The following is a 107,182-nucleotide window of genomic DNA, read 5'->3' on the forward strand; positions in this document are numbered from 1 at the left end:
AATGGAGCCTTATTTCTTGTTCACAGTTTTCAATATTTCTTTGGCAGTCAGATTATGCAAATTGAAAAAAGAGTAGCAGTTATTAAAGTGCTCCATTGTTTATAGGAACTTTTTAAATATGTTCAATAAGAAAGAATTGATGAAAAGTGTTTCCCTTTAAGTACCTGTTCTTAAAAGGGATAACATTACTTATGAACAGGAAAAAAAATTCCAACTTGAAGTGGACGGTAATTATGGCACTTGCCATAGCTATCTTTTCCAATGGATTTCATCCCTTGAAGAATTTGATTCTTTTACATGGATAGTCCTAAATACTTATCCAGCATGGAAACAAGTGAAATCTTCATGTACAGTGTTAAAGAAGAGGGGAATCAGAATTGGTGACAATATTCTTTTTTGTCAGTGGATAACAATTTAAAGAGTCATTGATCAAGAGATGAAATGTAATTCTGAAGAAAAGGAAAAGCAGTTCATACCATGAAAGATGATATTATGTGCTTCAACAAATCAAATTTGAAGAGCAGTTCTTGGAGTTGATTTTATTCCAGTACATGTTCAGGATACCCGCTCATATGATAATCTTGAGCATGTTTTTGCATTAATATATGTTCAGTCCAGAAAAGAATGAAATAATTTGGATGTGGCCACTGTAGAAGCTATGTAACAATGTAATTGGAACATAGACTGTAACTGCAAGAAACCTGATAAGCAATTTCTACAAAATAGGAACTATTAAGAAAAGCCAAGGCATTAGGGAAATAAAGAAAGGGGTATGGAATTCAGATATTTACTTCAGATAAACTCAAATAATTTTTACTACACATATGTCCCTTCCCTTGCAATATCTTTTTTAATCTCAGTGTGCATTTGCATAGGTAATTAGAAATAATTCAAATTTAACTTCTTGTCCTGTGGGTTTTTTTAAATTCCTTCTCTTTTTTTTTGGCCGAGCCACACAGGGATCTTGGTTCCCTGACCAGGGATGGAATCCAGGCCCTTAGCAGTGAAAGCACTGAGTCCTAACCACTGGACCGCCAGGGAATTCCCTAATTCCTTTTTTTTAAATTGTGGAAAAAACATTTAACATGAGATTTACCCTCTTAATAAAACTTTAAATATAGAATATATTATTGTTGACTGGTGTTCTGTGTTTTTATTATTGAAACTGGTGACCCTAGTGATTTCAGGATCTGAACTCAGGTCTTCTGACTCCAAATCTAGTGCTCTTTCCACTATCACCTTCCCTCTAATTGATTTTGTAAAATAACCAGCCACATGAGTATGTTTGGAATTGTTTCACAGTGACTTTCCATACTTTACTAGACATCTGGAGAATGTCCCTGGCAGGGAAATATAGAATCTCATTTTCATGCCTCTCTTTGCACCCACTAGATCATTCTTTTGGACAGTTTGTTGAGTTAGGCCATGCTGAAGATTCTCTTCATTGTTGAAAGATGAAGTCAATAGCATTCTAGGTTAAGCCTTTAGAGCAGCTCTGTGATGTTTGAAATGCCATGCAATCAGCTTAAAAGGGGGACACAGAAAGCTACAAATTGGAATTATATGACCTTAACAGGATTCATGAAAATAATAATAATTATTATTATTAATATTATTATTTTACAGTCCAGGTCTTTTATTTTCTTTACACCCATCATGCCATGAATTCATAGGGAATGGGCTCCAACAGTTCAGGCTCCTTTCCATTGGTTCTCACGAAGTGTGCTTCTCTGGGTGGTGCGGGCTGGCGCTTAAGTTGAACCCAAGTACCTTTCTCTTTGGCTTCCTTCTTTTTCTGATCATTTTCCTTCACCCGTTTCAGGAAGCTATCTCGGCTCCTAGAGTGCTTAATATGCTAGATACGCACATTAATTCTCTTGGCAAGAATCTTGCCCTTAACTTGTTTGTTTACAATGATGCCAACAGCATGCTGAGTAACATTGTAGACTCTCCCAATTTTGCCATGGTAACATTTGTGGGGCATTCCTTTTTGAACAGTGCCCATTCCCTTGATATCTACAATATCACCTTTCTTGTAGATTTGCATGTATGTGGCCAAAGGAACAACTCCATGTTTGTTTCTTTTTTACACCCTTCCATGGTATTTCTTTTTATTTATTTTATTTGTTTATTTATTTAAAACCCCACATTTGTTTATTTATTTATTTTTTTGGCTGTGTTGGGTCTTCGTTTCTGTGCGAGGGCTTTCTCTAGTTGTGGCAAGCGGGGGCCACTCTTCATTGCGGTGCGCGGGCCTCTCACTATCGCGGCCTCTCTTGTTGCGGAGCACAGGCTCCAGACACGCAGGCTCAGTAGTTGTGGCTCACGGGCCTAGTTGCTCCATGGCATGTGGGATCTTCCCAGACCAGGGCTCGAACCTGTGTCCCCTGCATTAGCAGGCAGATTCTCAACCACTGCACCACAAGGGAAGCCCTACTCCATGTTTTTTAAAAGACCTAGAGAACATGTAGAGGGTGCCCCTCCTCTTTCCCTTTGTGTTGGTCATTTTGGCGAATAACTGGAAGATGGCGGTTCTGGCCGAAAAGCCATGAAAATAATTATTATTGTTAGTTGTGATTTTAATCAATACCAGGTATGCAGTTGACAAAGTGCATTCATACATATTATTCTATGTGATCCTCACAATAACTCTGTGGAGTAGTTCGTATCTATTTTTCTGTAGAAATTAAGGTTCTGTGCTAAAATGACTTGGGTTGTGCAACTAATAAGCGCCAAACCTTTACCCTCATCTTCCATATTCAGGTCCTGAGCGTTTCACTGCATAGTGCTGCTAGGTGGATGTGAGAAGAACATAGCTTCTAGGGCTGCCTGTCAGTTTAACTTGCGTTGGAGTCCACTCTCCAGTCACACTCGGCATATTTTATTACCAACAATAGAAAGATATGCTTAGTTTTAGTTTAAATTTTACAATTCTTTGTGCAATTAGCACATTCAAAATGGAATTTATGAACACCGTAACTGCCTACTGCCTCAGAATTCTTTGCACTTCAGGGGGCTGGGCTGAAGGAGGAAGAGAGCAGATTGAGCCCAGGAGCTCAACACCTTCCATGTTTACTACTGGGGACTCCTGGAATGAGGTGGACGCATGTGAGAGAATGGGCAAGGGACACTTTCCTTTCAGATTTAGATTCAACATGCATTTTTTTTTTTAAGTGCTTCTATAGCACCTTGTTTTTTTTTTAAATTTACTTTTATTTATTTATTTATGGCTGTGTTGGGTCTTCATTTCTGTACGAGGGCTTTCTCTAGTTGCGGCAAGTGGGGGCCACTCTTCATCGCAGTGCGCGGGCTTCTCACTATCGCGGCCTCTCTTGTTGCGGAGCACAGGCTCCAGATGCGCAGGCTCAGCAATTGTGTCTCACGGGCCCAGTTGCTCTGCGGTATGTGGGATCTTCCCAGACCAGGGCTCGAACCCGTGTCCCCTGCATTGGCAGGCAGATTCTCAACCACTGCGCCACCAGGGAAGCCCCAACATGCATTTTTTGAATGCCATTTACAGTCAAAACATTTTCACATATGATAGCTCATCTCTGAAAGCTCATAACTAAAAGGAGGGAAGGCAGGGCTTCCCTGATGGTGCAGTGGTTAAGAATCCGCCTGCCAATGCAGGGGACACAGGTTCGGGCCCTGGTCCGGGAAGATCCCACATGCCGCGGAGCAACTAAGCCCGTACGCCACAGCTGAGCCTGTGCTCTAGAGCCTGCGAGCCGCAACTGCTGAGCCCGCTTGCCACAACTACTGAAGCCCACGCGCCTAGAGCCCGTGCTCCACAACAAGAGAAGCCACAACAATGAGAAGCCCGCGCACCACAACAAAGAGTAGCCCCCGCTCACTGCAACTAGAGAAAGCCCGTGCGCAGCAGCGAAGACCCGACACAGCCCTAAATAAACAAATAAATAAATAAATAAAAATAATTAAAAGGAGGGAAGGCAGTATTCTACTTTGAGATGTAGAATTTGAGATCTGAAAAGTTAAGATGCTCTAACTTAAAAAAAATCACAGGAAAAAAAGTTCAGGGAGAAGATTGTGAGCAGGGAAATTGCTACTGTTTCTAGACTGGCTGATTTTAGGTGCTCAACAAATCTTTACTATGTTGGATTGAAATGGTAATTTGGATTGACATGCTGGCATTCCTAACTCAGACTCTGAACACCCAGATCATTTGACTTAAAGCTTCACTAATGGGAAACCAATACCCCCTGTCCTGCTTTATTTTCCCCACACTATTTTAAAACATAAAGAAAGAATCAAGGTACACAGACTATTGGCTCCAGTTGACTATTGGGAAGGGATGTGAAAGACATTGTATTTTTTTTCTGATGTCATAAATTGCATATAATATTCTACCAAGGGTAAGGGGAAAATGGAGCAGAACTAAGAATCTATTCCAAGGGAAGATTCACATTTACTGAGGAAAACATATTGTCTATACTCCAAATGAGAACACTTGGTCTGAAAAGTATATTTACGAGACAATAAAAGAAGAATATTTAGAATTAGTGGTGACATCAGTGGTCTGGTCAGCTCACTGAAAAGGGTCATTAAAAATGTGAGACTTTACTTCTTCATTAAATTGCTATGGCTGTCCAACTTCCTTATGGTTCCGAAAATAAAAATGAAAACTCTCAAAGCCTACTTCCCCCCCCACCTCCATTTCTTTAAGAAACAGAGGGTACAATTAAATCTCAGGGGGCTTTTGAATGAGGAACACTCAAGGACTTGTTCCAGTGCTTACCTATGTCATGAGAACATTACAGAGGCATCTGCACAACTAGAAATCTTTTCAATCAATAAAGATCCCAAGGCTTCCCCAAGTGACACCCTGGTTTACACTGTGACATTCCTTGCTGTATTTAGGACTCTCTCATCCCAGGCATCCAGAATCTTTTTACCCTCAGTCCCCACCTGCAGAGATGCCTTTTTCTAACTGTGAAAACAGTGCATGTCATTTTAACACTCCTCCATTCCACATAAACATGGAGAAGGAATACAGGCAGGGATGGACACTCACTGATAGAATGGACAAAAAGCAACAAGTAGTATTTTACTTGTGAAGGTAGCTGCATATTTCATCTTTGAGGGGCTGCTCAGGTATAATGTATCCCAGGGTTTATAACAGCTCATACATATAAAGAGATCAATGGCTTATTAAACGCTGCCTATCAGAGAACCACACTTGCAATATCCATCAATAAAGGTTATGGAGAAAGAAAAATAAAGAAGTGAATATTATAAAAAACAAGTGGAAAATTCAGCAGTTATTATATGCTGTCCTTTAAAACATTTTTACTCATTGTCTCTAACAACAGAAACATCTGGGGGCTGGTGAGTAGGAGGGAGGAAAATTGTGTCTGACAGATTAAGAATTCAGTAGCTCAATAGCCCACAGGAGAGCTTAAAGCAAAAGAGTAGGTCAACTGTTAAGACAGTCACCAATTAATCTGTTGACAAAACATGGAATTAGGAGAACTATAGCTGGATTTCCCAGCGCTGGAAGTTTCTTCTTGATGTTAAGTCCCCAAAGCCATACTAATTCCTATTGAGCAAACAGAAGGAAAAAGTTATCAGTCTCAAATTAAACCTCCCATAATGCAAGGGGAAATAACACATGGCCCTTTATCCTTACCAAATGTGCGGAGGAATACAGTAGGTTGTCTGACCCTAGCTTCAGAGAACTTGAGAGTGCTAAGAAAGGCTGAGCTTTTCAAAGGAAAAAGCTGTGCTCAGCTCTTTTCTGTCACTCTGACATCAGTCTCTTGTGCCCACATAGCCCTTAGCCCTCTTATTCCTAAATGGTTTCCTTCTATCTAATGTCTACAGTCCCAGAGGCTGATGGTTCAGATAAACTATGTGCCAAATCTTGGCAGCTGTGTCTCTTCTTTGTGGGAAGGTCAAAGTAGTACTTTACAAAATCCAAAGGACACAAAATATTACTAATGCACACATGTGTTTAGAGAGGACTACAAGATAAAACTCCTAGGCATACACACAGAAGCCTTCCATAATTTGTACCATACTTACTTTTTTTAGGGTCATTACCCATCTCCCCTCTCCTCCCACTAGCGTGTATTCAGTCTTCATTGCCTCCATGCCTTTGCACATGCTGTTCCTTCTTGTCCTTTCTCACCTTCTCTGATGGAAAACTCATTCATCCTTGAGAATACTTAAGCTTCTCAGGAAAACAGCTTGCAACAACTACAGGGAAATTAGTCACTTCTTCCTCTGTGCTTTTTATAAGCCTCTGTTAATATGACTATTATAACGTCTATTATATTATATTCCAATTTATATGTCAAATTTCAGGGCAAGGATCATGTCTCAATCATTTAGTGATTAACACAGCCTCTGGCAGATATCTAGTATATACTCAATGCACTTTTTGAATGAATAAGCTTTGTCTGTTTTCTTTATTTTTCTGTAAAACTAGTTTAATAATGTGGTTATCTTCAATATGGCAGTTTATTCTTAAATAATTGTAATAAGAGGAAGACAGTGAAAACAGTGTGCATTACTCCTGGAAGGCTGTCAATTATATCAAACTTACCCAAAGAAGTGGGAAAAAATCTCCAAATTAAAATGTTAAACATGGCCTTTTAATAACAATCAAAAAATGTGTGTATAAAACCATTTGTTTTTCCAGTTCTTCTACTTCTTAACAGAGCGTAACAAAAAATGGTACACAAACATCAGGTTTAGACTTTGCATCAGAAGAGGTCTTTTAAAGGATCAAAACAATAGATTTTTTTTTTAGTTGAAAGGGACCTCCTGGTTATCTAGTTCAACTCTCTGCTCTGTATGAATCTCTATGATATCTCTGATAGATGCTCACCCAGCTTCTACTTGAACACTTCCAGTGATCGGGAACTCACTACTTAGGAAGGTAATTGATTCTTTATTTTGACAATTATGATATCCAAGTTGAGCCCAAATCTGCCTCCCTGTAATCTTTAGCCGTTGGACTCAGTCCGTCCTTCTTAAACCACAGAAGATATTCCTTCTTCCTTATAGAAGCTCTATAAAGAATTTAAAACAGCTACATCATCATCCCAAGTCTTTTCTTTTCCAGACTTTTCCAGTTTGATTCAACTCCTTCTGATATGTCATGTTTATCAACATTTTCACCAACCTGGTTCATATCCTCCAGACATGTTGCAGTTTGTCTCTAAGACTTCTGAAACTGAGCCTGGGACACTACTCCAAATGAGATTTGCTCAGTGTAGAGGATTTCTCAGAGCAGCACTAACACATATCTTTCATTCTAGCCTCTGTACAGGTATTTGAAATTTGGACTGGCTCTTACTTGATGTAGAGTCAAAGCTTGGCAAGAGTTAGCAGGAAAGAGGATAACATGAAGCCTGGGTAGGAGCAGAGCTAAGAGAACTGATCCAATTCTGGGGCTTTAGTTGGGAGGCAAGCTGCCTAAACGAACCCTAGATATACCAAGGGGATTCAAGGGGTTTTGATCGATAGATGGGGACAAGGCTGTAGCAATATTTGAAATCAGATATGTGGTGGCATCTTGCCTCTATTAGGTTTTGGAGCAGGCCCTCCATCACCAGGTGGGGAACATGAGAAACAAGACCCAACTCCTGGCAAAGAGTCTGCAAAGGGTTAGGCAAATTAGAGTCAGGAAGACTGGGGTTCAAAGAAGGGCTACATTTCGAAGGGGAAATTGAGGTAGTAAGAATTAAAATAGCTCTGGAATCATAAAGACCTTTGTTGAACTCCATCTTCTTCATTTTCCAAACCTCAGTTTCCTCATGTGAAGATAATAGTATTTACTTTAAAGGATTGCTGTGAAGACTTAGTGGGATGATATATGTAAAGTCTGGCATACAGTTACTGCTTTTCAAATGTTTTTATTGCAAATTAAAATAAAAAGAGATAAAATGTAAGTTAAATGAATTTTTAAATAATTTCACTTTTGAAGCCTTTCAAATTAATTATGTACTAAGAGCATATTCTCAAAACATTTTTAACACTTCCTTTAAGAAAAGCACTATACCTATTTTTTTGAAAGATGATCAGGAATGATATGGATTGGTTGAATATGGCTTGTAAAATAAGCATAATGTAATATGATTCATTATAATCCTCATAATAATTGTACCAATTTTATGGTTATAAGAAATATACTTATTTTCAGATTTTACTTTCAAATAAGTGATGACTTTACCATAAATCTCTGAAGTCAGTCTTTTTTGTAATATAAATTCACTAATCCAGTCAGAATTACAATTCACTATTTGTTAGAAATTTTTGCATAAATCCTTTTCCCAGCCCCACACTGTTTTCCTTTTAATATCCAATTATCTAAAATTTAAGAGGAATGAGCACCGCCCCATGGGAGTGTGTGTGCTGCTCTGATCCTATAGTTAAAATTCAGAGAATTAGGAGTGACGTCATCCGTAACAATAAAAAAGCTTCTCTTGGTGTGTGGAAGACCTATATATAAAAGTCACATTTAAGGGTCTACAACTCAATTCATCAGCTTTCTCAGGTTTACTCAACTTTGAGAAAGCATCAGCTGCTAATACACCTGAAAGAAGATCGTGTCCTAAGACATTGTGTGGTGAGTAATCTTTATTTTCTCTTTTAAATTTCATATGAGTTCTTTTTTATGATCAAGCAATTATTTAATGTGTACCATTTTCTACTAATGTCATGCTACTCGTTCAAGGTAAAATGTTAAGGGAGGGTTTGAATGATATTTAATATAAAAATGCTGCAATAAAAAATAAATTTATGCTGCTAAAATGTTGTTAAATCATTTATTTTTGTGATTAAAGTCTTTTGAGAGGCCTTGCTTTTTATAAACTCATCTGAAATTACATGAAAAATAATTAAAATTTGGCATGATGTGCTTTAATGGTATCTTATTAAAATTTTGAAATAAAACAGCCTAATGTGAAATGAATAATTCTGATTTAAATAATCAATGTAAATTTATTTCTCTGAGTTAAAATTCCATTTTTCCTCCAGAATATCCTCATAGAGAGCTCAATCTGTGTACTATAGTTGGAGAAACTCAGTTTTACTGCTGAATATTTATTCCCTTTACATAAAGCCTTTTCTAATTTTCTATTCTGAAAACTGTACATGAATTTGAAGGATGTTTTACAACCATTTTTCAGCTTTTTAAATGACATTCTTGTAAGAACCTCATCTCTCTATTAAGAACAAGGAAGCAAGGCAGAGGCATTAGGTGAATGTGACAAAGCTAGAATAGGACCCCCAAGCTTCTGTCCTCTGGCTACAATGATTGTTTCTAACACAAACCAAAAATGAAGAATATTCATTTGTTGCTCCTTCAATAGCTTTATATTGCACAGTGAAAATAAATATAGTCGATTATAATGCTCCTTATGCTACTTCTAAATGATGCAGTTTCCCTTTAAAATATGAGTACATAGCCACCCTATGTGTATGTTAAAACAGAGAATGTTAAGTATTAAGAAAAGGCACGTCTATGATAAAAGGCTTTGCAATTGTTGAAATGCAGATTACGGTAAGACTTTTCTATTTTGAGATGAAAAGCTTAAAAGCAAAGGAGGAAAGTACTAAAAATTATACTCAAACAAAATTGTTAATAAAATAATCTGAAAAGATAAGATACAGACAAGCATTTTATATGGAGTCAAAGCTCTAAATTCATATAACAAGTAATCAATTAGATGATGTTTAAATGCTTTGACACATTCTTTTTAATGGTAGGAGAAGTGTGTGTTAATTTAGTAAAAATCTCTAAATCAGAGCCTATTCATTTGGCATTTATGTTTATCATTGTGTTGAAAGGAAGTTTACTTATGAAAAAGAGATTTGCTAAGTCAACAAACACTGTTGACAATTTACCTAATTAAAAGAAGTAGGGGCTTCCCTGGTGGTCCAGTGGGTGAGACTCCACGCTCCCAATGCAGGGGGCCCAGGTTGGATCCCTGGTCGGGGAACTAGATCCTGCACGCATGCCGCAACTAAAGATCCCACATGCTGCAACGAGGATCCTGCGTGCTGCAACTAAGACCCGGCACAGCCAAAATAATAAATAAATAAATAAATAAATAAATAAATAAATAAATAAATAAATAAGAAGTAGCCATTTTCAAGCTTCTTGTGTATTTAGTCATAACACAAAATGTGGGAGGAAATTCTAAACAATAAGGTTTTTCATTCTTCATGTAGCTTAAATTCATATATTAAAACTTGCACAAGAACTCTCAAAAAGATACCTAAGAAAGTAAAGCTAATCTGTCTAATTTCTAAGTCAAATTGTGTGTATACATGATATATACTAATTATCCGTATACATAATATATACTTATATATACTGTAAAATAAAGAGGCTGATTCCAAAAGTCTCTCATGAAAAACAATCCAATTAGTTACTGTCACACTCTGTACAAAGTTGTATGATTATAAATATAAACTACTATAAATTTAATTGTATAGTTTGGAATATTAGAAGTATTTTAAATGCCTCCATTTTGCTTTTTCTTTTAGTGAAGATGATGTCTGCAAAAGACATGGTTAAAGTAATGGTTGTCATGTTCGCGGTTTGTTTTCTTGCAAGATCGGAAGGGAAGTCTGTTAAGTAAGTACCATAGCCTGTTCTGCACGGTGAGGGCATGGGAATTGGATTTTTAAGGTTGGCTTTATGATTTGGAAGAGGGGAGCTAATGGAGTGATCCTCTCTGATTCTGTTCCCTCTAGGAAGAGATCTGTGAGTGAAATACAGTTTATGCATAACCTGGGCAAGCATCTGAGCTCCATGGAAAGAGTGGAATGGCTGCGTAAGAAGTTGCAGGATGTGCACAACTTTGTTGCTCTCGGAACTTCTATAGCTTACAGAGATGGTAGTTCCCAGAGACCCCGAAAAAAGGAAGACAATGTCCTGGTTGAGAGCCATCAAAAAAGTCTTGGAGAAGCAGACAAAGCTGATGTGGATGTATTAATTAAAGCTAAACCCCAGTGAAAACAGATATGATCAGAGCACTGCTCTAGACAGCATAGGGCAACAACATTACATGCTGCTAAGGTTTTCAAGCTCTATTAAGATTAAGTGCCAATATTTCTAATATTACCAAACTTTATGTGTAATCTATTGCTAGCTGTGATAGCAGCAATTTTAATTGATTATTTTGATTTTACTTTTATTCATCTAAGAGCTCTTTTAATAATTCTATTTCTATTGATTCTAAATAAATGAAGTTAAGTATTTCTTCCTTGTTATAAAAATATCTTTTGGTTCTGAGTAACACCAATATGTTTAAATTGATTGTGACTAAGAAGAACAGCACAAAATTTTTTTTAACCCTATGTCTAACATTCTGATATTTTGAAATTATCCTTTAAATATTATCAAAGTACCAGGTCCCCGAATCATCACTAGCTAGTTACTATCGTCCTCTTCATTTCAGGAAAGGAAATGAAATGCCACTGGTCATATTCCTAGTCTGGACCCCAAATTGCAAGGAATAGAATTTTTGTGTTTAATAGAATATAACTTTGTTCATTTGTCCTTCCTCACACGCGTTTCTAACAAAATGGACTGACTTAACCAAAGACAATTTAGAATATCAATGGGCATTATGGAGAACTTCTGAAATCCCCAGACTCAATTTTCTTGAAACCAAATTGGACTACCATAGCTCTAAGATTTCCAAAACTGAATGAAATGCCTATTTTGATTGGTATTTTGAGGCCTCCAAATATCACCAGGACCCTAAAATTGCCTCTCTGCAAAATAGGATTTTAAGATTAACTGAGGCAAACAAGCAATTAAAGAAAGATGAATGGCTTCGGAAGCCTCGTGCTCCTCTTCCTTGGCTCCCTATGCTCAGGCTTCACCTCCGGCACCATCTCCCTCCTTCCCTTCTACACTGCCCACACCTTCTCTACACCCTCAGCTCCCCCTTACTAATTCTCTCGCTGAACTTTCATATTTCTTTGAAACCCTCCCCACTCCTTTTTCCTCTGAACTTATCAGAACCTGTCCCCTCAAAATTAAGCCTTCTGAGGATCCAGAGGCTAAACCCTGAATTTCTTATATTCCCTGGACTAAAGCTAAACTGCGAGCCACAGTCAAATATTTTCCCAAAGTAACCGAAGATCTTCACAGATTTGCTGAGGAATTTAATACAGTCTTTCAAACTTGTCAACCTTGTTTCTCTGATTTAAATCAGTTAGTTCATATGCTTGTTGGTAAAGGCCTGGCCCAGCACTGCATGAAAACTGCTAATTGGGAAAATCCTGAAAGTCTCTAGAATCACAACTGGGAGACCAAGCTTGCTAACTTATTATACGATCAAGCTTGGACAGTTGCTAGGCAACTTCATGGAGCAACTCCTAGGCCTTCTCCAAAGCCTGTTGATTGCAGCAAAATTTAGGTTTGCACAAAAAAATCAGATGAATCTGTTCATGACTATTACAATTGACTTCAGATTACTTTTAAAGAAAATTCTGGTCTTCCTTCAGATGTTTATTCCACCTGGGTAGCTTTTAACTCTATGTTTATTAATGGGCTGAACCAGGACCTTTCCCTTCTAGTAAAAAGGATCAGGATGGAATGGGAAAATATGTCCACTCCAGACTTAGTTAATCTGACAAACTTGCTCTCTTGCACTCTAGATGATTCACCTAAAAGAAAGACCACTAGGGAATTCCCTGGCTGTCCAGTGGTTAGGACTCCACGCTTCCACTGCCATGGCCCAGGTTCGATCCCTGGTCAGGGAACTAAGATCCCACAAGCTGCATGGAGTGGCCAAAAAAACCCCCAAAAAACAAAACCAAATAAACCACGCTAAAATTCTTCAACTCCAGCAAATAAAAACCCCTAAACAAAAACAAAACCCTCCTAGTTTCTGCTATTATTGCAAAAAGCTAGGACACTGGAAAAGAGATTGTTATACCTTTAAGTGCTTTAGGCACCTTCAGCCCTCTAACAAGCCTTTCCAACGTCCTCCCAATTCTCAATGATGGGGCTCTGAGAAACTACAGGGCCTCTTCCCAATCATCCCTCTTAATCTGCTTGGAGAAACGTCTCTCCAGATTGGGTATGAATCTCTTCCAGTCCTAACTGACACCAGAGCCACACTCTCAGTGCTTGACTCCACTACTATGAAATAGCCCCTGCCTTGAAGTACTAAAACAGTTCAAATAGTGGGGATCTCTAATCAACCTCAAGAGATGCCTGTCCCTGAACCTATTTCCTTTTGTTTGGCCCTTTGAGAGATACATAACTTTTTCTCCTTAGTTCCTCAACCCCATCCATCTATCAGGCTGAGACTTCTTAGAGAAGTATCATGCTGGGATTTCTTTCTTCCAAAGGGAGAAAAAAAAATCATAAAGGGAATTCCCGGGCAGTCCAGTGGTTAGGACTCCATGCTTTCACTGCCAAGGGCCTTGGTCAGGGAACAAAGATCCCACAAGCCACACAGTGCGGCATAAAAAAAAAAATTGCAAAGGTAGAAATAATTCTAGAACTTGAGAGTAGTCATTGAAGTAAAAACCAGGTGAATTAAATGACCCCTTGACATCTTTTATTTGCTCCATCTCTAATGATTCTAGAGCTGATTCTGGAAACACTGATAATTTGTCCCTATCGATTCAGCTACCATCTTTGTTATGGGCAAAATCTCCAACTGATATTGGCAAAATTCACAGCACACCTCCCATCAAGATTCAAATAGATCTCTCAAAACCTCTGCTCAGAATTAATCAATATTCTATAGGAAAGAATCTCTTCAAAGCATAAAGCCCATAATAGAAGATTACAAGGGCCAAGGCATCATTATCCCTTGCACTAGCCCCTGCAATACTCCCATTTTGCTAGTGAGAAAAACCTAAGGGCCAAGGGTGGATGCTTGTCCAGGACCTTTGAGCAATAAACAACATTGTTATCCCTCAACATTCTGTTGTTCCTAATATCCATTACTAATATCCACTCCCACTGGAAGCAATTTCTTTACTGTAATTGATTTATGCAGTACATTCTTTAGTATTCCAGTTGATGAAACTAGCCAATACCTTTTTTTAAAAAATTTTTGGCTGCGTTGGGTCTTTGTTGCTGTGCGCGGGCTTTCTCTAGTTGCGGCAAGAGGGGGCTACTCTCCATTGCAATGCGCGGGCTTTCTCTAGTTGCGGCAAGAGGGGGCTACTCTCCATTGCAATGCGCGGGCTTCTCATCGCGGTGGCATCTCTTGTTGTGGAGCACAGGCTCTAGGCATGTGGGCTTCAGGAGTTGCAGCATACAGGCTCAGTAGTTGCGGCATGCAGGCACTAGAGCACGCGGGCTTCAGTAGTTGCGACGTGTGGGCTCAGTAGTTGTGGCTTGTAGGCTCTAGAGTGCAGGCTCAGTAGTTGTGGTGCACGGGCTTAGTTGATCCACGGCATATGGGTTCTTCCCAGACCAAGGATCGAACCCGTGTCCCCTGCGTTGGCAGGCAGATTCTTAACCACTGCGCCACCAGGGAAGTCCCCTAGCCAATACCTTTTTTACTTCACTTGGGAAGAAAAACAATTCACATGGGCAGTAATGCCTCAGCCGTTACTTATTTCTCACAAATCCTGAAGGCTTATCCAGGTGACAAAAAGTTCCCTAGAAGTTCTATTTTGTTGTAACATGTGAAAGAAATCTCTGTGCTCTCCTTATCAAGCCTCTTCACCGGAAGACAGCATCCATATGTCAAAGCTTTTAGCCTTAAAGAGACATAACATTGTCAAGGAAAAAATTCAGTTTGCCCAAACCCAGGTTTCATATTTAGGGCATCTGATATCAGAACAAGGGCCACATCCAGATCCAGAGAGACTTTGTGGTGTCCTATGTTTCCAGAAACCCAAAACTAAGTGCCAACTGCTAGTTGTTTGTTGCCAAAATTGGATTCCAAATTTCTCTTTTATGCCCAAAACTCTGTATGTTCTACTAAGCAATAACAACTCCAATCCAATTTGATGGGAAGAACCAGACAACATAGATTTTAAGGCCTTAAAGGAGAGTTTGATGAACCTGCCTGTGTTTGGACATCCCAGTTATCAAATTCTCTTTTTCCTTTTGTATATGAAAAGGAAGGGAATGCCCTGGGGGTACTCACCCAAAAACACTGGGACCACCATTGACCCATAGGGTATTATAGCCAATAACTGGACCCTGTCGCATGGAGATACCCCTCTTGCCTTAGAACAATTACTGTCTCTGCCCTGTTGGTTAAGGCCACCAAGAAAGTTATTGTGGGATCCCCATTACCCATTTTTATACCTCATGCAGTAGAAGGCCTCCCCAATTCTTATCACACTCAACCTTTCTCAGTGAGCCCCCTCAACTCCTATGAAGCCCTTTTGTTAACCACTCCTCACGTAACTCTTTTACAGTGTAATAACTTTAATCCTGGTACTCTTCTTCCCACCATCACCAATGACATCTCTCATGACTGCCTAACACTGATGGATCACCTCCTGACTCCTGGTGATAATCTACAGGCAATTCCTCTGGGTAACACTGGCTTTTCAGGGTTCACTGATGGTTCTTATTTAAAAGGTGACAATGGCAAATACTGTGCTGTTTAGTCTATTGCAACTCCTTTTGATACTGATGAGGCAGCATCTATACCTATGACTACTTTGGCCCAACAGCCTGAATTATACACTGTTACACAGGCTTGTACTTTAGTCAAGGGCAAAACTTCTAATATTTATACTGATAGCAGATATGCTTTCAGAGTAGTTCATGATTTTGGAATGTTTTACAAGCAATGTGGCTTCCTTTCTTCCAGCAGATATAAAATTTTAAATGGCCCCTTTGTTCAGGAATTGTTGGATGTAATGCTTTTACCCACCACTTTAGCTGTTATTAAGATTCCAGAGCATTCTATTTTTTTTTAAATTTATTTTGGCTGCGCCAGGTCTTAGATGTGGCACGTGGGATCTTTTAGTTGCAGCATGCGGGCTTCTTAGTTGCGGCATGCGGACTCTCAGTTGTGGCATGCATGCGGGATCTAGTTCCCCGACCAGGGATCAAACCCAGGCCCCCTGCATTGGGAGCTCGGAGTCTTACCCACTGGACTACAAGGGAAGTCCCAAGATTCCAGGGCATTCTAAACTTGACTCCTGGAAGCTAAATCACCTTGCTGGAATTTCCACAAGGAATGCTGCCCTTAAAGGAACCAAGAGCAATCAGACCTCTGTCATGGTCCAAAGAGATATTTTCCCAAATGATAAGTTAGAAAAACTGGCTAGACAAGCCCAACAGTTGGCCCCAGAAAAGAAAAAACAAGGTTGAAAATTCACAATTGTTGGTTTGAAAAAAAGAGAAAGCTCTGATTCAAACCAAATAACATTCTAGTCCTACCAGAAACTCTAAAAATCCCATTGCTAACCACTGTACATGCATTAAACCATTGGTCTATTCATAAAATGATAGCATTCATGAGTCAATATTGGTGGAGAAACATTAACAAAGTCACAAAATAGTGCCTACCTCACTTGTCCCACTTGTTCTAAATACAACCCAGGAAGCCTGTTTGTACTGCTCTCAGACATTTTAAACTGCCTCATGGACCGTTTGAGTTCTGGCCAATGGGTTTCATACAACTTCCTCCATCTCATGGATATACATATGTTTTAGTCATGGTCTGTATGTTTTCACACTGGACTGACGGACTACTGCCTGTTCTGTGGCTAAAGTCCTTTTGGATATGATTATCCTTACCTGGGGAACTCCTCTTAAACTTCATAATGATCAAGGAACCCATTTTTACTGTTCATGTACTTCAACCAGTCTGCTCTGTTTGGCTGGTTTTACAACAATTTCACTGTGTTTATCACCTTCAATCCTCTGGTTTAGTTGAAGGTACACAGCATTATTGAGTCAACTGACAAAATTTGTAGAGGCCTTCCAAATACCTTGGCCAAAAGCATTGCTGGTAGTCCTTCTAAATCTCAGATCTACCCCTTTTGGAACTCATAAACTCTCACCCTTTGGGATAGTCAGAGGATGCCCAGTGTACTTGGCTCCTGCCTCTTTTGACCCACAAGAGATGAAAGGAAAGATACTCCAATATTGCAAAGGTCTAATTGCTTCTACTACAAATAACTGTGTTTGATAGAGCAATCTCTTCACAGTGCATTCTCGGGAGAGGAAGACCTTAAGCATCCTACCCTGCAAACTGGAGATTTTGTTTATTGGAAAATGCATCTCCGGAAAGACTCTCTTCGACCTTGCTGGAAAGGCTCCTATCAGGTACTGCAAACTAATTCTGTGCTGCCAAACTCCAGGGAATAGACTCTGAGAACATGTGACACACCTAAAGAAAACACCAAACACTGACTGGACCTGCACATTATCTAGTGACCTGAAAGTAAAGATTTCCTGGAATTGAAGCAGACAGTATCTGATGAGATAGCTTTCCAAAGATATCTGGACCAGGACTGTTGGAAGTTTGTCTGCCAAACCGTTGATGATGACATAATGCTTCAGGTGATCTCCAATGCCTAATATCTTGATAATATATAAACTTTAAATTAAAAGTGCCTGGGAGTTCTCTCTCTTACCCTCCTTGTTACTCAAATGTGACTTCAATAGGTTTCCACTCTGTGTTCTTTCCCTCTGATGTGAGACATTATACCCAGGAAAAATCCTTCCTGGCATTGAGGGACAGGGAGCTGCTGAAACGAGAAAACCTGACTTGATCAGTGATACTTTCAAAGAAAGATCTTGATTAAAAGAGGGAAATGTAAAAAATTAATAAATAGAAACCTCAAGTAGTCAGGAAACCAGAAGAGGGAGCTCTCATGCCCTGCTACCAAAGTAGGACCCAACTGGAAGAAGAAAGACTTCCTCTTCTTTCCTGGCAACAACTCAGCCAATGAAAAGCCCTGGATTGTTAGTTTATTATAGCCCTCCCAACATCCTTTTGCCTTCTGTGAAAGAGTTCTCCTTCCCTTGCTATTTGAGGACTTACATGTTGCTCTCCATGGTTGCAGACCCTGAATTGTAATTCTTTGTTTATCCCAAATAGACTTTTTTTTTTTTTTTTTTTGCTGGGGAAATAACTAAGTTTATTTTAGGTCAACACCTTAAACTGTGAGCCTCCTGGGTCTAGTTCAACATCATCCTGAGCAAAGCCCAGTATGTAGAATTAAGTTAGGTTTTAAAATCAATTATTTGTTTTTGTAATTCTTAGATAGTTTTCTCAATCATATAAACTCCTGGTAATATCAGGAAAGCTTGGGGATGTATGATGCATCAGTTTCACCCTATATGCTCTTCTTTTGGGACAAGACATCACATACCTTTTGAAAGGACTGTGGCCAAATTGCAACATCTGTAGCATTCTTGGCACAGATCTTCATGGGTTGTACATTTTCACCTTCTATGGAGATCCCAGGGAAAAAGGGTGGGCACAGGAGACTCCAAGGTAAGACACATTTTTCATTCTCACCAAGAACTTTTTGAACAGTGTATTCACTAACTGAACGAACTTTTTGGCCAACTCAATATTTGTGAAGATGTATAAATGAAAACCATCAGAGGCATTGAAAAATAAAATGGCTTTCAGGTCCCAGTCCAGAAAAATCCTCACCTCTGTTAGTTTGAGTTCACGTGGAGAATAGTCCTGGTTTCCGTACTGGCAGTGACTTAATGTCTCCTCCTGAGGCTCACAACCCAGAACCCCAGACCTGAAGATACCAGGAAAGGGCAATCATGATATGCAGAATCCCTGCAAACAACCACAGCCAATTCCAGTGTTTCTCCAACTTCCACCTCCCAATAATGTCAGCCGGAGGTGAAGCAGGATGACCCCAGCACACAAGAAGCAGAGATAAATGTTTTGGCATTCTCTGGTTGTCTTGTCTGAACCTACCCACATTCAATGCTCTGCAGGTCATTAAGAGAATAAGAGGAAGTCACTGGCTATAAGCAGAGCTAGAGTCATTTTCCAGAAGAATCTCAGCCCAGACATCATCACTTAGATCTCAGTCACCAGTTTCCCCAGGGCAATGCTGGTCTGGATCCTCTGGATCTAGGAGATGTCAAGACACTGGGGACAAGAGAAAAAACTGTCCTGATGCCTAAGGCAGGAGAAACAGAAATTATGTTTGCAGAATGTCAAACAGGGATCTTGGAAATAGTTCAGGTAGGTGAAATGTGTTGATTCTTTTCTGAGTTTTTCTGCCATGGTCATCATTTCAATATGGCTGTTATTAGTTTTGTGCTTCTCTGGGGTGCTGCAACTTCTTAACTGGATCCCAGACTTCTCATAAAGGTATTTTGCTCTGTATATTATTGCTAAATCAGTGTTTCTGTGAGGAACCAAGGCCTAGGACTTCCTATTCCACCATCTTGCTGATCTTACTAACATAGGTTTATTTTTGAGCTCTATGTGTTTATTCTGTTATATTGATGTATTTGTTCTTGCAGTATAAAGTACACACACACACACATATCCTTCTTTATAGACCTTTATTCTACCATTCAATATTTACACTGAGTTTGTTGGGTTCTCTTCTAAAAAAATCCAGCTGCAATTTTGATTGGGATTGTATTAAAATTATATGTTAATTGTAGGAAGAATTGTCATCTTTATTATATCGTCCTATTCATCAACATAGTAAGCCTTTTCACTTATTCTGACCTACTTTAATACCTTTTAAATAGAGTTTAAACATTTTCTCTAGAAAAATCTTATGTATCCTTTGTTAATTGCTAAATTCTGTATGGTTTATTGTGAAAGGTATCTAAATGTTTATTATATTTTTTAATTGGTTATTTTTGGTATGGAGAAACATTGTTCATTTTCCTAATTTTTTCTTATAACCAACAAACTTGCTGAACTGTCTTATTAATTCTAATAGCTTATATCTTGTTTACATTTGCTTTTCTATGTAGATGATCATATAATCTCAAATAATGACACTTTTATCTCTTTTCTCCCTGTGATTATACTTTTTTTTTCATTTCTTATAGTAGTATCTGGCACCTCAGTACCATGCTAATGAATGATGCTACTGGGTTTCCTTATCATATTCTGGACCTTAATGGGAATGTGTATGTAATTTCTCAACAAGAGAATGGTTTTTAACATATTGATGACATTCCCTTCTATAACTAGTTTTCTAAGGGTTCTTTTGAAATTATAAAAGAACTTTATAAAATGCTGTTTCTCCAAAAATATGTAACTTTTCACTTTTAGTCCATTAATGTAATAAATTAAATATTTTTGCATGCCTGGAATAAAATCTACTTGATATTGACGTGTTTTTACTTTTTAAAATAGTAAAATTTATTGTACATGACTTCCCAGGTGGCGCAGTGGTTGGGAATCTGCCTGCCAATGCAGGGGGCACGGGTTTGAGCCCTGTCCGGGAGGATCCCACATGCCGCGGAGCAACCAAGCCTGTGTGCCACAACTACTGAGCCTGCACTCTAGAACCTGTGAGCCACAACTACTGAGCCTGCGCGCCACAACTACTGAAGCCCGAGCCGTGCCTAGAGCCTGTGCTCCACAACAAGAGAAGCCACCACAATGAGAAGCCCATGCACCGCAACAAAGAGTAGCCCCCGCTTGCCACAACTAGAGAAAGCCCACGCACAGCAACAAAGACCCAACACAGCCAAAAATAAATAAGTAAATAAATAAATTTATTTTAAAAAATTTGTTGTACATATATGTAGATTTTTTTAAGGAAAAAACACCCATGACTCATTATTCAGATTGCGAAATAGAATATTGCTAGTACCTCAGAAATTCCTGTAAGCTCTTCCCTGTTCATATCCCCTTCATCCTCACTTCCTTATTTTTATGTTTATCATTATTCTTTTGCTTTTCTTTATAGAAAGTCAATATCCCTTGGTTAGATTGGATAGTCTAATATATATATTTCAAATATATGCTGTTGCATAGCATAGGCTCTGTCTTTCCAGCCTGTGGCATCTATTTTCTCACCATCCACTATGGCTAAGCCCCTGCTCCATATTTTTAGATTTTTACCAGTCAGCACCCTATTTAAAGGTACTCATTTCTGAATTAGTTCGGGTGAGCAAATTGCTGTAAAAAATAGATCCCAAATATATAACCACCTAAATTAAATAGAAGTTTCTTTCTTATTCACATAATATTACTGGAATGTTATATTACTGGGCAGGTGAACAATTCAATAGGGTAGCCAGAGACTCAGCTTCTACCATGGTAGCCCTAAGGTTGTCTCCTCTCTAGATAACTGTATGTGGAAAAGGTAGGAATGCCATGTGGGAAGTTTTTACTGGCCAGGCCTGGAAAGGTGACATCATCTCTTCCTATTTCATTAATTATATTATAGTCATGCAACCATACCTAATATTTTAAAGTGGGGTGGGGTGGGGCAGCTGAAAAATGTAGTCTCTGGCTGGGTAGATACTTCCCAGTGACAACTCTATACTAGGAAAGCACAGGTTTTGGTGACATCTCTATCACAGTTTATATATATATATATATATATATATATATATATATATATAATATTCTGTGTGTGTGTGTGTGTGTATATATCTTAAAAAATTTTTGTCTGGTTTTGGACAAAATGTCCAAATTTACCATATTATTTACCATATTTAGTATTTTGCATTTTGTTCTTTTCACTTGTGAGATTCATCTCTATTGATGCATGTAGCTGTAGTTATTTTAATTGTGTAGTATTTCATTGTAAAGTATACTTCAGTTTATTTATGCATTTATTCTTAATGGATATCTGGGTTGTTTTCAGTTTTGAGCTATTACTGACAATGAGCATTCTTTTAGATGTCTTTTACACCTGTAAGAGTTTCCTTAGGATATGTACCTAGAAATGGAGTTGCATGTTCAACTTTTCTAGGAGATGCTAACCTATTTTCCACAGTGGTTGTAACAGTTTATATCTCATGCCTCCAGCAACATATGAAAGTTCCTCTTGCTCTACATTCTTGCCAATGCCAAGTATTGCAAGACTTTCAAAATTTTGCCAATATAATGGGCATCTCATTGTTCTTTTAATTTGATTTCCCAGGTTACTTGTGTGGTTTAGTGTCTTTTCATATATTTATTTGCCATTTGGGTTTCTTTGTCTGTGAAGTGCCTATTCAATTCTCCTTTCCATTTTCTTTTTCGGGTGTTTGTCTTTTGATATTGATTTATGAACATTATTTATTTTTTATTTTTAAAAATTTTTGTTTATCTATTTTTAGCTGTGTTGGGTCTTTGTTGCTGCACGCGGGCTTTCTCTAGTTGCGGTGAGTGGGGGCTACTCTTCGTTGCAGTGCGCGGGCTTCTCATTGCAGTGGCTTCTCTTGTTGCGGAGCACGGGCTCTAGGCACACAGGCTTCAGTAGTTGTGGCACGTGGGTTTCAGTAGTTGTGGCTTGCGGGCTCTAGAGCTCAGGCTCAGTAGTTGTGGCATGCGGGTTTAGGTGCTCCGCGGCATGTGGGATCTTCCCAGACCAGGGAACGAACCTGTGTCCCTTGCATTGGCAGGCAGATTCTTATCCACTGTGCCACCAAGGAAGGCCGAACATTATTTATTTTTGAATATCATGCTTTTGTCAGTTTTCTGTATTGCAAATATATTGTACATGTTGTGGTTTGCCTTTTCAGTTTCTTAATAGTGTCTTTTGATGAATAAGAATTCTTAATTTCAGTGTAGTCAAAGTACTCAATCTTTTATAGTTTACTGCTTTGTGCCTTTCTTAAGAACTCATTAGTTAGCCACAGCAATCAGACAAGAAAAGGAAATAAAAGGAATACAAACTGGAAAGGAAGAAGTAAAACTGTCACTGTTTGCAGGTGACACGATACCGTACATGGAAAATCCTAAAGACATTGCCAAAAAAAACACTAGAATGCATCAATGAGTTCAGTAAAGTTGCAGTTTACAAAATTAGTATACAGAAATCTGTTGTATTTCTATACAATAACAATGAACTATCAAAAAGAGAAATTAGGAAAACAATCCCATTCACAACCACATCAAAAACAATAAAATAAACAATAAAATATCTGAGAATAAGTCTAAACAAGGAGGTAAAGAGACCTGTACTCAGAAAACTGTAAGACAATGTTGAAAGAAATTGATGACACAATCAAATGGAAAGATATACTGTGCTCATAGATTTGAAGAATAATTATTGTTGAAATGAACTTACTACCCAAGGCAATCTATAGATTCAATACAATCCCTATCAAAATAGCAATGGCATTTTTCATAGAATTAGAACTAACAATTTTAAAATTGGTATGGAAACACAAAAGATCCCAAATAGCCAAAACATTCTTGAGAAAGAACAAAGCTGGAGGTATCACTCTCTACAAAGCTACAGTAATCAAAACAGTATGATACTGGCACAAAAAAACAGACACGTAGATCAATGAAACAGAATAGAGAACCCAGGAATGTTCCCAAATTTGTATGTCTATTCAAGTCCTTTGCCCATTTTAAAATTCAGTTATTATTATTATTATTTTTGCTTTTGCTGTATAGTATGGTAGCTTTATATTTAACTTAAAAAAAAAAATCTAACAATCTGTTTTCCAAAGTGGCTGTAATATTTTATGTGCATGCCAGCACTGTATGAGGGCTCTAACTTCTCCCTATCTTCATCTACACTTGTTATTGTCTGATGTTTTATTATATCCATTCTAGTGGGTGTGAAGTGGTATTTCATTGTGGTTTTAATTTACATTTACTTAATGACTAATGACATTGAGCACCTTTTCCTGTGCTAATTAGCTATTTGTATGTCTTCCTATAAATGTCTTTGCAAGTCTTTTGCCATTTTTTAATTGGGTTGTTTGTCTTATTTATTATTGAGTTGTAAGAGTTCTTTATGTATTATGGGTACAAGTCCTCCGTATGATTTGCAAACATTTTTCTCCATCTATGGTTTGTCTTTTCATTCTCTTAATACTGTCTTTTGAAGCATAAACTCAAAAAGTTTCCATTTTAATGAAGCCCAATTTATCAATTTTTTCTTTTATGCTTTGTGCTTTTGGTGTCATATCTAGGAACTCTTTGCCTAACCCAAAGTCATGAAGATTTTGTCCTCTAATTTTTTTTAGCAAATTTATAGTTTTAGTTCTTATATTTAGGTCTATGTTCCATTTAAAGTTAATTTCTTTGTGAGGAGAGAATCTAAGTTTTTGTTTGTTTATTTGTTTTAGCTTTTTTTTTTTTTTTCTTTCCATACAGACATCCAATTGTCCTGGCACCACACACCATGTTTTTAAAAAGACTATCTTTTCCTCACTGAAGTGAATTGTCTTGGCACATTTGCTGAAAATCAACCATAAATGTAAGGGTTCATTTCTGGACTCTCAATTCTATTCCATTGATCTATATGCTTAGCTCATTGCCAATACCACACCATCTTTTTTTTAAATTCTTATTGGAGTATAGTTGATTTACAATGTTGAATACCACACCATATTGATTCCTATAGCATTGTAGTAAGTTTTGAAACCTTGAAGTGTTAAGTTCTTCAACTTTGTACTTCTTTTTCATAATTCTTTTTGGCTATTTATAGAACTTTTACATTTATACATACATCTTTGGATCACCTTGTCAATTTCCACAAAAAAAGCCTAAAAGCATTTGTCAAAAACTGTGAAAAGTCTGAGATTTCACTCTATTGCAAGCTAACAAGTTATGGAAAAAGTGTACAGACTCCTACTTTAATCAAATATTCCAAGGTCTTTTTGTCCCAATTTCAATCTTCCTATTCATTTTTAAAAATATTTATTTATTCATTTGGCTGTGCTGGGTCTTAGTTGCGGCATGCAGAATCTTCGTTGAGGCATGTGGGATCTTTAGTTGCAGCATGTGGGATCTTTTAGTTGTGGCATGTGGGATCTAGTTCCCTGACCAGGGATGGAACCCCGGCCCCCTGCATTGAGAGCGTGGAGTCTTAACCACTGGACCACGAGGGAAGTCCCATAGTCATTCTTTTTAATTGCTTATTGTTGCCCTTACAAAATACTGAGTTTAGCTATTTAAATACATACCTTTGTTGATCTTTCCATAGGAATGCCCTTTCCTACTATAGCTTCAAGCCAGACTCCTATCTATTCTTTAAGACCTCTAGATCAAACATCTTTCCTTTCCTCTCCTGTTTCTGCACCTTCTTCATATCTTCAGTTGGTAGTAATCTTTCCTATCTCTGACCTCCCATAGCACATTATCTCTATCTTTGTATGACCCGACTTGTTTTCCTTTTGTTGTTTAATTACACATCTTTTTTTTTCAGTAGAACCTGTATATTAATAATGTCTGTATCTCCCCTAGTATTCTTACACAGGGTCTTGATCAATACATGTATTTGCTGAATAGGGATACAGTTTTTTTTGTGTGTATGATTTTCCTGTTCCTGACATTAGGTGAATGTGCTCAAACCATAGTACAAAGAAATCCCAGGCTTTAAAGTTAAAAAGGATTCTGGGTATGTGGCTTATCATTTAATTCTTTGAACAAGTATTCAACCAGAGGTCTATCTTATCCTCTGCTTTGAAACAATCTTGTGTTAGCATGCTATGAAGTACAATAATATAGACAACCAAAAGAACTTGTTCATTCATTTTTTTCTCTTTGAAACTTCTCTTTATTTCTGTTTTGACCTCTTTGATACATGGATTGATATTGTGGAAGGAAGACTTGCATTAAGGATCTGTACCTTAGCTCATTCAGTGAGCTAGCATTTACAAATCATTGTGCAAAGCAGTCTGTGATCAATGGCATTACCTACTAGATGTATAGCTGCTACCATGCTCCCAAATTAATATTTGAAAGGTTAATTTTTTTAAGTGAATGACAGTGATAGTTTTATTAGATATTCTTTTTCTTTCTTTCTTTTTCTTTCTTTCTTTCCTTTCTTTCTTCCCTTCTTCCTTTCTTTCTTTCAAGAATAACAGAATAGGGCTTCCCTGGTGGCGCAGTGGTTAAGAATCTGCTGCCAACGCAGGGGTCACAGGTTTGAGCCCTGGTCCGGGAAGATCCCACATGCCACGGAGCAACTAAGCCCGTGCGCCACAACTACTGAGCCTGCGCTCTAGAGCCCGTGCGCCACAACTACTGAGCCCATGTGCCACAACTACTGAAGCCCACGTGCCTAGAGCCCATGCTCTGCAACAAGAGAAACCACCGCAATGAGAAGCCTGCGCACCGCAACCAAGAGCAGCCCCCGCTAGCAGCAACTAGAGAAATCTTGTGCAGCAATGAAGACCCAATGCAGCCAAAAAAAATTAAAAAAAAAAAAAGAATAACAGAATAAAATGAACTATAGGCTCCTCAAAGCAAGTTTAAATGATTTGACCAGATTCCAGCATGGAATAAAGTTTCCATACTTCATCTGAAATCTTGCACTAATTCTTCCAATGTTTCCTGGAAAATTCCTAGAACTTGGAATAGAATGTGTGAATTATGCTAAGCAGAGCACCTGACTGGCTCACAACAGAGTTTGAACTACTTTTTCTAAAATTTTTAATTTTTAAAAAAATTGAGGTATAATTGACATACATTATATTATTTTCAGGTGTACAACATAATGATTCAGTATTTGTTTATGACCTATTTTTTTTTCTATTGGTACGGTGAGCCAAATGTCGCTATAGTATACATATACATAATAATATGAAAATAATACGTCTAAAGGTAGATTGGCAGAAATCCTATAGTAGAATATCAGGGTTTCTCTTTAGGAAATGATAGCTTCTATTTTGATATAGGGAAATAATTCCTCTTTGACAGACCTCACTAAAACTTGGACTATAGAACTACTTCTCTTGATCTTATCTTACAGAAGAAAGCTATGATAATACATAAGGCCAATGGAGTTTTTGTTATTTTGTTGCCTGAGGTTTTTCTTGAAGTTTCTCCATGAGATACACCTGTATTACAAAACTATTAGATTCTTCTTCTGTCTTAGAAATCTTCAAAGATTTCCACTTTAGCAGAATGTGGCAATGATAATAACTTGGGATACTACGACAATAATCTGTTTCCCTTAGGTCTCTCACATGTAGTGTCCTTAGATGAGGACGAGGATGTTCACTATCCTCTATCGTGCAGCTCAACTGCTCATCTCCTTAGCATAAACACTGGTTTGAAAAACATTTTGGTTAGCACATGTAGAAGCCAGGGAGTTTTCTCTTCCCAACTCCACAGTGATTAAAAGCTTTTCAGCAAAGTTCTTTCTGGCAAAATCTGTTTTCATAGCAAATTACTCAAACCAGGTCCTCTTCCTTTCCGCTTCCTCTGCTTGCAGCGCTCCTCCCACTCTTCTCAAAACTGGGGAACTCTTACTCATCCTTCAAGATTCAGCTCACATGTCACTCCCTGGTGGAGGCTTCCTCACCATGGCAGGCCGAGCCGGTTCCTCCCTCTCAGCTCACAGCTCGGCCTTTACCACCGTGTAACAGGATTATCTGTTTTCGGGTGGGTCTCGCCTCCAGGGTGTGAGCTTCGAGGTTGGGGACTGTGTCTTTCATTTCTCTGTGTAGTCCAGCATGTGACACACAGTAGGCTCAGTAAAGTTGAGTGACTGAAACTCTATGACTGGCGACCTTCTGCCACAAGGAGCAATAATATCCCATCCAGGTTACTGTCGACATTCCACAGGGGCCCAACTGCAAGAGCTCCAGATGGCACACCGGTTCCCGCCAACCCAGCGTTTAAAAACAAACAGCTGCGGACGCTAGGAAATAGAAGGTGGCCCTCACGAGGACCGCCTTTCCTGAACCCAGGCGGGTTAATAACCGCCAGCTGAGCCGGCAAAGGCGAATTTGGAGTTCGCTCAGTTGAGGGAAACGCTTTCCTTGAGTAAACTCAGCGTCCTCGAGGTATTCTCTAACTCTGGGCTGGAGACGCTGTCCGCTTTTTTCTAACGGTGACAGGAAACCAAGGAAAAACGTGGGATTCAAAGATTTGGGGGATAAATCTGCTCGCAGCCACTCAGGTGCGAAGCTCGCGTTTGATGCCGAGCTGACGTCTGTGAGAAACCGCGCTTTACACTCTGCGGCGCCTGCCCCCAGGCTCAACGCCCACCCCAGGCAGCCACTCCCTCAACCGCCCGCACTCTCCGCGCCCCGCCCAACTCCTGCGCGATGAGCCACTATTCTCGCGAGAACTCAGCTACTCTCGCCTTTTCGAACCGCGGGATCTCGCGAGAAGTACCCCAGGAGCCGGCCTGTAACCTGCTGGGGCGGCTCTTGTAGCCGCAGCTGCTGCAGCGCTCGCCGCCGCAGACGCCTCCGGAGGGATCCAGTGGGGGGGGAAAGCGGAGGTGTCGCTGGCCCCGGCCTGTGCCTGGACACTCAAGGGGGACTACAGGTTCGAGGGTGACTGGACTCAGTTTGGAGAACTCGGTGGGGGCGGCGCTGGAGGCTGGGCTTTGGTGGGGGCGGAGGGCGAGTTTGGGCTTGAGAGCTGGACTGCTCTGGTGGTGGTCTGGACGTCCCGGACCCTGCTAGGGGACCGTGGGTGAGGTTCTGGGCTGTGGCCGCTGGCACCCAGTTCGGAGAGGCAGGGAAGGGAGTTGGGTTTCGGGGGTGCTGTTTTTGGGTTGGGAGTACTGAGGCCTTTCCCCAGAGATGAAGGCGATACCCTTAACCCTCCTTCCCAGGGCAGAGGAACAGTGTGCGCCGCCCCTTTTCTGTCATCCTGGGTTAACGCCGCGAGGTCCTGAGGAGGGTGCATCACAATAGGGGCTAAGGTGGCCCGAGTCTCGCTTTGGGTGAAGAGGAGTGAGACCCCAATAAGGCGTTGAGTGATTTTATGCTGTAACGGTATCACGTGCGGTAACGCTTTGTTTTCCCCAAACTTGCACAGAAAAGCTGCTTATTTTTTTCTTTTTCAGATTCAAGTCTCCTCACACCCTTTATCCTCGGGAATGGGGTGCAGGGAGGTGAGACATCACTTAGTAATTTGTTAGTGTGGGCGCAATGTGACCATCACTGGACTTCACAGATTTCCTACTAATCTTTCTCCTCAGTATTTTGAGTTCATGATGAGAAGTCACTAGTCCAGACATGCTAAAGATAGAGAGCATCACTCGCTTGTCGCTTTATGCACTTAGCATATAAAATTTACTTAAATGTTTTTTAATCTTTAAGAGTCTTCATGCTTTTTATTTAACAATATCAGAGAAAAATCACAGTATATTGATTTTCTTTGGACAACTGGGTACACCCCCCCCCCTACAATTTGATCAAGACTTTAGAGAGGGAGTTACAGATAAATTTTGAATGAAATAGATTGTAGAAATTGGTATAAGAGATATAATAAGGGGTGCAGCTATACCGGCCAAAAAAGTTTGTGTACTGGAGAGCCCGTCCAGGGCTGAAGCCCAAGCCTTGAAAATGAGGACTGTAGTTGTCATTAGAATACAAAGCGGAAAGCAGTAGAAAATACTTGGGAGAGGATTTGATGGTGGATATGGATAAAGACTGTTAAAAAAGTGTGTGAGGAGAATTATTTTTGAAGGTGTAAATGTGTTTCATAAATTTCCTAACATTTCTCAGAGTTTATGACCTAACTGGTATTGTTTACACATAAAGACAAAGTGGGAAGGGAGGTTCTGAAGCATGGAGTATGGCAAGGAACCATGGAGTCAGGAAAGCTTTCAGTGTCTTGACAGTGTTTTTGAGATTTCACCTTTTTTTTTCCTCCCAAAAAAACTTTCAGATGGGCTTTTTACATTCTGTATGTCACCCTTCCACCAGTCTGAATTTTTTTCTTTCTCAACCTTTCTTCTAAGCGTTGTGAAAATTTTTTATTATTAGCCATGAGGTTACAAACCAATATGTCCTGCTTTGTGGCTTTTTACATTAGGTGACTTAGCGAAGTGTTGAAGTGACCTGGAAAATATTATGCACCTTTCAAAGGAATAGGTTATGAATAGCAAACTCACATGCCTTCAGATACTAGGCATATGAAAATAAAAATGAGTGAAATACACTGAAGAGTTTATGCCTCATCTAAGAGGGTTATCCAGTTCTCACGTTCACCTGATCAGCGCCATAATGAATATGGGCCCAGTCTTCAGCCTTCTCAAGAGAACACAGGAAATCTAAATTTTTGCTTGCAGTTCTCCTGACTTTTAAAAATATTGACAACTACTTGAAACAGTTAAAAATAACTTCATGTGGCCCAAGCAAACCCAAACCTGTCAGTAGTTGTATCCTGCTCTCCAGGTTTGGACCTGTGTTATGAGTAAGAATTAATAAATTTTACAACTGGAAAAAAAAAGAGTTAAAGTAAGTATGCCAATTAGTTTGGAATTTCAAACCTAGGAGTACTTGTGGGAAAATGTCAACTCTAATTGAAAACAGGTGAGTTTAATAGCCAAGTTTAATAGCCTTTAAATATGGTAGGGCAGATTGAACTGATACTTAGTAATATTTTAACTGTGGAAATAACTGAAAAAACCTCTCAGTATTTATGGTTTAATAACTGAGGGTTCTGAGCAAAGCAAAGGTATCTTGTAAGGGAATTGATTTATTGAGAAGCCCTTTATTGTATTTGCGATTAATATGTAAAATAAATCTAGGAGACCCTCTACTGATTCATCTACGCTTTTGAATGTTTATTGTTTGCTGTACCATCCCACTTTGTCTTCCCAGTCATTGACTTTTATTGGAAGCAATATTGATTCCTTGGATTTTATTCCGTGGCAGATGGGGTAGGGGGGAGGGGCATCGAGATGGGAAGAAATGGGAAGGGGAAAGTGTGAGGTGAAGCAAGCACTCATGTGCTTCTCTTTTACATTATCCATTACAAGATTGATTTGAGTTAGCTAGTTTTTCTTGTAAGAAGAATAGGTATTTTGATTGATTAAACACAGTGCCTTATACATAGGAGAGCTTAATGATATTTGTGGAATTGAACCCCGTGGATTAAACCACATTTACCCATTAGTGAGAAGTACTTTAATCACATAATCTGATTCATACTTAGTTGGGCTGTGGGGAATGGGAGTTTAGAGGTCAGTCCTAAGAAAGAAGTGAATCTTAGGCTTATAAGAGGGCAAGGTGAAGGTCTTCGATGGGAGTAAGGGTGAGAAAGGAGGCTAGGTGAGGGAGAGAGTTTGAAAAAGGAAGATAGAAATGGTCAAGTACCACTTAGACTACCGTGCAGTTTTACAAAGAGCTCTGCCTTTTACAACTAAATTTATCATAACTTATGCAAAGACTACATAGAATATTGGGTTTTTTAAATAGATCTTTATTGGAGTATAATTGCTTCACAGTACTGTGTTAGTTTCTGTTGTACAACAGAGCGAATCAGCCACATGCATACACATGTCCCCATATCCCCTCCCTCTTGAGCCTTCCTCCCTTCCTCCCTTTCCCACCCCTCTAGGTCATGGCAAAGCACCGAGCCGATCTCCCTATGCTATGCTGCTGCTTCCCACCAGCCAACTGTTTTACATTCGGTAGTGTATATATGTCGTTGCTACTCTCACTTCGCCTCAGCTTCCCCCTCCCACCCCATGTCCTCAAGTACATCCTCTATGATCCTCTATGTCTACCTCTTTATTCCTGCCCTGCAACTAGGTTCATCAGTACCTTTTTTTTTTAGATTCCATATATATGTGTTAGCATACGGTATTTGTTTTTCTCTTTCTGACTTCACTCTGTATGGCAGACTCTGGGTCCATCCACCTCACTACAAATAACTCAATTTCGTTCCTTTTTATGGCTGAGTAATATTCCATTGTATATACGCGCCACATCGTCTTTATCCATTCATCTCTCGATGCACCTCCTAGAGTAACGGAAATAGAATATTGGGTTTTAATCAGGACTACTTTGGGAGTTTGCAGACTTAGTTTTCTTTCTTTTAGCCCGGTCTTCTTGTTTCTCTCTTTTAGCCCAGTCTTCTTAGGTCAAGTTAGTCTAATACCTCTTCATCCAATCCCTGCCTTTCTCTGGTGTGGGAAGTGAAACAGGAGAAGATGTGTATTCTGTGAGGTGTTCCTCTTTGAGAGTTTAAAAAACATCCTGAAGAATCTGTTATGTATTTTTGGAGATTGTTTGTTGAAGGAAGAACCATCATTTTCCTCTCCCCATGTTTCTACATGACTTGTAAAGTAAGGAAGTTCTCTTGGAAGTAGCTTTCCCCCTTCTTTCAACTCCTTGGGTGAGATGCCCTCTCAAGGAAGGATTAGGTGAGGACTGGAGAAGGAATTGAGTATGCTTTTGCTCAGTGACTTCTGGTTCTGTTTTTAGAGCTCTCAATTCTTAGGACATAACATTCTCTACTCCCCTGTAGGGTGGATTTATCTGAGCAGGCTGGACCCTATGAGGGAGAAGGAAATGAAAAATAAACAGTTTTAAGTTTAGTTTACAATTGAAGTTAATAAGTAGCTTTTTTGGCCACTGATTTCAGCTGTATTTTTATCTTTGTCTGACTCCTTTGTTTGTTTGTTTCTTTGTTGGTTATAAACCCACAGTAAGGGAGAAAGATGCTCATTAATGGAAGAAGAACTATTTTGAAATCTTGTCTCCTCTTGGATAGAATGTTTATTAGGGTTTAAGCTAATGTTGCATTTCCCTACTATGGCTTGCTCTGGTTTACTTTGGCATCTTGAAACTGAGACCTGCCTTGTTAAGCAGGTAGCAATCTAGAGCTCAGAGATGGAAGGTAAGCAATCAGGATTCAAAGAGATGCTCTTTGGGAGAGGATTAAGAGGTTGGTAAATGTTCGATGTAGGCAATGAGAATACAGTGAGCTAAAATACTTGAAATAGTAGAAACTTGACATTAAAGAGGAAAGATTTTATGTGGAATATGTGACCTTATGTCACAAGATTTCTGAAGATTTGTAAGATGCTAAAAGGTATCTATGCCAATAAAAGCATCTTTTTAAATCCTAATTAATAGTTTAATTATATTTTTCTGTTTAAAAATGTAAGATATCTGATTACATGGTACTTATTTTTATCTTTGTAGTTGAAATGAATGGTCTGTTAGTACTTTTGGTCATGAACTGAAATTAACATTTGTTATTTGGTTGAGGGTGAGAGTCTGTCACAGTGAAGTACTAATTGAAGTACTTGATTAGAAACTATGAATAACACTTTTCTAAGGTCATTTAACATTGTAATCATACTTTTCTACTTGGAATACCTTATTTGGGATCACTTAGATCTGTGTTTAAAGCCGACTGTTAGCTCTATGACATAAGTTACTTAACTACTCTGAGCTGTTGTTGGCTCACATGAAAAATGGAGATAGAACACAATTGTCAGGAGTTTAAGAATGAAATGAAATAAAATATACACAAGTGCTATGTAAATAGTAAAGTGAATATAACTTGTCAGCCCTTTGTACTGTTTATGCTCAGAAAATAGCATACTGTCTGGTGATCTTAAGACACATCAGGGGAATTTACATTTACATCTAGCTGTCTCATTTATAGGGAACAAATTCAAATGGCTATTTACAGCCTTGACAATATGACTCTTCCACTGGAAATTACAGAAGTTTTTTTCTTTTTCTTTATTCTAGTCCACAATGAACAGTAGGAATCTCTTTCTTGCTTTTCATGTTGGCATTGACTATCCATTGACTGATATCTGGTATTCTAAGTAATCTTTTAAAAATTGAAATATAGTTGATGTACAATATTATGTTAATTTCAGGTGTACTACATAGTGATTTGACATTTGCATACATTGTGAAATGACAGTGATAAGTCCATTAACTATCTGTCCCAATAAAACTTACTGTATAATAGTACTGACCATATCCTTATGCTGTATATTACGTCCCTGTGGCTTGTTTCATAACTGGAGGATTGTACCTCTTAATCCCCTTCACATATTTCAACCCCCCACCTGTCTCCCCTCTGGATACCACCTGTTTGTTCTCTGTATCTGTGAGTCTGTTTTCATTTTGTTTTGTTTTCTTTGTTTTTTAGATTCCACATATAAGTGAGATAGTATGGTATTTGTCTTTGACTTATTTCATTTAGTATAATACCCTCTAGATCCATCCATGTTGTTGCAAATGGTGAGGTTTCTTTTTTTTTTTTTTAATGGCTGAAAAATATTCCGCTGTATTTATGTACCACATCTTCTTTATCCATTCGTCTATTCATGGGCACTTAGGTTGCTTCCATACCTTGGCTATTGTAAATAATGCTTCAGTGAACATAGGGTGCACATATTTTTTCAAATTGGTGTTTTTATCTTCTTCAGGTAAATACCCAGAAGTTAAATTGCTGGATCATATGGCAGTTCTATTTTTAATTTTTTGAGAAACCTCTATACTGTTTTCCCTTGTGGCTGTACCAGTTTACATTTCCACCAACAATGCACGAGGGTTCCCTTTTCTCCATCCTTGCCAATACTTGTTATTTATTGTTTTGTTGATGATAGCCATTCTGACAAGTGTGAGGTGGTATCTCATTGTGGTTTTAATATGATTAGTGATCTTTTCATGTGTCTGTTGGCCAGCTGTATGTCTTCTTTGGGAAGATGTCTAGGTCCTCTGCCTGTTTTTTTTTTTTTTTTTTTTTCTCTGCCTGTTTTTTAATTGGGTGGTTTGTTTTTTTGATGTTGAGTTGTATGAATTCTTTGTATATTTTGAATATTAACCCATTGTTGGATATGTTGTTTGCAAATATCTTCTCCCATTCAGTAGGCAGCCTTTTCAGTTTGTTGATAGTTTCCTTTGCTGTACAAAAACTTTTTAGTTTGATGTAGTCATATTTGTTTATTTTTCTTTAGTTTCTCTTGCCTGAGGAGACAGATCCAAGAAAATACTGCTAAGACTTATGTCAGAGAGCTTACTGCCTATGTTTTCTTCTAGGAGTTTTATAGTTTCAGGTCTTACATTTAAGTCTTTATTCCATTTTGAGTTTGTTTTTGTATATGCTATGAGAAATTAGTACACTTTGATTGTCTGTATGTAGCTGTCCAGTTCTCCCAACACCATTTATTGAAGAGGCTGTGTTTTACTCATTGTATATTCCTGTCTCCTTTGTTGTAGATTAATTGACCATATAAGTGTGAGTCCATTTCTGGGTTCTGTATTCTGTTTATTGATCTGTGTGTCTGTTTTGATTTGTAGTGTAGTTTGAAATCAGGGTGCATGATATTCCAGCTTTGTTCTTCTTTCTCAAGATTGTTGGCTATTTGGGATCTTTTGTTTCCATGCAAATTTTAGAATTATTAGTTGTAGTTCTGTGAAAAATGCCATTGGTATTTTGATTTAGACTGCCTTGGGTAATTGGTCATTTTAACAATATTAATTCTTCTATGAGCATGGTAAATCTTTCCGTTTGTTTGCATTGTCTTCAGTTTTCTTCATCGATGTCTTATAGTTTTCTGGGTCCAGGTCTCTTACCTCCTTAGATGTATTCTTAGTTATTTTATTCTGTTTGATGCAGTTGTTAATGAGATTGTTTTCTTAATATCTTTTTCTGATAGTTTATTGTTAGTGTATAGAAATGCACCAGATTTCTGTATACTGATTTTGTATCTTGCAACTTTACTGAATTTATTAGTTTAGTGGTTTTTAGTAGTGTATTTAGGATATTCTATACTTAGTAACATGTCACCTGTAAACTGGGACAGTTTTATTTCTTCCTTTCTAATTTGGATTCCTTTTAATTATTTTTCTTGTCTGGTTGCTATGGCTAGGATTGCCAACACTATGTTGAATAAAAGTGCGAGAGTGGGCATCCTTGTCTTGTTCCTGATTTTAGACGAAGTGCTTTCAGCTTTTCACTGTTGAATATGGTGTTGGCTGTGGTTTTGTAATATATGGCCTTTAATATGTTGCGGTATGTTCCCTCTATACCCACTTTGTTGAGAGTTGTTATCATAAATGGATTTGAAATTTGTCACAGGCTATTTCTGCATCTATTGAGATGATAATATGATTTTTATTCTTCAGCTTGTTAATGTGGTATATCACTTTGATTTGCGTTTATTGAAAAATCCTTGCATCCCTGGGATAAATCCCACTTGATCATGGTATATGATCCCTTTTATGTATTGTTGAATTCAGTTTGCTCATGTTTTGTTGAGGATTTTTGCATCTGTGTTCATCAGAGATACTGGCATGTAATTTACTTTCTTTGTGGTATCTTTGCATGGTTTTGGTATCAGGGTGATACTGGCCTTGTACAATGAGTTAAGAAGCATTCCTCCCTCTTCAATTTTTTGTAATAGTTTAGGAAGGATGAGTGTTAACTCTTCTTTAAATGTTTTGTAGAATCCACCTGTAAAGCTGTCTGGTCCTGGACTTTTGTTTGTTGGGAGTTTTTTTTAATTGATTCAATTTCATTACTGGTAATTGGTCTGTTCATATTTTTTTATTTCTTCCTGATTCATTTTTGGGAGATTTTTATGTTTCTAGGAATTTATCCATTTCTTCTAGATTGTCCATTTTATTGGCATATATTTGTTCTTAGTAATCTCTTATGATCCTTTGTGTTTCTGTGGTGTCGTTTCTGATTTTATTTCTTTCATTTCTGATTTTATTTATTTGGGCCCTCTCTTTCTTGATGAGTCTGGTTAAAAGTTTATCAGTTTTGTTTATCTTTTCAAAGAACTCATAATTTCATTGGTGTTTACTTTTTTAAAATTTTTAATTTTTTAGTCTCTATTTCATTTACTTCTGCTCTGATATTTATGATTTCTTTCCTTCTACTAATTTTGGGTTTGTTTGTTCTGCTTTTTCTAGTTCCTTTAGGTGTAAGGTTAGGTTGTTTATTTGAGAGTTTTCTTGTTTCCCGAGGTAGGCTTGTATCACTACAAACTTCTTTCGTAGAACTACTTTCGATGTGTCCCAGAGATGTGGATTGTTGTATTTACATTTTCATTTGTTTCCAGGTATTTTTTGATTTCCTCTCTGATTTCCTCAGTAAACCATTGGTTGTTTAGTAGCATGTTTTTTTAGCCTCCACATGTTCGTGTCTTTTGTAGTCTTTTTCTTGTAGTTTGTTTCTAGTCTCATACTGTTTCCAGAAAAGATACTTAATATAATTTCAGTATTCTTAAATTTATTGAGGCTTGTTCTGTGGCCTAGCTTCTGATCTGTCCATTTGCACTAAAAAGAATGTGTATTCTGCTGGTTTTGGATGAAATGTTCTATACATATCTATTAAATCCATCTGGTCTAATGTGTTATTTAAGGCCACTGTTTCCTTATTGATTTTCTGTCTGGATGATCTGTCCATTGATGTAAGTGAGGTGTTAATTAAAGTTTGCTACTGTTATTGTATTAGTGTCAGTTTCTCCGTTTATGTTTGTTAATATTTCTTTTATGTATTTAGGTGCTCCTATGTTGGGTGCATATATATTTACAATTGTTATATCCTCTTGTTGGCTTGATCTCTTTATCATTATATAATGTCCTTCTTTTACTCTTGTTACAGTCTTTGTTTTAAAGTCTATTTTGTCTGATACAAGTATTGATACTCCAGCTTTCTTTTCTTGCCACTTGCATGGAATACCTTTTTCCATCCCCTCAATATCAGTCTGTATATAACTTTAAATCTGAAGTGAGTCTCTTGTAGGAAGCATATATATGGTTTTTTCTTTTTTGAATCTGTTCAGCCACTGTCTTTTGATTGGAGCATTTAGTCCATTTACATTAATTACTGATAGGTATATACTTTTTCCATTTTAATTCTTTGCTGGTTGCTTTTGAAATTCTTTGTAGTTCTTCTCTTCTTTTGCTTTCTTCCCTTGTGATTTGATGACTGTCTTTAGTGTTACGTTTGAATTTTATTCTCTTTTTTGTGTATGTATCTTTTATAGGTGTTTGGTTTGTGGTTACCATGAGGTTAACAAATAGCCATATGCACTTGTGCGCGCGCACACACACACACACACACGTATGTGATTGTTTTAAGTTGATAGATCTCTTAATTTTGAACAGATTCTAAACACCCTAAATTTTTACCCCCTGCACATTTAATATTTTTCGCATCATATTTCAAATCTTTTTGTTATTGTGTCTTATTATGGATATATATTATTACTTTTGTCTTTAGCCTTCTTACTAGCTTTATAATGGTTGATCTCTTACCTTTACTGTATGTTTGCCTCTACAAGTGATACTTTTCCTCTCATAATTTTCATATTTCTAGTGGTGGCCTTTTCTGTTTAGAGAAGTTCTTTCAACATTTCTTGTAAAGCTGGTTTAGTGATGCTGACCTCATTTAGGTTTTGCTGGTCTGTAAAAGTCTGTTTCTGCTTCAAATCTGAATGATAACCTTGCTGGATAGAGTATTCTTGGTTCTAGGTTTTTTTCTTTCATCACTTTGAATATATCAGGCCACTCCCTTCTGGCCTGCAGCTTCTTCTGAAAAGCTGATAGTCTTTTGGGAGTTCCTTGTATGTAACTAGTTGGCTTTTCTTTCACTGCTTTTAAGATTCTCTATCTTTAACTTTTGCCATTTTAATTATAATTTGTTTTGGTGTGGACATCTTTGGGTTCATCTTGTTTGGGACTTTCTGTGCTTCCTGAACCTGAATGTCTTTTCCTTTCCTAGGTTAGGGAAATTTTCAGCTATTATGTCTTCAAGTAAGTTCTCTGCCCCCTTTCTCTCCCTCTTCTCCTTCTGGGACCCCTATAATGTTAGTACGCTGTATGTCATCCCAGAGGTCTCTTAAACTATCCTTATTTTTAAAAATTCTCTTTTGTTTTTTTTCTCTTCAGCATGGGTGATTTCCAGTACTCTGTCTTCCAGATTGCTGATCTGTTCTGCTGTATGATCTAATGTACTGTTGATTTCTTGTAGTGTATTTTTTATTTCACTTTATTGTATCTGTTTGGTTCTTCTTTGTATTTTCTAGCTATTTGTGAAACTTCTCACCATGTTCATTCATTCTTCTCCTGAGTTTGTTGAGTATCTTTATGATCACTACCTACCTTGAACTCTTTATCAGGTAGATTGTTTATCTTCACTTCATTTAGTTCTTTTTCTGAGGCTACGTCTTGTTCATTCATTTGGAATATATTCCTCTATCTCCTCATTTGGCCAAATCTCTGTATTTCTTTCAATGTATTAGGTAGGTTGCTTATGTTTCCTGATCTTGAAGTGGCCTCATGTAGGAGATGTCCTATGGGGCCCAGCAGCACACTCCACTCTGGTCACCAGAGCTGTATGCTCTAGAGGTGCCTCTTATGTAGGCTGCATGAACCTTTATGTTGTGCTGGGGCTGAGTACTGTGAGTGTGCTGGTAGGCAGGGCTGTCCCCTGTCCAGTTAGCTGTGCCTTATGTGGTGGCTGCAAGCCTCCTGGAGGGCAGGGTAGGCTTCTTGTGTGGCTCTCTACAGGGCCTGGTGGGCACAGGGCTGGTGCTGGCTCACTGGAGGGTTGTGTTGGGTCCCTGGCACTAATCGGCTAGAGGGAGGATTCCAAAATGGAGCTTGTCTGTACTGGTGTTATGGTAGAACAAGCTCCCCAAAATGGCTCTTGCCATCATTTCCTCCCCCAAGGGGTGTCCCATTTGCCTCCTGCCTCTCTGGGAGGCTCTCCAAGATCAGCAAGTGGGTCTCGCCCAAGCTCCTTTCAAACTGTTGCCTCTGGTCTGGGACTTGGAGCATGTTGAGATTATGTGTGCTCCCTTTAAGAGCAGAGTCTCAGTTTCCTAACACCCCTTCCCCACCTTCCACGCTCCCAAACATAAGCTCTCCTGTTTTCAAAGCTAGACGTTCTGGGGGCTTGTTTCCTGGTGCACAACCCCTTGGACTGGGGAACCTGCTGTGGGGCTTGGACCCATTGCTCCTTGGGGAGGACCAGTTGTGATATTCCTCCCATTTGTGGGTTGCTGACTGAGTGATGTGGGTCCTGACAATATCGTGTCTCTGCCCCTCTTACCCCTCTCATGTGGTTCCTTTATGTCTTTAGTTTTGGAAAATCTTTTCTGCTAATCTTCAGGTTGTTCTTATAGATAGTTGCTCTGTAAGTAGTTGTAATTTTGGTGTGTCCTTGGATGGAGATGAGTTCAGGGTCTTCCTACTATACCATCGTGGCCATCTCCTCTCTTCTCTGTAATTTGAATGCCAGGTGGGACAGCAGAGAAAAGCGAAAAGAGAATATATTGTAGAGAGAAATGGCATGACATTTTAAAAATCATCTATTGGGATACTGTTATCATCTCTAAAAAAATTTTTATTTTTATTAATTTGGATTATTTTTCTTTAAGATCTTTGACTATCATTGCTGGTAGCAGATGAATAGAAAATTATCTTGAGTTTTCTGTTTGTGGACTACATTAAAAGTAAATTTAAAAGCTCAGATACCTGAGGAAGTATCTCAGGGGCATAATTGTGCAACAAAATATTTTTATACTTTTCTCATTCTTAGATGGTCATGCAAATAGTGCTGAATTATTTTAAAGGTAATTATTTCATTCAGGGCAGTTTGCTTTATACAATGCAGGATTGAATCTTATTTTTCTCACATCTTGAGAGCAAGCGATGCAGTCTGCTCTGTCCTTTTGGCTCCTAATTTGTTAATTTAGAATTTTCCTAGACAAGTTCCTGTAAGATGGGTAACTGTGGGGCACTTATTTTCTTCTTGTTGAATATTCCAAATTGCCTGAGTTTCTCTTTTCAAAGAGAGAATATTTAGTTATTAGAGACTAGTGAAGTTATAAAACTGTAATACTGAAAGTATTTTAAAATCATTAATACTCTAGTGTTTGGAAGAGATAACTAAACGGCAGATTAGGCCTTATTACCTGAGTTTGATAAAACTTATTTATTGTACCATATGAAGAAAACAGCAGAACTTCCATTTATACTTATTTTTTTTCACTCAATCTCTTTTTCATTTTTTGTGTATATGTAATATATACATAGTACTACTTATATACGTGTACGTGCATTGTTTATATATATGTATGTGCAGCTACTCAAGTTAGTTGAATTGAAAACATTAAGAAAGGGAAAAGGTGTCATATTTTAGAATAAAAGTGGTATGACATCTTTGATCATCTTTGCTTCCCTAGTGAATGATACTTTTTAACAGTAACCTTGAATACTTGTTGGCTTTGAAATTGTTTTATGAGTACTTTGAAAAATTACTTATAAAAGTAGATTATTTTGAGTAATTTCTTTCTGAATATGAACATGCAATGCATTGCATACAATTTGTGACAGTCACCAAAAAGCAAAGAAGAAAATGGCATCTTAATCCCATGACCCAATGATAATTGCTTCCAATCATAAACACATGTATACACATACATGTGCATACACACACACAATTGGGATCATTCTGTATGTAATGACTTAAATTTTTTATTTTGAGAAATTAAAATAGTATAACAAATACATAACTAGATTTAAAAGTGAACATTCCCTTCCTCCTCCCCTTCCCCCTTTCCCTCTCCTTCCCCTTCCACTATAAATTCTTTGATAAACATATTTCTCAGGATAAAAATTTAAAACTGGGATTCTTGTGTTAAAATGTGTGACACCCTCCAGGTTTTACAGTTTATATTCCCACAAGCCTGAGTAGCCTTTTCCCCTGTTCTTTAGCCATCACTGGTTATCATGAAAACAAACCAAGAAATCTTTGACAATTTGATCAGTTAAACATCTCAGATTTAACTTGGGTTTCTTATATTACTAGTGAGGTTGAATAGTTCCTCTTTACCCCTTTTTGGCAGCTAGTATTCTTTTTGTAAATTGCTAACTTAATGAACTCTGCATGTTTTTCCATCATAGTGTTCGATTTTTTAAATATGATTTATAAATATTCCTTATATTTAAGATTAAAATCTTATCTGTTATATACATTTTTATAGCTTTTCATTTATCTTTTATAGTTTGAATTTTTATGTAGTCTAACCTAATGCTTTTTGCAAGTGGTCTGCAGTCCCAATTCTGATCCCTGATGAAGTTTTCACTAGTCTTTGTTGCAAATGTGAGCATAAAGTGTCTGACTGCACGTTCCTGTTTCTCATATTTTTTTTCCTCTGATTTGAGGCTTAGAAATTCCTTCTTTATTCTGAGAGTCAGATAAATGTTCACTTATACATTTTTCTTAATTCTTTATGGTTTTGTGTTCTACTTTGATTTTTTTTAATAATGTGGAATTTGGGAGAGATAGTATGTGAGGAAGGAAAGGATTTTCTGCTGAAATAGTTGACCAGTTTTTTAGAACCTCTCTATCTAACCTTGAATCTGTCATCTAGCTATCTGTCTCTTAGTGATTTGAAATGTGACCACTAGCACTTTTTATTTTCTGGGCATAGCGTTTTGATGGGTTGTGTATTAAACTTGAGAGACAGTATAGTATGGTGGAAGAAGCACTGAATTTGTACAGATGTGTATTTGAGTCCTAGTTTATTTATTAACTATGTGACATTAGGCAAATAACATAATCCCTTTAAGCCAGTTTCTCAGTTTTTAAAAAGAGATCACTTTTATATAATAGATGATACCTCTTGCGTCTTGTAGGCTTGATATATGGATTAGCATAGAAAATGTATATGAAAATCCACCTTATTATCCAAGGCTTCCTGAATTAGATACTAGCATCTAGCTCCTGTACCTCTATCCTGCTTGAAAAATCTCACTGCATATTTTGGTGTAGTTCATTTAGTGCTGAGGCATATCTCATACCTACCACCAGTCTGATAACCTTTCCAAAGGAGGATGGCTTGACCTTATTGTTTAGGAACCCATTCTGATATGTATTGGTCATTGCTGATTATTCTATCATATATGGTAGTAACAGCCACATATGGCTATTCAGATTAAGAGTTAAAATGGAAAATTGAAAATTCATTTCATCAGTTGTACATTTCAAGTGTTTTATAGCTGCATGTAGCTAGTGGCTACCTTTTGGACAGTGCAGACGTAGAACATTTCCATTATCAGACAAAGTTCTGTTGGGCAATACTGCAGTCTAGAACTTGAATCATACTTAGGGCCTTTTCTAGCCTATTGAATTGAGGGCAGGTAAACGAGCAAAAATCTAAAAGGAATGGAAGGTAATGGGATAATGAATGGGTCAAAATGCGACAGCATAGTAAAATTATATGAAAAATATAATATAACTTATTAAAAAAGCCTCTCAGAGGGAAAAAGAAAACATTGTTTAAAAGTCTGACTTTGTTTAAAGGGTCATGGAGGAAAAAATAAAACATTGTTTGAGTCTGACTTTGTTTAAAGGGTGCTGGTTCTTAGGAGTTGAATGTAATCTCCTTTGATTTAGGCACTTCATCAGCTTATTGGAGATTTGCCTATATTAAATTTTATGTCAAGGTGATTTGCTTCAACTAAGATGTTTCCGGTTTTGAAGGCAATACTAGTTAGTCATAGAAGAAAAGGAAAAATAGGGACATATGCATAGAAAATAAAACATTAAGTTTTTTTTAGGAAATTAAAAAAATCATATATGCCTTTTAGTGGGTTTTAAGAATTTAGCACTATAAACAGCATCTAGTCCATTATAATGCTAATTATGTAATGTAGGTATTTAGAAAAGGCCTAAGATAGGGAAAGATTTTCAAACATTGAGCTGTTTAAGGTGGGGGGGGGGGAATAAATGAAATGGTTCTTGAAGTGTTAATGTCTTAAACAAGAAATCAGCAAAATTTCAGTTTTTATTACTGAATATTATTATTTTATTATTTATTTACAGAATTTATAGAAATTCTATAAAAGTAATAAAATCAATGAACTCAGAGATTTTATCTCCAGGTCACCTCTGGAAGATCAAGGGCTGAATATGAGCTGACTTTGGAAGTCTTACATTTTGGTGGATTTGATAAGGAATTCCTTTAAATAGACAAAGTACCCTACTTTTAATGTAAAATTCATGCAGTTTTATTAAATGTTTGTTAGTGTATCCCTAGCAGTTAGCAAAATGCCTGAAAAGGTACTAAGTACTCAATGAATAGATTTTGAATGAAAGCATAAGTCAATTGAATTTGATATCCTGGAACTAGTTACATAAAATTTAGTCAGATATAATCTAACTGTTATAATCAGGATATAAAAATATCCTGAATAAAATTCTCAGCTTTATTTACTTGCCTTATTTTAACTGCAGCAAATAAGAAAAATATAAGTCTTGACATTTGAAAGTGCTTCTGTGAGATTTAGGCAGCTTTGAGGAATCTTTTGGGGAATATTAAGAGTCATTTGATAATATCTTTAAAAATGTTTCCAGGGATATTTGTTATGTTCCCTCTTTTAACACCATTTTCTTAGTGTATAGTTCCTAAGAGCAAGTATTAGCATTAGATACTTTTTGGTCATTTGAGGATGAGATTCACATTAGAGGTGGGTATGATTATACAATATTATTCTTTTTAAAGACAAGCAACTAAGTTAAAGACTCCCTATAAATCTTCATAATTTGTATTTCCTCTTCTCTGGTGGATTCTGTTAAATGAAATGCCCTTTGGTTTCTTTCATCTTAATTTTATTAATTAAAACATTTTGTAAAAGTTTACATATAGCGTGTATACTGAGGTGTGGGAACACACATATGAGTTATCCTTTGTTCTTGCCCTCAAGGAGTCTTAACAGTTTAAGGGAAGACTTGTGGCAGAAACATATTCTACCAATGCATAATGATGGAGTTCAGAACATGCTACCCCAAAGTATGGCACCTTCACGTATTGAATATTTTAAGCAGAAGGAATTAGAGCAACAGCATGTGCTGGAGGAACTTTCTGACCTGCCTCTAAAGCAGGTCATAAAACCCTCATGAGAGGTGTCCCTATACCTAGAGGAAAGGAGCATCTTAGCTCCGAAGGTGAAGGAACATAGAAATCTGAACAAGAGATAATGCTAGTAAGTTTTCGTCAATTTACTATATACTCTTTCCACGATATTCCACTCTTCATCAGACTTGGCATAAGAACACTCAGGTTTGTTTTTTCGGGCCTTCATTTGCTTATGAAGGCTCCAGTGTTGAATAAAATTTACATTAAATAAACTTGTATGCTTTTCTCTTGTTAATATGTCTTGTTACAGGGGTCCCAGTTGAAAATTTAGAAGGGTAGGGGAAAAAGATATTTTTCCTCCCCTACAATATGTATTGACCATATTTAAGCAATCAGAAACAAAAACAAAACTATAGGTAAGCAGTAAAATTAAACAAGGAAGAAAATTTCCATAACAAAGCCATTTCCAAATACTTAACTGTAGCCCCCCTCCCAATTATGAAAACAATGTATAGTATGTTCAAATAGTATAAGAGATACAATGAAAAGTAAGTCTTTCTTTCTCTCATTTCAGCCTTTCCTCAGAGGCAACTAGTTAGAAGTTTTATGTGTTATTTCTAGACATTTTAAAAAACATATAAAAACATGGATGAGTGTTTGCATACATATTTTTAAAATACATTGGAGTACATAATACATATCTGTACCATGCTTTTTAGCATAACATTATATCTTGGAATATTTTTCTTATCAGTATGTATCTTATTTTTACTGGTTGCATGATACTGTGCAGATTTTTAACCAATTCATTTCTGACGAACATTTAGATTGGTTCTAGGTTTTTGCTGTGACAAATAGTGCTGTGAAGTCAAGGAGATAAAAGAGATGTGTTTTGTGTGTGTGTGTTAGTATAGTGGTATGTATAATTAGAACAAGGGCTGAGCAGAATCTTAAACTTTCAGTGTCATACCTAGGCAGAATGTGTTGGACAATAAGATAGACAGACCCTAAAGTAGTTCCTATGATCCCTGCCTCCTGGTGTTTGTGCCTTTGTATAATCCCCTCGCCTTCAGTGTGAGCATTCCTAGCCAAAAGAATATGCTAAAGGTAATGGAATGTTACTTTCCTAGTTATGTTACATAAGACTCCATTTTGCTAGCAGACTTACTATCTGCATCATTGGCTTTGAATCCTACTGCTATAAGGAAATGAATTGTTACAATCTCAGTAACCTTGGAAGTGGATCCTTCCCCAGTTGAGCCTCCAAATGAGGATCTAATTATGGTTGACACCTTGATTGTAGCCTTGTAGAGGACCCAGCTAAACTATGCCGGATTCCTAACCCACAGAAACTAAGATAGTATATGGTATTGTAAGCCACTGGGTTTGTGGTAATTTGTTATGTAGCAAGGAGGTTGTTATGTCCAAATGAGAGAAAAAATTTAAAAATTTTAAGCTTCTCGGATACAGCAAGAATATTCTGATAAAAATAACTGAAGGAGTTTTCACAGAGGTTAGAAACTAGGATGATTTGTCTGTTCTTCCAGAGATTTAAATTTACTTTTAAGCTGAGTGAAATATTTGTTTTACATCATAGTTACTATAGGAATGACGTAAGGTTTTTTTTTAATTAATTAATTTATGTATGTATGTATGAACGTATGGCTGCGTTGGGTCCTCGCCACTGCGCATGGACCCTCTCTAGTTGCAGCGAGCGGGGGCTACTCTTCGTTGCGGTGCGTGGGCTTCTCATTGTGGTGGCTTCTCTTTGTTGCGGAGCATGGGCTCTAGGCGTGCGGGCTCAGTAGTTGTGGCTCCGTGGGCTTAGTTGCTCCGCGGCATGTGGGATCTTCCCAGACTAGGGCTCGAACATGTGTCCCCTGCATCGGCAGGTGGATTCTTAACCACTGTGCCACCAGGGAAGTCCGATGACTTAAGGTTTTGATTTAGCTCCTAAAACTGTTACCAGCTATTGTGTCCAAAGTACATGGCTCTTTGATGAAATTTTGATGTTTAGTAGAACAGGGGAGGGTCAGGTGTACCTTGGAGAAATTGGGAAAACTCAAAATGAGTAGAAATCGTATCCCTAATCATTCTTCCCCTGTTCCCTGTGTTGTGATTATTTTATAATTATTATTTAAACCAGGACATGGATGATATCATATTCACCTTTTTATTCCAGCCATCTAGCACATTATGGATGCTCAATAAATGTTGAGCGACTCTCTAGGAATTCTCGTCTCTGGTGATCTCAAAAGGCAAATAGAAAGTTATGAATGAATTAATGAAGTATTATGCAAAATTTGTATTTGGTAGTCTACTAGAGAAAGTCAGCAATGTGCCCAGCACTGTGTTATTATATAAGGTGTCCTGTCTTATTTATTCTTTATAATAATTTGATTGGCAGTTGTATTAGTAATAGATAAAATAATGGTAATGAGAATTGTGTTATTTTCTTCATTTCACATTTAAAGAAATTGAGGTCTTAGAGGTTAAGAAGCTTGTACAAAGTCATACAACTTAGTTTTATCTGATTCCGAAACCTTTTCTCTAAGTCACTTACTATTGTGGCAGAAGTAGAAAAATTCTTACCAGTTTTCATGATCAAAAATTTATGTGTGTCATTTATGGCAGTGGGAGGGTGGCTGTTGATTAAGTATGCTTGGGATGGTACCGGGGGTAGTGTGATGTGGGGGTTTTGATCCAAAAGTGGTTTAATTATGTCATGCTAATATGTTTGACATTTGTAAATATTTATTAAACATCTCTGCTGCTGTTTTTTTCTTTTTAAATTTCAGTGCAATAAAATTCTCTTTCTGGTGTATCGTTCTTAGGAGTTTGGACAGAGGCATACAATTGTGTAACTACCACCACCACCACAATCCACATACAGAATAGTTCTGTCACCCCCAAAATTACCTTGTGCTATTACCCCAGCTCTAACCTCTTGCTGCTCTATGTGTAATCCCTACAGTTTTGTCTTTCTGACAATGTTATATAAATGAAATCATATGGTATGGAAGCTTTAAGTCTTGCTTCTTTCACTTATCATAATGCTTTTGAGATTCCATTTTGTTGAGTGTATTAGTAGTGACTTCAGTTACTTACATGTTGTATCATTAGATGCTGTCCCATCTGTGTCTGCAGAGCTGTTGTTTTTCTTTAATCTTTCTCTTTATTCTATGGGTTGGGTAATTTCTCATGCTCTATTTTCAAGTTCCTTGATTTTTTTTTTTTTTTTGGTCATTCCATCTGCTATTGGGCCCATCTAATGGATTTTTCATTTTAGTTCTTTTCAGCTAGAGCTGAGTTTTCATTTTTTTATTTTCACTTCTCTATTGATATTCCCTTTCTGCCACTCATTAAGACCATTTTCTTGTTTTATGCTTTTAATATACTTTCCTTTAATTGTTTAAGTATATTTATAATATGTGCTTTGAAGTCCTTATTTGCTAAATCCTACATCTGGACCTACTTGGAGTCAGTTTCCATTGACTGCCTTTTTACTGTCTTGTTTCTTTGGATCTCATAATTTTTGGTTGAAATTTTTGGTGTTCTTGTGAGGATTATCAGGATTTTTTTTTAAATGTATATTTTAAAAATTTATTTATTTTTGGCTACATTGGGTCTTCTTGCTGCGCATGGGCTTTCCATACTTGCAGCGAGCGGGGGTTATTACTCTTCTTTGCGGTACGCGGGCTTCTCATTGCAGTGGCTTCTCTTGTTGTGGAGCACAGGCTCTAGGTGCGCGGGCTTCAGTAGTTGTGGCACGTGGGCTCAGTAGTTGTGGCTTGCGGGCTCTAGAGCGCAGGCTCAGTAGTTGTGGTGCATGGGCTTAGTTGCTCTGCGGCACATGGGATCTTCCCGGACCAGGGCTTGAACCTGTGTCCCTGCATTGGCAGGAGGATTCTTAACCACTGTGCCACCAGGGAAGCCCAGGGGGTTTTTGATCTAGTGGACCATTAACTTGCCTGGACTCAATCTGCAAACTTTGTTTCCTACATACACAGTATGAGACAGCTGATATCTGCTCAGTTCTTTTCTTTCAACTACTTGGTTTTTTTAGCTTGGTCTCCTGGGGAGTGGGGGTAAGGGTTAGGGTTCTCCTGCACCTGTGTAATTTGGTGGTCAGCCAAAAATTTGGGCAGAGATTATACTCAGATTTTGGAGCTCATCTGCCTTGTGGTTCCTCTACTTCTGGGGATTCCCTCCTAGTATCTATTTTGTCTGCCAGTAGTGGTCTCTGCTCTCTGACATCCCAAGCCAGTAAGGGCTTCAGCTTTCTGCTGCTTGGGCTGTATGGTTGGGGAATACATTCAGTTTAAAAAGCATCAAACTCATAGATCTTACGCCATGTAGCTTTCAATTCTTCTGTAATCTACCGTAGGGGCTACCTGGGGTCTCCCCCCATGCGTGTGTAATTTAACTGAGCAGAGTTTATGCTCAGATTTTTATGCTTCTGTGGTTCTTTCATTCCCAGTATGTCTGCCTTAAATTTCCAGCTGCACTTCCAGCCCTGAATTATTTTCTCTACCACTTTGAGCTGTGTGGCTGCCTTCACCATATTTGTAGGGGGTGGGGAGGGCTCTCAGCATAAAAACTTCAAGCTGATCTCATGGTTCTGTTCTCTTCCAGTTGGAGTTTTTCAAGAGTAAGGTCTTTTTTTTACTACTGTATGCTTTGGGACACTTTCCAAAAAATGCTATAAAACAAAAAATTTTTTAATCCAAATTTAAATAATTGTTATCTGCATGAGGCTCACATGATCAGTTCTCTCGGCTGCATTTGCACGAGGTTCCTTTTCATCCCTCTGGTTCCTTTTCTTTTAAAAGCTGCTTCCTCTTGTTCTTTTTCTTTCACAGTTATATCTATATCATGTATTTTGTGCCTTCAAGGTGGTACAGTTTCTCTTTTATGCCTATAAGGAGAGAAGCTCATCAAATGATCTCTCAAGTTTCTGGCCCTTCAGAAATTCTTCCTACATCTAGACCCCCAGCATTCAGGTGTTTGCTCTTTTAGTCTGCCAATCTCAAGTGACTCATTTGCCCTGTGGGGCTATCACTCCTTTTGGTCTTTTCCATATAGGAAAGGTTACTTTAGGACATTTTGCTAGCTCAGGTGCCTTCTTGACTACCTCTTGGTCAGTCTTTCCCACTCTCACCTCTGGGTATTTGGCTTTCTATGCAGCTGAAGGCAGTCCTTGGTGTCTGGCCCTGGTATCACTGTGTGATTCTGTTCTCTTCACTGTTTTCCCTCTCTATCAGGTCTTTCTCTCCAGTAACCACCACACACTTTGTTTGCCAAGTTTGAGAGATAAAATAATTTCACTTAACAGAAAAGCTCTTGTGTAATGACACTATTTAGAGTGAGATCTCAGTAGTTTGCACAAAGCCACAAGATGGCTGTGGTTTAAAAGTGACATCTGTTGGCAATAAGGAGCAAATATATGAATTTCTATGTACTTCACTTGCTACATTGGAAAGAACATGGGCTTTCAGTTAGACTGGGATTCTCATCTTAGCCCTAAGATTTCCTCATCTATGAAACAGGATAGTAATATTGGGTTGTTTTGAGCTTTAAATAGGAGAAAGTATGTAATCTTCCTAGCACATTGATAACAGCATAAATTGTCTCTGGATACTGTCCTGTTTTTTTTTGTTTTTTTAAGCTCTTCTGTGGGTCATTGCCATTAATTAATAGTGCCTGGAATATAGTGTCCCTGGGAGTACTTACTTATGATACTGTAGTCTTAAAGATTCTGTCTCTTCCTACCCCCCCCACCCCACCCCCCCGCTCCTTTTTTAAAGGTAGTAATATCCAAGAGAAGGAGAAGCAATCGACTCACTCTTTCCCAGTTGACTTTTGGCAGTTTCCTGAATGTATGTCTCTAGCCAATAGGCCCAGTTGTTCCAGCCTCTGTACGGATTATTTCTAGATTATTTAGAATTTACATTACTTCTGTCATGCCTAAAAATATTAGTAATGAATTGTTACATATTGTCTAAGAACTTTGTTTCCAGTAATCCAGAAATTATTTTTCGATGATTACAAGATCCAAACCAAATCTTTAATTGGCCTAATATAAAGTAGACATTGGGGATCCAAGTGTCAGATTTTGAAGAACTTTTTATGGTAAGGAGTTTAGATCAGGAAATGAAGAGCCATTAAAAGTTTTTAGAAAGATAATTCTGATTATAGCAGAGCTAATATGGAATCGAATGGGGGTAAAGAGGTCAAGTAAGAGGCTTATTCTTAGCTATTAAGGGTTTAAATGAAGACAACAGCCTTATGATTGATAAGGGAGAGAAGGAGTCAAAAGAAAAATCTGAAGTTAGACTTGATGTTGGGAAAGGAGAGGTCAAGGATGACTTCAAGATTTTTGATTCATTGTATGTCATGTGTAAAACCTGGTGTTCTCAAGGGTTTGATCCTATTTCTTTGCTGTCTCCCTGGACCCAGCAGATGAAGATGGAATCCCAAAGAACACCCAAGATATGGGGTTGGAGGGTGGGGTAACAATGCAAGACTACCCAGGTAGGAGAGATACACGAGTAAGTGGTATAGAGCTGTTAGTGGAGTCTTTTCTCCCCATACTAGGGTGAGTTTTTTTGAGCACAAGAACAACATCCAACTTGCTTTAGCATCTGTACGTTTCTTGGCATATTATATTAGGTGTTCAATAAGTACATGAATGAATGAATGAATGAGTGAGTGAAATAAGATAAATATAATGTCACTGAGTATGGCGTAGAGATTGGTTAAAATATAAAAGATCATTAGACTTTTCAAAATAGTATATAATGTGTGTCGTTTGCTTTTTATTTGTTTGTAGTTAAATCTGTAGCATTTAAAAATGTGCTAGCATGTGTAGGCAAACACAGGCATATTTTTTTCCAGTTACCTTAACTTGAATTTCACTTCTTTTTTGTTTGTACCCTTGCTATTGGGAGTGAGGAGTGGGGTGAAATCCTTCACATGGTGATACTCAAGTTTTATTGACAAGTGAAATGTAAACATGATTTTCCAGTTGACTTTTTCGATAGCCTTCATCTGAACATTCTTTACTTTCTTGTGGCTGGCTATAATGTACATGTTGTTAATTTCAGTAGGATTGATTAGGAATTCTTACTGATACTTCCCAGCTACTAGATATGTGCCATCCACTGTAAAATAGTGGAAAATATGAATTGGAATTTACCTTATTCATTCCTTGTGGTTGTATTTTTTTAGTCACTGTCTCCCATGGTTTAGGATTATTCTTTACTCAGTGGTCTTCTGTGGGTTTCCAGAAGGGTGTGTCTTATAGTTAAGGGTTAGGAGCTAATGTGCCCCTTTAAGGAAATGCTAATGCCTGAAATAGCTTACTGGAAGACCTATCCAGTAAGGAGAAAATGCTCTAAATCTCATTCTACACAACCTGCTCAGCCTCTACATCTTTCACTTCCCTCCTTATCAGTTTTCCCTACTATTCTTTTTTACCTTTTGGGTCTCTCTTGGTCTGTGACCATTTTTTCCTATCTGACTTCCTGCTTTGTCTCTCTGATTTCTTTTTCACCCTTCTCTTCTGCCTCATCTTTTCAAGACAGATAACTAGCTATAATACCAAATTGAAATTTTGAAGGATTTCTTCTTTAGTAAATACATTTTTATTTTTCTAATTAAATAAAATTGAGATTTTTTTAAAAAACATCTTTATTGGAGTATAATTGCTTTACAATGGTGTGTTAGTTTCTGCTTTATAACAAAGTGAACCAGTTATACATATACATATGTTCCCATATCTCTTCCCTCTTGCATCTCACTCCCTCCCACCCTCCCTATCCCACCCCTCTAGGTGGTCACAAAGCACAGAGCTGATCTCCCTATGCTATGCGGTTGCTTCCCACTAGCTATCTATTTTACGTTTGGTAGTGTATATATGTCCATGCCACTCTCTCACTTTGTCACGTCTTACCCTTCCCCCTCCCCATATCCACAAGTCCATACTCTAGTAGGTCTGTGTCTTTATTCCCGTCTTGCCACTAGGTTCTTCATGACCTTTTTTTTTTTTCCCTTAGATTCCATATATATGTTAGCATAGTGTATTTGTTTTTCTCTTTCTGACTTACTTCACTCTGTATGACAGACTCTAACTCCATCCACCTCACTACAAATAACTCCATTTCGTTTCTTTTTATGGCTGAGTAATATTCCATTGTATATATGTGCCACTTCTTCTTTATCCATTCATCCGATGATGGACATTTAGGTTGCTTCCGTGTCCTGGCTATTGTAAATAGAGCTGCAATGAACATTTTGGTACATGACTCTTTTTGAATTATGGTTTTCTCAGGGTATATGGCCAGTAGTGGGATTGCTGGGTCATATGGTAGTTCTATTTTTAGTTTTTTAAGGAACCTCCATACTGTTCTCCATAGTGGCTGTATCAATTTACATTCCCACCAACAGTGCAAGAGGGTTCCCTTTTCTCCACACCCTCTCCAGCATTTATTGTTTCTAGATTTTTTGATGATGGCCATTCTGACCGGTGTGAGATGATATCTCATTGTAGTTTTGATTTGCATTTCTCTAATGATTAATGATGTTGAGCATTCTTTCATGTGTTTGTTGGCAATCTGTATATCTTCTTTGGAGAAATGTCTATTTAGGTCTTCTGCCCATTTTTGGATTGGGTTGTTTATTTTTTTGTTATTGAGCTGCATGAGCTGCTTGTAAATCTTGGAGATTAATCCTTTGTCAGTTGCTTCATTTGCAAATATTTTCTCCCATTCTGAGGGTTGTCTTTTGGTCTTGTTTATGGTTTCCTTTGCTGTGCAAAAGCTTTTAAGTTTCATTAGGTCCCATTTGTTTATTTTTGTTTTTATTTCCATTTCTCTAGGAGCTGGGTCAAAAAGGATCTTGCTGTGATTTATGTCATACAGTGTTCTGCCTATGTTTTCCTCTAAGGGTTTGATAGTGTCTGGCCTTACATTTAGGTCTTTAATCCATTTGGAGTTTATTTTCCTGTATGGTGTTAGGGAGTGTTCTAATTTAATACTTTTACATGTAGTTGTCCAGTTTTCCCAGCACCACTTTACTGAAGAGGCTGTCTTTTCTCCACTGTATATACTTGCCTCCTTTATCAAAGATAAGGTGACCATATGTGTGTGAGTTTATCTCTGGGCTTTCTATCCTGTTCCATTGATCTATATTTCTGTTTTTGTGCCAGTACCATACTGTCTTGATGACTGTAGCTTTGTGGTATAGTCTGAAGTCAGGGAGCCTGATTCCTCCAGCTCCATTTTTCGTTCTCAAGATTGCTTTGGCTCTTTGGGGTCTTTTGTGTTTCCATACAAATTGTGAAATTTGTTGTTCTAGTTCTGTGAAAAATGCCATTGGTAGTTTGATAGGGATTGCATTGAATCTGTAGATTGCTTTGGGTAGTAGAGTCATTTTCACAATGTTGATTCTTCCAATTCAAGAACATGGTATCTCTCTCCATCTATTTGTATCATCTTTAATTTCTTTCATCAGTGTCTTATAATTTTCTGCATACAGGTCTTTTGTCTCCTTAGGTAGGTTTATTCCTAGATATTTTATTCTTTTTGTTGCAGTGGTAAATGGGAGTGTTTTCTTAATTTCACTTTCAGATTTTTCATCATTAGTGTATAGGAATGCAAGAGATTTCTGTGCATTAATTTTGTATCCTGCTACTTTACCAAATTCATTGATTAGCTCTAGTAGTTTTCTGGTAGCATCTTTAGGATTCTCTATGTATAATATCATGTCATCTGCAAACAGTGACAGCTTTACTTCTTCTTTTCTGATTTGGATTCCTTTTATTTCTTTTTCTCCTCTGATTGCTGTGGCTAAAACTTCCAAAACTATGTTGAATAATAGTGGTGAGAGTGGGCAACCTTGTCTTGTTCCTGATCTTAGTGGAAATGGTTTCAGTTTTTCACCATTGAGGACGATGTTGGCTGTGGGTTTGTCATATATGGCCTTTATTATGTTGAGGAAAGTTCCCTCTATGCCTACTTTCTGCAGGGCTTTTATCATAAATGGGTGTTGAAATTGGTTGAAAGCTTTCTCTGCATCTATTGAGATGATCGTATGGTTTTTCTCCTTCAATTTGTTAATATGGTGTATCACGTTGATTGATTTGCATATATTGAAGAATCCTTGCATTCCTGGAATAAACCCTACTTGATCATGGTGTATGATCCTTTTAATGTGCTGTTGGATTCTGTTTGCTAGTATTTTGTTGAGGATTTTTGCATCTTTGTTCATCAGTGATATTGGCCTGTAGTTTTCTTTCTTTGTGACATCTTTGTCTGGTTTTGGTATCAGGGTGATGGTGGCCTCGTAGAATGAGTTGGGGAGTGTTCCTCCCTCTTCAATATTTTGGAACAGTTTGAGAAGGATAGATGTTAGCTCTTCTGTAAACTTTTCAGTGCTTGTGATTGGTCTGTTCATATTTTCTATTTCTTCCTGGTTCAGTCTTGGCAGGTTGTGCTTTTCTAAGAGTTTGTCCATTTCTTCCAGGTTGTCCATTTTATTGGCATAGAGTTGCTTGTAGTAATCTCTCATGATCGTTTGTATTTCTGCAGTGTCCGTTGTTACTTCTCCTTTTTCATTTCTAATTCTGTTGACTTGAGTCTTCTCCTTTTTTTCTTGATGAGTCTGGCTAATGGTTTATCAATTTTGTTTATCTTCTCAAAGAACCAGCTTTTAGTTTTATGGATCTTTGCTATTGTTTCCTTCATTTCTTTTTCATTTATTTCTGATCTGATCTTTATGACTTCTTTCCTTCTGCTAACTTTGGGGTTTTTTTGTTCTTCTTTCTCTAATTGCTTTAGGTGCAAGGTTAGGTTGTTTATTCGAGATGTTTCCTGTTTCTTGAGGTAGGCTTGTATTGCTATAAACTTCCCTCTTAGTACTGCTTTTGCTGCATCCCATAGGTTTTGGGTCATCGTGTCTCCATTGTCATTTGTTTCTAGGTATTTTTTGATTTCCCCTTTGATTTCTTCAGTGATCACTTCGTTATTAAGTAGTGTATTGTGTAGCCTCCATGTGTTTGTATTTTTTACAGATCTTTTCCTGTAATTGATATCTAGTCTCATAGCGTGGTCGGAAAAGATACTTGATACGATTTCAGTTTTCTTAAATTTACCAAGGCTTGATTTGTGACCCAAGATATGATCTATCCTGGAGAATGTTCCATGAGCACTTGAGAAAAATGTGTATTCTGTTGTTTTTGGGTGGAATGTCCTATAAATATCAATTAAGTCCATCTTGTTTAATGTATTATTTAAAGCTTGTGTTTCCTTATTTATTTTCATTTTGGATGATCTGTCCATTGGTGAAAGTGGGGTTTTGAAGTCCCCTACTATGATTTTGTTACTGTCAATTTCCCCTTTTATGGCTGTTAGTATTTGCCTTATGTATTGAGGTGCTCCTATGTTGGGTGCATAAATATTTACAATTGTTATATCTTCTTCTTGAATCGATCCCTTGATCATTATATAGTGTCCTTCTTTGTCTCTTGTAATAGTCTTTATTTTAAAGTCTATTTCGTCTGATATGAGAATTGCTACTCCAGCTTTCTTTTGATTTCCATTTGCATGGAATATCTTTTTCCATCCCCTCACTTTCAGTCTGTATGTGTCCCTAGGTCTGAAGTGGGTCTCTTGTAGACAGCATATATACGGGTCTTGTTTTTGTATCCATTCAGGCAGTCTGTGTCTTTTGATGGGAGCATTTAATCCATTCACGTTTAAGGTAATTATCAATATGTATGTTCTTATTCCCATTTTCTTAAATGTTTTGGGTTTGTTTTTATAGGTGTTTTCCTTCTCCTGTGTTTCTTGCCAAGAGAAGTTCCTTTAGCATTTGTTGTAAAGCTGGTTTGGTGGTGCTGAACTCTCAGCTTTTGCTTGTCTGTAAAGGTTTTAATTTCTCCATCAAATCTGAATGAGATCCTTGCTGGGTAGAGTAATCTTGGTTGTAGGTTTTTCTCCTTCATCACTTTAAATATGTTTTGCCACTCCCTTCTGGCTTGCAGAGTTTTTGCTGAAAGATCATCTGTTAACCTTATGGGGATTCCCTTGTGTGTTATTTGTTGTTTTTCCCTTGCTGCTTTTAATTTGTTTTCTTTATATTTAATTTTTGATAGTTTGATTAATATGTGTCTTGGTGTGTTTCTCCTTGGATTTATCCTGTGTGGGACTCTCTGTGCTTCCAGGACTTGATTAACTATTTCCTTTCCCATGTTAGGGAAGTTTTCAACTATAATCTCTTCAAATATTTTCTCAGTCCCTTTCTTTTTCTCTTCTTTTTCTGGGACCCCTATAATTCGAATGTTGGTGCGTTTAATGTTGTCCCAGAGGTCTCTGAGACTGTCCTCAGTTCTTTTCATTCTTTTTTCTTTATTCTGCTTTGCAGTAGTTATTTTCACGATTTTATCCTCCAGGTCACTTATCCGTTCTTCTGCCTCAGTTATTCTGCTATTGATCCCTTCTAGAGTATTTTAAATTTCATTTATTGTGTTTTTCATCGTTACTTGGTTCCTCTTTAGTTCTTCTAGGTCCTTGTTAAATGTTTCTTGCATTTTGTCTATTCTATTTCCAAGATTTTGGATCATCTTTACTATCATTATTCTGAATTCTTTTTCAGGTAGACTGCCTATTTCATCTTCATTTGTTAGGTCTGGTGTGTTTTTACCTTGCTCCTTTATCTGCTGTGTGTTTTTCTGTCTTCTCATTTTGCTTATCTTACTGTGTTTGGGGTCTCCTTTTTGCAGGCTGCAGGTTCGTAGTTCCTGTTGTTTTTGGTATCTGTCCCCAGTGGGTAAGGTTGGTTCAGTGGGTTGTGTAGGCTTCCTGGTGGAGGGGACTAGTGCCTGTGTTCTGGTGGATGAGGCTGGATATTGTCTTTCTGGTGGGCAGGTCCACGTCTGGTGGTGTGTTTTGGGGTGTCTGTGGCCTTATTATGATTTTAGGCAGCCTCTCTGCTAATGGATGGGCCTGTGTTCCTGTCTTGCTAGTTGTTTGGCATAGGGTGTCCAGCACTATAGCTTGCTGGTCGTTGAGTGAAGCTGGGTCTTGGTGTTGAGATGGAGATCTCTGGGAGATTTTTGCCATTTGGTATTACGTGGAGCTGGGAGGTCTCTTGTGGACCAGTGTCCTGAAGTTGGCTCTCCCACCTCAGAGGCACAGCCCTGATGCCTGGCTGGAGCACCAAGAGCCTTTCATCCACACGGCTCAGGATAAAAGGGAGAAAAAATAGAAAGAAAAAAAAGAAAAAGGATAAAATAAAGTAAGATAAAATAAAATAAAGTTATTAAAATAAAAAAAATAAAAAATAATTATTAAGATAAAAAGGAAAAAAATTTTTTAAGTAAAAAAAAAAAAAAACGGATGGGCAGAACCCTAGGACAAATGGTGAAAGCAAAGCTATACAGACAAAATCTCGCAGAGAAGCATACACATACACACTCACAAAAAGAGGAAAAGGGGACAAAATAATATATCTTGCTCCCAAAGTCCACCTCCTCAATTTGGGATGATTTGTTGTCTATTCAGGTATTCCACAGATGCAGGGTACATCAAGTTGTTTGTGGAGCTTTAATCCGCTGCTTCTGAGGCTGCTGGGAGAGATTTCCCTTTCTCTTCTTTGTTCGCACAGCTCCCGGGTTTCAGCTTTGGATTTGGACCCGCCTCTGCGTGTAGGTTGCCTGAGGGCGTCTGTTCTTCCTCAGACAGGACGGGGTTAAAGTAGCAGCTGCTTCGGGGGGCTCTGGTTCACTCAGGCCTGGGGGAGGGAGGGGTACGGATGCGGGGCGAGCCTGCGGCGGCAGAGGCCAGCATGATGTTGTAGCAGCCTGATGCGTGCCGTGCGTTCTCCCGGGGAAGTTGTCCCTGGATCATGAAGTTGTCCCTGGATCACGGGAGCCTGGCAGTGACGGGCTGCACAGGTTCCCGGGAGGGGCGGTGTGGATAGTGACCTGTGCTCGCACACAGGCTTCTTGGTGGCTGCAGCAGGAGCCTTAGCGTCTCATGCCTGTCTCTGGGGTCTGCGCTGATAGCTGCGGCTCGCACCCGTCTCTGGAGCTCGTTTAGGCGGCGCTCTGAATCCCCTCTCCTCGGGCACCAGGAAACAAAGAGGCAAGAAAAAGTCTCTGCCTCTTCGGCAGCTCCAGACCTTTTCCCAGACTCCCTCCTGGACTCCCTCCCTGCTAGCTGTGGTGCGCTAACCCCTTCAGGCTGTGTTCATGCTGCCAACCCCAGTCCTCTCCCTGCATCCTACGAAGCCTGAGCCTCAGCTCCCAGCCCCCCACCCGCCCCGGCGGGTGAGCAGACAAGCCTCGGGCTGGTGAGTGCTGGTCGGCACCGATCCTCTGTGCGGGAATCTCTCTGCTTTACCCTCCGCACCCCTGTTGCTGTGCTTTTCTCCGTGGCTCTGAAGCTTCCCAACTCTGCCACTCGCAGTCTCCGCCCGCGAAGGGGCTTCCTAGTGTGTGAAACCTTTCCTCCTTCACAGCTCCCTCCCACTGGTGCAGGTCCCGTCCCTATTCTTTTGTCTCTGTTGTTTCTTTTTTCTTTTGCCCTACCCAGGTAGGTGGGGAGTTTCTTGCCTTTTGGGAGGTCTGACGTCTTCTGCCAGCGTTCAGTGGGTGTTTTATAGGAGCAGTTTCACATGTAGATATATTTCTGATGTGTCTGTGGGGAGGAACGTGATCTCTGCGTCTTACTCTTCCGCCATCTTCTCTTCTCCTCTCGAGATTTTTTTTTGTTTTCATAACATTTGTGGTTTTTATGTTCATTTAACATCTGACTGATTTTTAATCAGTCATTCAGCGATCCTTCAGGAAAGGTTTCCTTTTCCAGGAGTATTCAGCAAATAAACTGTGCGTCATTTGCTAAGGAATTTGAATTAGCCATTGTACAGTTCTCTTCCTTCCCCCTTTATTATTTTTATTTCACTCTTTGAGCTACTTATTTACATATTATATTAAAATGTTAATTTATTATTAGATTTTTCAATTGTTTTTGGAAAGAAAGTACTAAGTTAACTATAAAGAAAAAAATTCTAAAGTAGCAAAATAGTTTGTCTAAAATAAAAGTGTTTCTTTTAATGAGCTCTGAGTTAGACTCACAATTTTCATGAGTTTATCTTTGGCATTTTTTGGTGAAATTGTACTGGAATAATCTATACAATTCAGTGAGGTACAGTATTTTCTCAATTCTGGATTCCCTTTGACTTTTTTTTTGGATGGAGAATGTAGACATCCATCCCATTACCTCTCATCCCGTTGACTTTTATGCATAAATCCCTCCTCACTTCCCTGTATCAAATCTTACTTGGAAAAGTATATACTAAGCATACAGAAGTGAATGTCAGGAAACCTGGGTTCTAATCCAGTTTACATAACTTTGTTCAAATTGTTTAACCTCATTTGTTTTTTCTTTTGGTGTTTGCAATCTCTAAAAGTCAAATCTGACCTACTATTTCTAAACAGAATACTGCAGTCTGAGCATTTTTCAAGATCAAGACTTTATGCTATATAGTAATAAATTCTCATTGTTCTTTATAATCCTGCTGTTGACCAACATTGTGACCTTTGGCAAAGTTACTAACCTTCTCAGACTGTTTTCTATTCTGTATATGGGGAGTATAATACCTACCTTGTAAGTTGATTGTGAAGATTAAATTGGGTAGCGAATATACTTTAAAGTGCTTAGTTCAGGTATTTCGTAAAGCTGTTGTTAAGGAGTTCTATAATTTCACAGGACTGTAGTAGAACTAACAGTCATAAGCCTCACATATGAAAAGGCATAAAATACATGAATCATACTGATAAAATGTTTTTTGATAATTGCACCGTAAGGAAACATTAGGATGTTTGCATACTGTTAGTTTTGAACAAATAATAAATTTCTATTCATGGTCTTTAACTTGGTTAAAGAAATAACAACATTGTTATCTGGTCTTACTAGATGCTTTGTTAAGTATCTTAAAACTTTAGTAATTAAGAAATGTGTTCCAAATGAAATTTTGTCTGGAAGAATCATTCTGTGGAGTTGTTTTTGTCTTTTTTGGTTCTTTATTGATGTTTGGAAACATGAGGTACCCAAATGTCAATAAGTATATTTACTAAATACAAATAGCACATTATTAAAATGTTGTTTAGGAGTAACAAATTTAATCGAATAATCAAATGAAAAGTACCTAAAAAGGCTTTTGGTGTTTATTTTAATCTGATTTGTGGCATTTTGTGTGTCTGATGTTTTATAATCCTGTTCATCACTTTAAAAAATGTCACAGTAATGTCAGAAAGGATACAAAATTCTGTGACTTACTCTGCATGGAATAGATTTAAAGGTCAACGCTACTCTTTTATGTAGGTTATGGGTGCTTCATGTGTGCTTTCAGAGCAGTAGTGTGAGGAAGCTTGAAGTGGGATGGCAGGACGGCCTCATCCTTATGACAGTAACTCCAGTGATCCAGAGAATTGGGATCGGAAATTGCATAGTAGACCTCGTAAACTTTATAAACATTCAAGGTAGGTAGAAAATGTGTATTTCACATGTCAAAGCTCTGCTAAAACTGATTTTTATGAAGAACCAAACTGCATTTGGTGTGGCAAGTCCTGTCAGAGGATGGGAGCCGGTTTACAAAATATATGAATGTTTGCATTTCTCCTAAAAAACTTTGAGGGAAACATTTTTTCCTTTTCTTATATTTGTATTTATATGAATTTTTATTTCTGTTTCTAAATAATGCTAAAATATCCTTAGTTGACCCCATAAATAAATGCTATAGTTAATTTAACTGGGAAGTCTGGCAAGACAGGTTAACTCTTTTTATTTAAAACTCTCTAATACGAATTTATTTTGTGCTCTAAATACATTGTGTATGATAATTTATAGGCTTTTGTCAGTCTTTGCCTCTGTACATTTTTAACTATGTGAATTTATGTTGTGTTATCATCGTGATCCTAGTAGTAAAATCAGTCCATCAGTGACTCGCCTAGTTCATTTAAAGTTTGCTGCATTAAATGAAATTCAGTTGAAAAGTTTCAGCCCATTTATACATTATTTTTAAAGCTTTCATTTTGTGCTATGTGACTTAATGGGGAGCACCTTGTTTAGAACACTTTATGATCTGATATTTTAAGGTGTTGACACCTCATAAACCTCACATAACGCAGGTACGTAAGCATGTTTTCATAGAGAGTTGTGCTTTATGAATATTTACTTAGGGGATACTATTGAACATTTAACTTACTTGAATGTAAAATTCTCCTGATCACTGATAACTAATACCAGCTTTATTGAAAAAGAATAAAAACATGCTGTGATATTGAAATCCTTTTTGTAATTTTAAAGAAATGATTCAGCTACTTTTATTAAGCTATATACATGGCTAGAAAATATGAGTGACTAGTACTATTTAAGTCTCCTGACAAGATGTGTACCTTTATTGTGGACTTTTAATGTGGTGAGGTCTAAAATGAAGACATTGAGTTGACTTTATTAATTTATAAGTACACACCAGTGGTGTGAGTGTTTTTTGGTTTATTTGTTTTTTTGGTGTGTTTGTGTGTGTGTGTGTGTGTCCTTCAATTGGTGCTCTAGTTCTTTTTCTCCATCCTGTTTTACATGGATATTTATTTTGTCTTTGAGATTAAAGAGATACTGGTTTTATCTCATTAAATATTGGGCTTTATTTATATCTGATATGTTATATACATTTTTTCAGGTGAATTATATCTTATCCTTGCTAGTTCTTAATATTTTTCTACTGATGTACAAGACTGGGTTGTATATGAAGTCGTGACAAGGTGAAAATAAACTATTGTTTACTTTATAAAAGCTGCGTGCGTACAATGGGAAAAATTTATTAAGAAACAGTACTTTTTAAATTGCTGTTATTTTACTTCAGTAAAAACAGTTACCATAGCTCTTCTTGATTTCTATAGCATCAGTACCTTTTTGGTGCTCTTTTTAAGTAAGATTGCAGTAGTATTGGTTGTTTAAGTGAAAAATATTAGAGAAGTAAATGAATGCCAATGTATTGAATTTTTTTTTTTTTTTTTTAATGGAAAGACCATGAAATCCTTTGACCTTGTCTTAACCTCATTTGTGGAAGAACTGCCCAAGGGAAATCAGTTTACTTTTTGGGACCTCTTGTTCTTATGAACTTATGAACATGTAACTTCAGATGCTTTAAAAATATATTCAATTTGACTTTTTTAAAATGGTAGTTTTTGAATTAATAGTAAATTAATTGAGCTGTATTAAAAACTAACAGCAGCAAGTATTATTGTGAACCTGTGCTCAGTTCAGGAGAGATTAAGCAGTTCGTCAGGGTACCATCATGGAATGCGTTAATATCCACGTATGGAACAATTAGAGGACAGTAGGGCACTAAACTGTGGTAGTGAGTTGCAGTAAAATAAGAGTTCAGAGAAGGAGTCAGTGTCAGTCTGAACAGGTGAAAATGAGACTTGAACTAATCCTTGGATGGTTAGGTAGATGGAGGGCATTCCTGCCAGGGACCTTCTGGAGATTACCTTGACTGGAGATTACCTTGACTGGATCTAAAGGATCTAAAGTGAAATACTATTCACTCTGTGAATAGTATTACTGTCCCCATTTAACAGATGAAAAAAATGAGGTTAATAAACTTGCCCAAGGCCATCCAACTTGTAAATGACAAAGCTAGAATTTATAAGCAAGTTTCTCATTCTTTTTATTTTTTAAAATTTTGAATAACTTATTGTGATACATTTAAAATACATATACAGTAGAGAGAACAGGTATAATGAACCCCTATGTACCCATTCCCCAGCTTCAGGTTATCAACTGATGGCTGATTTTGTTTCATCTGTACTTCTGCCTACTTGCATCCTTTTTTTGAATCTTGTGTATTTTATTTAGGGATGTTTGAGTAGAAGGAAGCCAGACTAAACACTGGCTTAAGTTAGGGGTTTATTTTTCTTGTACACAAAAAGGCTTCAGGATATTAGGGTCAAAAGTCTTTGATTTTTCTTGGTGTTTCCTCACAATCACAAGATGGCTTACCATAGTTCCAACTGTCATGTCCACCTTCCAGACAAGAAGGAGGAGGAGGAAGAGGAAGGGAGACGGGGACGATGGGAAAGAGGTTTCATTTATATCAGGAAATTAAATTTCTCAGAAATTTCCAGCGGGCATCTGCTTATATCAATAAATCATTGCCTAGAACTATGTCATATGGTCATCTCTGGATTATGGAGACTGAGAAATATAAGTGCTCCCGTTGCCACCTCAAACAGAATTGGGGATTTAAATTTACAAAAACTAAATGTGTCAGTCTGTTAAGGCTGCTATAACAGAATACCATGGACTGAGTGGCTATATTATAAACAACAGAAATTTATTTCACATGGTTCTGGAGGCTGGGAAGTCCAAAATCAAGGCGCTGGCACATTTGGTATCTGGTAAGGGCTTGCTTCCTGCTTCAGACACCCCTCTTTTTGCTGTGTCCTCACGTGGTAGAAGGGAATAGGGATCTTTCTGGGATCTCTTTTATAAAGGTATTAGTCCCATTCATGAAGGCTCTGCCCTCATGAGCTAATCACCTCCCCTCCATATACCATCACGTTGGGGGAATACATATCAACAGATGAATTTTGGAACTAAAAACATTCAGCCTTTAGCAATAAAGAAATACTTTATTGGTTCAGTTTTTGCGGATTTTCAAAAAAGTTGTTTAAATTTGCTTTTTGTTCTGTTCACATATTGGAATAGCCTGCTTTCTAAAATCTTTTTCCTTTGATTTTTTCCCCCTTTACCTTTCCTTATTGGCAAGGATAAAAATAAATTTCTTGAATTATAAAGGTAACAATAATAATTACTATATACATGTTCTTACCTTGGAGGTTTGAGGGTTTGGTGGGCATTGCGTTGTGGTTTCTCTTTTACCTAATACAACTTTAAGGTACTTTCTTTTCTGAAGTTTCTTTGAATGTAGATTTAATAAGTATAACACTGATATAAAAGACAAGGCAGGGAAACCAGTCTGGGCGTGGATGAAATTCAGGGTGCCTGTGATTCCTCTGCAAGTGCATACAAATGAATTAGATAGCTGAAAAATTACTGAAGTTTATTTCTTTCTGACTAGTAGTTGTATAGTTAATACTTATATTGAGGGGTTTGGTAGCTTGCTGAGAGGTTAAAGATCATTTCAGTTGAAGTTTATTTGGCTTGAGTATGACACCTTTCTTTAAATTAGAAGAGTTTTTGCTATTTAAAAAGGAAAAAGAAAGAGCACCTTTTCTGTGTAACTGATGTTAAAATGCCCTAGAGTGACAATATGCTAAAAGCTCTTGCATATTTGAATTGGGTCGAATACAACTATTTAAAACTCAGATCTGCAGTCTGCTCAGGTTACTAAAGATAAATGCATCATACATTCAATATCAGACTTTGCCGCAAGGGTTCATTCCCACATAGAAGTACGCATGCTCCTTTCTTCTGAGACTGCACGAAGATTGAGCTTTCCATTTTCCTTTTTAAGTCGCTCTTTAGTCCTACCAGCAGTTTAGAAATGGAAAAGTTTGGTTGCTTTAAAGACTAGTTCCTTAGTGGGTTCTTAAAGTACAGATAATATTTTCTCTTCAGTTCTAAAGAGAAGTTTTACTGCCCAGAATAGGTACACAATAAAACATTGAAAGGAAAAAAGAAAGTTAGCTGCATCCTAGTTTTCTAAAACCTGGCAAGCTGGCAGAGCTAGAATTAGCTTTACAGATGGCATTTGGCAACATATCTACATATCACTAAGCCCTCATCTCCTGAGTTTTCTTCATCCTGTCTATCAGTTACAATATCCAATCACTGCACAAAGATGGAGAAGTGGGATGATCACAGCTCACACGATGCTGTTTGGTTAGAAACGTCAGTGCTGCACAACCCACGGCTGAGTCAGTGTCTGTGAGAAAATGAACTGAATTAATATATAGCGGGGGTTGTATCTCTGAACATTTAAAGCCTAAATAACCTCAATAGCATTATTACACAGTAGAGGGAGGAAAGCTAAAGGAAGTCTGTAGACAGGTGAGGTAGGGGGACTGGGAAATTTTCTCATTGTTCAGAGGAATTCTGAAGATGATGGAAATATCAGATGTGCTAAAGTTTCCTAGTAATGCCCAAGGATGCTGACCTGGCTTTCAGTGCTGCATTGTTTGAAAAAGCAGAGTCCCTTTATACTCTGATTTCAAAATTTTTTTCTTGTTTTTGTGTGTCTGCCTTGGCATATACTAAAGTAAGGTGTGTATTCATTTATTACATGATAATGCTGGGTTATAATTCTATACATATATGAGAGAGGTTGAGAGAGATATGTTTGGCCTTTGTTTCATTATGATCATTTATGTTTCTGAATGTTAAAGATCATATGTCTTGATTGTCAGTTTAATGGCAAGTTATTTAAAATAGTGTGTGTTTTTATTGTTTCTATGGGTTTGAGGCTTTGTTTTTTATTTCATTTAAAGTCAGAGTAGAATCTTCATGTAATTGAGAATGCATTATGTTTGATATTGTTTCTTATGAATATCATATAAAATTTATTTAAGGAAAAACTAATTTTGAAATAATATTTTTGATATATTTGAAAATAAAATTCAAGATAGAGAAATGAAATAATTTCCTAAAGAGGAAGGTGAATGTATTTTTACTTTTGGATGAATTAAGGATTAGTTGAATCACTTTATATATATTTTACAGAACTGAATGTATTTGAATGATAAAGTTTTAACTGGTTAAGATGACTTTTTTCCTAGTTTTTTGGAACACAGGCTCTGAATAGATGATCTAGATACTGCCACTGAAATAGAGAGTAAATCAGATAAGTTTTGGGGTTGCTGCAAATTGATTTTCAACCAGAAAATATTTCTAAATGAAGATAATTGTTCTTGCTATGAGATTTTAAGTCTTGACTGGTGATAGTGCTTACTTTATTAGGAAATTTTGGCACGATTTTAAATAATTTAACTAATGGCTTTTTTCTTTTGTCTTCATTATCCCTATCCTACTGAGCCTTCATTTGGTAGGGATTTGGGGGGATATACAACATTTTTAAATTATTTTAAATGTTATTAAGTAGTTTATAACATTCTTTTCCTTGAAATGTCAGGAAATTCTTGTGATTTCCCCCATTTAATTTCTAAAAGTTTGAATGGTCATCTTGATGGTTATCATAACTTATTTGTATAGGTAGGCTAACTGGTGGTATCTTATTTTGGCTTTTTTTTTTTCCTGGTTTTGTGTCCAGAAATGTTTTTCTAAGCTTGCTTTAGTAATAGAATTATAAAAGCAGAAATTTCACGCTAGACTTATACTTTATAGAATTTTTTTTCTCTGGTTCGGCTTATTTTTAAAAAAATAATGCCTGTGTTATTATAAGAGTAATACATATTCATTACATAAATTTGGTAGATACAGAAAAGCACGTAGAATAAAATTAAAATGTTCTACCATCAAAAGAAAAACTTTAAATATTTTCGCATATAACCTTTTTTCCCTGTGTATATATAAAAATGTAAATTCACACATATACACTTAAAAATGATTTTGGGATATTACTGTATACACTGTTATATAACCCATCTGTTGTTGTTTTCTTTTTTTTTTAATAAAAAGCAAACTTAATCATGAACGTTCCCTTTGTCACGAAAGTCTTCTATAGCATAATTCTTGAGAACTGCATAGTGTTTTATATATATATATTTTGTAATTTATTTCACCAATCTGAGTTTTTCTGATTCTTGATCAGAGAAAAGATCAGCTTGATTCTACAGCATAAATTTCTCAAAAAAGGAAGAATGTCTTAAGGAGTTAAGTAAAAATACAATTTTGATACTTTTCAGAAGGAAAAAGATTCTCAGTGTGATTATACAATGAACTCTTGAAAGATATGCACACTACTTTTAAAACAAAGCAGATAAGATTGCCATAACAAAGTATAGAAAATCTTTTTAAAAATCAGGGAAACAGAGCTTAGACAAGCTGAGACATTTAAGAAATGCAAAGGCCAACCAAAAGGGTTTCTTATATTACATTTTAAGAAGGTAATCAGTGAAAGTGTAATAATAATGTATGGCAATGAGGGAAGAAAAAAATTCCTCAAGTCTTATTTAGGAGCTTCTTTGTCAGAGAGGAAAAGCAAACCACCACCACCATCAATAATAATAACAAAGCAAACATTTCTAGTAAGGACAGAAAACCAACATGAATATAGAGATAAGTAATGCATCTAGCTAAGTGAATTGTCTTCTGGAACATCTTATAGTTAAGGAACTGACTGTAAAATCTTAAAATTATTGATATTATTTGTAGTCTTTAAAGGTTTTAGGAGAATACAAGAAGTACTAAAAGATGAGGGGTTCTAGGCCTGGTTTTGAAAAAGACAGAAGATTTTAGAGCGAAAAATGAAGGATAGTTTATGACTAACTTGAAGGAAAAAAACAGGTTAAAAATGATCCAGAATGGGTTTGCTAAAAATAGATTGTCAGAACAACTTTGATTTTTCTCTGATGCAGTTGGTAGCCTAGTAGCAATATGTATTTGGACTTAAACTTAGGTTTTGGTAAAATCTTTTTTTTTATATCCTTGGGTGAAGGAAAAAAGTGTTAGCCACTAGTTGATTGTTTTAATTCATCAACACAGTTTTCATTTTGAAGGATCCTCTCCAAAGGTTATTGATCTTGGAACGTGGCTTTGTTCTTTGCTTTGTCTTATTGCTCAAATGGAGAGGACAAATTATCAAATTTATAGGTGACAGTGAAGAAAGAAAGATCGTAAATAAAACACTAAATGATCCATAGTGATCTCCAAGTCTGGATTGTTGGACTAAATTTAAATGAACTTTTGAGGCATATACATAAGGCCTGAAAAACACTAATATACATTGTTAGCATGGCCTTATATATAGCATCACATTTGGAAAAGACTTGAGGGTAGTTCTTGGCAGTAAACTTGATATAAAACAAAAGTACAGTATGGCTGCCATCATCCCATCTTCTCCCCTACCACCCTCCCCCCCCCCCCCTTAGAAACCATCTTAATGAATGGAAAGGAAGGTTAGAGTCACTTCAGTACACCAAAGTATTGTCTTTACTTCTTTGTATATTCAGAAGGAAGGATGTGAAGAAATTGGAAGTCTTGTCAGCTTAGGTAACTAAAAATTTAGAGGTCTTGGGGACGTCTCTGGTAGATGTTAAGGAATCTCACAATAAGAGCTGTCTTCAAATATGTGAAGAATTATCATTTGGAAAAGAAACTAGACTCAAGTTTGAGTCAGACTTGTTTAAGGTTAAAAGCATGAGCTCCAAAATTGTATTCCTTTGGTCACATCTCAGACCTGCCACCTTTAGGCAAGTTGTTTAGCCTCTAAGCTTTCATTTTCTCAACTGTAAAATGGGGATGGTTTTGAGTATTTAATGAAAATATGTGTAAAGTGCTCAGTATTGTGCCTGGCATATACTAAATGCTCAAATGTTAGCATTGTTATTGTTGTTGTAGCAGATAGACTTAAGACAGTGGTTCTCAACCAGAGAGGTGATTTTACCCCTCATTGAGCATTTAGCAATGGCTGAGGACATTTTTGGCTGTTACAACTAGAGGAAGGAGTACTACTAGCATTTAGTGGGTGGAGGCTAATGGGTGGGGGCCAGGAATGTCAAAATGATGACTCTGTCCTCTTTACCTTGTTTTATTTTTCCACATAGCACTTATCAGCATATGATATTTAATATATTTATTTATATATGTTCTATGTTTTTCTACACTAGGATGTATTAATTTTAAGGGCAGAGACTTTCTCGGTTATATCCACCAGGGCTAGAATAATAAGTAGCATATAATAGGTGTTCAGTGACTATTTGGTAGAGTGACTGCATGATAAAACTAAAAACATTGCTAGAGAAGAGGATAGGAATACTTTTAGTTATTATAGGGTATAGTTGTCATTGTGTGTTGCAAGCACCTAATACTTATTGACGAATTAAAACCACAGTATTTTTTAGAAGTAAAAAAGTTAGCAATATAACATTTAGATATTATAACTCCTATTCAGAGACTCCTCAGTTTGGAGAGGTTCTTTCCTAGCAACATCTTCCTTTATTAAAAAAGTTCAAAGTTGAGAAACAAGGTAATGGATGTTTTAAAAACACAGAAGAAACCTCCAGCTCCTTTGCTATCTGCATGAAAGTAATTTTTGTCAGTTAGGAAAACCTTTACCTTGATAGTAAAATGTTAAAAGTTTGGCCATTAAGGATTCCTTTTCTGTCAGAATTTTTAGTATCTAGGTCTTCATTTGACTTCAAAGAAAAGATGCTCTAAGTGGTCATACAACAGTATATCAAACTCCCTTGCTGCTGCTACTGCTTCTGCCTCACTAGAGTTGCTGACATATCTGACAATGGGGTTTTAGGAAGAAGAGAAAGACTAGTATTAAAACTATTCTTGAGCTATACTTCTTGTCTTTTTGGGGGGAAATCTGGGACTTAAGTATCATTTAAAATATTTCTATGGAAAATATGCATCAACATACTTACAGATGACCTTTGAGTAGCCCATTCCTCAGTTGAGAACTGCCCTTTCAGTGATTAGCCTTTGTTTCTTGGGAAACTGATCATAAATTAAGAACAAAAAGCTTATAGAAAAGGCAGATTGACCAAAAGGGAAAAGAAGGGAGAGAAATTTGCATTAAATATGTTGAAAATAGATTTAAAAGTTTAATTGCATTTCTTTTATCATCACAGTTACTGACACTTAACATGAGGATCAGCAAACATTTTCTATAAAAGACTGGATAGTAAATATTTTTGGCCGTATGGGCTACATAGTTTGTCACAACTTCTCAATTTTGCCATTATGGAGTGAAAGCAGCCATAAGCAACATGTAAATGATGGGTGTGGTGTTCTAATAAAACTTTATTTACAAAATGAGGTAATGGGTTGAATTTGGCTTTGTTTGCCAACTCTTGACCTAACACATTAAAAATACTTGTAAAAATCCCTATTAATGTAAATTAATTGCTTAAAATATATTAATATAAAATCATTTAAAAGGTTTAGTTAAAAAATCTAAAACATAATATAGACTATAGTAATAGAAATGGCTTATTTTTCCCCAAAGTAATATTGCTTCTTTAATAAGGACAGACTCATTTAAAAAATGGATGGGAACATCTAATCTGAAATTTACAAAGATGCTTACCTTGTCCTTAAGGAAAGATGCGTTTTGGGGACTTCGCTGGTGGTCTGGTGGGTAAGACTCTGAGCTTGCAAGGCAGGGGGCCCGGGTTCGATACCTGGTCGGGGAACTAGATCCCGCATGCATGCAGCAACTAAGAAGCCTGTGTGCCACAACTAAGACCTGGCGCATACAAAATAAATAAATAATTTTTTTAAAAAGAAAAGAAAAAAAAAGACACACTAAATAGCCCCCATCACCAGGCCGCTAGCCTTAAAAAAAATGTGTTTTTAGAAGCTTGATTAAGTGTTTAAAACACCTCGTAAACTGTAAAGCTTCATTCATGTCTATATCTCTACAGACACACAAACACACACATGGAAGTATTTGACAAGGAATAAACAATTGTCACAGGAAATGCTTAGATGTTATCTATATCCTGAAACTTCAGCCAAATTCAACAAACATTAATAAGATGTACCAGGTTATGATGTTAGTTGCTGGAAGTGTTTAAAGATAAATAATTCCTCAAAGCAGGAAAGTGATATAAGGTTGTACCCTGTGTATACTACACAAGGGTGCCATATATAAGTGAGTACTACTTACTTTGTAGATATTTTAGTTTTATGTATTTGTTACAACAATTTTCTGTTAGCAGCAGTGCTTGTAAATATCATTTATTTCTGGAAATTTTTCATGTATTATTTCTTTGATAACTTACTCCTCTCTGGAACATATCAGTGTATACTTGAATGGTGACCTCCTTCCTCTAATTTTCTCGTCCTTTCAGTCTCATTTTTCATTTCTTTTTCTTTTATTCCCAGTTTTTTCTTTCAACCCTTCTAGTAACCTTTTAAAATTCCTGCTCTTGTGTTTGAATTTCTAAGAACTCTTTTTCATTCTCTAATTAAAAAAAAAAAAAAGTTCCCATCCTTGTTTTATGGATACATTTTTAAATAGGACTGAGTTTATTGATTACAGTTTTGCTTTTTTTTTTCCTGTCTCTACATAGTTTATTGCCTTTTTTGGTTACGTTTATTAAACTTATTGTGAAATAGTTTTTTTTTTTTTTTTTTTTTTTTAATTTATTTATTTATGGCTGTGCTGGGTCTTCGCCCCTGTGCGAGGGCTTTCTCCAGTTGCGGCGAGCGGGGCCACTCTTCATTGCGGTGCGCAGGCCTCTCACTATCGCGGCCTCTCTTGTTGCGGAGCACAGGCTCCAGATGCGCAGGCTCAGTAGTTGTGGCCCACGGGCCAGCCGCTCCGCGGCATGTGGGATCCTCCCCGACCAGGGCTCGAACCCGCGTCCCCCGCACTGGCAGGCAGACTCTCAACCCCTGCGCCACCAGGGAAGCCCTGTGAAATAGTTTTTGATTTACAAGAAATTAAAAAAAAATTGTACAGTGAGTTCCTGGGTACTCTTCACCCAGCTTCCCTCAATGATAACATCTCACATAAGTGCATCAAACTAGGAAAATGACATTGATACAGTACTATAACTGACTATAGACATCAGTTTTTATATGTGCTTTTTCTGGTATATATTCTGTGATAGTTTATCACATATAGATTTGCATAACTACCACCACAATCAGGATACAGAACTTTTGCATCACCACAGAGAAACTCCTGCATGCTACCCCTTTAGAGTATACCCATTCCCCATCCCTAACCTCTGACAACCCCTGATTTGTTCTCCATCACTGTAATTTTGCCATTTTGAGAATGATATATAGATGAAGTCAGATAGGATGTAAACTTTGGGGTTTAAGTTTTTTCATTCAGCATAATGCCTTTGGGATCTATCACATTGTTGAACGTGTCAGTAGTTTGTTGTTTTTTAATTTCTGAGTACTATTCCACTGTATGTATGTACCACAGTTTATCCATTCAGAGAGTGGCATGGTTTTTGTTATAAACTTTGCAATAATTGTTGGATTTTTAAAATTCTATATATATTACTTTAGTTTTATTACTCCCAACCCCCATAGGAGTCCGTAGTTTCACTGAACAAAATGATAGAGACACTAAAATTTCTCTTTAATTCTTAGGAACCTGTCTACCTTTGGAAGCTGTTCATGTATTTAGAATTTTTAAACAAATTAGGTGGCAAAATCACATGTGGAAATTCATGCAGAATTAATATTCTAAAGTTTGATATAAATAGATACTTGCTTCTGAGAGTGACTATTTTAGTAAGATTTAAAAACTTTTGGAGAGACTTATTGCCTATTGATTTATCAATACTTTATGCTTCAAAGCATGATTTTTTTTGGTAGAATTTTATTTTTTTTTAATACAGCAGGCTCTTATCCATTTTTTAAAAATTTTATTTATTTATTATTTATGGCTGTGTTGGGTCTTCGTTTCTGTGTGAGGGCTTTCTCTAGTTGTGGCAAGCAGGGGCCACTCTTCATCGCGGTGCACGGGCCTCTCACTATCACGGCTTCTCTTGTTGCGGAGCACAGGCTCCAGACGCACAAGCTTAGTAATCGTGGCTCACGGGCCCAGTTGCTCCGCGGCACGTGGAATCTTCCCAGACCAGGGCTCAAACCCGTGTCCCCTGCATTGGCAGGCAGATTTTCAACCACTGCGCCACCAGGGAAGCCCCAGTTATCCATTTTATACATATTAGTGTATATATGTCAATCCCAATCTCCCAATTCATCACACCACCACCACCACCGCACCCCTGCCACTTTCCCCCCTTGGTGTCCATACGTTTGTTCTCTACATCTGTGTCTCTGTTTCTGCCCTGCAAACCAGTTCATCTGTACCATTTTTCTAGATTCCACATATACGCATTAATATATGATATTTGTTTTTGTCTTTCTGACTTGCTTCACTCTGTATAACAGTCTCTAGATCCATCCACGTCTCTACAAAGGACCCAATTTTGTTCCTTTTTATGGCTGAGTAATATTCCATTGTATATATGTACCACATCTTCTTTATCCATTCGTCTGTCGATGGGCATTTAGGTTGCTTCCATGACCTGACTATTGTAAATAGTGCTGCAGTGAACATTGGGGTGCATGTGTCTTTTTGAATTATGGTTTTCTCTGGGTATATGCCCAGTAGTGGGAATGCTGGATCATATGGTAATTTTGTTTATAGCTTTTTAAGGAACCTCCATACTCTTCTCCATAGTGGCTGTATCAGTTTACATTCCCACCAACAGTGCAAGAGGGTTCCCTTTTTTCCACACCCTCTCCAGCATTTGTTGTTTGTAGATTTTCTGATGATGCCCATTCTAACTGGTGTGAGGTGGTACCTCATTGTAGTTTTGATTTGCATTTCTCTAATAATTAGTGATGTTGAGCAGCTTTTCATGTGCTTCTTGGCCATCTGTATGTCTTCTTTGGAGAAATGTCTATTTAGGTCTTCTGCCCATTTTTGGATTGGGTTGTTTGTTTTTTTAATAGTGAGCTTCATGAGCTGTTTATATATTTTGTCCATTGATTCATTTGCAAATATTTTCTCCCATTGTGAGGGTTGTCTTTTTGTCTTGTTTATGGTTTCCTTTGCTGTGCAAAAGCTTTGAAGTTTCATTAGGTCCCATTTGTTTATTTTTGTTTTTATTTCCATTACTCTAGGAGGTGGATCAAAAAAGATCTTGCTGTGATTTATGTCCAAGAGTGTTCTTCCTATGTTTTCCTCTAAGAGTTTTATAGTGTCCAGTCTTAAATTTAGGTCTCTAATCCATTTTGAGTTTATTTTTGTGTATGGTGTTAAGGAGTGTTCTAATTTCATTCTTTTACATGTAGCTGTCCAGTTTTCCCAGCACCACTTATTGAAGAGACTGTCTTTTCTCCATTGTGTATCCTTGCCTCCTTTGTCATAGATGAGTTGACCATAGGTGCTTGGTTTTATCTCTGGGCTTTCTGTCCTGTTCCATTGATCTATATTTCTGTTTTTGTGCCAGTACTATAGTGTCTTGATTACTGTAGCTTTGTGGTATAGTCTGAAGTCAGGGAGCCTGATTCCTCAAGCTCCGTTTTTTCCCCTCAAGACTGCTTTGGCTATTCGGGGTCTTTTGTGTCTCCATACTAATTTTAAGATTTTTTGTTCTAGTTCTGTAAAAAATGCCATTGGTAATTTGATAGGGATTGCATTGAATCTGTAGATTGCTTTGGGTAGTATAGTCATTTTCACAAAATTGATTCTTCCAATCCAAGAACATGGTATATGTCGCCATCTGTTGGTATCATCTTTAATTTTTTTCATCAGTGTCTTTTAGTTTTCTGTGTACAGGTCTTTTGTCTCCCTAGGTAGGTTTATTCCTAGATGTTTTATTCTTTTTGTTGCAATGGTAAATGGGAGTTTTTCCTTAATTTCTCTGTCAGATTTTTCATCATTAGTGTATAGGAATGCAAGAGATTTCTGTGCATTAACTTTGTATCCTGCAACTTTACCAAATTCATAGATTAGCTCCAGTAGTTTTCTGGTGGCATCTTTAGGATTCTCTATGTATAGTATCATGTCATCTGCAAACAGTGACAGTTTTACTTCTTCTTTTCCAATTTGTATTCCTTTTATTTCTTTTTCTTCTCTGATTGCCGTGGCTAGGACTTCCAAAACTATGTTGAATAATAGTGGTGAGAGTGGACATCCTTGTCTTGTTCCTGATCTTAGACAAAATGCTTTCAGTTTTTCACCATTGAGAACAATGTTTGCTGTGGGTTTGTCATATATGGCCTTTATTATGTTGAGGTAGGTTCCCTCTTTGCCCACTTTCTAGAGTTTTTATCATAAATGGGTGTTGAATTTTGTCAAAAGCTTTTTCTGCATCTATTGAGATGATCATATGGTTTTTATTCTTCCATTTGTTAATATGGTGTATCACATTGATTGATTTGTGTATATTGAAGAATCCTTGCATCCCTGGGATAAATCCCACTTGATCATGGTGTATGACCCTTTTAATGTGTTGTTGCATTCTGTTTGCTAGTATTTTGTTGAGAACTTTTGCATCTATATTCATCAGTGATATTGGTCTGTAATTTTCTTTTTTTGTAGTATCTTTGTCTGGTTTTGGTATCAGGGTGACGGTGGCCTCATAGAATGAGTTTGGGAGTGTTCCTTCCTCTGCAAGTTTTTGGAAGAGTTTGAGAAGGATGGGTGTTAGCTCTTCTAGATAGAATTCACCTGTGAAGCCATCTGGTCCTGCACTTTTGTTTGTTGGAAGATTTTTAATCACAGTGTCAATTTCTTTCCTTGTGATTGGTCTGTTGATATTTTCTGTTTCTTCCTGGTTCAGTCTTGGAAGGTTATACCTTTCTAAGAATTTGTCCATTTCTTCTGAATTGATGAATTTATTTGCATAAAGTTGTTTATAATATTTTATCCCTGTTTTAATACATGCAAACTTTGTAGTGATGTCTACTCTTTCATGTCTGATATTGGTAATTTGTATCTTCTCAATTTTTTCCCCAGTTTGCCTGGAGATTTTATCAATTTTAATGATGTTTTCAAAGAACTAGCTTTTGTTTTCATTGATTTTCCCTATTCTTTTTCTGTTTTCTATTATTTTGATTTCCACTCTGATGTTTATTAATTTTTTATAGTTTCTTTAGGTTTAATTTGCTCTTTGTCTAGTTTCTTAAGGCAGAAACTGAGGTGAGTTTTTCTTTGACCTTTCTTCTTTTCTATCATAGGCATTTAAAGCTATAATTTGCTTCTTAACTACTGCTGTAATATCATGCCATTCCACAAATTTTGATACACTGGACTTGCTTCACTTCAGAATTTTCTCTTTTCCTTTCTGATTTCTTTTTTGCTTTCTGGGTTATTTAAAAAGATGTTATCTAATTTCCAATATTTGGGAATTTTCCAGGTATCATTCTGTTATTGAATTTTAATTTAATTTCATTGTAACCAGAGAACATACTTTGTATGATTGAATTCTTTGAAATGTATTGAGACTTGTTTTATTGCACAGAATATGGTCTGTCCTGATAAATGTTCTGTGTGCATACCAAAAGAATGAGTTTTCTTCTCTTGTTGGGTGCAATGTTCCATAAATGTCAGTTAGGTTAAGCCAGTTGATAGTGTTGTTCAAATCTTATTCATCTTTACTGATTTTCTGTCTGCTTGTTCTATTAACTATTACGAGAGGGATGTTGAAATCTCTGACAATAATTGTGGAGTTCTCCTTGTAATTTGATCAGTTTTTGCTTCATGTATTTTGAAGCTCTGTTATGAGGCAGAACTTCGGGGATTGTTAAGTGCTCATAATGAATTTACCCCTTTATTTTTATGAAATGCTTGGTAATATTCTTTGCATTGAGGTATACTTTGCTATTAATATAACCACTCTCGCTTTCTTTTGACTAGTGTTAGCATAGTTTGTCTTTCCTTATCCTTTTATATTGAACCTTTTTGTACCTTTATAGTTTTTATTATTATGTATTTTATTTATTTTTGGCTGCGTTAGGTCTTTGTTGCTGTGCGCGGGCTTTCTCTAGTTGTGGTGAGTCGGGGCTACTCTTCGTTGCGGTGCGTGGGCTTCTCATTGCGGTGGCTTCTCTTGTTGCAGAGCATGGGCTCTAGGCACCCAGGCTTCAGGAGTTGTGGCTCGTGGGCTCTGGAGCGCAGTCTCAGTAGTTGTGGCGCACGGGCTTAGTTGCTCCGCGGCGTGTGGGATCTTCCCGGACCAGGGCTCGAACCCGTGTCCCCTGCATTGGCAGGTGGATTCTTAACCACTGCGCCACCAGGGAAGCCCTGTACCTTTATATTTAAAGTGTGCTTCTTGTAGGCAGCATATAGTTGGGTCTGGTTTTTATATCCAGTGGGATAATCTCTACCTTTCATGCCTTAGACCATGTACATTTAATGTGATTATAGATATGTTTAAGGTTAAGTCTATCATCTTGCTATTTATTTTCTGTTTGTCCCATTTGTTCTTGTTTCCCTATCCTCTTCCCCTTTCTTTTGGCCCTCTTTTGGATTAATTGTATCTTTTTTATGATTTCATTTTATCCCCTATGTTGGCTTATTAGCTATAATTCTTTGTTTCTGTACTTTAGTGGTTGCTTTAGAGCTTATAATATACATCTTTAGTTTATCACAGTTTACCTTCAAGTGATATTAAATCATTTCATGTGTCATATAAGAGCCTTATAATAATGTACTTCCGTTTCTCTCCTTCCAAACTTTGTGCTATTTCCAGTATTCTTAATTCCTTTGTGTAGATTTGTATTTTCAACTGGTGTTATTGTTTTCTTCCGCCTAAAGGGTGTCCTTTAAATTTTCTTATAGTGCAAGTTTGCTCATGATGAATACATTCATATTTTTTTTGTGCATCTGAGAATGCATTTCCCTTTTATTTATTTTTTTATTTTTAATAAATTTGTTTATTTTATTTATTTAATTTTGGCTGTGTTGGGTCTTCGTTGCTGCGCGCAGGCTTTCTCTGGCTGCAGCGAGCGGGGGCTACTCTTCGTTGCGGTGCACGGGCTTCTCATTGCGGTGGCTTCTCTTGTTGTGGAGCACGGGCTCTAGGCGAGCGGGCTTCAGTAATTGTGGCACGTGGGCTTCAGTAGTTGTGGCTCGTGGGCTCTAGGGCGCAGGCTCAGTAGTTGTGGCGCACAGGCTTAGTTGCTCCGTGGCATGTGGGATCTTCCCGGACCAGGGCTCAAACCTGTGTCCCCTGCATTGGCAGGCAGATTCTTAACCACTACGCCACCAGGGAAGTCCCTCCCTTTTATTTTTGAAAGATGTTTTCACTGGATGTAACAAGTGTAGGTTGGCAGGGGTTATCATTTTGGTTTGGGGTTTTATTTTTTATTAAAATGTGTTTGGGATTTGTTGTGCATGTTGCACCTGTGGGTTTGTAGTTTTAATTACATTTCAAGACATTTCTTCAAATATTTTTCTCTTCCTCACCTTTCTTCTTTTATGGACTCCATTTATACCTGTATTAGGGCACTTAAAGTTGACCCATAGCTCACTCATGCTCAATTTATTTTTCTATAATGAATATTTTATTCATTTTGTATATTTCCTACTGCTGTGTCTTCAAATTCACGAATCTTTTCTTCTATAATGTGTAATCTTCCATTAATTCCATTGAGTATATTTTTCATCTCAGATATCATTTTTGTCTCTGGAAGTCTGATTTGCATCTTTTTAATATTCTATATCTGTATATAACTTTTTGGAGGAATATGGTTATAATGGCTGTTTTAATGTCTTTGTTTCTAATTCTAAGATATGTGTCAGTTCTGGGTTGGTTTTAGTTGAGTTTTTTCCTTATAGGTTATGTTTTGCTCCCTCTTTGCATACCTCGTAATTTTTAACTGGATGCCATACATTGTGAATTTACCTTGTTTGGTTGCTGGATATTTTTGTTTTCCTATAAATTTTCTTGAGCTTTGTTTTAGGATTCAGTTTACTTACTTGGAAACAATTTGATTCTTTCGGGTGTTGCTGTTAACATTTGTTAGATATGACTAGAAAAGTGCTCAGTTTAGGCCTAATTATTTCCCATTTCAGAGCCAAGACCCTTTAGATTCTCCCTTCATTGCCCTTTTGTGAGGTTTTCCATCCTGACTGTGGGAAACAGGCCCTATTCCTGCCTCTATATGAGTCCTGGGCACTGTTTCCTCTAATTCTTTGAGTCGGTTGTTTCCCCAGCCTCGTCAAGTTTCCTCACGTGTGCGTTGATTGGTACTAGGCTCTGCAGATCTCTGAGGTTTTTCTCTCTGTGCTGCTCTCCACTCTCTGGTACTCTTTCCTTAGAACTCTAGCCACCTGTTGTCCCCAACCTCTCAGCTCCCTATCCTTAACTCAGAGTCCATCAGCTTTTGCCTGGGTTTTGCCTCCCTGTGTTTTATTCTGGAAACTCTTCTTAAGGTAGTAATTTGGGGCAGTTGCTGGCCTTATCTTATTTATTTTCCATCTTTCAGGGATCACTCTCTTTCTTTTCCAAATGTATTGTGTGTTGTCATTGTTTCATATATTTTGTTTTTGGGTTGTTTCAGACAAGAAGGTAAATTCAGTCCTTGTTTCCCTGTCTTGGCTAGAAGCAGATGTTGGGGCTGATGCACTCTTCATCTCCTTACCTGTTCTCAATTCACGTATCCCAAACTCTCTTAGATGCAAGATGAAGCAGAGTTATCCCCTGTGAACTTGCTTGTCCTCATTTTTGTTTGCACATATTATTTTTGCCCTTAGAGTGCTTTCCTGATCTAAAATTATTTAACTAAATAGAGTAGGACATAATTAGTCTTCCATGACATCTGATTTTGAAGGTCTGATTCAGAGTACGTTCCATTTGAGAATGAAAAGAAAGGACAGGAGTGTATTATGACACCTTTTGCATTTATTTAACATCTAAACAGTTTAGAAATGAAGCCAATATTTCAGCAGAATGCTTAGCAGCATTTAATCTTTCAGCTATAGAGATGTCTAGTTGAAATCCTTTTTCAATTAATCAGTCTGCTTGGCCCTTGCTGAACATTTATCCTGCATTTGCCTTAGTTGTAGTTGTGTTTGTACCTTGTCTGTTAAATTATCAATTAGATTCATATTTAGAAAATGTGTCTATTAGCACATTTAAAACTTAGAAGCTAGAATAATTTAAGGAGTTATTTTTTCCAATATATAATCCTTATTCTATTATTGTGGATTCCTTTCTTTTTCCTACTTTAGGCCACGAGCCAGAAATTCCATTGTTCCTACGCTGAAGGTTTTTAACCTGAAAGTAGGATCTTTTGATTTGTTCTATTTGAAGAAAAAAATTATGTTCCAAGGGATGTGATCCTACTCTGATCTTTTTCACTAGAAGGAAGGTGGGAGTAGAGGGTTTTGTTTGTTTGTTTTTTTCTGTCTGTAGGTTTATGAGAGACAAATGACTGATACAAGCTGGTAGGTTGCCTTTATTTCCATAGAAGTCACTCTTTGAGTAGTTACAAAGTCAGCCTTATCTTTTGTCTTTTTAGTCTGTTATAGTGAGATGACAGCGATTTTCATAATGAAAGAAACCGCTAAAATAACAAAACAAAGTGTTATAGTTAATAAATCAGCAGAGGAGATGATCCTGGAACATTTTCAGATTTAAAACTGAATCAAGATTAAGTTTTTAACTAGTGTGGTTTTGGTGAAGGAGAGCAGGGTAACATTGTGGAGGGGGCACTGGAATGAATTGAAAGGATTAGGTTACAGTGTTAATAGCGTATCCACTAAATTCTTTGTGACTCTGAGCAAGTCTTGTGATTTTGAACTTTAATATCCTCACCTGTTATAACTAAATAAACTAACATTTAATGGGTGATTCTATTGTACCAGGCACATTGCTGGTCAGCTGACTTACTATATTTCATTTAATCCTCATATTAAACTTAGAAAGTAAAAAGAATCTACAGCTTACAGATGAGGAAATGAAGGTTCCAAAATGTTAAGTAACATTCAACATGTTGAGCAATTAAGTCTTAAAGGACAATTGATTCTAAGTCTTTATTACTCTAAAGCCATGAAGTTCTTTCTATTCCTGTTTCTTCTGTTTCTAAAAAGCACTTTAATATTTTTAAAGTATGAAGCATGTGTTTTGTTTGCTAAGGTGGTAAATTTCCACCTGCCTTAGGTCAGGCTCTCTCATTTTTGTTCCTATCAGTTTTCCTACTTGCAGTGTATTCTGATTCTTAAAATCTTATCTATTTGTTAGTGCCTGATTCACCAGTGATTTACAGTGATGTCTTCTTCATGTGAGAACTTAAAGCATTTATTATCTATCACTCATTTATTAGTTATATATTTGAGAGACATTTAGTCATTTTATATTTGAAATTTGGGATAGCTCTTGAATTGTTTACATTTCTGCATGTCCGTGTATATAACTGCTACACTTAAATCATAAGCTCCCTGAGGGAGCTGCTTCTTTCTTGGCATGTAGCACAGCATTGTGCACATAGCATACATAACTTAATAAATAATTGTGTGAATGAATGCTGTCAACTAGAATATTTTAATCATCATTCCCAGTTATTCACTTCTTATGGGCAAATTTATGTAGGATGTTTTCAAAATATTAAATTCTGTAACTTTACATAGTGCTGTTAGCTTTTTAGAAAAATGCTTTTTAAAATTTTTGAAGAGGGTTCAATCAAAATCAAAATGAGTTGGAGTTAGCATGTAGACTTATTTTGTCAGGGAGACCAGTTACTTTGCCCATACCTCAGAGTTCCAGAAGCTGGTGCTCTTTGCCTCCCTTTTCCCCTTACAATCAAAGAAATCAAAAGAACACTTGAGTAATATTTAAGAGATCTGGGTGGTCTCTGCTGCTGCTGCTGCTATTACTCCTACCACTACCTCTTCTGTTACTAACTCAAGAGTCAGTTAACCATTCTGGGCTTTGGCTTTCTCATCCTTAAAAAAAGACTGAGTTTGGAGTATGTGATCTTTAAAGACATAGTGTTCCAGAATTTTTAAAACCTGCAAGTTTAAAGTAAATTAGGTTTCAGAATTGTGAAGTAACATTTGATTCTTGCATTTCAAAATATTAGTAGCTTTATGTTAATTGGGGTTTTTTTGGGAAAGCATTTGTGATTTCATGTTCTACTTTTATGGTTAATTTTCTTTTCTAATTTATCAGTGCTCCCTCACGTGTTGCTAAAGGAGTTGTCGAGCACACCAAAATGAGTCTACATGGTGCTAGTGGGGGACATGAGAGATCAAGAGATAGACGAAGGTCAAGTGACCGATCACGAGATTCATCTCACGAAAGAACAGAATCTCAGCTCACTCCTTGTATTAGAAATGTTACTTCTCCAACACGACAACACCATGTTGGTATGTAAGATCAGCTAAGCTTCCCAGTGGTTTTTAAAAGCATGCATTTACCTTTTTTTTTTTCTGGCCTCGAGGCTTGCGGCATCTTAGTTTCCCGTTTGATCCTGGCATTGAAAGTGTTGAGTCCTAATCACTGCACCGCCAGGGAATTCCCAATGCATTTACCTTTTTAATGTAGTAATAACAATGATTTGTGCCTAATACTTAAGAGTAAAATTAACTTCTTACTTCTGTTCATTGCTTCTGTTTTAGCTTAGCTTGGTTCTTGCTGTGAAAAAACAACTTATTAAATGAAACTTAAAAGTGAATTTCTTTTAAGAGTCTGGGACAGTCTTAGAAATAATTTGAACAGCCTTTAAAACTGTAATATGTAGATTTAAAATTTTTTTCAGGTGATTTTTATCTTGTGAGATATATAGCAGTGGTTTATTTTAAAATAGTTTGTAGTGAATTATTGATAAGAATCCTTGTTAATCATATTAAAAAATTAGGAAGTGAAAGAGTAAACATCATAAGGTAATTCATCTTGATTTTTGACAATATTTTAAATTTAATAAAAAAAATAGAAGAGGAAAAGGAAGGTGTGAAGTGGTTTTTTTTTTCTTTTCTTGAGCTCAGGTCTTTTTCTTCCTTCCTACTTATTACTATAAATGAATGCTATTACCCCAGGTAAATACACTGTGTGACTGTAAAACAGTAGTCTGAAGTAGAGGTACATAAACAATGTGAGCTTGCTGATTTTTATTTTCCACTCAGAAGTGGCAAATTAAATACTTCGACTTACTATTTGAGGTAGTTTCTGATTACCTCGTATAAACCAAAATCATTTATATTAGGGTCTGATTATGTGGAGACGTTTTCAGTATCTAAGTAGGTCTTAAAAGTCAGACTAATACTGATAAGCTAAAAACCAACAAAAGTATAAATAAGAGTTGACAGTTTGTTATATGCAAAGTTTAGTATCTGGAAAGAGAATAGGAGATAAATTATTTTATTACTTTAGCAAATTTTACTTTTGGGATGCTACCAGCATTGTGGAAATAGGCAATAAAAGGGGGTGTCAGGGTATCTCTGGAGATACAGCAGACCTAAGTATATAACCAGTAAAGCTGCACAGAGTGTTCTAAGTCGCTTGAGTCATGGAGGAATTTGGCAAAAGCTGATGAAACTGGTGAGATGGAGGTACATTTTTAGGTCACCTTTAAAGTTTAGTAATCTAACCTCTAAATGAAACATCACAAAATCTTTTTTTTTTTTTTTTTTTTTTAAAGTAAGGTTTCTTTTATTTATTTATTTATTTATGGCTGTGTTGGGTCTTCGTTTCTGTGCGAGGGCTTTCTCCAGTTGTGGCAAGCGGGGGCCACTCTTCATCGCGATGCGCGGGCCTCTCACCATCGCGGCCTCTCTTGTTGCGGAGCACAGGCTCCAGACACGCAGGCTCAGTAATTGTGGCTCACGGGCCTAGTTGCTCCGCGGCATGTGGGATCTTCCCAGACCAGGGCTTGAACCCGTGTCCCCTGCATTGGCAGGCAGATTCCCAACCACTGTGCCACCAGGGAAGCCCGAAACATCACAAAATCTTAGTTTTAATGTCCCCTTTGTAGACTATTGGAACAACTAAAGAAAATTTTCTGAATTTTAACAATGTTTCCTATTAAAATTATAGCTAATAATATGATCCTATAAAACTTGTAGTAGTGCTTTTTATTCAAAAATGAGAATGAGAACAAAGCAGTATATCATAAGCTATTAAAACCACTTAATTTGCTAAGACATTAAAAGTCATTTGAAAACATAAATATACTTCTTAATGATTGCAGTGAAATTTTTTTTCTTCCTTTGGGACCTTCCTTTTGTGAGACAAATTGCTGGTTTGGGGATTTCCTTATTAACATAGTAAGAGTCCAGAGTTTGTACTTTGTGTTTTCAGAATAGTGTTAATACTTTCAGTGTTTAGGAGAGTTAAAATTGTTATTAATCTTTCACTAACTTTCAGTGCTTATTTATGTGACTTGTGAGAATATTCCTCTCCTTGGGTTTCTATATATTTTTAAGTAGAGCAATAATATAAAATTTACCTTAATTTTGATCTTAGTCTGGGTCAGCATTAGTCAGCTATACATCTTTTTTAAAAAGTCTACAAAATTAATTTTTTTAGAAAACAATTTGATGTTTTAGGTTTCATTCCTAGAAAATAAATGAACATATATGATCTGTGAAAATGTTATTTGAAATCAAAAAAGCAGAAATGCTGTGATATAAAACAGCTTTTCTAAATCACAGTTTTTAAAAGATATATATAAATCTCGAATTTTTAAAAAGAAAATTTGCATAACTTTGTTTAACATCTATATTTCAGAACGTGAAAAAGATCACAGCTCCTCTCGTCCAAGCAGTCCTCGTCCTCAAAAAGCATCTCCAAGTGGTTCCAGTAGCAGTGCTGGGAACAGCAGCAGAAACAGTAGTCAGTCGAGTTCAGATGGCAGCTGTAAGACATCTGGGGAAATGGTGTTTGTGTATGAAAATGCAAAAGAAGGAGCTCGGAATGTAAGAACGTCAGAACGAGTGACACTAATAGTGGATAACACTAGATTTGTTGTAGACCCATCCATTTTTACTGCACAGCCAAATACAATGTTGGGCAGGTTTGTATTGCTGTTCTTTGTATTGTTAATTATAAAGCACTTTAACATTGCTTTGTTTTTTTTTTTTTTCATTTAAAGTTTTACAGTAATTCGCTGGTGGAATACAGTGTTCCTGCTGAGCTTTGGAGGTTAAATAATTTGCTGCAGTTAATCCGGCTAGAAAGTGGTAGAGCCAGATCTTGAACTTGTTTTTATTTCAAATAATCTTTGCTATACCAGTAGAAATAGCAAATATATTAGTTAAATGAAGACAGGACACTAAAAGATCTCTACAGGTTGAAAGCATAGATTGTATTTAACAAGGTGAATTTAACAGTGATAATGCTTCCTTTACTTGGGGCTCCCAAATTCAACCTCCAAATACAGCAGGTATCAGCATTTCAGCATTTCGTTAGCTGAAAAGTTAGCATGAGTTACCAATTTGATGTAGATACTTAAAAAAGAAATAATATTAACAAGTAGTTAGTAGAATGAAGGAGAGATAATTGTCTCTTAATCTGTACTAGTCTGGAGTAATAGATTAATATAAAGTTTGTAGTTATGGGAACCACAATCTAGAACTGATATAGACAATATGGACTAGTTATGGGAACTTCTGTCTAAGAATATAGACTTGATTTTTCAAAGTGTTCAAAACTCGGATCAGACACCTTTTAGTTGTAAAATTAGTGCCTTTTTTCTATTCATTCTAATATAAAACGAAGGAGACACATAAATGAAATGAAAGTTTACATGAGGTAAAAAAAAAACAAACTTGTGTTTTTTGCTAGGTTGCATATGTAACTATTTGGCATACCTCTTGCATATGTAACTATTTGGCATGCCTCTGTGTGTGTGTGTGTGTGTGTGTGTGTGTGTGTGTGTGTGTGTGTGTGAGATTTGTAAGTACTTCTGAATACCGAATAAATGCCAGCATGTGACACTGTTTACATTTTGAGTAGACAAATATTTCCTTTTAACATTGGCACTAGACTTTACATCTGTACGAAAAAAAAAATACTTGAACTCTATAGGCTTTTATGTATTATTAGAAGCATAGGGAAGATTGTTGATGGGAGCTCTTAGGAGTATGACTCAACACTGATAATACTTTATATTTTTACCTAAACTGTAAAGGAACACAGTTAAAAGGTAGAAGTAGATATTTGAAATTTTTCTTCAGCTGATAGGCTACATTTTTCTTAAAACAAAACAAATGCAAAAGATTTTTTTTGTGTTTGTGATCCATATTGATCTGAAAAGTATAGCTTTCCCCTTCTGTAAAAATTTCAAGTATTTTGAGAAAATTGCATGACATTTGATTCCTGAAAGACTCTCTTCTTCTTCTTTTTTTCCCAAATCAGTGAAGGCTTCTTTTCATGTCAGTTGACGAAAGCATATCTTTGAGGATGAAAATTAATATTCATGGGAACTGTAAAAAACAGTTGGCATTCTTTTGGAAACTTTGAAATAAAAAAGCTTTTTTTTTTTTTTTTTTTTAAATTTTTTAAAATTTATTTTAATTTTGGCTGCATTGGGTCTTTATTGCTGCACGCAGGCTTTCCTCTGGTTGCGGCGAGCAGGGGCTACTCTTTGTTGTGGTGTGCGGGCTTCTCATGCGGTGGCTTCTCTTGTTGTGGAGCACGGACTCTAGGCGCCCGGGCTTCATTAGTTGTGGCGCGTGGGCTCAGTAGTTGTGGCGCATGGGCTTTGTTGCTCCGTGCCATGTGGGATCTTCCTGGCCCAGGGCTCGAACCCGTGTCCCCTGCCTTGGCAGGTGGATTCTTAACCACTGCGCCACCAGGGAAGCCCAAAAGCTTGGTTTTTTATAGGTTTCTGTGTTACAACAAAAGAGGGAACTATTTAAATTGGGAAATTGTTGAATAGAAAACTTAGATCAGCCATATTTACTTTAGGAATGGTGGCATCATTGAATTCAGAGGTTCAAATTCCTTTAATCACAATTTTAAAATTTTCTTGGGAGTTATGCATTATGCATTCAGCTTTTCATTTTGAAGGACCTATTTTGCAAATTACCTCTTTTCTAAATAGTTACTGTTAAAGGACCAACAACCTGACTTGAAAAAATAGAAATTCATTTGTATTTTCTTTTTGTAAAAGTTAATATTAAGAGCTTGTTACTTATTTATTTAGAATTTTCATTCTCTTCTTAACTGGGTCATTCCTCCCTACCCCAGCATTTGATTGCTTGTTTTTCAGTTCTGGAATGCAAGTATAAGAATTTTGTGCAAAATTTGTTACATTTATAGTTAAGATTGTGAAAAGTAACCTAATTTGCATACCCTTATTTTACTTTTTTCTAGTTTAGATTACTATATGTGCTTCTTTATAGAATAACTTTGCGTTGAAGACAGTAGTTTTAAGGAAAAGGCACAGATAACATAGTTTTCCCTCCCTCCCCTCCCTCCCCTCCTTCCCCTCCCCCCTCCTCCCCCTCCCTCCCTCCCTGCTTCCTTCCTTTCTTTTTTTTTTTAAATAAGTACCTGATTATTTATTTATTTTTTTTTTTAATTTTTAAAATTAATTATTTATTTATTTTTTGGCTGTGTTGGGTCTTTGTTTCTGTGCGAGGGCTTTCTCTAGTTGCGGCGAGCAGGGGCCACTCTTCATCGCGGTGTGCGGGCCTCTCACTATCGCGGCCTCTCGTTGCAGAGCACAGGCTCCAGACGCGCAGGCTCAGTAGTTGTGGCTCACGGGCCCAGTTGCTCCGTGGCATGTGGGATCTTCCCAGACCAGGGCTCGAACCTGTGTCCCCTGCATTAGCAGGCAGATTCTCAACCACTGTGCCACCAGGGAAGCCCTGATAAACATTCTTGAACTAATTTAATGACATAATTTAATGCTTAAATTATAATTCCTTTTTACTTTTGTACATGAAAACAGTTTTCCCTTTTGAAGGAATATCTTAGTGATATATTTCTCAATTATTTGCTACCATAGGATGTTTGGATCTGGCAGAGAACATAACTTTACACGTCCCAATGAGAAGGGAGAGTATGAGGTGGCAGAGGGGATTGGCTCTACTGTGTTTCGAGCTATTCTGGTGAGTGCTCTTTCTTATTTGTATTGATTGAATCAATTGACCCCTTCTTGTTAGGTACTTGGATTGGAAGCAGAATTCTATTTGGATATCTCTATGGAAGTATCCAGGGCATTTTTAAAAAAATACAATATATCTTTTTTTGGTGTGTAAATATAATATGCTATAAATAAATGAATTTTATAACCTTCATAAAGATAAGATAGGGGATAATTCATCTCTTAAGTCTGCACAGGCAATTCTTTCAAGGGTTTAGTGGTAACATTTCTACAGTCACATTACTCCACCCTCCTTAATTCTATTAAATACAGTAAGTTGATAATTTTTTACTACCAGAGAATAAATGTGGCTACTGGAATTCTAATATTTTATTGCATATAACTAACAATGGACACTTACGGACATTTAAAAGTCATCTCTAAAATGTATTTTTTACCATCTTTGTTTTAAAACTTAAAAAAATTTTTTTAACTTTTTATTTTGAGGAATATTTGAATTAGTACTACAAGTCCCTACTTATAATTTTAAATCAGTGATAAAGGTTTGATTTATAGTGTGTGATAGTTTATGCCACAGTCTGAAAATATGGTTTCCTTAAATAGTTTTGTGGGAAGAGGAGAGGGAGGATCCTGAGGCACAAGACAGGAAAAGTAGTTGATAGTGATCAGTACTAACAAGTACTTTGAAAAGTACCAGAAGATGTCTTGCTTCCATTCATGTAACAACTTCAGAAATAATGTTGCTGTGGCTCTGAACCTCAAGAAGCTTGAGGCAGATCTTAATTTTTGGGGAAGTGCCTTTTCAGCTGCCCATACTTCCATTTGACCCCCAATGGAGTTGATAAGTTACTCCATGACTCAGCTATGGAGTAACTTATCTGTAGCTCTGGGCCAGCCCCTAACAGCATTTTAAGTAGATTTTGGAAATAATTACTATTATTGTTTGTAATAATGTGGGAAACACCAAAGAACAGTATTTGGAAGAAGAATATCTAATTGTGTGTTCTGTTTGCATATATTTGAATACTTGGATATGATTTTGAAGTCCTTTACTAAAAACCTTAAATTTTGCTCAATTCTCTAGGTAATATTTAAGGTAACTTAAAATATATCATTTAACTTCCTTAAAAAATTTTTAAGAAATTCATGGTAGTTATGTAGACAAATAACTTGTAAGGGGGAGAATACATATGCATTAGCATGATATAGTAGAGAGAAGAGATGCATAAGTAATGAGGAGACCTGGGTGCTAATCTTACCTCTGCTGTTAAATAATTTTATAATACCTGGGTGAGTCAGTGAACCCATTTGGACATAAATTTTTCCTGTTGGTAAAATGAAAAAGTGGTTAGGTGAATGGAGGTCCCACCTAACTTTAAAATTCCACAGTTCCTCAGAGTACCAAGATTTTTGAAAATTCTACGAGCCCAACCTTAATAATAAGTTTTGCCTACCTCGTGCACCAGATGTTTTATGCATTCTTTACTTTTTTTTTTCAGGATTACTATAAAACAGGAATAATCCGTTGTCCTGATGGCATATCTATTCCTGAACTGAGAGAAGCATGTGACTATCTTTGTATCTCTTTTGAATATAGTACTATTAAATGCAGAGATCTCAGTAAGTATGATGTTTTTTGTGTGAGTGTTTGTAGAGCTAAAATATATTGGAATGAAATGCCTGAAATAATGCTGTTTACCTAGACTTCAAGTATTTGTTTAATTGAATTCTAGAACACTAATACCATGAAGATTATTATTATTTTTTTTTTTTTTGGTGGTGGTGAATTTTTTTTTTTTTTTTTTTTTTTTTTAAACTTTGGGTTTATTTATTTATTTATTTTTATGGCTGTGTTGGGTCTTCGTTTCTGTGTGAGGGCCTTCTCCAGTTGCGGCAAGTGGGGGCCATTCTTCATCGCGGTGCGCGGGCCTCTCACCATCGTGGCCTCTCCCGCTGCGGAGCACAGGCTCCAGACGCGCAGGCTCAGTAATTGTGGCTCACGGGCCCAGTTGCTCCGTGGCATGTGGGATCTTCCCAGACCAGGGCTCGAACCCGTATCCTCTGCATTGGCAGGCAGATTCTCAACCACTGCGCCACCAGGGAAGCCCACCATGAAGATTATTTGTGAAAGTCCACAGAAATCTTTGTAAGCTCTTGGTGTAATTTTCCAAAACTTTCTTTCAACTTTAATAATTTTTTTATTTATAGACTCTCCCAGATTTCCTCTTCAACTGTCTCCTCTATCATTTGTTGCCAGTCTTCATCTCCCAGCTTGGGAGCCCTGGCTTTGGCCAAGTGTGGTATTTGCCTTCACTCCTCAGATCACATCAACCAAAAATTTATAATTTTTTTGTACTTGCCATGTAATACAACATCCTAAGCTACTGTGAAAGATATAAATAATTCTCAAAAAGAGTATTTGTCATTAAAGACTTTAGATTGAATACCAAATACCTAGCCCGCATTTATACAAAGGTTTAAATGACTTTATCCAAGAACTTCAAACATAGTCTCAGAGCAGGGTCTAGACCTTTGGAAATCTTAACTCTGATTGATATTTTCCTGTCACTCCCTTCCTTAGCACCCCTCCCTTTCACTGTTACATCATGCCTAAGAAAAAAGGTGATTATACACAGAAAAGTCAAAATGTATATGAGAATTATCAAATGTTGACTTGCATATTAAGTGGTTGGAAAAGTTCAGAAGAAGGAGATGTCATTGTGGGCTAGTGGGATTGGGGAAGAGTTCAGAGGAGACAGGTAGTAAAGAGTGAATAGGAATGATTTAGCAAGAATGGAGTAGGAAGGTTACTCATTTGGCGATTACAGATGTAAGTGATAGACTTTGGAAATAACCTAGTTGGTGCAGAGACTATACTGGGACTGGAAGGAGATGGGAATAAATAGGGGGTCCAGATTATGGAAGGTCTTTAAACTAATATTCTTACATTTTATCCTATATAATGTGGGAAGCCATTTTAAAAGTTTGCTACCTGTGGTTATAGATATATGTTAGTCCCAGATATATGGTTATCTTTACTTCATTACCTAAACTCAACATTAGTTTAGCAGAGTGGGGTCATACCTTCTCAACATTGATGTGTTAGAAATTGTGAATGGGAAATTTTATTTAAATTTGTAAGGCAACTACTATATATTTAAATGTAGCTAACCTTCATGCTTAATTATGATCTAACTTCTTGAAAATGAGTGGCCTTATTAGGTCTGTTCCTAAGTACCGTTTTCTTTTTGCCAAATATTCTTTAAAGTCTCCATAGGGACAAAGGATTGGATGGTCCACCTTTGAGTCCATTTCTATATAAATGATATTTAAAAGTTTAAAGTCAAGTAGCTAGACAGCTGAAGCGTACAGCTGTAAACTTGAGCAAAGTTGTTTTTTCACATCTTAAAAAATGTTTTTTTGAAATCATGAGCATTAATTATTCTAATTTATAATTCTTTTTTTTTTAATTTATAATTCTTTGACTTCAAGTTTTGTGTTTCTTTATTCATGGGACCATTTTAATTTAACTTTATATGATTAAATGTTGCATTTTGGTGACTGTCAGATAAAAAAACACAAGAATTCCTTATAGATGAATGGATTTTAGTTCTGTAATCCTTTGGACATAGTTTACCTTGCCATCACTGTTGAGTATCATTTATTTGTTATGGAATTAAAGGTAAGAATATTTATGTGTAATAGAAAGAAAATATGTGTAATATGGTTTTTCTAGACTTTTGGCCTTTAAATAATACTTGTGTTTCTAGATTACTTGTAATATGTATTACTGGAAATTTAGAGATTCCCATAGACTTTATTGCAACAAAGCTATATAGAATTTGAAGAGATAGAAATGGTCTTGTAAAATATAAAAGGATACTGTAGGTGTAGACTTGAGTCCAAAAATGAATTTTTTCCTGCAAATATGTGCCTTTACTGAATATTATAATGGCACTTTACACTAGAATGTCTTTTTGTCTCTTACTTAAAATTATAAAAGTACTAAATGTATATTAAATAGAGCATCCTGGATTTCTTGGGCAAGTTACTTAAAACCTTGTTTCTTAGGTGCCTCGTCTTGAAAATGGGAGACAGTAATATTACTTACCTCACAGGGTTGTTGTGAAGATTAAATGGGTAGTGCTTGACACATAGTGTTAAATAAGGGTTTGCTTAAAAAAAAAAGTAGCAAAATTAGGAAATAAAGGTAAAGTAAAATAAAAAATATTAAAGGATCATATTGTACATGCTATTTTATATTTCCACATGAAAATATATTGTGAATAACTGTATTAGAAAATATGCTTTAATAGCAACTTGTTTAATGGTTTACATAGTTATCACTCATTTTCTGCATTTTTATTGAATACTCACTTTATACTAAATATTAGGTATGAAAAAAAAATATATTAGGTATGTAAAAAGCAACAAGAAAAGACAAGACCCCTGTCCTCATCATGCTTGCAGTATAGTGGGAAAAACAGATAAGTAAATTACATTGTGTTAGAGGAAGAATAGGGTACTAAATGAGCATGTAGGAGCTGTACCTAGCTCAGGTGTGCGGGCTTGAGGAAGCTTTCTGGAGGAGAGGGAAGAGGAAGCGTGTTTCAGGCAGAAGGAATGCTATGTTTAGCAGCAAGAAGATTAGTACAGTGAGGAACTGACTTGTTAATCTTCTGTCATAGAGCTTACCATATAGTGAAGGAACTTTGTGATAGGTTGGTAGCTCCCCAACTAGGCTATAATTTCTTCACTGTCCATATTCTCTTACCAGGTAAGCACTGTAATCCAGAAGAGGTTTTGAGAACCAGGGCTGGACTCACAAATGAAGGCCTGGGGCTAAGAGAAATGAAAATATAGTGTCCAGGGTGAAAGTGGTATGGAAAATGAAATTTAAAGTTTGCAAAAGGACCAGTTCAGAAGGCCCAGGAAGAAAGGCACCATCCACGTGGGAGATAGTGGGATTGTAAGCAAAGGTCAAAAAACTGAAGTTACATTTAGTTGGAGAAGGGAGATAAGAGGCAGAGACTACATTTGGAGTCACAGAAATATAGAGACACTGAAACGACAGAGACACTTGCATGTTTTCTCTCTGTCTCCTCTCTCTTTCCTCCCCCCCTCCCTCCTTCTCTCTCTCTCTCTCTCTCTCTCTCTCTCTCCCTCCCCGCCTCCCTCCCTCCCTCCCTCTCTCTCTCTCTCTCTCTCTCTCTCTTTCTCTCCCCCACCCCAGCCTTGCTCTATTTTTCAGTTTATAGCATTAAATCAGTTTGAATTTGAGGACAGGGACTATACCTTTTCAACTTTGTGTCCGTAGTGCCAGGCACATAGTAAGGACTCAAACATTTGTTGAAAGAATAAACTCTTTTATCCCTTCATGCATTGTTTAGGACACTGTTCCATTTATTGTCATCTTCTCTAGTATCATTAGTCTTTCCCTCTTTGTATAGAGTAATCCTCAGGCTCAAACATACTCAAATCTGACCTGTGTCTATTGTAGACATTCAAAAAATATATCATTTGAAAACTTTTGAGCTTTTCATTGATTCTTTGAAGTTAATTTTTTGCAAGAATTAATACGTTTATTATACTGACTCCTGCTCCAACTGCTATGTCTTTTCATTTATTCAGTTTTCTTTTATGTCTTCTTCTGCTATGGTCTTATTAAGTTTATTCTTTGGTATTTTGTATTTTTGTTACTGTTGTGTGTAGAATATGTTCAGATTTTCTAACTGCTAACATATGAGAAAATCATTGAATTTTGTATATGTGTGTTTAGCCACCTAACCAAACTCTGTTTTATTTCTAATAGTTTTTCAGTTGTTTCTTTTATATTCTTGGTAGATAATTGACCCTGTTGTAAGTAAAACTTTTTATATCTTTTTGTCCTACTGAATTGACTATAATATTTTGAACAACATTAAATTTAGTGGTAATTCTGGTACCCTTGTCTTTAAAGGCATTTCCTTTAGGTTTCACTGTCAAGTCACTCTTTCTTCATGACTCTTTCTTCAAGACTTTGGCTCTTCGACATCCGTCTTTTAGGTTTTCTGCTTATTTTTCTCTCACTTGCTCCCTGATCCTTCATACGTTGGATGTGGTCCTTCCCAACTGTTCTGTCTTCAGCTACCTTCTCTCTCACAGAATCTATACAATTAATCTAAGCGATGCCATTCATCACTGTGGCTTCAGATATTACATATACACTGTAGATTTCCAGCTGTTTTTTTTTTTTAATGTATTATTTATTTTTGGCTGCACTGGGTCTTTGTTGCTGCACGCAGGCTTTCTCTAGTTGTGGCAAGCGGGGGCTACTCTTCGTTGTGGTGCGTGAGCTTCTCGTTGTGGCTGGCTTCTCTTGTTGCAGAGCACAGGCTCTAGGCGCCTGGGCTTCAGTAGTTGTGGCTCGCAGGCTCTAGAGCTCAGGCTCAGTAGCTATGGCGCACGGGCTTAGTTGCTCTGCGGCATGTGGGATCTTCCCAGAGCAGGGCTTGAACCCGTGTCCCCTGCATTGGCAGGCGGATTCTTAACCACTGTGCCACCAGGGAAGTCCCTTCAGCTATTCATCTCTAATTCCTACCTACCAGTTACGTATTTCTAGTTTACTATTTAACTTGTATAATTTTTTTTCCTTCTTAATTAGGCTTTTAATGAGTTCCATGCATATCGTACATATACTGATGAACAAGACAGACATTGTCCCTGCATTTATGGAGTTTACAGTCTAGTGGGGAAGACAGGCATTCAACAAGTAATGAAAAGCTGTGAAAATGCAGAGAAGAAATGAGATGCTGTGACAAGTGTATGGTAAAGGGGCTCTGGAGGATCATTATCTGAGTCAGTGACATTAAAGCTGAGACCTAAGGGAATGGAAAAGAGAGTGAGAAGCTCTCCAGGCAGCAGAAATGGTATTTGCAGAGGCTCTCAAGTTGGAAGGAATATGACATGCTTAAGGCACTGAAAGAAGGGAAACGTGGCTACAGTGGAGGAGGTAGAGTGTGAGTGGTGAGATATAAGGCCAGAGAAGTAGGGAGAAAACAAAATTTATTAACTAAATAAATGTTTATTAACTGTACATTCTATACTAAGCACTGTGCTAAGTTCTGGGGATGCAGCAGGAACAAACCAGGCAAAACTTCCTGTTCTAATGGAACTTACACTCTTTTGGGGGAGACAGACAATAGACAAGGTAAACAGGTAACATATGAACAAATAACATGGTATGTTAGATAGTGATATGTGCTGAGGAGGGAGAAAAAAGTAAGGAAGGGACAAAGTAATATGAGAGGCCGTCATTGCAGAGGAAAATTGAAGTAAATTCCAAGCAGAGGTTAACAGTGAGAGCAAATGTTGAAGCAGTTTGCCCGGCATGTTTGAGAGCAGCAGAGGCTAGTATAGTTGGAGTGGAGTGAGTGAGGGTGTCAGTAGTAGGAGATGAGGTCCAGGGGAGCGAGGTCATGTAGGGCCTTTATCTTTTGGCTTATACTCTGAGTGAGATAAGCCATTGGAGGGTTTTGAACAGAGAAGTGATATGATCTGTAAGGCTGCCATGTTTTACCATTTCATGGGCGCACTGTTCACACAGAGTTCAATGTAGACTCATGCAGTGCTGTATTCCGGATCTGACATATGCTTTAAAAGAATCACTGTTGGCTATTGGGTTGGAAATGGACTGGAAGGGGAATTAAGATACACACAAAGAGGTAATTAGGAAGCTATTATCATAATTCAAATAAGAGATGATGGTGGCTTAAATCAGGGCGGAAGCAGTGAGAAGTGATCAAATTCTGGATATATTGGATGGTAGAGTTGTAAGGATTTGCTTGCTGATTGAATATGAGGTGGGAAAGAGAGAAAAGGACTTTACCTGGAAATGTGGAGTTGCCATTAATTGAGATGGGGGGAGACTTCATGGGAGCAGAAATTTAAAAGCTTGATTTCGGACATGTTAAGTTTGAAATACCTATTAGACCTTCAAGTAGAAATGCTGAGTAGGGCATTGGGTATACATGTCTAAAGAGAGAAGTGTGGGCTGTTTATATGCGGGAGTCATCACTATATGGATAGCATTTAAAGAAAAAAAATTTAAAGGACTGTGCACACTGATCTGTAACCTCCTTTTTCACATAACAGGCTTAAGGACCAAGTTGAGGATTTGGGACTTTTATTCTAAGGATAGTACAAGCCATAAAAGGTTTAAACTAGAGACACCTATTTAGATTTGTTTGGCTGCGGTGGGGGAAATGAATTACACAGGGGCAGAGGCAGCTGATGGGTTCTACGGTAGTTTGGGTTAGAGTTACTGATGACTTGGACTGCGGGGGGGGTGCAGTGGGGCTGGACTGTGTTTTGGTTGTAACTGTTGTTCTGTCACAGACCATTCCAAACTTAGTAGCATAAAGTGTGATTATTCTTATTTTGTGGGCCAAGAATTCAGACAAGGTACAGCAGAGATAGCTTATGTCTGCTTCACAATGTCTGTGGCCTCATCTTATGAAGAATTGAAAGGATGAGGTGACTGAAAAGGCTGAAGGCTTCTTCACTCACATGTCTGCACCTGAAGTGGGACAACTCAAAGGCTGGGTTCAGTGAAGACTGTCAGACAGAGTAGCTCCTCGTAACCTCTTCATGCGGCTTGGGCTTCTCCAGGCCTGGAGACTGGGTTCAGAGAGGAAGCATCTGTAGAGCAAGCATTCCCAAGACCAAGGCAGAACCACAAGTCATTTTCCCCTCACCTCTGCTGTGCTCCCCTGGTTACAAGCAAGTCAGTACAACCAGCCTAAATTGAAGGAGAGAGGAATTGGACTTCTCCTGCTGGGAGGAGATATCAGAGTCACATTGCAGAAAAGCATGTGGTATAAGAGATTTTGCAGCTGTCTTTGGAAAATAGCATCTTCCAGAGAGGAGATGACACAATTCAAGATGTATTTAAGAGGTGGACTTGTTAGGTCTTGGGGAATGAGTGAATTAAGAGATGAAAAAGGAATCAAATATTCATTCATTTATTCTACAAATATTTAAGAGCCTATTATATGACTAGCACTCTTCTGAGATGATTCTGAGAACTTGAGTGGATGGCGATGCCATTTACTGATTTGGAAAACACTGCAGAGAGAGAGAGACAGAAATGATTAAGTTCAATTTGGAGTATACTGAGTTTGAGGTGCCGGTGAGGGGGCATCCGAGTGGAGATTTTCAGGAGGCAGTTGAATATAATGCATCTAGAATATAGAAGGCAGAATTAGTAGAATAAATTTGAGAATTGTCAGCATAAGGTGAGAGAAAAACAGAACTTAGAACTTCCCTAAGAAGTAACAATACTTAATGACAGGCTGGAGGAGAAAACGTTGACAAAGGTGACTGAAGAAGAATAGCCAGAGAGGAGAAAGAAAACCCGGGATGGTGGTATCACATCTTAGGGATGAGAGTGTTTAAGGAGGGGTAGTCCCTGTAAGACATTCCATCCAGAGGTCAGATGAGATCATGATTACAAGTTGTTGATTGTCAGGCAGAAGACCTAGATGGACATTTCTTCAAAGAAGACATACAGATGGCCAGTGGGCACATGAAAAATGCTCAGCATTGCTAATTATTAGAGAAATGCAAATCAAAGCTAGAGGTACCACCTCACACCTGTCAGAATGGCCATCATTAAAAAGTCTACAAATAATAAATGCTGGAGAGGGTGTGGAGAAAAGGGAACCCTCTTACACTGTTGGTGGGAATGTAAATTGGTGCAGCCACTATGGAAAACAGTATGGAGGTTCCTTAAAAAACTGAAAATAGAGTTGCCATATGATCCAGCAATCCCACTCCTGGGCATATACCCAGACAAAACTAATTTGAAAAGTTACATGCACCCCTATGTTCATAGCAGCACTATTTACAATAGCCAAGACATGGAAACTACCTAAATGTTGTCTATCAACAGATGAATGGACAAAGAAGATGTGGTGTGCGTGTGTGTATGTGTGTGTGTGTGCGTGCGCGCACGCACACACACACACACACACACAGGAATATTACTCAGCCATAAAAAAGAATGAAATAATGCCCTTTGCAGCAATATGGATGGACCTAGAGATTATCATAGTAAGTGAAGTAAGTCAGAAAGAGAAAGACTAATACTGTATGATATCACTTATTTGTGGAATCTAAAATATGACACAAATGAACATATCTACAAAACAGAAACAGACTCACAGACATAGAGAACAGACTTGTGGTTGCCAAAGGAGAGGGGCATGGGGGAGGGAAGGATTGGGAGTTTGGAACTAGCAGATACAAACTATTATATATAGGATGGATAAACAAAAAGGTCCTACTGTATAACACAGGGAACTATATTCAATATCCTGTGATAAACTATAATGGAAAAGAATATGAAAAAGAATATATATATGTATAACTGAATCACTTTGCTGTATAGCAGAAATTAACACAACATTGTAAATCAACTATACTTCAGTAAAAGTTTTTTTAAAAGATGTTCATTGTCTTTAACAATCTGGAGGTCATTTGGAGACTATATGTCAAGGGCTCTTTTGAGTAGTGAATGTGGAAGTCAGATTGGAATTGGTTCAGAGGTTAGGGGAAAGAGAATGTGTTTATATATATATAGGAGTTTGACTATAAAGGGAATTTTAAAAATCATAATGGAAGTAGCCAGCCTAGAGAGAGACATGGCTAAATCATAATATTATAGTTAATTATTTAATCATTTATTATATTAATAGTTATTATATAATTAGACAACCTGTCGTAGGGGGAAAAAAAGCTCTAATTTGGGAGACTACAGATTTGAGTTTTAGTGTCTTCTCTTACACTCCCAGTAGTTCCTGAGATGATAGAGCCTTAGATAAGAGATAAGACATTGCCATTGAAATAGGAATAAAATAAAAATGATTAGGTCAGTGCAGGTGAGTTTGTGACTATGTATTTGGAAAGTTAAAGTTGTTCATTATGCCTGTACTTAAGAAGGATCAAGTGAAGTGCATCTTTCATTCCTCTCAATTCTAGGGTCACGTAAGCAATGTAATTCCTGTGTACCGTGCTATATTTTGCTTGACCTTTTACCATCCTTATCCCAAAGCCAGTTGACCCTTTTCATTTCACTCCTCTTCCTACACAGTAATATCAGTGTTGTTTGTAAATAATTTTCTGAGAAAGAAAATGTGGGAGATGGAATATGGGGGCTATTTTATTTCGTATGGATAATCTGAAAAAATATCCTTAGGATATACTTTAAGATATAACTGCATACATTGATTGATGGAAGACAAAATGATATAGTAAAAAATACCCTGGAGAGTAGATTTAATTCTGATTGTGCAAATTAGTTTTGTAACCTTAGGCAGATTGCTTCATGATGTGTAAAATGAAGGGGCTTGTGTTGGATGGCTTTAATTGGCCCTTCTTGCTGTAAGATTCTACAGTTCCATAAGAATTCTGCCTGGGCAAAGTTTTGTTGACTAAAGAATAACCACTATATTGTCTACAGGATCCCAAAGTAGATGCTGAACTACTCTGCTGTTTTGTTTGTTTGTTGTTTCTGCTCTTCTTTTACTTATCAGTCACCCCCAAAACGAAGATATTTTTGTGGCTTTTATTTCAGGTGCCCTAATGCATGAGTTATCAAATGATGGTGCTCGTAGACAGTTCGAATTTTACCTGGAAGAAATGATTCTGCCTCTCATGGTAGCTAGTGCCCAGAGTGGGGAACGCGAATGCCACATAGTGGTGCTTACAGACGATGATGTGGTTGATTGGGATGAAGAATATCCACCACAGATGGGAGAAGAATATTCACAAAGTAAGTCCTGTGGCATATTTTCTCTCTCTTAAATCATCACAGATTTTCTCTTTATCTTTTACAATATTGATCAAAGAACAGTTTTTATAAAGAAAGTATGTTGAACTCTTACTTACACCAGGAGTTGGCAAACTACAGCCTGTGGGCCAAATCCAGCCTTTTGCCTGTTTTTATAAACAAAGTTATATGTATTGTCTGTGGCTGCTTATGCGCTACAATGGCAGAGTGGAGTAGTTGGAATGAAGACCGCATGGCTAGCAAAGCCCAAAGTGTTTACTATCTGGCCCTTTACAGAAAAAGTGTACCCGCCCGTGTCATGCACAGAAATGGTTTGCTTTTTGTTGAGTATCTGGATCTTAATGGTTTTTTCTTTGCATTTAGAAGCATCCAAGAGAAGTAGATCCTGGAATAGTAGATAATAAAAAACAAGTGTTTTTTTTTTTTAGATGAATTTCTATTTGTATATAAAAATGAGAAGCTTCAACTCAGTGATTGCAAAGATGACTTTAAGTTCTAAGACATTCCTTTTTTAATATCATAAGTGTTCCTGGAGGATACAGTGACCCTTCCGAAAGCCTTGCGGAACTTTAGGTATTTCTGACCAAAACAGCACATCTTGAGCAGCAGTGACTAACTTTTTTCTTACTGTGCTTCCAAACTTTTTCTGATTAGAACCTTTTGATTTTTTTTTTTCTGTTAGAAAATTTATCTCATATTGGTTTTGTTTTGTTTTTATGGTGAACCCAATCTTGTATTTTTGAACAGCTTCATAGGTTGAGAAAAAGAGTTAAAAGAATGATTCGAGGAGCTAGGTAAAATAGCCCAACATCTTGTTCTGTCCTCCAGTCTCTGTTGACTCGGTAAGGATTAGGGTTTAAGTAAAAAGTACAGGATTATAGAAAGTAGTGGAGCCCTTTAAGCTCTGATTTTTCCATTTTACTTACCCTTTTCTAAAAATAAAACAAAGCAGACTAAGTGGTATTCTTTAATTCTAAAGATTTTCATTAGATTAAGTTATCGTAGCGCTTTTCAGAATTTACATTGAGACATTTCCTTTGCATGATACACTTTGAACGACTATTCTGACTCTTCTGTGGACAGTTAGAATAATAAAATGTTACTATTTCCTCATTCCTAGGCTCTTTGCTGACAATGGTTTTCTATAATAATATGTGGAATAAAAAGTTGAACAAAGCACAGGAAAAATAAAAAGTACCAAAAATCAGAAGAAATACACTAAATCATTTTCTGTGTAGAAAAAGGAATGAACAAACTTTTACTTTTCAAAAAGTTTGACTCCAAGAGAGTAGAGCCAGCTGTAGAGCACAGAAATGACATTATAGTGATACAGAAATAATAATAGACCTGGCTTTTCCTTTTTAGTTATTGAGCTTTTCATTTCAATGTTTTTTGGTTTGTTTTTTGTTTCTTACCTTAAACATTGAAGCTTAAAAGGACTGGAAACATTTTTACTCAATTTGTCTAAATATGTTTCATTTTGTGCCAAGATGTTCCAAGGTGAAGAAGATACATTTGAAGAGACAGAGATGAGATAGTCTCTTCAGCCTGATTTTCCTAAATGTGACATTATAACACCACCCATTCTGAGATGTCAAAAAATCTTTATCTTAAAATAATATCAGTAGTCTTAAGGATGTAGTAATAATCACAAATTTACCCCATGAGTAGCTTCTGTATACGTTTTTTCCTTTTATTGGCTCTTAAACCAGCATGTTTGGTTTGTGAGTGTGTTTTTCTTTTTTTGCAAAAACCTTTGCAGTTCACCTTTTAAGGGAGATAACTCCACCTGAAAGAGAGAAGGCGAGGAAGGTCCATCAGTCTAACTCCCTGAAGTGCCCAGCACATTTGGAAGACTCAACATGTTGTCAGTGGAATGTCTGTCCTTTGCAAAGCCAGTTTGCTCTAAACAGACTAACCTAGGCAGAACATGCTCGAATCTGCCATTTTTAACATCAATATTAAATGGGACTGTTCGCCTGAATGGAAAACAGTTTGTGGGGTGGGTCTTTGTTTTGGGGGAGTTATTAATAGTTGCTCAATCCATGAAATGCAAGATGTATCCATTTTGTACTTTCTGACAAGGCAGTTTTTTCCCTTCCAGATGAGGCCTTGTAGGCATCATAGCAAAGTCCTTTACTTTGCCTGCTTGATAATCATGTGATATTGATACCTTTTTTTGGTTCTCTTTATTTGAAGAAATTGGGGCAGATCCCATTCCAATAAGTTTGTATATGATATATCTTTCAGAAGGAGATTCTTCCTATGGATTGGGTTATCTTATTGGTTATTAAAGCTTTTCTTGTTTCAACTTATGTAGACATTTGCTTATGTATTAACTGTACTGAATTGTCCTGTCATGTTGGCTAGTCATCCTTTGGCATCACTGCATCCATTATTTGGGCTTTTAGGGTTGTCAGGCCCCTTTGATGATCAAGATAAACTTGAGTCATCTCCAAGTACTTTGATTTTAATAAGAAAATATTTTTGTGTCTTTGTTTCCAGTTATTTATAGCACAAAATTATATAGATTTTTCAAGTACATTGAAAACAGAGATGTGGCCAAATCAGTTTTGAAGGAGAGGGGTCTTAAGAAGATTAGATTGGGAATAGAAGGTAAGACATTTTCACTATTTTCTATTAAGTTTCTTTTGAAAAAAGCAAGGTTAAACAACTGGATCCCATTGGGAATATAGTTTGAATATTTTGAGAAAAATTCAGACAAATGATTACTGAATGCTCATGCAGTAGACATACAAAAAACAAAAATCAGCTTCCTTTATCTGAGATGATAAATAGAAGGCCATTAGAAATTATTATTCATTCCATAAGATTCCCTAGCAATATAGAGATATGAATTTGTCTTTTCTGCCATCACCCGACTTAATGCATTTTTGGCTAAGCCCATGTAGTGTGTTTGGCACGCATGTGTGTGTATTCCCATAAGACAGACAGGACTCTTTGCCTAGTAGTGATCGTGATCAAAGCTCAACAGAATTAAAATCTAGTACTTTCTGAAAATTCATATAAAAACAGTGCTAGTAGCTTACTAGTGTCTTAAAGTATAATAGCTTATTTTCAAATTAAATTGAATTGCAAATGTACTTCATCTTACTTAAATGCATACTTTTTAGATTGCTTTTTACTTTATGATTTAAATGAATTTTTGTCAGATGCTTCTTTTATTTTAAAGGGTCCTTACTAAAAACAAAACATCTTCCTTGGCATACCCTAGTAAAGGGTGAAGACTGCTTGTGTTCAGAGTCTGTGATTTAACAGCTGTATGACCTTGGCCAAGGCACTTTACTTCTCTTTGCCTTCGTTTCCTCATCTAAAATGGGAGCATTAATAAGTACTTTATAGGGTTATTGTGAGGACAGAATGAGTTAAAATAGGGCCTAGCACATAGTAATTTCTGTGTTTGTGATGGTGATAACGAAGATTGGGGTGTTCGGATCAATGACCAGATAAGCTGTTGGAGATCACAGTAATGGGCTGCTGAGACATATAGGGAAGAATGGGAAGGGGAGGAAACTTTGGGCTTAAAAAAGAGGACACATTAGCTTCACCAGTATGTCCCCTCTTCTGTCATTTTGCAAACGATGGGATTTCGCTGTTTCCTTTCAAAGCTAAAGAGAAGGTAACTGGAGGGAGCTACTTGAGATGAGCAGGCAGGGAAGCAGTTATTTGATCTGAAGCCTGATGACAAGTGGGTTGGAGCTAGATTGTAGGAAAAAAAAGCCTTATATACTGTGCTGAGGAGTATGGACCTTCCTCTTTAAGCATGAGGGCATCATTGGTAGTTTTAAAGCAAGGATGTAATATGATTACACCTGTGTTAGAGTGGTGATTCTGTGTGGAGGACAGAGTGGAATACAATGAGATGGGGATTTTAAAGACTTTTAATAGTCCAAAAGCAATCAAGGACAAGGGAATAATAGAGGTAGAAACCTTTCTGATCTCTACTGCTGCCCTTCAGCTGGTAATTGAGTGGAAGTGTGAAACGAAGAAGACATTCTACAGAAGGTCCTTAGAAGATATTTAGTCCTTTGCCCCTGTTCCCCCCTCACCTCAACCCCATACACACTCCACATGCGGCTAAATATACTAGCTACCAATGATGCCTACATAACATCCTCCTATGCAAGAATCCTTAACTGAGTCCCTACTATGTGAGGCCTTTGTATTTTTTTCTGATTCTAACTCTGGTCTAACTGTGGCCTGTGGGCCAAATCCAGCCCATTACCTGTTTTTTATAAATCAAGTTTTATTGGAACATAGACATGCTCATTAATTTATGTATTGTCTGTGGCTGATTTCACTTTACAGTGGCATAGTTGAGTGGGTGTGATAGAGACCATATGGCCTACAAGCCTGAAATATTTACCATCTGGCCCTTTACAGAAAATGTTTGCCAGTACTTGGTCTGAACTTAGCAATTCATGCTAGTGGGAAGGAGAGAAGGAACTTTTGATAGCATCTAAGGAAAGTATGTCTTTAGAGAAATTGCCTTACTAGTAAATGACTGAAATTTTTCCAAAACCAGGATGGTTGTTACTCTTCAGTGATTATGATCTAAGAGGAGGAAGATATAATTAATTAGGGAAAGCTGTGTCGACTGAAAAAAATGCACAACCTAAATGTTCAGAATTATGTTTTATTCGGTGGCCTTACTGAGGACTATAGCCTGGGATACAGCCTCTCAGACAGCTCTGAGAAACTGTTCCAAAGAGGTAAGGGAGGAGCCAGGATATATAGGAGTTTTTGCTGGAAAAAAAAAAAAAAATGAAAAGATTACTGCTAATCACAAAAAACAGACATCTCAAGTTAATGATCTTAGCGCCTCTCTCTGTTTGGGGAGATGCAGGAGTCTGGGCTTGTTGCAATTATTCCTTTGATACGCGTCTTAAGTGTCTAGGGCCAGTATCCTGTCTCCTCCATCCTGAATCCCCTCAGGAGCACCCTTGGGTGGGGGTGGCTGCAGCGGCTGATGGCTTGGTGGCCGCAACATCCTTGTTCACTGACATGTCAGGCAACGTTTTTTTTTGTCCACAGCTGCTTTGGCCATTGGCAGTTTGTCCATTGGCAATCTGAATGAACTGCCTGGTTGTTGAGAGCAGTAGCATTTAAATGATAGAGGGGTTAAAATATTGGCTTTGCTGACCTAGGTGCAGAAGTACCTGGAATTAGCGAAGCTGGTGCTCTACGGCTCCTTGTCACTTAACAGTAAAAAAGAAAGAAAAAACCCAGAAAAATATGAAGATGAGATTTAGGTTTAAAGAAAGTAGAAGGCTAATATTGCAGTAAATTGCAGGCCTTGAGGCCAGATAATCCTGCGAAGGGGAAGGGTTCAGGGATATTAAGGATATACAACTAGAGCCCATGATGCACTAGATTACGTACCATTGTATTAGGGACCCAGCCCCTCCATGCTTTCCGAATGTTATTCTGGTAGTTGGTGGATGGTGGGAGGTTTTGTGAATTACATCAGTAGGATTTCAGTTTCTTGCTGTTGAACTAATGACCAAGGGGATAGAATATTGAATTCCCTTCTTTGTTCAAGAACTACAGTAACTGTCTTTAGGTTAAATTGGGTGAGGAATGTGGGGACCCATGTGGGTGTGCATACATGTGTGCGTGCGTATCCTCAGGTTTTAAAACCTCTCTCTCCTTCAGGTTATCCAACCTACAAAGAAAAAGTAAAGAAAAGGCCTGGGGGCCGCCCAGAAGTGATTTACAACTATGTCCAAAGACCCTTTATTCGAATGTCTTGGGAGAAGGAAGAAGGAAAGAGTCGGCATGTAGACTTCCAGTGTGTAAAGAGTAAATCTATCACCAACCTTGCAGCAGCTGCAGCTGACATTCCCCAGGACCAGCTGGTAGTCATGCACCCAACTCCTCAAGTGGATGAGCTGGATATTCTCCCTATCCATCCCCCTTCTAGCAACCATGACCTCGATCCTGACGCACAGAATCCGATGCTGTGATGGTGACGTTGCTTGAAACCATAGCATGCTACTCTTCACAATGACGCTGCACTCGCCTCATCCTGCAGTGCAAGGCCACTCTCTGCACTGTGAGATGCACAGAACAGTGTTTAGGGTATTGCAGTGTAGACTTTTTTAAAGACCAAAGGTAGCTGAATGGTTTTTTAAATGAGTACAACTCTAGCATCTTGAGGTTCCAGTTATATAAATGTATTTGTTTACCGGTAGGTTTGTGAAATTGGTTCTTGGTATGGGGGGACAGTCCTTTTTCACACATCTAGATCTTTTCAGAAGTGGCAGAAATTGGCAGCTGGGGTACTTTCAGTCTAGGTTGATATTCATCACACCCCAGATAAAATGTAGAATATTATATAGTTGCACTTTATATATGGTGGTCAAGTGGAACTGTTCAAGCCATTTTTATAGTTGTGATGCACAATATAATTTAAATAAGTGCTTCTATCAAAGTATTCCTTCAGTGAAATGTGTATAGTTTGCTGCCCATGATGAGCAAAAAATGAGTATCATTGGGCTTATTTGAATGATTAGGATGAGATTCAATGTCCGTATTCTTATCAGTTATCTTCAGTGCCGTTTTCATCCTTTTCAAGTGAGTCACATGCAGGGAGTGTGAACGTCAGGTGGTTTATTATCCAGTCTGCCTTACCCTTAATCTGTCCAGATATTTATTTACTAACGATTTTTTTTTGAGTTATGGTATAGGAAGATGAAGTGTTTGCTCTTCATTTACTAAATGATTGTAAACTCGTTTTTCATCAAAATAAAATTCCATTGTTTTAATGTTTCTGATCTTTATAACCACCTTGACCAGACTTTCCATCTCATAATTAGCAGATATCCTGTCTTGGTGTCAGTATAACTAGAAACCAGGTAGCTGAAGGAACTCCAGTTTGGTATATGTGTGATGAGGCACTTTTATTCCCCACTAATTATAAAATAAACTATAAATCCAAAACATTGAAAAGGGAATATTTTCATTTTCTAGC

General features: G+C 37.3%; 2 protein-coding genes and 1 pseudogene across 15 annotated transcripts; 2 read left to right on the forward strand and 1 right to left on the reverse strand.

The window, feature by feature from the left end:
• Positions 1-1,612: 1,612 nt before the first annotated feature.
• Positions 1,613-2,638, reverse strand: LOC309605617 (large ribosomal subunit protein eL21-like; annotated as a pseudogene). Its single transcript has 2 exons — positions 2,424-2,638; positions 1,613-2,081 (listed from the first exon to the last, which is right to left on the reverse strand). The product of its transcript is annotated as a large ribosomal subunit protein eL21-like (transcript).
• Positions 2,639-3,312: 674 nt separating this feature from the next.
• On the forward strand, positions 3,313-11,804 carry PTH (parathyroid hormone). Of its 3 annotated transcripts, XM_082341688.1 has the most exons (4): positions 3,313-6,901; positions 8,513-8,593; positions 10,519-10,609; positions 10,729-11,803. In XM_082341688.1, the coding sequence occupies exons 3-4, from the start codon at positions 10,524-10,526 to the stop codon at positions 10,988-10,990; spliced, it is 348 nt and encodes a 115-aa protein (XP_082197814.1). In that variant the 5' UTR covers positions 3,313-6,901; positions 8,513-8,593; positions 10,519-10,523; the 3' UTR covers positions 10,991-11,803. The 3 variants fall into 3 exon arrangements, with proteins under 3 accessions (XP_082197814.1, XP_082197813.1, XP_082197812.1); XM_082341687.1 differs by lacking the exon at positions 3,313-6,901 and having other exon boundaries at positions 8,474-8,593; positions 10,729-11,804; XM_082341686.1 differs by lacking the exons at positions 3,313-6,901; positions 8,513-8,593 and having other exon boundaries at positions 10,088-10,609; positions 10,729-11,804.
• Positions 11,805-28,156: 16,352 nt separating this feature from the next.
• Positions 28,157-106,980, forward strand: BTBD10 (BTB domain containing 10). 11 transcript variants are annotated; one of them, XM_082341594.1, is made up of 10 exons: positions 28,157-28,337; positions 28,630-28,766; positions 82,478-82,674; positions 85,034-85,221; positions 88,260-88,362; positions 89,858-89,978; positions 99,973-100,170; positions 101,951-102,055; positions 102,694-102,804; positions 105,865-106,980. In XM_082341594.1, the coding sequence occupies exons 3-10, from the start codon at positions 82,531-82,533 to the stop codon at positions 106,173-106,175; spliced, it is 1,281 nt and encodes a 426-aa protein (XP_082197720.1). In that variant the 5' UTR covers positions 28,157-28,337; positions 28,630-28,766; positions 82,478-82,530; the 3' UTR covers positions 106,176-106,980. The 11 variants fall into 11 exon arrangements, with proteins under 11 accessions (XP_082197720.1, XP_082197719.1, XP_082197710.1 ...); XM_082341593.1 differs by lacking the exon at positions 28,630-28,766 and adding an exon at positions 28,864-28,911; XM_082341584.1 differs by lacking the exon at positions 28,630-28,766 and adding an exon at positions 61,081-61,207 and having other exon boundaries at positions 85,034-85,319.
• Positions 106,981-107,182: the final 202 nt, after the last annotated feature.

The sequence above is a fragment of the Balaenoptera borealis genome, assembly GCF_965194805.1.
Source record: "Balaenoptera borealis genome assembly, chromosome: 11".
In the NCBI taxonomy this organism is placed as follows: domain Eukaryota; kingdom Metazoa; phylum Chordata; class Mammalia; order Artiodactyla; family Balaenopteridae; genus Balaenoptera; species Balaenoptera borealis.

Coding starts and splice junctions, on each gene's coding strand:
- PTH (XM_082341686.1), top strand. CDS start 10,428: ATGATTATAAATATAAACTACTATAAATTTAATTGTATAGTTTGGAAT. Junction 10,610..10,728: donor TCGGAAGGGAAGTCTGTTAA/GTAAGTACCATA, acceptor TGTTCCCTCTAG/GAAGAGATCTGTGAGTGAAA.
- BTBD10 (XM_082341584.1), top strand. CDS start 61,107: ATGGCAGGACGGCCTCATCCTTATGACAGTAACTCCAGTGATCCAGAG. Junction 85,320..88,259: donor CCAAATACAATGTTGGGCAG/GTTTGTATTGCT, acceptor TTGCTACCATAG/GATGTTTGGATCTGGCAGAG. Junction 102,056..102,693: donor TTTGGAAGACTCAACATGTT/GTCAGTGGAATG, acceptor CTTTGTTTCCAG/TTATTTATAGCACAAAATTA.